Source organism: Anticarsia gemmatalis, chromosome 12 (genome assembly GCF_050436995.1).
Source record: "Anticarsia gemmatalis isolate Benzon Research Colony breed Stoneville strain chromosome 12, ilAntGemm2 primary, whole genome shotgun sequence".
Classification (NCBI taxonomy): Eukaryota; Metazoa; Arthropoda; class Insecta; order Lepidoptera; family Erebidae; genus Anticarsia; species Anticarsia gemmatalis.
Window position 1 is genome coordinate 4,716,302 of NC_134756.1, and position 132,771 is coordinate 4,849,072.

Below are 132,771 nucleotides of genomic sequence, written 5' to 3' on the forward strand. Positions count from 1 at the left end.
CAATTTTCATTCTAAGTTCCTAGTAGCAAGTTTCAGTAAGCTAGCCTTCCATCGTCATTATCATTAACTTAAAGTAAACTAATTGTTAATTTCCACAACTTTGTAAGTTGGCGTCACTAAAGTTAAATCACGAAAGCCTTAGGCATTCTCCAACTACAACATTTACCCATTAAGGACTCAATTTGTTTAGTGTTAGCGAAACCACGTAGCGGCGTAGGTATCATCTACGGCGTAGCAATGTGGCTACGAACGTCGTAATTCGTATTGACGTTGCTGAACAAATGATTGAACAGCGAGTGTTTAATTTACACTCGAGGGTGATACTTTATTGCTATTATTGATGTGTTAGATGGTTCTATTTTTATTGGGCTTTCGATAATCGTGCTGTAGGGTGACTCTATATTGCGAGATGCTTGGTAAGAACATAGTTTCAGAAGAGTTATGTAAAAATTAGCCGGTTACATTACATTAGGTAGGTAAGGTGTACAAGAAATGGCAATACATTCTGAATATACCTAAAAGAAGTAGCCGAAATTTAGGCATATTCCACCCAAAATTATAGACTGCCTTTATTTTAATAGTCCCAGACATATTACGTAAAAACTAAATTACGAACATACTTAGCTCAAAAAATCACATGAATTGTTCGAACAACGTTTGGTATGTGGTATTTGTGATATCTCAAGGAGGTTTGTTCGCCCACTCGTCGCGACGGCGCGGCGCCTCCGCCCACGCACGCCATTATCCTTTTATGTAGCAGATTATAATGATACCGCTTCATTATCGTGTTTTACTTGTGATTTAGATGAATATCGGTGTGGCTTTTGGCGATGTGTATTTGTAATTTGGAGAAAATATAGGAAATAGCTAAGATTGAGGTAGGCTCGATCTTGTTATTCAGACAAATAAGCTGATTTCAAGAATCGAAAACACTTAGAATAAATTTATTTTTGGTTTGATGTCCTATTATTATTATCATGGTTTGCCTAACTAAATAACTTTATAATATAGTATAATACATAACATGTTCTAAGTTTATTACATCGTGTATTCTTTTGTGGAGAATATTTGTTTATTTGCGAAAACATCGTGAATATTTAGATTAGATATGATATCTTCATCTGTGGAATGATGTAAAAAGAAATTATTTAAAAGCTTTAATGCATTAAGAAACCTGTCAAAACAGTTTCATATCTCAATCATACTTATCTAAAGATAAAAATGGCTCTTAACAAGATATTCTTATCTTCACAATAAACATTCATCAGTTATAATGTAAGTAACATAACAAACATTAGTTTACATTGTTGGCCGAGGCCCAACTGATTCAATTACCATCAGCGTTTCCTTACTCTGTCGCTACAATTGGTGACCCTTACGTGATGTGAACACGCGACCCTCTGATTTGAATGTAAACTGTTTATACTCATGTTTGTTCCTTATGGCGTGTTTACATTGCAGTGAGTTCATTGAACTTTAATTGATAGATTAGATCGGTGTGCTCAAGTATGCCAAGGCCCGGTTTCTCTACTTCTGAAAAAAACATATTGGTAAGCTTATTAGGTGGAGTTCGGACGGTTGTTTTTATACATTTGCTATCGCTTTATACATGAGAAAAGGTTTGAAACTGATACTGATATATTTACTCAGACATATTCCGATTTTTGTTGACAATAAAATTTACTGAACAAACAAAATCGAAATTAAGTGAAATGTGATTTCCACGATATGAGGTGCTATTGTAGTTAAAGTCGTTCAAAACACCAGTCTTAATTAACCTTTGTTCCCATAAAATACTCCATAAATACCTCATTTTTAATAGCTTTAATTTTAAACATCGTAAATTACCAATGACCTCACGTCAGAATTGTAAATGATCGCATCAATATAAATATAAGTCGGCTAATAAATTTTATATCCACTCTCATTACTTCCCGAAATTGGTTCCCAGTTAATTCCTTCATCATTCTACAGATTAAAGATTAAGCACGTTTTAGAAGAAAAGGTACTCTTTGTAATGAAATCCTTTGTTTCAGTTCCTTTGAGTTGTTGTAAATTGACGTTTAGAGTTAGGTCTGACATCCACTATGCGGATGCGTGATGAGAAACTGACGGGAAAGAATTTTGAACTCGCTTTGCATGTAATTCGCAGTCGAACTAAAATTGAAAAGGGTTTTCCTTTTTCAGCGAAAGTGTGTATGAGAGTCAATATGAGTGTTCTCTATTGTAAAGGTAGCCTTGCATACCTTAGAGTTGTTTTAAATAGAACTTAAATTTTCTTGAACAGATGCAATGTCCCCAAGGTCTAACTACTCCCTCATTTCGTAAGGATATTCTTGCTGAGGGGACGGGCAGTAGTATTTATTTAAAGATCAATATAATTTTAAAATACTATAGCAACGTTTTTCGAATAACCTAATGTAGGAACTGAGGTCGCGTAGTTGAGATTTAAACAAGATTCTCTCACATAGCGTGGGCGGAAGTCCTAAGATTCCTCGAATAGTGACCCTATTCACCCGTTATATATCCTGGTCCTAAATCCTACCTCGTTCTCGCTATCTATACGATAGAGGGTGAAATGAACATGTGGAATGTTTACCTACATTGAATTATATTTCCAGACTGGCTTTGTTTGAAAACATATATAAAAACCTATTCATTAACTCAGACAGAATAAAATATGAGTAAATACCCCTCATTTACTGAAACACGTTTGTATATTGTACAATGTAAATAAAAGTTCGCAGTACGTTGTAGAATTAACAAACAGCGTTGAAAACTTTATTGGGACGGAAACTTGTAACGCTGCCAAAAACATTTTATCAGTTCTCTCATAACTACAATGAAGCGGCCAAGTTTGACCACAAAAACTGGCCATTATGAATGAAAACATGTTGAAATAATTTTAATAAAGAGATTATTATCGGCGAGTGTTTGGCGGGGCTGTGGGGCGGGCGGCTCGCTCGGCGGCACATCAAAGGCGCGGCCGCTTTGATCTCGCGCCGCCACGGCTCGCCGCCTCCGATATTGTGTTCACCTACAGTCGGTCACCGGCACGTATGAGCTATCGATTTGTTTGTTAACCGGCCTCCTGTGAACAGCTGACTGCTGTTTGATTGATAACAATGTGACAATGCATTGAAGCGATATTGAAAATAATTAAAATGTTTAACATTAATTATGTTTGTGCAATCAACCTTTTATAACACGTTTGTGAGATGGATTGGTAACTTAAATTCAAATATTTTCTATAACGCCTTGTTTTCGCAAGTGCAGTGGTAGATCATAAGTTTAACACGCCAGGGCTACCTAAAACTTTTCTGATAATGTTTCTAGTAAACTTTGAAAGGAAAACACAGATGTATCCTAAAAAACATATTTGGGACCAAAAACTTTATGCGAAATTATTACATTAGATTAGAATTTTACGAACTTGTTTAGTTTTTAGATGTTTTGCAAAGGTTCATGTTCCACCATGCTCACGATATTGACACGTTATACAAACAGTATAATGCTAATCATCCATTTTACATTAATTAACGTGACAGTTTAAGCCTAATCATCGTGCATCACGTTCAGCATTAATAAGGCGGATTACTTACAGCTCCATCATGAAATTATGATCGCATTATTAATTAGTACTTAGTGCTAATAACTTCAATAATTTGTGTACAAGACTAAAGGTTAGTGACCTATTTGCATCTTAATGCTATTTGTTAAAATAATTGGTACGGCGCGCCGGCTCGGTCGCGCTTAAAATTATTATTTATTATTTATTTAACTTTCATCTATCTATCTTCTATTCAAGAAGCAAATAAAATAAAAAGATTATTTCAAATACTAATATTATAATTAAGTCATATAACATTCTCTTAAAGATATTTTCTTGTGAGGAAGTAAAGAAATCCTGAAACACTTTTAATATACAAAGAAGAATATTTTACCACAAACTTAAAACATTTTAAAATAATAGGGACTATGCTGAATTCCACCAAGGCAATATCTATATTAGCGAAATCCTTCGCTCGACTCATTGATCCTCGAAATAAAGTCCCAATTTACCCAGATCCGATTTTGCTAATCGCTTTCTTATTTTAGAAAGTGCCATCTTCATGATTAAACTGGGACATTTTTAGCTTTCCTTTATACGGAACATAACTACTTTTGGATGACTGTGGACTGTAGAGCTTTCTTATATCATCATCAATAAATTATATATTTTTAGTTATAAATTAAGATAATGTTTGAAAATATTCACAAAAGTAACTGGTAATTGCCTAATTACCAATTACAGTCTTTTAGTATTGATACGTAGAATTCCTATCAATTCTTTACATTATACAAGTCTATCACGTAGCGCCTTCAAATTGATGTTTTTCTTCACCCAATTACGTCATAAAGTATCATTATTCGTAGTTCGACGAGCAAAGAAGAGTTAAGTATAGTATTCACACGTTAAATTGTCCGTGGCAGTCGTAAGGAAAATGTCGACGCCCGGCAAATGTCGGGGCTAATATTCGATATCGTTGAAGGCTGGTAATGAGGCGCGGTAGAGCCTTCCTAACATTATTAACTGTCAACACGTTCATTTTTCTTGCCACAAAGCTGAGTGCTTATGGCTGTTCAACAATCTTGAACTTATTTTCAAATGTTTAAAATATTCACTCATTTTCAGTTCGCAAAGTGGAGCGAAGTGGGATTTTATAGTTGAGGACAGATGACACGATAGCTTCAACGGTCTTCTTTCGAATATTGTAATGTTTGTGTAATGGAGTCGACTGGAAACATTATTATTAAATTGCATGTTGTTTTTTGCTTGCTCATTTGGGTCAGGAAAATGTTGATGACGAAAACGCTGTATATTTAGTTACCTCATTAGTCGTGACTTGAAATATTTTCCACAACATTATTTGCTCAATTAGGATGTACACAGTACAACGACAAACACAAGGTCATCCAACCATATACATATATTATGTAAATTAATTAGTCACGGTGTTTTCACCATAATCCCAACGGAAAGGTCACTGGGGATTTACCCAACACCTCATTCAACCAGCAATTTTCCCATGTTTATGGTGATTAATTATCAAATATCCCTATTTTGTTTACTAGTCTGTGAGAGTTCATGTTGTCAAGGATATTACAGGCTGTTTTCATTGAACTAATGACCGCTGGCTTAACAGTACATATTTCTTACTATAGCTGTCACCGCTTCATTTGTTTATGCAAATGAAAGGGACAGAGGACATTCTCATTTAATTTATAAAAGCCTTTTAGATAAATGTTGGTTCTAGAAAAGGCTTGTAAGATAATAGAATGAGTGGAGAAGTTTGTGTTCTAAGTTTTAACGTATATTATGAAATAAAGTTATAAATTGTTCATTTCAAGACTATTCAATTTAAAATACAATATTACTTACTACATTCGTACTAATTAACATCTGATTCTATGAAGCTGTCTGTATCTATATTATGGTTTTAAATAAAAACGATTAAATAAGGCTCACCAATTGAAACCGCTGGCAGTCAAGTAGGATTACCGTTTTACAAGTTTTATTCCTAATCGTTGACCCGTCAAACTGAACACGAACCTTTTGTTATATAAGATGGCCCTTATACTCTCAAATATACCACAATTTAAATGAATAAAAGTTGAAGTACTGTGAGTTTCTTCCGAGTTATTTTTATAAGAAAATATTTTTATATTAAATGATAAAAAGGTTTGTAAGAAAGTTTTAAAACTGGGATGTGAAGGATAAAATAATGAGTATTCATATAATAGCGAAATCCATATATAAAGAGTGGTTGAGACTTGTTTCATTTTGTAAAAGTTGTAGTAAGAGTAAGTTGACTCTACTCATCGCCATTTCATGTTCTTAATGGCAAATCGTGAAAATGAAGGCTTGAATAATTTCGGGTTTTATTACCAATGAACTTTGTCTTTAGTTCATTTAGTTTTAATTAGATTTGATGAAATTTGAGCATAATCTTAATAAGTATTATAACATTGATGTATTTTAATCAAAACTGGTTAACAATGTATGGTGTAAACTCCATTCGAAATATAGAATTTGAATTGTAAAGGACATTTAGGACGGATTTATGCATCTACTATCAGTTGCAGTTAAGTTACTCTTATATTCCGATGCTTCTTGCCTTTGCTTAGAGATATTTGTTTCAAACTTTGTTTCTTGTTAAATAGCCTATTACTCTTGATAAAAGGTAGATTAGTTAGAAACGAAGGACAGAAAAGATTGAGAGGTCATTTTGTCCCCAATCCAATAGAAAGGACATTGTAATCTAAACTTTGGTTGGAATCTCTTTTCGCTGGTAATTTATAGACGTTCGGGACCAATTCCCAAGACTTGTGGAGTAAAATAGTTATCTCACTTCGATGGGAAAATTTCAGAGATTCCCATGAGAGATTTGCAAGCTTAGACACATTTTTATACTTTGGTGATCTAAAACAATAGCTTCCATTCCGCAATGTCGCTTGTTCGAGTAACATGTAGTTAATAAAAGTCTTGTAAAAGATAAAATTTGTCGCACTAATTCTTACTTGGTCTTTGTTGTATTTTAATTTTTATGCAATAGGAATCAAAAATCAATCAATCGACAGAAATCTGTCACGAAATGAAGTAAGGACAAAAAGCATCTAATCCTATTCTATACCAATTTATATTGACTTATGTTTACAAAACAGATACAAGTTAGACGGATCAATCGGACGATATAATCTAGCGAACTGTAAAAGAATTATCCGAGCCAATGGTTTGATACAAACATTTATATTTTCCTTTATAATCCCTATTCAAGACGTTTGTTATGCTTCAGTAAATGATCGACATTTACTTCACTGGCCAAAGCTGAACACGTGAACAGTTTTGTACTGGCTCTTAAGATGCTTCAGCGCACATATTTTACCCTTCAAATATTACAATATACACCCATCTCGTATACAGGAAATTTCTTTATAACATTCACGAGCCATTAGATCATGCGACAAAATGTTTCCTGGGCATCTTTTTTTTCCTTTTAAAGCAATACATTACACTGATTTACTCTACCACTATCGACAATCGACTAGTTATCGAATTACAATAAAAAAATCCTGATCAGCGCCGTAGAAACAGATTTAGCAGTACATTTTAAATGTCAAAATTCCGTTTTTTTTATACCGATCGTAGAGAACTGAACATTTTTAATGGCTACTGGAATAAGTCCACCCTCTTTCTTCCGCCTGTAGTTTAACAGATCTATATAATAATAATAAAGTTTTCGTTTAACAACTTTGTTGGTGCTTATTTATAGGCAATCAAAAGGATGAGCTTGTAGTAATTTGTTCTAAAAATATCTTACAATTTTATTTTTCAGTGAAGGCGATTCAGCGTAAATGTAAGGGGCTCATTAGTTACTCGTATATCACGTGTAAGTGTGACAACTGAGGCGGTAGTGCCCCGGGTCCGTGGTCCGACCCAGGATAAGAAAGTAATTAACCCCTACACGGGGAGGTGCCTGCTGACTTTCCACAAAAGGTGGAATTGGATCACTAAGTACATAATCCGGTTAGAGTTCTACTCGCTGTTTGGAAAGTAAGATCGGGGCACAGATGCTTGTAGTATTTTTATTAGGTGTAGCTGTTCTCACATTCTCTGGTTAATTTAGCTATTCATACGATTTCTGGATCGAAAAACATCTAACAAACATTTAGATTTAACACTTGGCTGCGAATAATGTATTATTGTGACTTTTTACAGACTTGGATTCCTGTTAAACGAGTATTAAATAAAAGAAGAAAATAATAGTAAAAAAAGCACCGTCTCGTTAAAAAATTACAAAACTTTCCGTGCTCATCGTGAGAGGCGAGTAATGGGGTCAATCAATCAGCCCCCCAATCTTCAGGCGCAAACTTCAGATGCTTGATGCTTATGACGTATTCGGGAACTTGCCCAAAGGTCCTACTCTGCGGTTACTAAGTTTATCTCCGACATACACTGTTGTTGAAGTTTGTTGAACTCTCCTTGTATGAATGGTATTGAAGTGAAAACTTAGACCTACATCATTGTCAATTTCATTAGTTCACTTTAAGAAAACCGTTTGCTTAAGTGATTAAAGAGCTTTGAGATTAATTTACCCATTGTTACTGTTACAATAGAGTTTGCCAAAACAATTTAACTACAGAGTATTTGCAATCAGAATAATGCATGTTCATTATTTTCGTCATTAGTCTTTATGTGCACATATGTAGTGTTTTTAATTGCCAAACTAAATTATGCAATTAATCGTCGGAATACTCATCTGTCTCTAACAGCTAGTCGGCTATTGACCTAGCTCTGCGCCCACACGAATACCTGTCAAACCGAACAGGACACTTAACACAATCGCCCATTAATTCCCAGTACTGCAATCAACAAAGCACTACTTATTTATGTACTAGCTTTTACGTGACTCTACGTAATTAGCAAATGGTTCGCCAAAATGCCATTTAAACGGATGAATGATGTCAACCCAATAATATGATTTGTGAAACTCATTAATTATAGAATTAAATGCGACCGAACACTCGGTTACATTGTGCTCAATTAATCGTATTGTTGCGATTTTATTGCTTTAATGGTATTAGGGGTTTCAGTGTGGTTTGTGATGAGAAACATTGATAGCGATCGGTTTTGTGGGTTTACGTTAGGTAACCAATTTCATTACAAAACACATTATTTACTAGGGTTGACTGCTCTGCTGCTGGTTGTAAAATCTGCATAGGTACCTAACGATTTAAAATTGGCTTTAGTACCGCTAGCAGACTTAATATTGAATAAATAAATAAATAAATAAATAAATAAATAAATATCATTGGACAACTCACACACGGTCATTTGATTCCAAACTAAGCAGAGCTTGTACTATGGTAACCAAATAACTGATAAACATACTTATATACTTCTAAATACATACTTATATAGATAATTCACAACCAGGCTCAGAACAAATACTCGTGCTCATCACACAAAGATTTGTCCCGGGTGGGATTCGAACCCACCACACGCGGCGCGACGGTTGTTGCGGCGAGGTGACCGCTTAAACCACTGCGCCAAACGTGCAGTTAAATAAAAAAATAAAAAATAAAAAAAATAAAAAACAGATAATCGAATGCTCAATAATAGGAAAAAAATCACCAGCTGTCATATTGTCTCTGTGATTTTAAGCCGCTTTCGTGGTATCGTGTTATTAATGTTTGTCGTTTAAACCAATATTCACGAGCAAAATGATTTCGGTGCCGATCATGCCGCCGGGAAATTTTTACAAATTATTTTCCGTTTTAATGTTTTTTCATGTTGTTATGGAATCGTATGAAATAAATGTGTTCGTATTTTTTATGTAAATTGGGATTCAGTCAGCCGTAGACTTTCAATACGTATAGAGCTAAATATTCGCGTAACTAAACCTACTGGGACATACTCCAATAACATTTAGTAGGTCGTGTTACAGTTCAACAAATGTTTTTGTTAACCTTATCAAGTTTAGCAGGCATTTGCGATCCTCTGTTTTTCCTTTACAAAAACATGCTTTGAGTATGACGTATATTCAAAAGAAAATCGAAATCCCACATTTTCCTGTACATCAATTGTAAAGGAAGTGTAAACGAAATCAAAATACGACAGCTTAATTTAAGCACCGAGATGAATCGTCAGCACGCTTCTAAGGAAAATGCTGATTGAATTTCAAAATACGTCGATATGACGTCATCTATTGATTCGTTATTGTGGAAGGAGGCTTCACAAACAAGGAGACCATGCCCTCGACGCTGCTCTAAATAAACAAGGAAGTTCACGTAATATAAAATCGGTTTGAAGATGCTTTCAACTTTGTTCCACTGTTCCTAGGGACGTGTAAGTTTGTCGTTCCATTTGCAACTTGTTATATGAAAGCGCAATGCATTTATGATGTGGAGAAAAGAGAAAATAGAGGCTAGAATATGTTATTTTTCTTTATTTTATTCGTAGTGCAGTAGAAGTCGCTTCGTAGATTAGTTATGGACAAAAAGGAATGCAACGAAAACAAGATTCATTTTATGAGCACATAGTAAAATAATGTGCGATATTTTAAAAATCTCGTTATCGTTAAAGTACCTGCGATGGAACCAAAATATCCTGTTCATATTGTCATTATAAATATTTATTCAATCGCGCTCAATATTGTGACATTTAAATACCAAAGGTAACTAGATAAATACTAACTTAGGTATAAATCAAAGATAACAATTGTTTATTTCAATAGCGCGATTTTCTTCAGTCCTTAGTTTAGAGTATCGGGAGTTTTACGTTTAAAACGTACTTCAAAATTAGTTCGTTCGCAGACTTAAGTGTGGCGCTGATCGGTAGCGCCATTTTCTATTGTCGGTATTATCGAGTATCGAGAGTTTGACATTTAAAATGTACTTATAAAAACTGCACGTTTGGCGCAGTGGTTTAAGCGGTCATCTCGCCGCAACAACCGTAGCGCCGCGTATGGTGGGTTCGAATCCCACCCGGGACAAATCTTTGTGTGATGAGCACAAGTGTTTGTTCCGAGCCTGGATGTCAATTTATCTATATAAGTATACATATATTTAGAAGTATATAAGTATGTTAATCAGTTATTTGGTTACCATAGTACAAGCTCTGCTTAGTTTTGAATTAAATGACCGTGTGTGAGTTGTCCAATGATATTCTATGATATTTAGTTCCTATGATTTCCGCTAGAGGCGCTGATCGCATAATGTGTCTATAACTAGTCGGTTGTCGATAAATATAATCTATAGTCATAGAATATCGCGCTACCGTTTTGTTATGTTGAACAACCACATACAAGTTAAGTGTATTTACACAAAGTACACGTGAATTTAGTGTTAAATGTAAATAGAGGCGGGCGCGAGGATAGTGAATGTGGAAATTAAGATGATTTGTTGTTATAATACTAAACAACGAGGGAGAGTTGTTCTGTCCGCGGTTACTTAGATAAATATTATTAATGGCTTGTTTCACTGGTTTGTGGAACATGCGGTTTATGCTTCTACGTACAGTTTTTATTATGTAATTCGTTAAGGCTAATGTTGTAGTGAATACAAGCTTGCATCACAAAACGGAATTTGCTAAGACCTCGATATTTTTTTAAAATCATCAAATGTAAATATAGAGGTATTATAGTTCGCTTACTTGCTAGGCATATTATTTTCATGAACCTATACACTAGTAAACAAGTGAAACAAAATGAGAAATTGAATCATATTTTGTTCTAAAATTTTAAAGCGTTTAATACGACGATTATTAAGCTGTGTATACCTACATATCTGTAGCAAAACGAAAACATTTTAAATGACTTTCGAAGTAAGGTAGCGTTTTCTTTCTCCTGCAACTGGCGCATGGCAGAAAGCCATTAACACTTCTTGCGAGCCATTTAAATATACTCGTACGTGTGCCAGTTACATTGTGGTTGGTTCATAACAGACTAAGTTTCATACACATTGAATTGAAGTAATATGTATACAGCTGGTCTACGACTGTAGTTCTATAGGTTTATATTAGGCCGGGGAAAAAGTCTTTTCGCATTATAGTATGTATGAACTTGTAATAAAATCTTTTCTCTACACAAAAAGCTCGATACTTGGGTACCTCACGAGCTCACTGAATAAAACCTAATGAACCGTGTACTCATTTGTGATTCTTGAAGCCAAAGAGATTTTAATACAAGTTCATAGGTACTATAATGCAAAAAGACTTTTTCCCCGACCTCATATTTTTAATTATTATTATCAGCCCATACTGTCCCAATGCATGGCAAAGGCGTCCCTCAGCTCCCTCCTCCTGTCTCTATCTAAAGCTATATAAGGTCAATCTCTAAAGTAAAAGTCCAACTCATACCATTCTGGTCCAGCTTTGCTTTCTTTCTTTTATATTTCGCATATGATATCTTAAAACTATTTTAGACAAGAACTTATATAGCTTATCACTTACATTCATGCTACCATTTGTCCTTCATTCTTCATTTATCTTGCCATACACCGTGACCGTTGACCACAAGGACTATATATTCTGACCTTACCTAAGTACTTACTTCTATAATAAGTTACAAATAAACAACTTTTGATTCCTTTGAGTGGAAGGTAAAGTCTGTAACAAAAATGTATCTAATCGGTTTTTATTTAAAATTCTATTACAGACTAGTAAGTACAGTCACTCAGGTTCCATTAAAGTTTTACAATTAACTTAAGAACTTGTTTCAAATTCTGCGCAGGAAGACTCGAGGTATGTTTACGAGACTTTTGCCACTTTTAAATTACTTTAACTGTACCTGACTGTACGTGAAGTGAGGTGTATTTTTAACTGACACGAGTGACGATATGAAGAATGAAAATATGACAAATATTTTAACAAATAATTAAAATATGTAAATTAAACACATCATTGACAAAGTTTCGAAAATTGTGTATATTTTTTTGCTACATAGACTACACAGGCTGATATATTATTTTCTGCGATACGTCTGCTGTACGACTACAGTTAGTTTCGAAAATATGTATACACTGGAATACACTGCCTCATTTGCAATTGTACTTTTATGTATGAAAATATCATTTTCATTATGGTATTAGTCAACAATTTAATATACAGTAGTAATTTTACTATCTTCATTGCAAAAATGCATTTGAAATTGTGACAGTGGATCCATATTTCAAACACTGACCGAACATTTTCTTGCAACGCATGTTTATACCCTCTTTAACATTACCTCAGAACAGTCACACTATATCAAAATAAGGCTCATTGCAGACACTTCTCACGCCGCTCCCAGCGATGTGTACCATTGTAGTGAACAAACGACTCGTGTTCTACATCACCTATTGTTCTAAGCCATCCGCCTAAGTACCCTCATACCAGTATTAATAACCGTTAATAACATGAAAAGGTTCCCAGTTAACCCTTACATGTAGAGTGGTTTAGGGAAATTCATTAATTCTGCCATCAAATTACAGAACAATGTTCTGTTTTCATGTGCTTTTCACTTGTTTTCCACAAAAGAACCCTGTACCACTTCTCAATTTAAGTACGTGTACAAAACAAACTACAAGGTTTTTATTTATTGTAAAGCAACTTATAATGATATATTGAAATCAAAATCAAATCATTTACTAATTTAGGGCCAATATTGACACTTATAATAGAGCCTTATGAGAAGAGCTAGCAAGAAACTCACGCCTACTCTCATTCATCATCATCAAAACTACCTAGTGAGTAAATATGAGAGAAACATAAAATAAACATTTTAAAGGCCGTAGAGGTTATTTTCAATGTACGTTGATATATTGCTCCTGTCCAAACGTGCGGTCGGTAGTTGGCTTTGCGTCCGGTGTAAACTTCACTGCGGTCAGTATGTCAATAATTTATGAATATCATTTCAGTTGAGCATCTCTACGCTTTGGAGAGCACGTACCGGTTTGTGATGCAAGAGAAGTCATTAGGCAAAGTGGTATATATTATATTAAACAGTTTCAGAAATGTGATTGATAGTATAGAAGAATAAGTAGGTGTGCTTTCTTCGATTGATCAAAGTATCAATTAAAGTTAGAAAAGGTACCTTGTTGGTACCATGATTGATGTATTTTCATTGGCTTTAAAAATAATTGCCGCACTAAACCAAAAACAATTTAATTAATAGGAATGGGTTATTATTTTCCAGGCGTATGTAAATATTTACAGAATAAACAGCGTTTAACGGTTTCACACATTAACCTTAATTACCCGATGAAAATTTGAAGATGACTTACTGCTGAGTCCTGCTATTCTCTGATAGAACAACATACATTTGCTTTGGCTGTGAGTTTCTTCATAGCTCTTTTCATTACGCTTGGTGGTAGATTCAGTATTTGTATCGACTACCATTTGTCCTAATTAAATTAACGATTTGATGTGATTTTGATTTGGTAGAATGTCTTTCATACCTAATGTTTTCTGATCTAGTTACTACTCTAGAATAATAATTGACATTGTTTAAATTCTCTTAACAGCACCACAATCGGTATGACAAATCTCAATAATTGAATACACAGTAAAGGCACGTAAAGCCAATTATCGTTTGAATCGTTAAACAATATCGACATATCTGCCGTTTTAAACGTGAAAATAGTTAAGTACCGCGTCCACAGCTCTTAGATGGTAATTAAATCTTTGTCAGAGCTGGTTGCGAATAATTGGATCACCGGGAACGATTCGAGAGCTTTGCGAATTCTAACGAGCTTATCGATCTGTTAACATTCACTTTAAAATTACATGATAGAAATGAAATACGAGCACTTTCGTAGGTGATTTTTTATCAAATAAAAATCTGGCGAGGTGAACATTCGATATTTTTTTAAACTCTGTTTCTACTATTTTATATAGAAGGCAGCGTTGGTTTGTTCGTGTGAATTTAGAATGGGATATTCCAATATCCAGATTATTCTGCCACAGATAGGTTCAGAATTTGAGATCGTATTATTTTATGAAACTCAGCCAAAATATTTTTTTACTTTATGATTAGATCGCTAAAGGAGTCTCAAGCCGATGTAGAGTCATAGTATGACTCTACATCGGCTTGAGACTCCTTTAGCTCTATACTTTTCAATACTCTATGCTCTATACAAGATTCTTTATTTATTCAGAAACATAAACAAAACGAATAAAAAGTGGTTTTAAGTTGAACTCTCGCCGGGCCTCATCCGAACCTCGCTATAACAATAACAGTTGGGAACGAACAAGCTTTGCTATTCTCCTACCCACAAATTGAACCGCCAAGAAGGGTCATTCGGCTAAAACCTTAATGAAATAAAGACGCCACAGGAATTTTAATTTTGCTTCCCTTATTTTTTGGAAAATGTTAATTGAGACCTTGCAATTATTTGTTGAAGGACTTTCTAGAAAGTTCCGGATACTTGTAATGCTGACCACATTTCAAAATGTTGTCCTTGACATTTGGACATCACAAACGTTAGAGTTTGGCGAGTTTACTTGAAATAAACAATAATTGTAATGTTCATATGTACAAAATAAATAAAAAAAAAAAAAATATAAACGCACAAGAGAAAGTTAAAATAAGAATATACATATGTAAAATTACGCCTTCTTCCCATAGGGGTAGGCCAGAGAATACCATTTGGTACGATACCTAACAAGCTTCCTATGCTTCATTCACACCCATACATCTTGTCATACAGGACCGGTGTAATAAATGTTACTAAAATATTTACTCATCTACAAAATACCTATTGAAACCTAAACTTAGAAAACGAATAAACAGTTTGTATAGAAGAAACATTGACACTACTAATCAGATTTCGTAAAAGTATTGAGGTTGACAAAACTTCGCTGACTCATATGGAAGTTTTTCTTCTATCGCATGTCAAGTATTACATATTAGCTTATCATTAAATTACCACTCGTGGCATATCTCTAAACATTATATAATGTCAATTCTTCAGATAAGGGAAAAATTGCTTTACATAGTTATTACTTATCATCTTCAGATCAAAAGATAAAGGTATTCGTCTTATCTGTTATGTTAATTGGTAATATCAATTCAATTTGTTTAGACAGCTATAGTGATACTCGTAGGCCTGAATGTTTTTACTGATAAGAATAAAATAATCACAAGTGAATGAGCAAAATAGAGGTATTTATCATAAAATCCATGGCGTTCTTTCATTCCGAAGTATAATCAGCTTAGAAAAGCTATAATCATTTATCCTTTCAATACTTAACTTATAGCGATCTATCATCTGTGACAGACGTTTTGTCCGCCCTAGCCAATGATCGCGGAACCCCAAAAAGGGAATTGCTCAATGGCGTGAAAACTCCGAGTGAAAATAAACTCGTGATTTATTCACAGATTTTACTCACGCCATGAAAGAATCGTAAATAAACGCCCGCCTCGAGGTTTATTGGTATCTTTTTTATTATAGGTTTTACAAGCTCTTAGATATTGAAGATTAATTTCCTGCAGAGAGGCTTATAGCATGATGTAATATCAACCAGGCTTTCCTTTTCTCGGAGGTCTTAATAAAGAAAACTAAAGGCTACGAAATAAACAACATAAGCAGATTTCCTTTAACCGCAAACACTATTAACAACCCACACTAAACAGAACAACTATTAGTGATATTACCAAAGCGACGCAGTAGCGCAATAAATTCTCCCGGCGGATATATAACTGCATTTTCAGATGGAATAGGGGAGCAAAACAAAACAGTCATTTAAATTCTCCTCTCGGCAGGCACGCGGTGGAAGGGAATTCGGGGAAAAATCAACTATTATTTCCCAATCCCGTGATGTGGTTTCGAACAAAAGCCGGCTCCATTTTATTATGCTGCATCATCACTGAGAAGGAATCCCTAAAGCCTCACATAATGTATGCCCATATTATTTTAGGCTATTATTGCCATAAGAATTGCTTTGCGTTATTTATCACCGTGTTCTGATGTAGTATATCTGCTTGTGGTTTTGTTGGTTTGTATTCATACAGTGTTCAAAAGTTGTACATATTATAGTAGGAATGCTCTTTCGAGAAAATTTTATGTTGGCGAAAATTTCGTCAAAGATTTATGTGCAAGAAGAGAAGATATATTTGTTTCTTCCTTATATAAATCTGGAGCACCTGTTATTTCACATGCCTCAAATCATTCGTATTTTTATCAAAACATCATAGAAACTAAAAGTCATTGTCATTTTACCTTTTTAAAATGAAGTATATTTATTTGCTTAGTAAGAGAACATTTTTTATTTGTTCTTCGACCTTGGACAAAGAAGTGTAGGATTACAATAACTTACTCATATTTCCAATTTGTAGAGAAAAAAACGCTCGAATCTTCATCGTTCAGTACTTTACCTTATGATGTCATATTATATGCTAAGATTTTAAGCTCATTTGTCCGATATTAGTTTTCGTGTTTCCCGTTTCTCTTGCTACTTAGTAGTGTTAGTTGATTTATGTTAACAGTTATTTACTAAAGATAATAGCTGGAACTTGCAGCGTCTCGACGCGGACGCTTAATCACGTACAAGCGGCGGCGCGGTGCAGCGGTCCCGAAAATCCTGTACCACTAGAATTTATGACGTCATATTTCATAGATGAAACAAGTAATGAATGTCTGCACTTTATATTTAGATAAATAATACCGTTATGATGCAGGAGCACTCAGAATATTTACTAGGATTTGTTGAAGTTTGGTGACAGTAATAAAACATAAGACGTGTTGACATTCAGCTGCATCCGCTGAGACTGGAAGCCGAATCCAACATAGTTGAAATAAAGAATAGATTAATTGAATAAAAGAAGATGACATAAATATGAAAGGGGTTAAGACAGAGTTGACGGCTGATAGTGGTAAATGAAGGAAGAAAACATGCTGTACCGATCTTATTTAGCACAAGATAAGGTAAAGACAATGATGAATAAAATAAACTACATAGTATATTTGTAACACAGTTTATTGAAAATAATAAACTTCTCTTCTCAGCCCTTTAATTTACAATCAAAAATATTAATTTAGCGTTACATAACTAAACAGATTTACATAAAATGTTGTTTTACACAACAATAAAAGCGTTGGTTTATTCTATGTTGTAATAATTAGTTATATCTACACACATAGGTATATATTACAGCCATATAATTTTTATGTGGGTCAAAGCATAAGATAAAGTGGGTTCAGGGGAAAACACGCGATACGCAACTTTTTTACAGTTATGTTACCTTTATAACCTGCGACGCATTTTAGGGTCCACTTATCACACCGAATTATATTGACGATAATTAATTTAATCGAATCACGTTCTAGTCTTTATTCCTCTCATTTTTATCACTGAGATGTAAGTGTGAATGAGATGCATATAATACTACCGAAGCAATTACATCCCGTAGGGCAATTCTGTACAGTCGGTAGTATCGAGTATCGAAAGCTTGACACTTAATAGGTACAGCAAAAATAGTTCTTACTGTGTGCACTAGAGGCGCTGATCAGATAGATCTTCAGTTCGCAATGGTAGAGAATCGCGCTACCGAATACATTTTGAAGTGGGTAAAAATATGCTATCGTGTTGTGTGTTTTCCCAGAACGTTTTCAGAAAATAAGCACTCAATCTGACCGTTTCTTTACATAATAAACCTGTATACTATATCTAACGAGTTTTATTGGCACTTTATATAATTAATCAATTTGTTTTATATCTTAAATCCTATTTTATTTACAAGCGTTTTTATATCTGCAAACAAATATATAGGGCATATGAATAGGAATTACAGTACTAATTAGAAAACTTCGAATCTGAACGTAACTCAAACGCTTTATGAACTTTGCATACAAATATGAAATTCATATTAATTTGAGAATACTTTGGACGGGTACACATTATGACGAATATTTTAGTTAGAAAAAGGACTTTAGTTTTAAATGACAGGTCAATTTTAATCGTTACTTTTATTACTTTAGTTTTGTTTAACTTTTTTAATTTAAACAGTCGCAGGAGAATACACAATTACACATACTTTTCAATAGATATTTTATACGTTCATTATAAATTAAATATTAATATTGCTACGCTCTAACATGTGTTGCGTAAGCTTAATACCAGGTGGTAGTACAGATGTAAAGTGTATTGGTACGTTTAGAAGCAAGAGAGGAAAGATCTTATAAGTAGATACCTTACGTTTTAAGAGCCTTCAATTTACTTGATGTTTACATCTCTCTAGCATTACAATATGATTATATAGAGTGCGTTTATATATCCATATATATTGTATATACATCTAATATTATAAAATAACGTTTTTTGTTCGAATAAAAATACCAAAATATTTAACACTGAGTACCTTAATTGGTTCCATGGATAAGCCATAATTATTAATTGAATCGAGCGCCCTAACAAGCTACTTATATTAGTATCACTTTGGCAATTGCCTACCGTTAATATAATTTATACAACGTGTTAATTTATTAGATGAAAATTCATCGGATCAGAGGTTATTTCAATTAAAAACTTCGTTATATTAAAATAGGGGTACACGGCGATTTATGTTCTCAGTTTCCACGAAATATTATATTATCGAAAATTTCATTTGGGAAACGATTGTGGTTGAGGTAAAACGGACCTTTTAAACGATTAAATAGTTGAATGTTGTTTGGAAAGTAGTACAATATTTTAGCCATTCTTTTCGTTTGTTGTCTACAAAGAATATTTTCAAGAATACGACTTCAAAGGAGTGTTTATCTCATAAACAATCTGACACTGAGAAATCCTTTGTTGAGATTTTACGAGGAAAATACGATGTGATGTTTATTTGTGCACCTACAGTATATTTGGTTACAAAATCATATTGTTAACTCTATCTATTACAATGCGGTAAGCTAACGCTTGCGTTTATATTTAAACTTTTTACAATACATACAATAATTGTAATAATCTTAACATCTATTAGCATATAAGTCGCAATATTTAATTATAACAATCATATAAGGCACTGCCTTATAACTTATACACATAATACTATTTTACATTTACTTGCTGACTAGAAACTTAGAGATTTTAAAGAAGGTCAAAAGAAGATAAGTATTTCAAATTGATTTAGTTTAAATGAATTGGAGATTATAATTTTTATTAAAGGTAAACAATTTTGTATCGAACGAGAAACCATAAATCAATTGAATAGTTTAGTTCAGAAATATTTTTTATCCAAATTAAAATTGAAGCAAAAGTAGATAGTCGAGGGTAAATCCGAAAGTAGGACACATTTATTCTACATTGTTCTTAGTTCATAAATGTACGTATAGTACACACAGCCTACGTACTTTACGTTAACTGAATTGAGCTATTTCTTATTTGATAAACTCAGGCAAATATATTTTATCCAGTAGTATGTCATCATTAGTAATACCATCTCATTTATTTTCAATTCCGTAGCCAAACACTACCCTCATTAACTACAAATGCGCAAGCTCATTCATCAATATTATCCTTACAATTCCGAAGCGTATAAACACGTTAGTACAAACACTATCACTAATAACAGCTTTATCTATTTCACACAATACAGTAGTCTCTCCATTCAAGTACCTAATAACATTTTATTGCACCATATAAAGTCAGTAATTGCACGGGCTTTATAGAAGCGCTATAGAGGCGTCTCGTCACCGGATTCGCTGTTAGGCAACCTAACTACCTTAGTTCCTGCTAACACCCCCACACCTTCCAGGCACGACCTTCTATTAGTTAGAACGTCACGTAAGAACGCTCTCCTAGAACCGGCCAAATTAGTTCCTGTAATAGACCTCGTTAATTTTCTTAAAGCAGGCATTTTTAGAGCCTCTTCGTAGGAGGGTGGCTCGTCGGTAGGCGTCGTTTGTGCTCGACCACCGAATGGATCCCTCGAGCACGTCGGCGATAACTCTCTCGAGAAATATAATGTGCTATCTCCGCTTCCACTACTTTGGGGTTCCGGCATCGGTTGATAGTTAGTTGGTGAGTTCGCAGATCTGAATTCTTCTAAAATTTGTCTAGCACTTCTGGCCGTCGTCAGGACGCCCGCCCATGACCGCCTGTTCTGTTGCTTCGCTTCATTAGACCTGGCTGAAGCAGCAATGTTATGTGTAGAATGTGTCGTCGCAATAGTTACTCTAGGCCTTCGTGGAGGCTCATCGAAGGATGCCGCCTTGACTGTTCGTCGAGGTGATCTCGTCTCAGGCTCCATGTCGATCACAACCCCATCTTCTGGTGCTGTTTGAGTACTACTCTCAACAGGTTCTTCTCTGAGCGCTGCGTCTATACGCATGGCTTCGGAGTAAGACGGAACTAAGGCACAGTTTCCACGAATGGCAGCGAAGAGCTCCAAACTGTCGACTGTAGAAGCGTGTGAGAGAGGTAAGGTGCGAGGTGGACGGGGAGCTGAACTCAGAACTGCACTTTGCTCATCAGCAAGTGCCCACGCGTAGTTCGTGGCAGTGACTGGCGGTAATGTGTCTGACATGTGAGTGTCTATGTCTAACTGTCTACTGGGATCTAACTCGTAGTTCGTGCCGAATATTTTTGTAATCTGTAAAAAAACGTTTCAGTAAACATGTGGGTTGAAGGCTTACGTGTATACGTACAATTTGTACTTACATGTAGAAAGCGGGCTTTATCAAGTCCGTGATCAAAGCTAACCTGTTTTATAAATAGACACCACATGGAGAGCACGTCATGGTTGCTAGCGGAAATAATATGATTATACAACAAAGTTTTCGTATGAGTTCGAGCAAGGTTTTAGTAATATTTAGCTAAGAGCAAACCATTTCATCTCTCTGTGGTCCCTTTATAGAGCATATCTTTGTGAGCTTTTAAGCTTATCATGTTAGGTAGTCGGCAATGTTCACATACATTTCTTTAAAAGAGGACTAGTTTTATGTTAGTGTACAAAGTAAGGACTTACCGTATAATGCACGTATGCTGTGTTACACTCTATGAGTATTCTCAGAGGCCACGAGAGCAGGAGACAGGACAGCGTCCAGAACAACAGTTGAGAAGAATACCACGGACAACGGTCCGCATCCCTGTAATAAAGATGCCTTAAATCCTCACGAATTTTCAATACAACTCTATATTAAAGAATATCTTCAATCATAAATATATGATATTTACCTATAAGCTACCATATATTCTTTGAAAGAGCTGACACCAATGAGGTCTAAACCTTCACGCATTTCCATGAAGTCATCAAACCTTTCATGTTCGGCGAAAAATCTTGACCTTTGGTCTTCAAATTCTATAAAAAGAAATTATATTATAGAAGTTCCAAAAATACGAATAAGAACTGGCAATTTATTTTTAAATGCTACATTTGGTGGGATAATATTGGTACATTAAAGGGTAATTTATGATAAAAACATCTCAATGTTGAGGAAGTTCAAACGGCGTCTGTAACTACTAACTGCCGCTGGTGCCTCAAAGTTCGGTGTGAAGCAAACTTTGTAGCAGTCGCACTGCTGCAATAAATTTCTCCTTATTTACTTAGATAGAATATACTAAATAATAAATATTATAAAACGATTTTATATGACCAAAATTCTAATTGGACAGTTGTAACAGGTACTTGAAAACACATGGTTTTCAAGTGTTACGACACTCAAAACGATAGCTTTTTATGTAGTAAAAAACTTTACTGACATTATATCACCAAACTTTAAAACGGCGTGTTAACTGTGTTTGTAAAATTGCGTTCTTAGATGCTTCATCGTAATGGGACATATTTTTTTTCTATAGACGCAATAATTATTTGTTTTATGACTTACCACTAGCCGCTTCAATGTTAGCGAAAGCGAATCCTTTACTGAAGCGGACCTTAGTGATGGGAGTCTTGGAGTCCAGCACTAGGTTTCTAGACGCGTCTCGTTGCCCACAACACGCGTGGGCGAAAGATGTACTGGCACTATGAGTATTGACTCGTTCGTAATAAACCTGATAAAAAGAATGAAGATATATTTTTGTTATGATAATGCATGCAAAATGGCATTATTAAAGCATATATGTAGATACACATACATATGTTTTGAAACTTCATCAAACAAATCACGTGCAAAATGTGTTGAATCTTATTCTTAAGCTTAATAAAGATAGACTATAAAAAAATTTGACTGTAAATAATTGATGCTTTCTGTTTCTTGCAAATTTCTTTAATGATACATTGAAGCTCACAAGCTCTGACTTTTAATTTCGAAAACGTAGGTTGTTTAAAAACAAACCAATTATTCGCTAGACCAATTTGCATAAATCAATAGAAAGCGCAACGGAATCGTCAACAAACAGGTAATTTAAGGCTCTCGTAACCGCAACAGTGAAATACACGTCATTGTTAACAAATTGCATGTTTGCAGGTACAACGTGCAAGCGACATCAATATGCAGAGCGTTGCTTTCGATCGTGCCGTCAAAGGTCATAGCCGACCGAACAATTACTGTATATCTAACCCAGTTCACCCAGCTCGGTGAAAGCGCTTGATGGGTTTTTGACAGGTTGCAAAAGCAATTCACCCAAAATAGCCATAAGGGTTTTAATAAATATAGTGGAAACTGCCAACCGCAGCCTTGTGTGTTCGTTGCATACAGTTTGACGTTACAGGTACTAGCATTCAATTAGTCTCGGCTAGCTAGTTTTTCTCGGAAACATTAATTGGCAATCTATTCGCAACATTTTCAGATGATTTATTTTATAGCTGTTGGTTCGGACGCGGAATAGTAAAACTTTATTGGTTATTGACAGAGGTCGTAAAGTTGCATTGATATAGAAAATATGGAAAGACGTAAAGCAGATGAAGCTTGTGATAACCTCGTTTCATGAATCAAGATTCAATACGGTATAGCCTTAGAGAAGAAAACAAGTGAGGTGTAGATATTATATGTATGTGTGTACATACCTGGGTGGTTGTATACGCGTCTCCGTTTCGGTATCGCGTGACTTGCCGCTTGCGTCTCACGTAATGGTAGCATATCGCCTTCCACCTGCAATAACGTACAGATCTTATATTTTGAATATATTACCAGAGAACGTACCCTCAATCAATAAGGGCACGAAGTACCTTGCATACAGATCAGCGTTTACCACAATGGAATCGAAACTTTGGAGGTTTTTATGAAATATTTTTAGCACCAATAGCATATTTTGAAGTATACTATTATTGTCAAGTAATATTTGCAAATGACACTACAATAAATCTACGGTATCGCTCTATAGAACATTGATGATTTTACATGATGCCGAAAATAATTATCAATCGCGAAATGAGTTTCTGTCCCGCCGTGATTGATTTTATGGTTAAAATGATATACATAGATTGGTGTAAAATGTTTGCGTATTGTCTGATACAGTGTAGTGCTTGGTAATTGCATTTCCGAACACGAACGTTGCTAATCGAACAATGTAAGGTTAGTCTATACAGAATTTGCAAATAGGTCTTGTTTACAATGACTTGTTTAAGCTTTGTATGGAGTTTGTTTTGGAAATCGTTGTTATTTTTTCGTTATATCGAGTGTAGTCGATATGAATTTATTATGCAGAGTATGCATGTTAACGCTCTTTTCCCGTAATTCGATGTATGTGATTAGAGCATCACTATCAAAGATAACAGAGGTATATGAAATGACTCGTTTTCCTGAAAAACTGTGTTTTAGATAAAGCTATAGTACTGACGTTTTATTATCTACAGTCGCATCACTGATAAATAATAAAAATACGTTGTGCATTGTCATCAAAGATAAGAAATGACCGTCAGAAAGCTTATAGATCGAAAGAGGAAAAAACTCTTTAAAACCGTTTAAAACTTTTTCTTTGATAGAGCGATATTTAACGAGATTAAAAACAAGTAATTCTTCTATTTGAAACTGTTGTGTCTTACGAAGCACTTTCCATTTCAGGAGCAATGATACGGAAAAACGTCGACTGGGGAAAAAACAAATGTGAGCAATTACACTCGCAAATTCTTAGCTCACTCTTTGCGTCTTTGTGACTATTGTTTCAATCGATCTGGCAAACAATTCTTCGCACATACATTATTTCACAGAAAGTATAGATAGAAGAGCATGAAATACGCCCAGGTTTTGCTATTTACTATGATAGTGCTATGTATAGCATCGTAGGCGGGCGAGCTTATTGCTATCTTACCGGTCACGGTACCGACCTCCGTGCTTCCATAAATAAATATTCTAATATTAATTAGAAAAGACTAACAGTACTATGTCCAACTTTTCATAACTCATTTATATCAATAGATGTTGTCATCCTATTCTACATTTTAAAGTAATCTATTCTACAACAGTAGGTAGTTTCTCTTCAGTCAGCTGACAGATTTATCGAGATTTCCAGGTTGGAAAGTGCTTTACTTACTCGCTTGTCGTGCGAACATCTATGACAGGCGTTACCTACGAAAATACCTCAGCAACGTGAATTCTACGAGTCACACAAGTCATTCGCAAATATTCCCAGATAACGGAGTAAAATCTGATTGGTTTATTCAAATGTGTTTTATATCTTACTACTTTCATATTCGCTGATTGTTTTTCGCTTTATTATCGAAATATTATATTATCTCGAGGTGTATGATGACCTTAAGATTACATATTGGTTGCATTTTAGATATTAAATCACTCAATTAACCTAGATTTTTCGGTTATAATTACAAACCATGTTTATATATATATTAGTATTGCTTTCTATAGAGTCCGCAAATCTAAAATGAATTATTATAAGAGCATCTTTTTCAAACATTTAACAAGTATGACAAATGTTTTTTTATAGACAATGATAGCTTTGGTATAAAGACAAACTCAAACACTTTATAAAAACTATTACATAAATTTCGATTTGAATAGTTCCTTGCGTTAAATAAATAAACAAAGGATTAAACGCCAAGTTAGGGTTTGTTTTACAACTCACTGTAAACTGAAACATCCCGTTGGTACAAATAATGTTAGCATTTATTGTTTGTCTACAGTTAGTACTGTTTATCTAAAGTAATGGGAATCTAGACGAAACAAATATTTTGTATTGTTTTGTTTTTTGATAAAACACATCGCATATCGCTTTGACAAAGAAAAAGTTTAAAAAGTTTCGTACGTTTCTCCTTTAATTCGTTTTCTAGGCGGTGTTGCACCTCCCCAGAGATATTTGTGTTTCGAAAACATTTGTAACGTTTGAAAATCATTTTTATATTGATATAACTCAAACTACGAGCTTATTCAATTAATAATCGACGATAGAAATAAATTTCTTAAAAAGTGATTTTACTACTACAGCTATAATTCATTTATTGCAAACTTACAACATACTAGTTACTCTTGTAAGATTATTTTTAACATAGTTATAAAAGTTAACATACATATATTCGTTGATAAAAATACATACAATTAGTTTATCTAACTTTAAACAATAATAATTAAAACTATACATTAAAATAATACATTAAATATAAATATAATGAATATTATCATAGTTAACTTTTTTAGTCTTCTATAAACTGCCGATTAAATAACTGTTACGAGTATGACGTGAGATCCGTTAACGGACTCATATAAACAGTTCCCTATCATTGATCCGTGTGAAGTTATAAAATGTGCCATTAACCTTTATGGCGATCATCACCAGCTTTAGTGCTACGCCGTAGCAACTGTTTTCGTAGCAAGTAATCGTTGCCTTTAATGCTCTACACGGCCTACGAGCACCCTGCTACGGCTTTCGAATATAGATATTACATTTCGTAGTTCAGTCACAGCTGTGCTAACTTATTCAGCAGGTGTGAACAAAGGGACTAATATAATTTAGTATTCTGCACGATTTTAACACGCAGGTATATTTTAATTGTAACGAGGGTGGAGGAGTAACCAATATAACTAGCCACTACCTAGTAGTAAAAAAAATATTAATGAAAACCTTAAAGCTTATATGTAAACGCTGTAATTTAAAATAGCTATATACATATATACCTCTATATACTTTGATGTGTAGTTTCGAGTGCTTGTACTTAGTTAACTTAAATAAACATTTTGTCTGTCTGTCTGTTGGTGTTTCTGGTCTCCTTATCGGCTTTAAGTTCGAGAGAAGCAGACGAGCCGGTTACGGTTTTCTCTCAAAGGTACACAGTCTTTATAGTCATGACTTTCAGCAATGGAGATACCAAGGCAATAGATACAGTTAATTAATATCTCGCTTTTTCTCAAAGAATCAGAAAGAATTTAATAAATAATATTATAACACTACGTAGAACTCTGCAAATCCTGTTATTTTCATTGATATATTCCAGCCAAGCCATCTTCAAAATTAGTATAGACATGTATGAAGCTCTAATCTTTTTTTTTTATCATTTATTCAAGTTTACCAATAAAATTTAAAATTTTCACCAAAAATCGCCAAACTGCATAACAGTTTGTTGGCGACAATGGCGCTCTATTTTAATTCTTTAGTCACTTTTAAACATTATCTAAAAGATATCAATTCATAAATATCCTACCTATTACTATCTCATAGTGACAACTACATAAAAGATTAACAAATCTTTGATAACGTAAACATTTTTCATTAATTATTTCCTAAAATGAGCAATCATGCTGATTGCTCATTTTATAATCGTGAGGAAAGGTAGTGCCCTTACGCAGTTTGTATATAGCTCTTTCTTTTGATACAAACTTCATTTTCACTTCACAATGTACCGTTCAAATAAATTTTCTATAATCATATTTTCTCCTTTGAACGACAATTTCGTGTCAAACATTTTGTAATTACAAAACTGAATAGGAACGAACATGTGGCAATTATGAAGACATTATGTTGTAATCAAAACGTTTGAATAACAAGATATTGAAGGGAAACGCGTACACGAAATGTAAATATAATATCGTTTATACATAATTCACTAATTTGTATTTGCTAGAGCAAATTTCTGAGTAAATATTCACACTCAATGTTGAATTACGCGGTCCAAAAGCAATATTTTAGAAGCCCGCGGTAATATTTTAGTGGAATAACGAAGCAGCACTGTTTATTTATTTAACTAACTTGTTAATAGCAATAGCGAAGTTTTTAAAATTTAGGTACGGTACATAGTTTTAAATTTAACGCTATGTAAAATTTAGATAGGTCATGTGAATTGACAGTTCACTCGAACGTATTTTACTTGTGCATAGATTCGAAATAAAGTTATAAAGTATTACATTTTATAATGGAACTAATATCTTGCTTTTTACTTTTACGAGTCGCAAAAACAGTTTTGCGCTTAAAGCAGCACTTGCTTAAATTGAAAACAGAACAAATTTTCAGGCCAAATCGCTTGTGAAATATTCAGTCATCGTTCTCATATGTACGATATATGTCGGTATCACACGACAGAGCCTAATACAATTTCGAATCTTGAATGGCGTGGCAGGAAAATACTGCGGAATGGACCAAACGCTGAAAATTTCAGCTCAAACTGTATTTCACATTTGAAATAAAATTTGGCCTCTCTCTGTTTACGATTGCAGTAATACGGCTAACATTCGAAATGCACGAGGATTTTTATATGAGATTATACAAATATTTGCTCTTACGGTGAATAAGAGATATTATGTGAAAAAATATGCATTTTGCTTTTATTCGGTTTAAGATTTCTTTTGGTTCGTTTTAGCGTATGCAATTTTATTTGATTTAAAGATAAAATACTTTTCCATTAATATATAATTTCATTAATAAGTCGAAATTACGCTACGTATGTAATTTTTATTTGCTTTATTTTCATTTTTCGTTATTATAGAAACTTACCTAGTAAACAAAAAATATACTGTGTGTTTATTTTATTGAATGTCTACATACGTCACAAATTAACTATTTATTGAACATCAAATACTGTGAAACTGTCTTACCAAACTCTTGGCGTGGCAGTCCTCATCGCATGGACCCTGGCGCTGACAGCCGCGACATCGACCCTCCTCGCGAGCTGGATCCTCGCCGTACTGTGATAGCACTCTACCAGGTACACCAGGTACAGAAGAAGTACGAACGCGATGGGTATGTATGCGTAACCGACGTCACAGGGAGACTCTCGAACCGTCCGCTTTATAGGATGCCTGGAGGACAAAACTTATTTACCAATTACATAATTTTTGGATAAAGATGGGATCTGGTAAAAATGCTTCACAATTTTAAGGAGACTAAAGCCCGGTTTCACCATTTTTTAATATCTGTCTGATCAGTATATGTCAAATGGTATTTTGACAGTAGTTTTAAAAAAATTAAAATATTTTTATCTTGTTTGAAATTAGATGTAATTAATTCTTTAAAACCAGCCTATTTCAGATAAGTTATCGTGGTTGGAAATAAAACCAATCCATACTAATATTATAAATGCGAAAGTAACTCTGTCTGTCTGTCTGTCTGTCTGTCTGTCTGCTACTCAATCACGTCTAAACTACTGAACCAATTTGCATGAAATTTGGTATGGAGATATTTTGATACCCGAGAAAGGACATAGGCTACTTTTTACCCCGGGAAAATGACGCATTTCCCGGGAAAATTCAGAAAATTCAACGAAGTCGCGAAAATTCAATATTATAATGACATTGAATTAACAAAATTCCGTTGCCATGGCAACTGTTTTAATGGCGGATATGATTTAGCGCGACTTCGTTATACTAAGAGATATAAATAATTTTGAGAATATTTTTCGTGAAAAAAAAAGCATATTTTATATCATCACGCTACGACCAATAGGAGCAGAGTAGGTAACAGTAAAAAGTGTTACAAAAACATGGAAAATTCTGACCCATTCTCTTTTATGTGACGCAAGCGAAGTTGCGCGGGTCAGCTAGTGTAGGTATAAACCAGTAAAAGGCTAAAACAGTATTGGTAGAGTAACGCTGATGAATCAAGATTTAATTTTAGAGTAAGTGGCATAGGGTTATGATTGAGACACAAAATGTATGGAAGTATTGTATATAGTTTTAATAGTAAAAGCTTTAGTCCAATAACTTCATAACAGGCCTTATATGTGAGGTTTGCGGTCGCTGGAGGTGTATAAATTTATCATTGACGACATCAGTAGGTGCCTTTACACACACGCTCTTTCGCGCGTGAAAGAGCGTGCGTGTAAAGGGTGTGCAAAGTGTGGGTGTGTGAAAGGAAACGGCGCGCCGCGTTCATCTGTCAAGCCCGCGAAGAACCCGTCTTTCCCATGCTTAATCCTGTGCGCTCCTAAGAACGCGCGAAAGAGCGTGTGTGTAAAGGAACCTAATGACAAGTGTCGGGGCCCCTTTGATACAGTCAATAAGTTTTGTGATAGTATTGTTTAGTAATAATCTACATCAATTGTGCGTGCCAAGACTCTTCTTCTAGGCTGTCAGACGACAGTAACAAAGCAGTTTTTTCAGAACATCGTTAAGAAATAAAGCTATTTTATTTTATTAATAAAATACGGACAGAAAATTTAAATATCGGTTTTACTGAACAACAAAATTAAGTTGCAGTTAAATTGAAGCCGCATCGTAATTGATTGCTTTACGTCCACGTAACATGTCCGATGGAAATGACAGCGTATTTTACACTGCGTACGAATATACTGCATAATGAAAAATTAGAGCGTTTCGAAAAAAAAGCTATTTCACGCAAATGGCCGTCGACCACTTGCGTGAGACAGAACACTTCGAACCCGAGACAACACACCAATGACTTATCAAAGTTATATGTGTATTAATAATAACTATCATTTGCTTTAACGGTGAAGGAAAACATCGTGATGAAACTTAATATGCTTTAAATTTGTTGAATATATTTATTGAGGACAAAGTCCCCAACCCGCAAGGCCAGCGTGGTGGATTCAAAGCCTAACCCTTACATCGTTTGTTGAGTAATGGGTTAAAAACTATACTATTAATTTTAACACAAAATGAAGACAAATAATTAAGTCTGCTTAGCCTCGCACAAAGCCACATCTTTTTTTAGCTAACACCACCTGCGATCTGCTTTTCGTGGGCGCAATTTAATCATGAAATATATTACCGAGATACAGAACCTTTTTGTATATAAAATACTGTAGATTCAAGTCCTAACCCAATGGTTTGGGAGGAGACCCTTGTTCTGCAGTGGGACAGTAACGGGTTAAAAAAAAACAACGACATTGTAAAAGTCTTACTTGCTAAAATCAATAAGGTCCCTGTCGATCTCGGCGGTGTTGCACCAGGCCACGGAGCCGAGACAGCCGGCGATCATCAGAGTCAGCATGAAGCATTTCCAGTTGCCTTCGCGACGCAACACTCCACCCAGGCTCTGTTGCCGAGGACGCTGTCGACAAAACACATATTTTAAAACTCTTTAATTAAATTACGCAGTCTTAATATTTCTGGTGTTTGTATTATATGTTTATTTATAACCCGACAATCTTTGTTCTAAAAAAATGTCCTACCCAATCATATTTTATATATTCATCATCTCATACCGAAATCGCAAGTAATATTTTTTTTATTTTAAGCTGTTTTTTTCCAGATTTTTAAACTGTTTAAATGTTATTCCAGTTTTTGGACAATTCAAATAGGTCGAATATTATAAAGTCGTTTTGGAGCTACTAACGGAATAACTAGGATCTTTTAATATTACTATCGAAAATAAAAAATACATCAGAGGCATTGGGAGACATTTATAAACTGCAGACACGGTACCCAATTTTAATGGATTCAACTACGAATTAGCTTTTGGTAACCTAACCACAACATAGTACCTGTCATGTAATTAGTGCAGAACTTTGCCACGGTCAAGAGGCCCGTATTACGAGTTGTGATTACATCACCATAAAAAACTTCTTAACAAAAAACTGCCTCGGTTACAATCTGCCGTCAAGTCTCACAATCATTATTGTAACTAGTAAAAGTCTTACCAACTCATAATGTTTATAAGATTAATCAAGTATGTATGACAAATTATGATTGACTAGCTGACCCGCGCAACTTCGCTTGCGTCACGTAAGAGAATGGGTCAAAAATTTCCCCGTTTTTGTAACATTTTTTATTGCTACTCTGCTCCTATTGGTCGTACCGTGATGATATATAGCCTATAGCCTTCCTCGATAAATGGTCTATCTAACACTGATATAATTTTTCAAATCGGACCAGTAGTTCCTGAGATTAGCGCGTTCAAACAAACAAACAAGCAAACAAACTCTTCAGCTTTATAATATTAGTATAGATAACGGTATAACACGTTTAATTTTTTTTAATGCTAGATGTGAAATTAATGCTAGATAAATATTGGCAATAAATAAATCAACAACTCTATATAAAGCCTCGTATGCAGGGTTCGCGGCTAGCAGAGGTATACAACATTCAGAATTTTAAACATCAGTGACCGTGACTTACGCAGCAGTCACTAGTCTGTTTGATACACCTACATTATGTTAGAAATACATATACAGAATAATTTATTATAATCTTGATAAGTCGTGCTTGCTAAGGGTCTCTAGCTACTAAATTGTTGAACTTAATAGTCAACCTTCCTGTAAAAGATTTACGAAACCTAAGAGGTGCGAAATACCTACCATTCGTAAACCTCCACCTGCAAACAGTTTGACCTTAGACCTTTAGTTTTATTAGAAAAACATGTTTGAGCTTTTATATTTTCTACGTCTTTCATTGTCGACGTAATAAAAGAAATGATTTTTATTTTTCACACTTCTAAAAGTGCTTTACTTGGCGTAAGGATCATTTTTCTAAAGAGGTTTGTAGAGCAGACGGATTTCTCGACTGACATTAAAAAACAAATCAATACTTTTATTTATAGAAATACTGAACGAAGGCTGAAAAGGTCATGGATTAATATTTCATGGGAGCAATCCCAGCTGTATGGCACCTTCTTCACGCACATACATTTAGAGATCTGTTAAATATGGAAAGTGTATTTTTTTGCAAACCCTGCAATTCTGAGGTCATTATATCGACAACAAATAATCCCAATTTTAAATTAACAGAATCGAACCCTGTTTCCTTTCGTGTTTTCCCCTTTTAATCACATTATGTCTTACCCTTCTTTACCTCTCGTTTTCGCCGATAAAACTATGATGGAGAGATTTCGTTTCAGTTGTATTGTTTGCTCAATCTGATGAATATGTGGCTAGAAACCCAATTGCGAAGAATCCCCCTTTATTTACATTGACCTAATAACTTCGCCCAAGTATCCCTTAGGGTCATGTTCAAATATTTTTTTTGGAAAATGAAAGATTTCCTCGACACAAAACAGCTTTCAGTTGGAGTGCTAGGTATTAATGTTAATACGATTGGCGAAGTATCAAATTGTTAATCAATGCCAATTGTTTGGATAAACTCGGAACATATTGTAAGTTAACTTGGTGTACAGTTTATTAATATTTCAAATTATAATTACTGTTATTTATATTTATAAAAAAAAATATTTGCATAAAAGAAAATAGTACACGCAATTGCAACACACATTTAATTGTTAAATGATTTAGTATGTCTTACTGGTAACAGTATATTCTAACATCATTTAATATTTCTCGGTAGAAACAAAACATCGGCGCTGATCGGTCTGACATTAAAAAAGTGAGTTTTAAATTTCAGCTCGGTTTGTAACTGCTTTGTTTTAAGTGTAAAGTGCCTCAGCACATGTACAAGACCAGCTGCCATCTGTAATCTTGAGTATCTCGCTCCAATACACATTCTATTTCCAATCCCAAACGGCATATAAAGTATGTCACTACGGTCGTTATCTTTTGCGAATCTTTCTGGATCAAATACTTCAGGGTTTGGATATATGTCCGGGTCATGATGTATGTGGTAAATAGGAGTAAATATATTTGTTCCACTGTCTACTTTAATATTACCAACAGGTAGAACTGTATCCTTGACGCACTTTCTACTCACAAATCCAAGAGGCGGGTTTATTCTCATTGCCTCACTAAGTACTTTGTCTACGTATTCCATATTAGTAATCACATCAAAAGTTATGTTGCCGTTATGTTTTTCAAAGGTTGCATCTATCTCCCGATGCACTTTCTCTAATATATCTGGATTGCGTCCGAGTTGCATAAAAGCACTTAAAATGGACGTGGCTACTGGTTCAACACCAGCTGACATGAAGAACATCGCTTGAGCAGTCATTAGTTCGTTAGTAGGTTGCAGCTCACAGCCGGTTTCGGAATCTTTCATGATTCCTTTCTTCTGTATATTAAGGCATATGTCTGCAAAATCATGTTTCTTAACATTTTCCTCCTCTCTCTGTTTTAAAACATTTGATATAGCTCCAATCAAGAAGTTTTCGAATTCCTTGAACAAACCTAAGCCCAAGAAGCTAGCTAGCCTCGGTGTAGCGCTCAACAGTGTTAATGATAGGTTAAACTTCAGTGTTGATGCTGTGACTCTTTTAGCGAAATCAAGGAATGGCGAGTCGAATATGGACTTTGTACTAATACCAAAAATGGCTCCACAAACAGCAGCATTACAGAATGTCATTAGCGTTTCGTAACAGTCACCTTCCCAGAGTTTAGGATGTTCCTTCAAGTAAACCACGAAGTCTTGAGCACTTTTGTCCATGATGTAGTACATGTTCTTCAATTTGGCTGAAGTAAACAAGGGAGACATGCTCTGACGCAACAATTTCCACTTGGCTCCATTCACAAACAAAATATTTTGAGCCAACTTGTCACTATCACTTGCATTTACACCTCTGTGGTTAAAGGAGTTAAAATCAGTTTGTAGGACATGCTGTACATTCTGCGGGTGTAGAACAAATAACGCAGGTGTGGTTATGGATCCAATGCCGACAGCTGGTTCTCCTTTGTATTGTTTGTATAAGTCTCCCATTATTTCAAACATCGGTACCTTTTTAGTGAAGAAGTCCCAAAAAACGCCAGTCACTTTATTCTTGCTGTAAAACTTAACACCACGTCTTTTCCAATACTTTTCATTGTTGTTACCCACGATATAGACAAATATCAGGATTAGTACTAGACCTGCGAGGATCACTGGTAAAAACATTGTGGGCTCGCGAGTCAACTGTTGTACTGGTAATGATGACTGACTGACTGAATGATACTGACTTAGTTCCGGTGATATTCTTTATATAAAGCGACGCTATCTGATATAAACTATTCTTGGGGTTTTACTGTTTTGTTTCAAAGATATTTTAAATATTCATCGTTAATCAGTGATAAAGAGATACAGGCGTGCCATATGAAGTATGTGTAGCTATACCTACCCTAGTACTAACCTAAGAGATGACACTAAAAGCACGTATGTAGTTAGAATTCCGACATGAAGCACAAAGTATTAGTCCAAGATACTTCCCTAATGTAATTGAAATATTATTTATTATTATTATGAGCCTATATCGTCCCACTGCTGGGCAGAGACCTTCCCAATAGCTCTCCACTGCAGAGGATCTCCGGCCGGTCTGGATCCAATCTTGGTTGTAGGAGTCAAGCTCGTCTCTCCATCTTTTACGGGGTCTCCCACTACTTCGTTGTTATTTTGGCCCATGAAATATCGGCTTTGGAAATACGGGGCCCGCCCATTTTCTTCAGCTTGGCAGCAGTTTCAGCTACGTCTGCTATTTTAGTTTTGGAGCGCAGTGTCGTGTTTCTGAGCCGGTCACCAAGCTGCTCTCCAGCGCAACGTACTGTGTGTCGACAAGGAAATATCAATAAAGCTTAATATAAAGACCAAGTCTGTGCACCAGACTCAGAAGGTGAGTTTTTAGCTTACACTTCATGCTGATTGGAAGCTTGCCTTTCATAAGATCTTTCAGGGACTAATAGCTCCTCCATGCGTTTTCAATTCGTCTTTCGAGTTCTCTTTCTTGTCGAGCCTGGAAAGAACCTATTTGCCCGAAGTATTAGGTCGGGGTAAAAGTCTTTTCGCATTATAGTATCTATGAACTTGTAATAAAATCTTTTCTCTAGCAAAAAAATAATAGCAATAAAAATATATGTCTACATGTTTTATTTTGATGTTGAAACACTTTAATTGTACTGACATGTTATCTCTGTATTAGTAAAAAAGTTCCGAGTCATCCATTCTTTCATTGACAAATTATGTTATCAGCTTTATATAATATATATTATGTTTCTAGGAATTGGTTGTCTATACAGATTAAGCTTGATAATGTATTCCTCGAATAAAACAGACGGTAAAAAATAACCTGAATAGGAGATAGTTGTAACAAGCAAATATTTAATAATTACTTATGGATTTGAAAAAAAGAAATAAAATTCAAATTCAATTTATTAAAAATTAAAATGTAGATTAAAAATTAAGTAAAAAATAATAAATTAATATAATTTAAATACATAGTACATATAAAGTTAGGGAGGCACGAATTAAGAAGGCATTAAAAATGATATTTCTCCGTTTTATAAAAATCGTCTAAAGCGCGTAAGCGTGTAGAATTCAGTATATTTTTCATTTACAAAGTAAACAGTGCCTTAGGACTTGGTAGTAATACGTAAGTACGTAAGTATAAGACCTACCTTTTTTTTACTTGGCTCATGCATTAAGCCTACACCTGCACTCTGGGTGGAGTGCAGGGTTATGTGCGACTCTCCCGCTAGAAGGGCGGGCATACCCACTAAACTATCCCCACGGTCGGTTGCGGCGGCGTGGGATAACTGCCGCAAGCCGCAAGTATAAGACCTGCCTAATCGAATCTAAGTAATATCTTACAATTCCTTAATTGTGGCGGCTATAGGGTGGAGATATCTTAACCACATTTTAATCTCAAAACCAGAACTTCCTTTTTAAACACAAAATTAAACCAAACGCGAGTTCCTAGGTTAAATCGTACGTTTAATAATTAATTTGTCAAATAGTCGAGATCAAGGACTAGTTTCAAGATCACGGAAAAAAAAACCTATTTTAGTAGGCGACTCTTTATTTTAATCATTTTGACTAAATACTGAATAAAGTCGTCAACGAGATTTGTATTAAGTACCTACCAACTTTCTTCAAAGTAATAATAACTTTTAGGTATAATCTCTTACGGCCACTTTCAATGTAATTTCTGTCCACTGTTTAATAACGAATGACAAGCATTTTATTTATCATTTTATCGTTGCTTCACTTTCAATAATCCATTAAAGGACTGGAATCAAAACAAAATCTTAAAATCATATCTGTAGCGCGATTCTCTACCACTATCGCGAAATTTTAAATTGAAAATTTATCGGCGCCTCTAGCGGGCGTCGTAAGAACCAAAAGTGAAGAGTATATAAACAAATTTAATATAGATAATTATTCATAATGTTTCATAACATAACCCTATCGAAGCCATAAATTACGTGGCCTGACCTACTTAAACCTATCATCAAAAGTTATAAAATGCTTATAACGATAATTAACTAATTATTCTCGACTCCACAAGCCAATGAGCGTCAAAGCCAGTGGCTCAACAATAAGCCATCAAGTTCACAATCGCTCTCACTGTCGTCAATCAGTGCCAATTGTTTGGATAAACTCGGAATCTCTCGCATTGATTAGATCACTGGAATGGCTTCTAAACAAGTTTATTGCTTGCTCATGCTGGTACTTGATGACAATAGACTTGGCTGCCGAGCCAAACAATTCCGTCCCGAATATTCCGCGATCGTTTTCGACTAAATGCGATAAATGTTTGAGCTTCGCTGTTGTTGTTTATTGAATTGTTTTCTTAAATACTTTGTAAGTGGAACGAAGTTTTGCGGTGTTATTTTCTTTCAGATTTTTTTTTTACTTCAAAGTGCATATTTTTTTAGTTTAATTTATGTAGTAGTCATGGCGCTTAAACAAGTACGAATGCACTTATTGCCCAAACTAAACCAAACAAGAATTTGTACGAGATAAAAACAAAATGTTTTGTTTGTGTTTTTATCTGTGTACAGGAAAAAACACGTAATTATAGATGCAGTAGTTTAGGCAAAAACTAGTTTTGAATTGTTATGTAACACATGTCATTATAATGTTTTGATTATTATATACCGAACGAATACTAGTAGTTCGTCCAGTTAACCTTGAACAATGGTTAAATGTAATGGTGTAATATTGACATTCTATTTCGAACCGGTTTAAAACACGTTAATCTATTTTTGTTTGTGTAGAACGTTGTAATCAAAACTAGTTGGTAGATTGGTAGGTAGTATAGTTTAATTTGGTATCGGTAAAACATTTGGTAAAGAGTCTGTCGATTTCCTAAAAATGTGTAATAGCCTGTTCCATACGGGGGCACGGCAGTGGCCCCGCAAGTCGAGCAAAAAAAAGTGGCGTGGCCGTACCATCCTTTTCTCGAAGCAATTCTGGCTATTTTCGACCCCTATGATTTCGTTGTGGATAAAACAAGAAGGCTGAAATCAGCAACTAATAAGGCATTGTATAAACACGGTATATTTAAAATTTCAGTCAATTTGAACCAGTAGTTTAAGAATGACAACTTGTTAGAGTTCTTGAATTTTGTGTCTCACTGACTGACTCACCGATCATCAAAAGTCCAAGGCACTTCTAGCAGACATAGAAGCTTCAAATTTAGAATACAAATAGAGTTTAGTGTCTTAATCATGAGAAAATCTAAATATTTTCTAATTTCGGTCCAGTTTTCTAAATACACCGACTGCATGAATAACTTTGTAATCTCATATAAATGTATAGGATTGCAAGGTTACATTATATGTAGTATAATAGCAAATAATAAGTGTAGGCATAACTTGAGGGTGTTTAGCCCATGAAACTGAACAACATTCCCAAAAAAAAATATGTCGAATTACGAAAAAAAAACCTCTTTACATACAAATTGGACTTATGTTCGCTCTACAAAAAGAAGTGAGATGCCATCAAAAACATCGTAAAAATCCCAAGTCTCTCAGCTCAATGTCTCTGCCGCTAAAAGTTGTGAGATCCATGTAATACCAAGTCGGTTAAACAATTTAGTCTTTACTTAAGGGACATTCTGTCCTCGTACCGTCTTTGTGTTTATTATGGTTTGTAGGGCTCATTTTATTATTATTTGACCTTATATATTAATATTGTTAGCGAAAAAATAAAATAACATACGAAAATTATAACGCACATTGTATATTTTAACAGTAAATCATTTAGAATTCTTTACTAGTAACAGTATTTTCTAATACTACTAAATATTTCTAGGTATAAACAAAACATCGGCGCTGATCGGTCTGACGTTAAAAAAGTGAGTTTTAAATTTCAGCTCGGTTTGTAACTCCTCTGTTTTAAGTGTAAAGTGCCTCAGCACATGTACAAGACCAGCTGCCATCTGTAATCTTGAGTATCTCGCTCCAATACACATTCTATTTCCAATCCCAAACGGCATATAAAGTATGTCACTACGGTCGTTATCTTTGGCGAATCTTTCTGGATCAAATACTTCAGGGTTTGGATATATGTCCGGGTCATGATGTATGTGGTAAATAGGAGTAAATATATTTGTTCCACTGTCTACTTGAATATTACCAACAGGTAAAACTGTATCCTTGATGCATTTTCTACTCACAAATCCAACAGGCGGGTTTATTCTCATTGCCTCACTAAGAACTTTGTCTACGTATTCCATGTTAGTAATCACATCATAAGTTATGTTTCCGTTGTGTTTTTCAAAGGTTTCATCTATCTCCCGATGCACTTTCTCCAATATATCTGGATTGCGTCCGAGTTGTATAAAGGCACTTAAAATGGACGTGGCTACTGGTTCAACACCAGCTGACATGAAGAACATCGCTTGAGCAGTCATTAGTTCGTTAGTAGGTTGCAGCTCACAGCCGGTTTCGGAATCTCTCATGATTCCTTTTTTCTGTATATTAAGGCATATGTCTGCAAAATCATGTTTCTTAACATTTTCCTCCTCTCTCTGTTTTAAAACATTTGATATAGCTCCAATCAAGAAGTTTTCGAATTCCTTGAACAAACCTAAGCCCAAGAAGCTAGCTAGCCTCGGTGTAGCGCTCAACAGTGTTAATGATAGGTTAAATTTCAGTGTTGGTGCTGTGACTCTTTTGGCGAAATCAAGGAATGGCGAGTCGAATATGGACTTTGTACTAATACCAAAAATGGCTCCACAAACAGCAGCATTACAGAATGTCATTAGCGTTTCGTAACAGTCACCTTCCCAGAGTTTAGGATGTTCCTTCAAGTAAACCACGAAGTCTTGAGCACTTTTGTCCATGATGTAGTACATATTCTTCAATTTGGCTGAAGTAAACAAGGGAGACATGCTCTGACGTAACAATTTCCACTTGGCTCCATTCACAAACAAAATATTTTGAGCCAACTTGTCACTATCACTTACATTTACACCTCTGTGGTTAAAGGAGTTAAAATCAGTTTGTAGGACATGCTGTACATTCTGCGGGTGTAGAACAAATAGCGCAGGTGTGGTTATGGATCCAATGCCGACAGCTGGTTCTCCTTTGTACTGTTTATATAAGTCTCCAATTCTCTCAAACATCGGTCCCTTTTTAGTGAAAAAGTCCCAAAAAACGCCAGTCACTTTATTCTTGCTGTAGAACTTAACACCACGTTTTTTCCAATACTTTTCATTGTTGTTACCCACGATATAGACAAATATCAGGATTAGTACTAGACCTGCGAGGAACACCGGTAAAAACATTGTGGGCTCGCGAGTCAACTGTTGTACTGGTAATGATCTTAGTTCCGGTGATATTCTTTATATAAAGCGACGCTATCTGATATAAAACAATCTGAGAGTTTTTACTGTTTTGTCTCGAAGATTTTTTTAATATTCATCGTTAATCAGCGTTAAAAAGATACAGTTTATAAAATAAGGCAACACTGAAATGTATCCTGCTATGAAATAGTTACTCTGGAAATTACTGTTACCGGAAGGTTTTAAAAAAATAGAACTATCAACATTGTATGTAATATAATAATAGTACGAGCAAAACAGCTGTATATGTTTTCAATTTACATGTTTTATTTTGATGTTGAAACACTTTAATAGTACTGGCTGTTATCTCTGTATTAGTAAAAAAGTTCCCTGTCAACCATTCATTCATTCATTTATTGACAAATTATATTATCAGCGATACATACGTAAGTATCTAAAAAAAATGTTTTCACAGATAAAGTTTGATAATGCACTCACAGAGAGGGTAAATGTTAACCTACATAGAGGTTCGTCGCAATAAGTAAATATTTATTTATTACATACAGTTTTTTTTGGTAAGCCGTAAAAAAAAACATTTTTTTAATAATTTTTCTTTCTAAGGAAAGGCACTCTACGGTAATAATAAGTAAGAGTTAATTTTATAGCCACTAAAGTGATAAACTAGAACTAAATGAATTGGCACTTTAATTTCTAAAACTGAGACCTTTTGGATTACGAGTAAATCGTATGCCATCCAAAACATTCTTTAAAAAATGACAAGTCTCGCAGCTCTCTCTGCTGTAAAAAGTTTTGAGATCTATATAAGTCGATTAATCTATTTTGTCTCTGCTTAAAGGACTTCCTATCTTAAGCCCCCAGGTGTTCTATCACATTTAAGCATTTCCAGTTACATGGTTAAAATATCACAGACTTTATTATAACTAAGTTGTAAAATTACGGAAAAATCCACGCAGACAAATCACGAGCGACTCTTATCTCTACATTACTACACATTAAAAAGCAAAGTCCTCTCGTCGCACTCGTTTGTTTGTCTATTTGCAAACTCAAAATCTACTGATCGGATTTGACCCTATTTTAACGAATGGGCAGAACAATCTAAGATAACGATTTTAGTGTAAAATATGTTATAGTTTAGGGTGAAAAAATTGTTTTACATTGCGGCTCTTTATCTCGAAAAGAATTATGTCGGCGATGTGTATCTGCCATTAAAATAAGGTCGATAAACTGGATTGTTTTACGTGCTATCTTTCTAAAAGTCAGGACCATTAAGAAGCCGTCTTCAATGCCTTAACTGTCTATCGTTTCCTTACTAATGAGAAGTATTATCTTTCACTTTATCGTTGCTTCACTTTCAATAATCCATTCATGGAAGGGAATCCTAACCTTAAATCTTACATTCAGATATGTAGCGCGATTCTCTACCGCTATCCACAAGCGGCTGGCTATCGTGAAATGTTCTAGCGGGCGTTGTAAGAACCGAAGTAAAGAAAAAGATAAGTTAAACAGATGGATCAATCATAAAATTTTTCGTATTTTATTACAATTTATTACTGAACAATTGCCACATAATACATCAGGTACTGAGATTTTAAGAAGTTAATATAACTTTTTAAAATATCTCGATGCTGTGGAATATTACAGCAAGCAGTAACAGTGACAAGAGTGATATGAAATATTTTTTTAACGAAATATTACTAGGCGCTATTGATAAAATGAAACTCATAATTTGGTTAAAGCTTTAGGCGTACTACATTTCGTTACAAAGGTGTTCAATAACTATCATGTGTATAAATCAATATTTGGTTTTGGTACTTTCGCAAATAAATAAGCCTTTAATTAGTAAGTCTACAACATTTTAATTTTATTTTCAAACGAAGAGCAGAAATAAGTGAAAATTTGTTGAGAATTAGCCGACTTTTTGTTCTTTTTCGTTGAGAAGGCGCCCTGTGAAGACTTCTTCGATTTTAAATTTGTGACAAGCAAGTAGATAATACAATTAGACAAGTATCTATCTGTGACAGAAATGATGGAATGACCGTTAGTCATCAACGAAATGAACGTAACTAATTACGACCATTGAAGGGATTTTCGACTAGCGAGAAACCTTTTCACACTACACAGTGGTTCTGCGGCACACTAGCAGCACCGAGCCGCGTTTACTCCCTGCTACTTATAGTAACTGACTTGAACGACCTCTTATATCTTTAGAATACTAACATTCAAAAGAAAGATAAATGCTAATGAAATATTTAAAAGTAAAGTATTACTATCTGTCCAACTAATAAACGTTGTATACGCTCTGTTAGTTATACAGTGTTTTATGAATTACAATTAATGTTGAAGCTGTATAAGAGAGCAATGTACAAAACACTGTATAAACAATTAGAGCTTCTACGACCTTGATCAGTAAAACACTAATTGTTCGTAAAGGGTAACAGAAGTTAATGTTTTTAAAAAAATAATTAGACAAAATAATATTAGCCTATTATTTATTTATTAAACAATTATATTGCCTTTAATCACACATTTTGTTTAATTCCAATTTTATTTGCATGTTCAGTTACATTGTAAATCTCTTCAATGATACATGCCGTAGTATTTACTACTACTTACTTAACATTTCTGGGAATAATCAGAACATCGGCACTAACTGGTCTAACATTTACAAAGTGCTGTTTGAATTTAGTCGCCGTTTTCAATTCCTTTGTTTTAACAGTAAAGTGACGCAACACATGCACTAGGCCAGCTGCCATCTGTAACTTCGCGTATCTCTCACCAATACACATTCTATTACCGAGTCCAAAAGGCATATAAAACTTATCACTATGCTTGTTACCTTTCGCAAATCTCTCAGGATTGAACACGTGTGGTTCTGGATATACATCTGGATCATGATGAATGTCGTATATTGGAGTAAACACAGTTGTTCCGCTGTCTACTTTAATATTACCTACTGGTAGCACTGTATCCTTGACGCATTTCCTACTCAAAAATCCAATGGGTGGGTTAATTCTCATTGCTTCACTGAGCACTTTGTCTGTATATTCCATACCGTTGATCACATCATACGTTATGTTGCCGTTATGCTTCTCAAAGTTTTCATCTATTTCCCGATGCAGTTTCTCTAATATATCTGGATTACGCCCAAGTTCCATAAATGCACTGAAAATAACTGTAGCCACGGGTTCAACTCCGGCTGCTAAGAAAAACATCGCTTGAGCCGTCAGTATTTCATAAGTAGGCTCTATCTCGGTGCCACTTGTAGGATCTTTCATGGTGCCATTCTTCTGTATATTAAGACATAGGTCAGCAAAATCATGTCTATTCACATTTTCCTTTTTTCTTTGTTGTATGACATCCATCATAGCTTTGATCATAAAATCTTCGTAATCCTTAAATAAAGTAAGTCCCAAAAATTTTGCGAATTTTGGAGTCGTGGTTATCAATGCCAACGCTAGGTTGCGCTTGAAATTCCCCCCGGATAAGTTTTTGGCAACTTTAAGGAAAGGTGAGTCAAATATGGATTCTGTACCAATACCAAATATGGCTCCACACACAGCGGCATTACAGAATGTCAACAGTGTCTCGAAGCAGTCACCTTCCCAGAGTTTAGGATGTTCCTTCAAGTAAGTCACGAAGTCTTGTGCACTTTTGTCCATGATGTAGTACATGTTCTTCAACTTGGCTGAAGTAAACAAAGGAGTCATGTTCTGACGCATCAGCTTCCACCTGGGTCCATTCATGAAAAGAATATTATCAGCTAACCGGTCAGATTCGGTAATGTCGATTCCTCTGTGGTAAAAGGAGTTAAAATCTGTTTGTAGGATATGCTGTACATTTTCCGGGTCTATAACAAATAAGGAAGGTGTCAGTACAGCTCCAACGCCAACTGCTGGTTCTCCCTTGTATTGCTTGTACAAGTCTCCAAATACTTCGAACAATGCGCTGTTTTGCGTGAAGAAATCCCAAAAAATGCCAGTCACTTTATTCTTGCTGTAGAATTTAACACCGCGGTTTTTCCAGTAACGTTCATTGTTTTTGCCAATGAAGTATACATAAAGCAAGACAGTTATTGAAATTACTAGAGTGATGAGCAAAAACATCGTGTTCGCGGTTAGAGCGTTACGCTTTGAGTGATCTTGTGAACTGTTGGACCCTTTATTTATATTGACTGTTATCTGTTCAAATGTATTATTTTTAAATGATGATGTTATTTTTAGACGATGAAAATCTTAGGATTCAGCATTAATGGGCATTTAAATATATGAGTTATGTTCACTTGCGATAAGAACATTTTTTGCTGAGTGTGATAATGATAGTTAGTTATAATCTTAGCAGCATCACCTTGCTTTGCCATTCAATTACTATTTGATATTAATGTAAAGATTAATTCATATATCATAGAACGTAGATAGTTTTTATTTAGTGTGAAGCTTTAGTTTTTTTTTTATTATATTTTAGTTTTATTTAGTCTTGCACTCAGTAAGAAAACTTGATGGATAAAGTATGGGTATATTATTTTAGTTGTGGTTTATTACATCCAGACCGAACCAGCTAAGTGAAAGGAGATCATCCATTGCGGGCCTTTTTTAAAAGTGCCGGCTTACAAAAATAATGGCATATATCGATAGAAATAGCCATTTGAAGCAATAGTTAGTATGGCACAAAACCTGTAGGATCACTTTCAACCGAGTTATACAAGTTTGAAGATTCATCATTTTCAAACTATTTTTCATTTTTTAAAGTGCTGTAATACATAAAATAATTATTGATATTGCTAGAATTAACTACCTGTAGCAATTGTCATTGTAAAGCGACCACTTTGAAGTTTATTTAAGGACGAAGCACACGTTTCAACTCGGAAAGGGGTTGTCGCCGTATCAACTCGAGCTGTTCATCAGTATCATTTGTATGAAACTCCCTGCTGTAACGCACACTTATCGGAATCGTGACTTAAACTTCCGTCTCGGTGGTCGACCTCCAGTTTCCACGCTTACGAAACTCCACACCCTGGCTTACGGCTCTTCGTCAACTCCTCTCTAGCTGCCTAAGTTGCTTCTCGGAAGGTACTTTGCTTTATTGAAAGAACCAATGCCCCTGAAAAACATATCAACTTAGGAGCGCCTCCTCACCGTATCATACCCACGTAAGGTGGGTTGATTCAGTACGGTCGACTCGGCTACACCCAGGCGACGCAGTGCTCTTAGCTCGCTCATCGCCGATTGACGGCTAAGCGGTACTAGATATGTGTTGGTGGGCACCGATTTGTCGCTACGAGCCAGCGGCAAGGCCATGGTATGGGACACTTCGGCCGAGAGGGTAATGGTCACATTCTAACAGGAGGTGATTCCCTCGCCACCCCAATGCCACGCCATCGGACAAGTCGCTGCCGACTGACGCAAAGTCAGCGTATCCCTTAGCGAGGACCTAAGGAATCATACCCTCGGGTGTGTGCTGGGTGAAACCATCATCTAGGTAAGAGGTCGTCTAGAAGGTTGCCGTTTGGCTGTCGTGTCCGACTCAACGGCATGCGGGACAATCTTTTCTTTCATGTGGCGGTTTAGTGGGTATGGCCGCACGGAAGTTGCACATAGCCCCGCATTCCAACTTTGGTGCAGGTGTATGCATAATGCACATACGCACCACTCCCTGGTTCGTAAGATCGTCGCGAGGCGAGGCGAATCTGGATGATCTCCTTTTCTACTTTTAGTTTTATGTAAAAAGCATGTTAGAAATCAATAAATAAACCATAAAGACAAATAATGCGAGCTGTTTTCCGAGACTTTATTTAAAAAAAATCCTGTGAATTCATGGTTTGGCTATGACAAACTTTTGTTTGCATTCAAATTCGATGTTTTGTAAATTTTTAATCTTAGGTACTCTCCCATAACTTACCTCAACTATTATTTTGTAAATATAGTCTTTTTCGCAACAAAATTAAGGTTTCTTCCTATCGGTTTTGTAATTTTGGAATCTAATCATTATAAACAAACAAACAAAAAAAGCATTAGCTGTATGTATACCACATAAACATATGTATGTAGATACTCTGTTATTTTATAAAATCATGGTTTGCATCACCAAATACCTATGTTTTTCAACAATCTCAATCATAATACGAATAAGACACTTATGTTTGGGTGAATATTGCCTAAAATACAAAATCTTTTGCCAACAACATTATCTTCTCTGATAACCAATCGTAACTTAATTAATCATATCTAGTATACATTAGTGTCGGTCATTCTGTAATGCCATCAATTGTGTAGGTCCTCAATCTATTTGTGAACCATGCGACGAATATTCCTGTCGTTTTCACGGTCAATATATTATTACTAAAAGAAATAAAAAAAATTACAATCATTTAGAAAAAAAGGTTTATTACTTTTAGGTGTAGTTGATAAACTAGGTAAGTGTTAATGATCATTTATTTACAATATATTTTTATTTAATAAAAGTGCGTGAATTAATAAATCTATTTCATTCTAGCGGGCAGGCCCGACGCTGTCCGGTTATAGGACAATTTTATCTCGTTAAATCTATTCTTATGGGAATTTTGATCCCAGCGATACTATAAAAACCTTGTCCCGACAGTTACGAACATATAAAGAAAATAATGACCCAATTTAATTTAGTTGGTTAAAAGTTATATATTACTATTATGTCAGTCATTATTATTTATATAAGACTTATTGCACAAGATGTTGCAATCAAAAGCGAAACATCGCAAATTTGTTATTATTATTTTGGAAAATTTTATATCTCCCTCTTTTGGAGGGGTAAACTGCACTCCACGCGGGTTTAAGCCAAGCGCGGCATGCTAAATCTATACTAATACATATTTTATAATATAATATAGCTGAAGAGTCTGTTTGTTTGTTTGAACGCGCTAATCTCAGGAACTACTGGTCCGATTTGAAAAGTTCTTTTAGTGTTAGTTAGCCCATTTATCGAGGAAGGCTATAGGCTATATAAAATTACGCTACGGCCATTAGGAGCGGAGTAGTATCGAAAAATGTTACAAAAACGGGGAAAATTTTGACCCAGTCTCTCTTAAGTGACGCAAGCGAAGTTGCGCGGGTCAGCTAGTCGAAAATATAGATGATGATGTGAGAAATTTACGTGTGATGCGACAGGTGTTGATGATAGTGGCTTTTTGTAGCAAGTGTAGAGAGTGTGTGGGCATGTGGAGGATATTAAGGCTTTGCGTAAAGGTTTTTGGTATGATTCCAGTTGATGATAAGACGATAGGGACTATGTGGACTGTGACTGACTCGCCACTAGGTTTTGAATTCGATTGCAAGATCCTGGTATTTTGATAGCTTGTCGGATATTGTTGACTGTATGTTGTGGGTATCGGAAACTACTTCTTCTGTTTATCGTATGGTTAGTGGTCAACCTAGTATCAAAGTTGTTCAAGCCGCCCGAGGGGCCTTTGACATGGCTTAACGACTGCTATCTTAGAAGACAACAGCCGGGACCGACTTTTTACGTGCCCTCCGAAGCACGGAGACGCCCAGCTCAAATACCACTATGCGGTCACCCATCTATAGAATGACCGCGCCAGGGGTTTCTTAACCCACAGATCGTTTACCAACGGGTGAGCGCAACTGGCTATGTATGTTGTGTGTGGGTATTGGAAACTACTTCTTATCGTATGGTTAGTGGTCAACCTAGTGTCAAAGTTGTTCAAGCCGCCCGAAGGCCTTTGACATGGCTTAACGACTGCTATCTTAGAAGACAACAGCCGGGACCGACTTTTTACGTGCCCTCCGAAGCACGGAGACGCCCAGCTCAAATACCACTATGCGGTCACCCATCTATAGAATGACCGCGCCAGGGGTTGCTTAACCCACAGATCGTTTACCGACCGGTGAGCGCAACTGGCTATGTATGTTGTGGGTATTGGAAACTACTTCTTATCGTATGGTTAGTGGTCAACCTAGTGTCAAAGTTGTTCAAGCCGCCCGAAGGCCTTTGACATGGCTTAACGACTGTTATCTTAGTAGACAAGAACCGGGACCGACATTTTAAGTGCCCTCAGAAGCACGGAGACACCAAGCTCAAATACCACTATGCGGTCACCTATCTATAAAATGACCGCGCCAACGGTTGCTTCACCCACAGATCGTTGTCAGACCGGTGAGCGCAACTGACTATGGGCGCCTCCTTGGGGACTACTATATCTATAATGTAAATGGTGTTAGTGGTTTAGTCGTGTAATGCGTATTATAATGAATTGTTTTTTCGGTTCTCTATTATGGTATTAGGCTTGTATTTATTGTAAGGGACTTTGCGGGATAAATTTGTACATATGGGCTAGATGTTGGTGGACTATTGCAGCGACTTGGTGATGGCGATGTTTGTAGTCGGACTGAACGAGGGATTTGCAGGAACCTGTTATGTGTTCTATTGTTTCTATTTATTAGCAGGCATGCAGTTGTATACAACTGATTCATGCCCGTATCCTGCTAATTCACTATGCTGTAATCATTCATTCAATAAATATTTGTTAAATTTTTTTGTGTCTTCAACTGAATAATGTGTGTACTAGTTTTACTTTTACTAATTAATAAGTAAACAGTTAATTAACTAACAAAATAACGGCAAGGAATTGGTATATCACATGTTACACAGCTGGATATTTCGATAATATGTAAATGTTGAATGAATAGGTAGTTAATATAGGTACTTTTTTAGAAGATTCATTTTTTGTTCATGGTGGTGGTGTGTAACGCTGTATAGAGTGGAAAAAAAAATAAACTACTAGCGGCACTTCTGTTTATAGGGCTAATAATTATAATTATTCATATTCTGCTAAGATTGATGATCCACAAATCATGTTTCGGTTCTGATCGTGCTTTGTGTGCGTTTTTGGTATGTTTGTAAAAGTCCCCGTGACACAAGAGCAATTCTTAACGCGGAAGTAATTGTCTTGTTAAAGAAAATATAAAGATATGTATTTGATTTATTCCTGCCCGCTGCCGCCAACCGCGCCGTCTATAGCGATAGGCTTGTCCGCTATTACACGGGACCAAAAAACTTCCAGAAAAATTCGCATTATGTAATATACATATCCAGTATCTAACCACAACATGAAGCATAAAAGGCGTGATGTTAAAATAAGTAAAAAAACAATCTTTGTATCACATGTTTATATATTTTTACATAATAAAAACTTGAACCAGACATAGAATGTAATCATCACAAGTTAGGTATACATTAACGAGAACGCAACATAAACAATGAAAGTGAACATCAACTCTTAAGATTTCTAAAACGTGATCGTCATATCTCTTTATAAATTATCTAGCTGACCCGCGCAACTTTGCTTGCGTCAGATAAGAGTGAATAGGTCAAAATTTTCCCCGTTTTTGTAACATTTTTTAGTGGTACTCTGCTGCTATTGGTCGTAACGTGATGATATATAGCCTATAACCTTCCTCGATAAATGGGCTATCTAACACTGAAATAATTTTTCAAATCGGACCAGTAGTTCCTGAGATTAGCGCGTTCAAACAAACAAACAAACTCTTCAGCTTTATAATATTAGTATAGATTATTTAAAATCATAATTCATTTTTATATTAAGAGTTACTCGTCAATAAATGACCTACTTAATATTTCTGGGAATTAACAGAACATCGGCACTAATTGGCCTAACATTTACAAAGTGAGATTTGAATTTAATCGCCGTTTTCAATTCCTTTGTTTTAACAGTAAAGTGACGCAACACATGCACTAGGCCAGCTGCCATCTGTAACTTCGCGTATCTCTCACCAATACACATTCTATTACCGAGTCCAAAAGGCATATAAAACTTATCACTATGCTTGTTACCTTTCGCAAATCTCTCAGGATTGAACACGTGTGGTTCTGGATATACATCTGGATCATGATGAATGTCGTATATTGGAGTAAACATATTTGTTCCGCTTTCTACTTTAATATTACCTACTGGTAGCACTGTATCCTTAACGCATTTCCTACTCAAAAATCCAATGGGTGGGTTAATTCTCATTGCTTCACTGAGCACTTTGTCTGTATATTCCATACCGTCGATCACATCATAAGTTATGTTGCCGTTATGCTTCTCAAAGTTTTCATCTATTTCCCGGTGCAATTGCTCTAATATATCTGGATTACGCCCAAGTTCCATAAATGCACTGAAAATAACTGTAGCCACTGGTTCAACGCCAGCTCCTAAGAAGAACATTGCTTGGGCTGTCAGTATTCCATAAGTAGGTTCTATCTCGGTGCCACTTGTAGGATCTTTCATAGTGCCGTTCTTTTGTATATTGATACACAGATCAGCAAAGTCATGTTTTTTCACATTTTCTTTTTTTCTATGTTGTATGACATTCGTCATAGCTCCGATCAAAAAATCTTCCACATCTCTAAACAAAGTAAGACCCAAAAACTTTGCTACTCTTGGAGCAGCACTCATTAACGTAAAAGTAAGGTTGCGCTTTAAAGACGGTGCGGTAACGCTTCTGGCAACGCCTAGAAAAGGTGAGTCAAATATGGATTCTGTGCCAATACCAAATATGGCTCCACACACAGCGGCATTACAGAATGTCATCAGTGTCTCGAAGCAGTCACCTTCCCAGAGTTTAGGATGTTCCTTCAAGTAAGTCACGAAGTCTTGTGCACTTTTGTCCATGATGTAATACATGTTCTTCAACTTGGCTGTAGTAAACAAAGGAGTCATACTCTGTCGCATCAGCTTCCACCTTGGTCCGTTCATGAATAGAATATTGTCAGCTAACTGGTCACCTTCGTTCGCTTCAATACCCCTGTGATGAAACGAGTTGAAATCTGATTGCAGGACATGCTGTACGTTTTGCGGGTCTAGTATAAACAACGCGGGTGTCGTTATGGATCCAATGCCAACTGCTGGTTCTCCCTTGTATTGTTTGTATAAGTCTCCAAATTTTTCAAACATAGCGCCCTGTTTAGTGAAGAATTCCCAAAAAACGCCTGTTACTTTATTCTTACTGTGAAACTTAACGCCGCGTTTCTTCCAGTAGCGTTCATTGTTGATACCGAGGAGATAAATAAGTATCAAGGAAGTTATTAAACCGATTAGAATGACGGACAAAAGCATTATGCGTTCTTGTTCGCGGTTCACGCGTCTCGTACTTAGTGGTCTCCTATTCGATGATATCTTTTATTTATAGTGACCGTTATCTATTACATAAACAAAAGATTATATGTTTATGTTATGTATGTTATTACTAATATTGTGATTCATCATGAGCGAGCATATCGACAAATTACTCTTATTCTTTGACGATAAGATTTTTTCTTAAAGATATGGTCATTAATTTTAGATATATAAGCTATGATGAAAATAAATGGAGGGAAATTACTTAAAATTTACTGGAAGGAAACATGTTTTTATTTCTAAAAATTAAAGTAACCGTATTCAAAGATTTTTAGTAAATGCTCTGAAAGCGCCTACACTAACTTTAAATGCTTTAAAATCCGTGTGAAATTAGAACCACCTAAGAATGTTATCATATTTATATCGATTATAAAGTGTTTGATATCGATTAAAAGATAAATCTATGTATTCTATGTAGTTACTTTATATTATCGAATATTTTTTTTCTTGGGTCGAAGTCGACGACGACAATATTTAATACACACAAATGTTTATGACTTTGTAAATATAGGGCTCGGTTTGTACATATCTTATTTAACACACATTAGGTTTGTAGTTTTAACAGAATAAAAAAATGTTGTTACTCGTTTTTAAAATAAATCCATAGCTTAATTGTTGGTTGCAACATACAGTACCATAAAGAAATACCGAGTCTTAATCAAATCATCAACTGAGATGAAAATTATAGTTGTATTTTTTATGTATGTAATAAGAGCCTAGTAAATCGAGAGCAAACATTTTCGAACTTAGATATACTATTTTGCTTTGCCTGTATGTTGTAAGTGTAAAAAATACAGCCTTAAACAATCGATACATCCACGATATGTCTAACGCCATGGCTTTGTCACTGGATATGTGTTCAATCCATTAATTTTCGCTAGATTTTCACGTCTAATGAAGTGATTATTACCCTAAAAGCTTTTACTATGTCATCACTGTAAAGGCTGTTGTGCGACCCACAAATAATTGTTTCGGGTGTGGTTGTACCTATTTTGTGTCTGTTGTTTGTATGTTTGTAAAAGTTCCCGCGACAAAAGAGCAATTATATTCTTAGTGCGGGAGTTGTCTTATGTGTACAAAATAAAATTTGTCCAAAACTACCATGAATTTTAAAGGAACAATGTGAGTAAATCATTCTGCATTCGGTTCTTGAAACCGGTTGTTCAAACTTCAATGTGTGTGTGTGTGTTGCTATACGAATTATTTAAGGTACGTGTCATCGACGTAAATAGTAAAAAAAATATCAATTTGCTACTTTTTCTAACAAATCTACTAGCTATTTATTTTGTTTAAGCTGTTAGTGGCCACTGCTAGACAGAGGCCTCTTCCATCAAAATTATCTCGCTTTCTCCGGCCATTGCTCCAGAAAATATTTATAATTTTCCAACTGTCTAATTATTGCATTAATATTAATATTTTAAGTTTATGATTTTCATACATAAAAATAATCAGCTTTTGTTTATAAAATTAGAACCACGCCACCTAATGCAAACTACTGTTTTTTTCAATAAATGTTTTTATTTTTTTAAGCCAATATAAGCATTATCTAGTTTTTATTTGTTGAAACCAGCTTAAAATTACTTGCGTACTTACTGGCTATGAATACGGACGTTTTGAGAACCTGAGATTCTGGTATATGTAATTTTTTTTTTTTGCAAAAGAGTCGAGATGTTTAGCAATTTTTTTAAAAAGGCACCTTGTCTGTGCCTGCGCAGGAAACATACCAATGCTTTTTCCAAGTCGAATGTGTATAGATATAATGTAAAACTCCGCAATACAACTTTGTGTAGCTGAGCGATATTTAAGTCGGTATGCTGAGTTAACAACCCGCACTTGACCAGTTTGGTGAATCCTTTTCTTATTCCGGGAGCAGGCCCATGCCCAGTAGTCAAACATTAACGGATTAGCGTATTTTGTTATTATTGGGTGCTCGGGCACCTTATGCCCCCAAACGGCTCATAGTCTCCAACTGAGCTTGTATATTTACACCGCTAGAGATATGGAACAACGACATACATGTTATTGCATACCTCTAGATTATGTACTCGGGAGAGAAATTAACTAATGTTAGTAACCTTGTAAAAAAGAGTCTGTAACTTTATACTTGTCGTAGAACTTAGCACAGTTTCTTTTAGTAGCACGATTCTCCACCAGCAACCGGCTAGCACGATCGAGATATTTTGAATGAAAATCCACTCAACGCCTCAAGCGGGCGCCGTAGGAACTATTTTCGCAGTATATTTTTGGAATTTCAAGTCCTCGATACTAGTTAATGCCGGCAACAGCTAATCGCGCTACAGTTACGTTCATTGTTATTTCAGTTCACAGTTCACTTGCGAGACGTCAAAAGTGTTTCTTAGTTTGTCGTATGCTCTATTATAAAAAAACATCGTAATGTTGCTAATTTTATGGATCAATTATATTAATATTTATCGTTGAGAAGTATTGATGGATTATTATATCGCCTTCGTCCTTTTTTTTGTTTTTTTTTTGGATATGCATCGATAATGTAATTTATACTACGAGTATAATCTTGTCGTAGCATTAGTGGTGCTCGTGGTGATCTGATACGTACATGGAACTGTACCCCGATTCTCTGCTACTATCAAGAATCGATAACCGGGTAGTTATCGAAAAAAAAATGTGTGAAAGTCTGAACGGCGCCTCTAGCGGACGTCGTAAAAACTAGTCTTGCAGTACATTTTAAATGTCAAACTCTCGATACTCGATTGTATAGAATCACGCTACTGTACTGTACAGATGCAATCAAGAAGGTAAATTACGTTTTCTTAACGTAAAAAAAAAAAAAAATGAAAAGATCGATCCTAATATATCGTTATTTCCATGCAATATGCTTCGTTAATTTGGCAAGTGACTAGGAATTGCTGTTCATGGAATTACAATACTATCCTGTATTGTAATTACATGAACTATACTATAATATCCTGAAGACAAAAATAAAATGTATCACCATTATTCACCATGGTCGCAAATAATATAAAATAAGTTTGTTAAGAATATTAGGGCAAAATTATTGGTTTCTATTGGTAGTGAAGTAGTGTGGGGTACCTCTTGTTCAGATTGAAAATGAAAAACAATATTAGTTTATGAATAAAATTTATAATACTTTAAAGTCCACAATTTGCACAATTATTTACTCGATCTTGGAAAGAATTCAACGTCAGCGCTGATGGGTCTGACGTTAAAGAAGTGATATTTGAATTTCATTCTAGTATTTAATTCTTTTGTTTTAATTGTAAAATGACGTAGCACATGTACAAGACCAGCTGCCATTTGTAATCTTGAGTATCTCGCTCCAATACACATTCTATTTCCCATTCCAAAAGGCATATAATGATCTTCAACAATCGTGTTACTGTTACGTGCGAATCTTTCAGGATCAAACACGTGTGGTTCCGGATATATCTCCGGGTCATGATGAATAGCGTAAATGGGAGTAAAGATGTTTGTTCCACTCTCAACTTTAACATTACCAACAGGTAGCACTGTATCCTTGACGCATTTTCGACTCAAAAATCCAAGAGGTGGGTTTATTCTCATTGCCTCACTAAGAACTTTGTCTACGTATTCCATGTTAGTAATCACATCATAAGTTATTTTGCCGTTATGTTTCTCAAAGTTTTCATCTATCTCCTGGTGTATTTTCTTTAACATATCAGGATTGCGTCCCAGTTCCATAAATGCAGTGAAGATGGCCGTGGCTACTGGTTCAACGCCAGCTGATAAGAAAGGTAACGCTTGAGCCGTCAGTACTTCATAGGTCGGTTTTATTTCAAGTCCACTTGTAGCATCTTTCATGATGCCATTTTTCTGAATATTTAAACATAAATCAGCATAATCGTGTTTTTTTACATTCTCTTTCTCTCTCTGCTGAATGACGTTCGTGATAGCTTTAATGAAGAAATCTTCAACGTCTTTAAATAACCCCAACCCTAAAAATCTGGCCAGTTTTGGGCTCATGTTCATAAATGCTAATGCAAAGTTAAACTTCCACGAAGGTTCTGAAACCGCTTTGGCAACATCAAGAAATGGTGAGTCAAATATAGATTCTGTACCAATACCGAATATAGCTCCACACACGGCAGCATTACAGAATGTTACCATGGTGTTGAAACAATCACCTTTCCAGAGTTCGGGATGTTCTTTTATGTAAATAACAAAGTCTTGAGCACTTTTGTCCATGATGTAGTACATGTTCTTTAACTTGGCTGAAGTAAACAAAGGAGTCATGCTCTGACGCAGCAGTCTCCATTTGGGTCCATTTGTGAACACTATATTATTAGCTAGTCGATCATCTTCGCTTGCATCTACACCTCTATGATAAAAAGAACTGAAATCCGTTTGTAGCACATGCTGCACATTCTTTGGATCAATGACAAATAGCGTAGGCGTCATCATGGATCCAATACCAAGTGCAGGCTCTCCTTTGTATTGTTTGTATAAATCTCCAAATCTTTCAAACAATGGGCCGCTCTGTGTCAGGAAGTCAAAGTACGGCCCCATCACTTTGTTCTTGCTGTAGAACTTAATACCACGTTTTTTCCAATATCGTTCATTGTTGTTACCCACGATATAAACAAATATCAAGGACAGTACTAAACCTGCTAAAATCACTGGTAAAAACATTGTGTGTTCGCGGTTTACCTGCTGCAACGGTAATGATCTTCGTTTCGTTGGTATCCTTCATTTATAGCACTGATATCGGCTGCAAACGCACTCTTATGTTATTGTTGGGTTTTTTGTGTCAAAATTTTTTACAGGTTCATCGTTAATCAGCATAAAAAAGTAACATTATTTGCTTCGATAGGATGATTTAATTGAATTTGTTTAGATATTATACGTGATGCTTTAATGCTATTATCATTTTTACTGTCTTCATTACATGATATATGTGATCTAAACACGATTAAAACCTACGATTAAGCCAGTCTTCACAATTTCTGTATAAATACAGCCAGCCAGAGTAATTTTTAATTTATTTTCTCTGTGTAGCTTCAGCGGTGCATGCAACTGCCGCACAGGGCCGCAGTTTTGAATCCGGCGTCAGGCCATTATTCCTGAGCTCTGTCAAGAAATGTTCAGAGAATTGCCTGGAATGATAAAATTAAGTGCCACGACTTCAATAGGTCTCGGTGCCTCATGGAGCATGTAAAAGAAAAAAGCCTTCGCTTCTGCGCCACAAGAAAATTTAAAAAATAAGATATATTTATTAAAAATCGTCTGTTAGGCGATACAAAGTTTATGCGGTCCCCTAATATTCAGTTATTATATAATTTGTGAAACGCATTGTACACATTTTTATGATGTATTAATACAATATCTATGTCTAAAATCATTATTTGTTTGGAAAACCAAACTCATTGTATTTCATGAACAAGTTAAATAATGTACAACTTACTGGTCAAGCATTATTGCGTCACACGCAGTAAATAGTCGTACTTGATACGTAATCTTAATAGATAATTTACCTATTAAATTGCCAGATGTTCATTGGTAGGTATGTCAATATGATGATATTATAAAACAGTTATCAAAATTAAAGAGTATAGCAAATTACTGATATAAGACGTCGTTTTTCCACGCTTGGAGACTAACCCTCTTATTCATAAACACACTATGAACCTATTTTAGTTAAAAAACTACTACGATATGTTTTCTCTTTTTCAATTCGCCAAGGAGTGAAAGAAACAAAACTCTTTATACGCCTTTTATAACTTAATTATTTTTATGAATAACAGGGTAAGGCTTTTTAGATAAAAGGGGCGGTTCTAACAGGGCTGGCTAATCTGCATCATGCGTTGGCGACATTTTGCATTCGACATATTGCACGTATTGCAGCAAAAGGAATGGGGAGAACCAGATTGCTTTTGGTCTACACCACAGTCCTAAAATATAATTGTCATTAATTTACTTACATTTTCGGACTAGTGTTAATCTGAAAATGAAATAATATAATAAAATGAAATAATATACGTTTTACATATAAGTTACACAATATATCCATCCATTATGTTTTAATTCTGGGCAGCATTTGCACCATTCTTTCACATATTAATGGTCACTGCCCTTTATTTATTATAGTTTTCGGAATAGCACGTAAAGGTAGGCTTATTGTAACTTCTATACCATACTATTTTTACTTATACTTACATTCATATTTTATAACAAATAAGCCCTTCAGGAAAATCGCACGCGCCGCTTAAATGAAGCTCTTTAAAAATAAAATGATACGAGCTGGTCCTTCTTGTAAAGTAATAACAAGTACAGTACAATGTACATAAATTGATAAGTTATTTTTAGCAAACAAGCTATGACGTAGAGGGACTTTGCTTAAAAAAATCCTGTGGCACATGACGTAATCGTCCATTATTCTAAGTCTAGATTTGATTATCTAAAATATTTTCGTGTATTTCAAAGTACCTGTACGTACGTATCTATACGAAGTAGTTAATTGGTACTTACTGGTCTTCTGAGGATACAATAGTCTTTACGAAACAAAAATTTATGCGATCTATTATGGTATCGTTTCTGGTTGTAAAATGTGTTCGTAGTTTAAACGTTTTTGAAAGTCTCCAAGAGTGATTAGAAGTGAAGGAGTTCTTTTTATAAAACAAATAGGATTAAAATCTAGTGAGTACAATAAAAATTAAGTAATTTACATTAAGAAGTCCACGCATGACCTAGATAACGCTGACACAGTGACCAAATCTTGTCACTCAGAGCAAAACAAATAATATAGGTACCTACGTGATCAGTTCAGTAAATAAATCATTACATATATTAATACTTTATTAATTACACAGTATACAGTCAGTGAAAATCGCATAATTCTATTTAACATTTCTGGGAATGAACTCAACATCGACGTCGATTGGCCTCACGTTTACAAAGTGAGTTTTGAATTTCATCTCCGTTTCTAATTGCTTTGTTTTAACTGTAAAGTGACGTAGCACATGTACCACACCAGCTGCCATCTGCAACCTTGAGTACCTCGCTCCAATACACATTCTGCTTCCCATTCCAAAAGGCATATAAAACTCATCACTTTGTTTGCTACCCTTCGCGAATCTCTCAGGATCGAATACGTGTGGATCTGGATATATATCTGGGTCATTATGTATTTGGTATATAGGAGTAAACATATTTGTTCCACTTTCCACTTTAATATTTCCCACAGGAAGCACAGTATCCTTGACACATCTCCTAGTCAGAAGTCCAATGGGAGGGTTCTTCCTCATTGCCTCGTTAATCACTTGGTCGGTGTACTCCATTTCATTAATAACGTCATATGATATAATGCCGTTATGCTTTTCGAAGTGTTCATCTATTTCTTTGTGTACTTTCTCCAGTATTTCTGGGTGGCGCCCGAGTTCTATGAACGTAGTGAAGATGACATTAGCTACTGGCTCTACGCCAGCTGCTAAGAAGAACATAGCTTGAGCAGACAGTATTCCGTATGTAGGTTCTAACTCGGTGCCGGTAGCAGGATCCTTCATGGTGCCATTCTTTTGTATATTTATGCATATGTCAGCGAAATCATGCCTTTTCACATTATCTTTCTTTCTTTGTTCCACTACATTCGTGACAGCTCCAATTAAGAAATCTTCATATTGTTTAAACAACGACAATCCCAAAAATTTGGATATTGTTGGGCTCATGCTCATCAGCGTAAAGGTTATATTAGATTTCAATGACGGCGCAGTGATCTTTTTGGCAACTTTAAGGAACGGTGAGTCGAAAATAGATTCAGTACCAATACCAAATATGGCTCCACACACAGCAGCATTACAAAATGTCATCAGTGTCTCGAAGCAGTCACCTTCCCAGAGTTTAGGATGTTCCTTCAAGTAAACTACGAAGTCTTGAGCACTTTTGTCCATGATGTAATACATGTTCTTCAACTTGGCTGAAGTAAACAAAGGAGTCATGCTCTGTCGCATCAGCTTCCATCTGGGTCCATTCATAAACATTATGTTGTCAGCTAACTGGTCACCATCGTTCATGTCAACACCTCTGTGATGAAAAGAGTTGAAGTCCGTTTGTAGCACGTGCTGTACATTCTTTGGATCTATGACGAATAATGCAGGTGTCATCATGGATCCAATACCAAGAGCTGGTTCTCCCTTGTATTGTTGGTACAACTCTCCGAGCCTTTCGAACATTGCGCCTTTTTGTGTAAAGTAATCCCAGAAGATTCCACTCACTTTATTCTTGCTGTGGAACTTAACTCCTCGTTTCTTCCAGTAGCGTTCATTGTTGTTCCCGATGAGGTATACAAATATTAAGGTCCCTATTAAACCTATTAACACCACGGACAAAAACATTGCGATGTGTCTTAATTTTTCGCGACTGAATGTTCATGATACTCTCCGTTTAGGGACAAGCTTTATATATACGTGCTATCTGTTAAAAAAACAAATACGTTGTATGGACGTTGAAGATTCGTCGTCATTAGATAAAGATTCATCATTAGTGAGCACAAAATAGGTATATTAATTAAACGCTTAAGAGATATATAGATACTGGACTGACCAAAGAGATAAGATAACTAAATTAAAATTTATTATCACTCGAAACGTCTGACGAAAGTATCAAAACTATTTTCCTCTTACTATATTCAACAATATATGTATATTATACGTTCACGGTATGGCACCGTTGTCCCTACAGTTAATAGTAACTGACCCATTCCACTACGCGGCGGGTTTGTTGATTCAATGCCTACGTTACAAACATTTGTGAAAACCATAAACTATAGAGATGTCGACCATTCTTAGGTAAGTGTCTAAGAACTTTTATAAAAACCCAAAATATTGAAAAATATGATTCTCTAGAAATTTTAGTTACAAGTTACAAGAGTTACAAGAGAGTGCAGTTAATCTGTCCCACTGCAGGGCAAGGGTCTCCTCCCAAACGAGGGGGAGGGGTTAGGCCTTGAGTCCACCACGCTGGCCAATTGCGGGTTGAGGACTTTGCATGCCCATAATAAATGTATTGAACAAATTTTAGGCATGCAAGATTTTCTCACGATGTTTTTCGGTAGAGCAAATCTATACTAATATTATAAAGCTGAAGAGTTTGTTTGTTTGTTTGTTTGAACGCGCTAATCTCAGGAACTACTGGTCCGATTTGAAAAATTCTTTCAGTGTTAGATAGCCTATTTATCGAGGAAAGCTATATAACATCACGCTACGATTATTAGGAGCGGAGTAGCAACGAAAAATGTTTCGAAAATTTTGACCCATTCTCTTCAGTGACGCAAGCAAAGTTGCGCGGGTCAGCTAGTGTTTTAATAAAAGTCATTATTTTTTAATTTTTACATTAGGTTAGTTAGGTATTTAGGTCAGCAACTATGGACATTTTTCACAGTGTCGCCCAAAGAGGTAACATTAGCTACGGTTTAGAAGTTTAGAATGACTCTATTATACCATACAATGACAACCCGTGCTCTTTGTTTCTTGACTTAAGAGCGATTAATTTCAATATTAAATATTAATTTTAAAAATTATGCCTCTTTTATGAGAACTATAGTTTTGTGACAATATTATATTTAAATACAATAAAACAAAAGTTTCCGGTATGGCATCCTTTTTAACTGTAGCTTGTGTATTTCTTTTATTAAAAAAATTGATTTTGAATAAAAAAAACCGCCTTCAAAGAACGAACACTAAGTAAGCAATCATTATTATATTTGACATTGCCAGCGTAACTGGCTTTTACCATAAGCATATTGCGGGCCGACGAGAATCATAAATTTATGACAAAATTGTATTATAAATATACTGTTTATATATATTGTAATTAATGAGGGCGGTTTTTTTATTAAAAATAATTTTATTCTTTGCTTTTGTGGTAAAATTATTTTTGCATGCGTGCCTTTAACAAAAAATTGTTTTAAGCCTTTGCCTTTTTAAAGCTTAAAACACTCCCTGGACTATGATTAGAAAAAAAAAACAGTAATATTCATTTTAATAATTAGTACGGCAAATGTATTTCTGATGAAACAAAAAACAGGTCCACGTTATATTAGCGCTGACGTTTACCGTATCAATTATTTCAAAGATAGACAAGATACAGGTACTATCAAAAAAATTTATATGAGTCATTAACATGTTTATCAAACATCGCGCTACAGTGCAATGAAGCGGTTTTCTCCTACATAATAATATTATCGACCACCAACAAACCGATTTTATATGAAATACTAATTAGCACCTGTAGCGTTTTTGGCATGAGTAATTTTCTCTACAACATTATAAATGCCCAAACGCTGACTGTAGAAAGTCGTGCAATAGGGCTCATGGTACTAATTAAAAAAAAAATTACAAGTCCTTTCGTTCTTTTTGGGTTGGGGTTTTCTATTAATAGTCAAAGTCTCGGGTTGCTTTCCAGGTCGGAAAAAGTGCTAGTGTTATTTTTCTAATTTATATTAGAATATTATCAATTTGTTCGAAGTTTGGTAACATGCTCGGTATTTGGCAATAGGCTCTCACCAATTACATGGGACATGCATTAGCATGTGCCTACACCTTCGGGTATAATGTCAATTAAGTATTTATGACTTTAATTTAATGATAAACAATATTGATTTAGTAATATTAATTTACTTAAAAAATATGTAACTTGACTGCTGTAATATTTTTTTTCTTTGCGCACAGAGGTACTTCGTGATAGGCACTTTGAAATGTATTTATTAAAGACAAAATATTTATAATTTCACGGCGTTTGACGACGACATAAAATGTTGCCATTTTATATACGTCATTGCAGGAAAGCCTTGACCGATTCTCATGAAATGTGAGCATATTGAGTAGGTCTGAGAACGGTCAACATATATTTTTCGGTAATATCGGTTGCCCACTAATAACACTTTTTTTTTTTATTTATATGGCAGGACAATATTTACCGAGTCAGCTAGTTATTTTATAAATATATGGAAATTAAATCTCGTATCTAAAATAAGGCGTACTTTACGATATTCTCATATAAAACGGCTTTTTATCAATTGCTCTACCATATTTCTCATTCCACATCTCTCGCTTATTCATCAAATCATTATACAGCTTCTAATGATTAATAAGAAGTATAATATAAGTTTTGGTTATGTTTAGCAGGTGAGGCAATTTTTTTAATAACTCATTCTTACTTTACAATTTTCTTTTCTGTATTTTCACACGGTGACAATGTTCTATCTATGTGCAATATCTCTATGTGCTCATCGTATGATATGTGAGGTGGCAGACATAACAATTGCAATCAAGAATGGCAACAAAACTTTTATTTGAACAAAATGTCATGACAACTATAAAACGGATAGACGAAAAAACATACTAATAAGAAAATAACTCATATTATTATCATACGTAAACTCAGTTGTAAAATAATATATTGATGGTTAAAAAAAAAACAACCAAATATAATGCTCCCTGTTTTATTGCCATAACACCAAAGTACTTCAGCAAGATAAAAATAACAATATTCAAAAACCAACAACCTGTTAGAATACAATTATTTGATGTTCCTGGGAACAAATAAAACATCGGCGAACATAGGTCGTACATTCACAAAGTGAGATTTGTAAATCTTCTCTTTCGTTAATTGCTTTGTTTTAACTGTAAAGTGACGCAACACATGTACCACACCAGCTGCCATCTGCAACCTTGAGTATCTCGCTCCAATACACATTCTGTTTCCCATTCCAAAAGGCATATAAAACTCATCACTTTGTTTGTTACCTTTTGCGAATCTCTCAGGATCGAATACGTGTGGATCTGGATATATATCTGGGTCATTATGTATTTGGTATATAGGAGTAAACATATTTGTTCCACTTTCTACATTAATATTTCCAACAGGAAGCACAGTATCCTTGACACATTTCCTGGACAGAAGTCCAATGGGAGGATTCTTCCTCATTGCCTCACTAATCACTTTGTCAACGTATTCCATACTATTAACTACATCATACGTTATGTTGCCGTTATGCTTTTCGAAGTGTTCATCTATTTCTTTGTGCACTTTTTGTAATATATCAGGATTGAGTCCCAGTTCCATGAACGTAGTGAAGATGACATTAGCTACCGGCTCTACGCCAGCTGCTAAGAAGAACATAGCTTGAGCAGACAGTATTCCGTATGTAGGTTCTAACTCGGTGCCGGTAGCAGGATCCTTCATGGTGCCATTCTTTTGTATATTTATACATATGTCAGCGAAGTCATGTTTTTTTACGTTTTCTTTCTTTCTTTGTTCCACTACATTCGTGACAGCTCCAATTAAGAAGTCTTCATACTCTTTAAATATTGTTAAACCTAATAATTTGGACAATCTTGGACTAATGCTCATTAGTGAAAACGTTATGTTGGACTTCAATGTGGGAGCGGTAATCTTTTTAGCTACTTTAAGGAAAGGCGAATCAAAAATAGATTCAGTACCAATACCAAATATGGCTCCACATACGGATGCATTACAGAATGTCATCAGTGTCTCGAAGCAGTCACCTTCCCAGAGTTTAGGATGTTCCTTCAAGTAAGTCACGAAGTCTTGTGCACTTTTGTCCATGATGTAGTACATGTGCTTCAACTTGGCCGAACTAAACAAAGGAGTCATGCTCTGTCGCATCAGCTTCCACCTGGGTCCATTCATAAACATTATGTTGTCAGCCAACTGGTCACCATCATTGATGTCTACTCCTCTATGATGAAAAGAGTTAAAGTCTGCTTGTAGGACATGATGTACGTTTTTCGTGTTCGGGATAAATAACGCTGGCGTCAACATAGATCCAAGACCAACGGCAGGTTCCCCCTTATAATTTTGGTACAACTCTTCAATTATCTCAAACATGGGGCCCTTTCGGGTGAAGAAATCCCAGAAAATGCCAGTAACTTTATTTTTGTTGTAGAACTTAACACCGCGTTTGTTCCAGTACCGTTCATTGTAGTTGCCGATCAGATAAACAAATATTAAGGTTATAACTAAACCTGATAGGATAACGGGCACCAACATAGTGAAGTGTTTGCAGCCCGCGTGTTTAGTTAGAAATGATCTCCGGTGAGGTGGTCTCCTTTATATAACACCGGTCATCCTGATATAAATATTGTGAGCATTCTTTTATAAACAACTAGCTGACCCGTGCGGCTCCGCTCGCGTGAATGATTTTTTTTTACTAATACAAAGCTTAATTATTCCTTAACAACAAAATATGCTTTTTTTCACGAAAAATATTCTCAAAATTATTTATATCTCATATAACTCGCGCTAAAGCATATCCGCCATTAAAACTGTTGCCATGACAACGGAATTTTGTTTATTCAATGTCATTATAATATTGATTGTTCGCGACTTCGGTGGCGAAACCTGAATTTTCCCGGGAAATGCGTCATTTTCCCGGGGTAAAAAGTAGCCTATGTCCTTTCTCGGATATCAAACTATCTCCATACCAAATTTCATGCAAATTGGTTCAGTAGTTTAGGCGTGATTGAGTAGCAGACAGACAGACAGACAGACAGACAGACAGACAGACAGACAGAGTTACTTTCGCATTTATAATATTATTATGGATATGGATAATTACATTTGTCAAAGATATCGAGAGATTCATCGTTAGTCTGCATAAATATGTCCTGATGATAAGCAGGGTTTAAATAAAAAAACCCAACACTAAACTCTTCATAAATGATAAAAAATCCCCGCCACAAGAACTTAACTTCCCTCTAAAAAGTGAAAAATAATAAATTAAACTTAATCTTAAAGTACCTGCGAATGCATAATAATGCTAAAAAAATATTTCATGTTAGGGGACTTTGCTTGTTTCATTAGACTATTTGTATTTAAATTGTTAGTTAAGGAGCGGTCCCCCAACACGACGTATATTTTAAAAATTATTAATGCATTCTACATCTTGTACATCTTGTGACACAGGACCGCGAGCTATAAGTACTATATACTTAACCTGTTTGCAGGACATCACAGATACGATCTTTTTTCTAGCTATTTTTTATTTTTTTTTTAATAACCCATATCTGTCCCACTGCAGGGCAAGGGTCTCCTCCCAAACGAGGGGGAGGGGTTAGGCCTTGAGTCCACCACGCTGCCAAGTGCGGGTTGGGGACCTTGCATGCCCTCAATAAATGTATTAAACAAATTTTTAGGCATGCAAGGTTTCCCCACGATGTTTTCCTTCACCGTTAGAGCAAGTGATAATTATTTCTAATATTCACATAACTTGCGTGGGGGGTGTTAACTTAGACCACTCGGCTAGCTATTTTGCTAATACCTCGCTCTATATGATAAGGTACTGGTGAATATTACTATTTATATTATTACTGTCCCACTGCTGGGCAAGGGTCTCCTCCCGTAATGAGGGAGGGGTTAGGCCTTGAGTCCACCACGCTGGCCAAGTGCGGGTTGACTTTGCATGCCCTCATTGCCCTCAATAAATGTATTAAACAAATTTTAGGCATGCAAGGTTTCCTCACGATGTTTTCCTTCACCGTTGGAGCATGTGATAATTATTTCTAATACACACATAACTTCGAAAAGTCATTGGTGTGTTGCCTTGGATTCGAACCTGCGACCACTTGCGTGGGAGGTGCCAACTTAAACCACTCGGCTATCACTGCTTCTAGCTATACTTTATTAAAAAAATAAAAAAGTTTCTCTGAAAATTACGAAGGAATCGGCATGGGGGTAAAAGGAATAGGGATTCTTATTTACATTTAACACGTTACACTCTTACGCATTGCACACCAAAAACGACAGATGTCAAATAACCTCTACAATTGGAACCATCGAGTATCGAGAGTTTGACATTTAAAATGTACCGCCAAAACAATTTCTACGACGCTCTACGTTTCTACCCGCTAGAGGCGCTGATAAGATTGCCATATTTATATCAATTTGATTTAGTTAAATTTTAATAATATACACCATCCTTTCTGACTTTCTAGTGATATTAAAAAAAATTGCCACAAGACAAAACTTCAAAGCAGGTTGTTCTAAATTGACGAGTGCTACCATGGAGAATTTATGCCTGCCCCTGTACACGGAATCATAGCGTGATCAGCCAGATTTTTCATCAAAAGAAACAGCCAAAGTAAGTAAACAGACTATACAGGTTAAGTAAAAATTACAGTCACATTTGTTTTTTCACAAATTCAGTGTTAGTTTTAGGAAGAAACAGATTTGGCTTTACTACACAACTGTCAGTCTGTCAGCTAACAGGCACAACACCATCTAGCGAGCGTAGGGGTAGCCAGAATAAAGGGTGTTAAACCAAGTTTTCGTGTTTGCTTGTATAAATGGTAAGACTAATAGTGCGAAGATTTCGGCGTATTTATCAACTTTTAAAATAAAATGCAACCTATTTATACATGATAATGTAGCAAAGATGAAAGAATTTTAGACAGGGCCTAGAAGTAAGTAGTAGCTTTTGAATTTATTCATTATGAATGAGTTTTTGTAAAATTCTAAATTTTCCTCCTTAAAAAATTGGTAAGTATAGATTTAGATTGTGTTATAATAGATATCGATATTGATTAATAACTTCGCTCGCTACTACTACTTCATTACACACTCGATTGAATGCAAAATTTAAGTAGCGACATTCATACTGTATTATTTATTTTATCATATTTTTTATGTCCTCTATTTTTGTGTCTAAAACAGTTAGTAATAAATGGTATTTGATTATTTAGCACATATTAATTTCATGTAGCTCTGCTTAAATATCAATGAGTAATAGTTTTTATTTTGAGAAAAGTTTCCTGTAGAACTTTGTGCGATAAAAAAGTATATCGCAGGTATTGACGTCATATTTCTACTACATCAATCAAATAATCAATTTTATCTGTGAAATATAAATAGAGTAAATAAATGATGGTAAAAAGTTATGATCAATAATAATTTATTAAATCAATTCCATAAACAAATCTAGTCAATCGTCAATCATCACTAAAATTTTATTACAAAAAGCATTGTTCTGTTAGTCCAAATACAAATAATTATTTGATATCTCTTGGAATGAATTCAACATCGGCATTGATTGGTCTGACATTGAAGAAATGAGATTTGTATTTTCGTTCAGTTTTTAAATCCTTTGTTTTCACAGTAAAGTGACGTAACACGTGAACAACGCCGGCTGCCATCTGTAACTTCGAGTACCTCTCTCCAATGCATATTCTATTGCCCATTCCGAAAGGCATATAAAGCTTGTCACTATGCTTGTTACCTTTAGCAAATCTCTCAGGATCAAACACCTCAGGTTGTGGATATATTGTTGGGTCGAGGTGAATTTGATAAATAGGAGTAAACAATTTTGTTCCAGTCTCAATCTTAATATTGCCAACAGGTAGCACAGTATCCTTTACACATTTCCTAGTTGAAAATCCAACAGGAGGGTTGATTCTCATTGCTTCACTAAGCACTTTGTCTGTGAATTCCATTCCAGTGATCACATCATAGGTAATGTTGCCATTATGCTTTTCGAAGGTTTCATCTATCTCGCGGTGCATTTTCTCTAGTAAATCTGGATGACGACCGAGTTCCACGAATGTTGTGAAAATTACTGTGGCTACTGGTTCAACGCCGGCTCCTAGGAAGAACATCGCTTGAGCAGACAGTATTCCATAAGTAGGTTCTATCTCAGTACCACTTGTTGGGTCTTTCATTGTGCCGTTATTTTGTATATTGATGCATATATCTGCGAAATCATGCTTCTTTACATTTTCCTTCTTTCTCTTTTCTATAACGTCGGTTATAGCTCCAATAAAGAATTTCTCAACATCTTTAAACAACGAGGAAATTGGCCAGTCCCGGAGCAAGATTCATCAATGTAAGTGTCAGATTAAACTTTAAACTTGTTGCAGTAGCCTTTTTAGCAACGGCGAGGAATGGTGAATCAAAAATAGATTTTGTGCCAATACCGAATATGGCTCCACACACAGCAGCATTACAGAATGTCATCAGTGTCTCGAAGCAGTCACCTTCCCAGAGTTTAGGATGTTCAAGTAAGTCACGAAGTCTTGTGCACTTTTGTCTATGATGTAGTACATGTTCTTCAACTTGGCTGAAGTAAACAAAGGAGTCATGCTCTGACGCATTAACTTCCATCTGGGTCCATTCATGAAGAGAATATTATCGGCCAACTGGTCACTGTCAATCGCTTGTACGCCTCTATGGTGGAAAGAGTTGAAGTCTGACTGTAGAACGTGCTGCACATTCTGTGGGTCTATGACGAACAACATGGGAGTCGTCTTGGATCCAACACCGACGGCAGGCTCTTTCCTATATTCTCTGTATAAATCTCCAAATCTTTCAAACATAGCGCCTTTTTGGGTGAAGAAGTCCCAGAAAATACCAGTTACTTTATTCTTGCTGTAAAACTTAACACCGCGTTTCTTCCAGTAGCGTTCATTGTGTTCTCCAACAAAGTAAATAAATATCAACGATGCTATGAATGTGATGAGAATTATAGACAAGAACATTTTGATGTGTTTACAGGGCGTGTGTTGCGATAGTAATGATCTTTGGCATATTGAGATCCTTTATATATTGCAGCGTCCGGCATCTGATATAAATATTGTAAGTGATTACAGATTATTACCTCTTAAGCGTTAAAAATACTTGTAAATTCATCATGAGTGAACATAAAATATGCTCCAGCGATAATTGAGATACCTAAAGACAACCCCCACTTCTGAATTCTCAAATTGAAAAGTCTAATTAAGTACGTCAATCATAAATTAACGATAATGATAAAATATTGAAATAACAGAACAGTGAAAACATCCGCCTGACCGCGTGGACCAGCCTAGTGCATTAAACAAATCAATTTAATTTAATTGCACTTTTTTTAAGCTTGTCGTAAAATAGTTAAATTTTAAATACCGATTATAAATGCTCATGTTTTACAATATTACACTATATATATTTTTTTGATTTTGACAATTTTTTTTTAATTTCGACAATAAGATTCTTTCCTACACTTACATCCATAGGCTAGGCTTTGTAGTGACAAATACAAAAAAATGTGAGTTAAGAATAAAGCAACAATAATATAGGCGAAGGAAAGTGTGTTTAAATTAAATGTGTACCAATATAACATGTGAAACTAATATTGGAGTAGTAATTAAAATTGCGGTATATTGGAAATTACATTCAATTGTTTAGTTTCCATGTACGAATTTATTGTTTTGTCTATTTTGAGAGTTACCTTGGTCAAATAGGATACCATAAAAAACATTCTGTAAAAAGCCCCAAGTCTTGCAGCTCAGTCTCTCTGCCGTAAAAAGTTGTGAGATCTACGTAATACCAAGTCGATTAATCTATTTAGTCTGTAAGTTATACTTGTATTAGAAATAATTATCACTTGGTCCAACGGTGAAGGAAAACATCGTGATGAAAGCTTGAAAACCCAAAAAGGTTTTACATAATAATCTTGAGGGCATGCAAAGAGGGAATCATGGCCTAAATTCTCCCTCAAATTGGGAAGGAGACGATTGCCTGCAGTGGGACAGTTATGAGAGTTATTAGAAAAAAGAAATAATAATAACATGCGTAATATATTTAAGTGAGAGTAAGCAAATAAACTAGTCGCAGAGTCAGTAAGCAATGGTAAGTATTTTACAGGAATAATATATTTGACGTGGAAAACACAACACGTGCACGTATTTTACAAGTAAAGCATTAATAGAACATTTATGTAATTGTGCGAAACGAAAACTACATTGTAGGCGGGTAACGCGAAACCTTTCTTTGTAACACGATATTAATACCATCACGGTATATTTAGTAGGAGTCCTACTCTATAATTAGACATATGAGGGCGTCAAATGTTTTCCTTATAACCGAGTTTTCCATTCGATATGAACAGCTGGCAACTGCGTGGGCTAAGGAACTGTTAACATATCATCTCAATACATCAATTTGGCTTATGTTATCGGCGTTTCTTTATTATTAGATTATTTGTTAATTGTAGTTATGTAATAAAGCAGAATGTGTGAATAGAGCTGAAATAACAGTGAGTTTGGGGGACAAAAAGGATTATTGATGTGTATAAAATGCTGCAAATAACTGGCACATGAAATGGGCAAATACGGGGTTGACGGCTGACAGAATATGAGTGAAAGAAGACAAAAGTTAATAATTACGCAATGAATATCAATAATGTGCTTTGTGAAATTTTAGTAAAATCTTGGATAACTATCAACCCAATTTTTAGTAGTAGTAGTAGAAATAGTTTAAAGGTAAATTGCAGGACTAGCCATAGAATACATAAAAAAATAATGGATTTTTTTCTTACATACGAGTAAATACTTACTTTAATTAACAGGTGTAATTATCACTATTATCATTGATTTACTCAACAACAACACAATATTTGAATATGTTTTGAAAACATCTGATAACGTTTCAATTGATAAAATATTTTACGTCTGAGACGAAATAGCTTTATCAATTAAAGTCATATATTATCTTAGAACATTGTGACAACGTGTCGTGTTAATAATAACAATACTCTGATGTAGGTATCCCCAAAAGATTGTTGTCCGTTATCAATGTTGCGGTAGATATCATAGCCGTTAATTTGTTTACCTAATATTATGTTATTTGATTATATAATTTATATTAGATTATGTAAAGAGATTAATATTATTAATTTGATGGACGGTTAGTTTAAAGATCATATTCATCATTTAAGGTAATAGTTTTCTAAATCATTAGTAGCGCAATCTACTATAACTATAGATCAAGCTTATAGATAGAGAAGCAAGCTTTCTCTAACTGGTTTGTAGACTTCAGTCTATGATCATTTTGTAAGCATACCTATTTTTTATTATCTCAATACTATATGTATTGGAAATCTATATCAACGAGTAACTACTGCGTTATAAACAACAATAATATAAAAATTTAGAATTATATAAATTACTAGCTGACGCGCGCAACTTCGCTTGCGTCACATAAGAGAGAATGGGTCAAATTTTCCCCCGTTTTCGTAACATTTTTTACTGGTACTCTGCTCCTACTGGTCGTAGCGTGATGATATATAGCCTATAACCTTCCTCGATAAATGGGCTATCTAACACTGAAATAATTTTTCAAATCGGACCAGTAGTTTCTGAGATTAGCGCGTTCAAACAAACAAACAAACAAACAAACTCTTCAGCTTTATAATATTAGTATAGATAAAAGAAGAGCCGCGTCGAAAGAATGGCCTCAACCAAACTATAATTCATTATTGTACCTTAAGCTCATGCTGACGCTTTACTAGCCAGCTTGTCATATTTTATTTGATCATATATCAATTGTAAAGTAAACCAACTGTCTGTTTATCCCCTAATTGATGTGTAAACTGAGCACAGACTCGTAATCGATTCCCCGGTACGGAAGCCAAGCGTGGTTGTAATTCGGGACGGCGATACGTTTGTCACGGAACCGCAAATATAATGGGACGGGGTTTATACAGCGGCCGACTGCCCTGAAATGTAAATAAATATAAATATTTTAGGACCACTCTCACACTGTCATCTGATTCCAGACTAAGCAGAGCTTAATATAATGGTAACCAGACAACTGATAAACATACTTACGTACTTCTAAACACATACTTATATAGATAAATTGACATCCAGGCTCAGAACAAATACTCGTGCTCATCACACAAATATTTGTTCCGGGTGGGATTCGAACCCACTGCAAAGTTACTTTTATTTAAATATTAATAATAAATAAATAAAATTAACCCATTACTGTCCCACTGCTGGGCAAGGGTGTCCTCCCGTAATGAGGGAGGGGCTAGGCCTTGAGTCCACCACGTTGGCCAAGTGCGGGTTGGGGACTTTGCATGCCCTCAATAAATGTATTAAACAAATTTTAGGCATGCAGGGTTTCCTCACGATGTTTTCCTTCACCGTTAGAGCATGTGATAATTATTTCTAATATTCACATAACTTGCGTGGGGGGTGTTAACTTAGACCACTCGGCTAGCTATTTTGCTAATACCTCGCTCTATATGATAAGGTACTGGTGAATTTAACTGTGATATACATTCATAAGAAGCCTTTTTTCAAGGGGTAAGGCAGAGATCAAAGAACTTATGCTACAATCCCAACAAACTTATTTAGACTTCTTCCCATCCATACATCTTGTAATACATGACCGCCGACTACGAGTAATACGGGCCTGACCTTTTTGTAAAACATCTTCTTTATTGATGGATAGTGGATATTATGTGTTAATAATATGTGTTTTGCCTGAACAAAATATAGTGTTCAAATGGTGATTGACTCACTGCAATCGTGATTTCAACTGCCCAATAGTATTTTGAAAAGCTCACGACGTAATTGCGTCTAAAAAGTACCTCTCACGTGATAAAATAATCTGTGTTATCAATCATACGTATCGAATACTTAATCATGATTGAGTGGTACTGCCTATTTCCTTGAAGAAAGCAGCACGAGAAAGGATTTCTTCACTGACATACTGTTGGTTACGTTTGGCGCTCGCTTACAACAAAATAATATGGTAATTTATATATCTGTGGAGTTCCATTGTGAGAAGAAAATATAGGACCGATTTAGATTATGAAAGTCATGTCTTAAATATAATGTCATTATTTAAATACTTTATTGTGTATTTAACATTTATAAGTGTTTAATTCACAGATATACTGAATAAAGATTTTTCTAAAAGTTGGTTATTTTTACTACAGTTTATTTCCCTGACCAACCAACCTATCGCAATTGCAAACCTTTCAATATCACCGATGAATATCTAATCGGAAACATAATCAAAAATCGTTTTACCTTGCAAATGGTTTACTATTTATTAAGGTCACCAATACAAAGGTGTAACACAATCGCAAATACCGATGCATACATCGAGTTTCACGGAATTCCGTCGAAACTATTCTTTCAAAACATTTTAAATGTCTCTCGATACTCTACAATACCGACTGTACAGAATCGCAATACAGTAAACTAATTCGAACGAATGAGGCTTATAAAATACTGTCTGCAAAATAATTTCACACTCCTTACACAACACACAACAAAGGATTAATCAGAACCTGAAACATTTGTACGCAAACAAGGAACAGTGAGTGTACGGAAACGGAGGTCGTTGGTTTAATTCCGCGGAGACAACAATACATTTGTCACTGTTGCTTACCGACACGCAGATTGTATGCTCTCCGATCAGAAATGGCGTTATACACTCTAAGAGAAATGTCGTATAGGAGGCTTCAATTTTATGTATACGTAAGTAAAATGTTGGAGTGGAATCTTTCTTCACATGTAAGAATTTAAAATCGAGAAAAGAAATGTGTTTGAATCATATAATAATGTCTTAGCCGATATACGGCTACGGCGGTAATCTTTATATATATAATTCTTCTGTAAGTGTGTATGTCACTGAACTTCTCTTAAACGACTGGACCGATTGTGGTGAAATTTTTTGTGTGTGTTCAAAGGGATCTGAGAATGGTTTAGATTCACAATTTTGTCCGCTGGATAATGTTTTTTTAATTATTATTTTAATTATTAGACAGGACAACGTCTGTCAGGTCCGCTAGTATCTTATATATTATTATAAAATTTCCATGTCACAATGTTAGTTACCGTACTCCTCCGTAACAGCTTTACCGATTTTTACCAAATTTTATATGCGTATTCAGTAGGTCTGAAAGTCAGCCAACATTTATTTTTGATAACCTATTTACGAAAATTATTGCTATTAATACTTATCATGTGTCATTAGAAAATACTTAAATATTTAAAGTGAAAGTCACAAAGCACTCTCACTATGAGTGTGAACTAAATTGATTAGTCTGTGTCAGACACATTTGCGAAAAAGAAATGCTTAAAATCTGCCATATAACCACAAATCTGCAAAATTAGTGATGCAAATGTGTGACTGGCATGAAAAACATTTTATTCATTCATATGAAGCAAGAAAAGACCAAAAAATCACGCCCACATTCCATGTCTCTTATTTTTTAATACGTTACATGGAGCAATATAGCTATATGCCAGCTTGTACCAGTATAAAAGTTGAAATGTTTGGACACCTGACATCACTAGCTCACACTCTCATTTTGCATGACAATGCAATATGCAAACATACTCTCGTCCCGTATTCCGGGCTTGTGTCATACATATTTACATAGTTTTTACGTTTTCCATTTAACCTGAAACTAAACAAGGACCAACACCTGCGCCAGCGTACTCACCCGCCGACGGGTGTCCAGTTTAATTAATTTACAAAAACAGAAAGAGAGAAACAAAATTAATCCTTTCATTCCCGGAATTTGTTTATTCAGCTTGTTACGGTAATGTTGGTAACTTATTTTTACGACATTACCTTCGTTCACGAAGTACAGATCCTTTACATTTGTTTAAAATAAACTGAATCTATACTAATAATATAAAGCTGAAGAGTTTGTTTGTTTGTTGGTTTGAACGCGCTAATCTCAGTAACTGCTAGTCCGATTTGAAAAATTATTTCAGTGTTAGATAGCCCATTTATCGAGGGAGGCTATAGGCTATACATCATCACGCTACGACCAATAGCCGCAGAGTACCAGTAAAAAATGTTACAAAAACGGGGAAAAATTTGACCCATTCTCTCTTATGTGACGCAAGCGAAGTTGCGCGGGTCAGTTAGTGTATTATATAATCAATTTCAATGTTTTAAAAAGTACTTCATTAACTTTTAATATCATAATGTATCTTCAGAAGCGTTGTAGACTGCTGGAAGGGTTGATTTTGTTTTTGTTTGACCGTCTAGACATGAACAACGGGTTGATGCCCAGAGCACTCTGCCAGAACGATTCATGTCATAACTGAGGACCAAGCGAGGTAAGTGTTACATGTAGGCTAGTTGTAAGGTTGTGGAATGGAAAGTAGCCATAAGTTCCTAGAACATTATAAGTACAAAGTATCAAAGACTTCATTCAGGCTTTAAAATGTAAGGACTATCGACTTTACTACTGACTTTACTATCGACTTTACTCTACTCAAGATCTTCGAGAAAGTCTATTCATAGGTAATATACATTCAGTGCGATTAATATTTGGCGAGATGCTATGTATCATGCCTACGATAAGTAATAGAGTAACTTATTATTATACACAACAATAATTTTGAAGTCGGAATCGAGTAACATTAATGCTTAAATACGCTACAATTTAAGAATTCTTTAAATCTTTTCGCTGTACATGTTATTTACGTATGCCCTGAGAAACACAGTTATAACACGGACACGATTAGCACGTGAGCCATGAGTTTGCGTGTACTTATCAGAAAATTGCGAATCTTCAAAAAACATCCGTCTTCATATAAAGCATGTAATTAGTATGTATACGTCAGTATTTGTAACCTAACGCGAAAGTCTATTAATTGGAGCATGTTTGGAAGCGCAGTAAATAGTCTTTCTTGATTGCGTCATTGATATCAACCAGTGCTTTGAGAGTCCTGAAAATGTAGTAAACGACCAAACTTACTATTAGGAATTCGGTTAGATTTGTTGGTCTCTGAATATTAAATGAAGATTCAGACGTTCAGTCTATTTCGGTTCACTCTTTAAAGTGAACCGAAATAGACTGAACGTCTGAATCTCTCTCATAACTTTAATAGCAATAAAATGAAAGCGAATGTAAAAAGTCTCTACAGATTTATAACTCTTTAATAATCCATTACTTTCCAGATTATTTAAAATCAAATTACATCATTCCCAAACTTTGATAAAAGGAAAATAATATCGAGAAAGGAGAAGAGGCTAGGCGTTTTAACGAGGGGATTTTTAAAACAATGCTTTTAAAAGTAGCTAAAGCGTATTCATATTTAATTAGGGAACGAGTTGCTGTTGCTCATTGTCTTTAGGACTAAACTGGAAAGGCATTAATTAATTTCACAATGGAGTAAATAAGTCTCTTAAAATACGGTCCCTTAATGAACGAATAAATTGAGAAAGTGGGCCATATTACTGTGAAGAACAAAATGTTATTCTTACAGTACAGTGAGTACACATGTTTCTGAAAAAATGTTTAATACCTCCGAATACGATTTTGGTTCTAAGACACTTAGACCCGAATAAGTAAACTTTAAATAACGGTTTTAAAAACGCTTAGATATACAAAAAAAATATTCTTATAATCGTGCTTTAGGTTGATTCCAGTCTATTAAAGACTGGGAACAATGTGTGATTTTTTTCAAACGTCTTATTAAAATTATTTTAGATTTCGTAAGAGATCCTCATCATTGGAGTAGTTTGTTGTTTTTGTGTAGGTTTCATTCATACAAACTAATATCTGTGGCTATCATTTTGATGGCGTTCAATTGTACAATCGTTTTTATAATTAAACTTTAATGAGCGCCGCATTTCGTTCGTAGATAACGACGTCATAATAATTTCGACATGTTTACGGCACGTATTGTGCACCGGCATTACACTTAATGGCATTCGATGTTATTTTGAACATTGAACACTTGGATCACGATATTTTTCGTATTTAGCTATCTTATATTAATAATAAAAAATTGTATGTCTTTCAAGTTTCCTTATGACACCCAAACTTAGTGTGGTGGTTTAATATACCATGTCTAATATATGTATATACAGACATACAATAGCGCGGGAATAACCATTGGTTATAATTCAATAACTTATTAGAGAGCCTTGGTATGCGCATTGACTGTATTTTCAAAAAAGTAACTTTATCGAGCCGGCCTCCGTCAGTTAAGTTGTGGGACTATAGAAAATTTTGCGAGCCAAAAATTATCTTAATTACTGCCATAAGTTTCTGTCAATTTTATTTGGCTGCGATAAAAACACATCATAAGAACGTGTGAAGCATTTACCAAAAGCTTACATGCCCATCTGTAATATAATGTAGCGAATAGTAATGTTAACGAGCAGTGATAAAATCCAACGAGCGCCATTAACCTGCTCGAATGTGATGATTATCTTACTTCCTCGCAGAATTGATAGTTATTGCACTGCAGACGCTTATGCCCAATAATGTTCGTTTTCCGCCCGTCATGCTGAATAGGGCCTTAATGATCGAGAAATTGTTGAAATAAATTTAACCCTTAAATTATATACTTAGCAGTGATAGATTTAAATTTAACCCATTAATGCCCCACTACTGCTAGGCAAGGGTCTACTCACTAAATTAGGAAGGGGTTAGGCCTCGAGTCCACCACTCTCACCAAGATTGGATTGAAGACTTTGCATATTATGTGGGGACAGAAAATATACATATATCGTATATCATGTTTATATATCGCCGTACCCCCCAAGCATCTTAACATACCTTAAAAAACCATTTTAAGGAACTCGCAGGCATGCGAGGTTGCATCACGATATTTTCCTTCACCGTTGGAGCAAGTGGTAATTATTTCTAATACACACATAACTTGGATAAGTCATCGGTGTGATGCCGGGTACGAACCCCCGACCACTTGCGTAAGAATCGCAACTTAAGCCACTCAGCTATCGCTCATTACTCAGCTTGTTACTATGAAACAAAGTACAAAGAAATGTAAACATAACAAAAAGGTCGATTCAATGAGCTGATAAAACAATCTCTTTGTTTTTATATCAAGAATACAAGTCATACTTAATTGACGAATTCAATTTGAACGAGTCATCGTTTGTTGGCAAAATGAAAGAATGTCTGTTTATCTATTTCACGATAATACATGCTTGCAAGAATTAAGGAAAATGTATCAAAAACTAATTGGTCAGATAGATACCTTTCCTTTCCTCTTTATTGTTAAAAATCTTGCTTTGAAATCATTATAATACAAAAACCTTCTTTAACATTTTTACGTTAGAATATAGTTGATCTAATACCTAAGTTTATTATGCTCAAAGAACCTCTAGGGGTAGTATAATGAACCAAAGATTTTTATTATCGGGGCCAAAGGTTATATTCGGATTGCCCATAATATAGGAGAGGAATATATGGAACTAAAGAACACTAAAACATACTAATTTAATAAAAATATAGTAGTATTTTTTATAATACTCCTTTATAATATCGATATATAGCATTAACTACGAGTTAATGCTATATATAGAATTCTATTATACCAGGAAAAAATTGTGAAAAATAGCAAATATTATTATGTGATAGAACTGATTATGCAATTATATCTATTACAATGATTAATTTTATGGTATCTAGTATTATAATTCCTTATCGACATATTATAATCGTGTAATCTTTGACTAAATGCCAATTAAGATCTTCTATCGGAAAAGATTATAAGTTTCGAAACTTTGTACCTATACGTAAAACACGAGGTATTTTAGCTTAAAGTTAGAATTTTAAGGTTCTGAAACTGTTTCGAAAAGCTTAAAGGAAATCAAAGCGGATGCACTGCTATTTGAAAGCGATGTTCACCGTCATTACCACTATATATAGCAGGAACGTGGTGAGCGGAAGCGCTTTGCGCGCGGACTACCAAATGAGAATTCAAGGATGGATTCCGCTACGAAAAACTAGCAGCCACGTATTCCCCTGTGTGCGCTAAAGCTCTCTAACTATCTAGGAATCAAAATCAACCAAAAGAAACTCGTTTATTCCCTGTTGAATGAAATGTAGGTTGTAGATGTATGAGCTTTTGCGATCAACTAAAATGGATAGTTTCATTTCGTCGACACGTGCTATAACTCTAACTTTCTACAAAGTAAGTACTATCGATCTTAGAATATGATAACAGATATTATGAGGTCTTGACTAAACCTATACCTACATATAATATTAAGATTGTTCCGATGTTATCTCCATAACTAATTAATTGTATTTAGTTATGTTACCAGCCGGTAAGTTCAAGCCCTCCATCTGAAATATCATCACAGCTGCTACTTATGTATTACAATAATAAATAAAACGCTATCGAATCATTACAATACTAATCTAATTTATAATTGTCATTATTATGTATTAATAAAATACGAGCATTACGTGTTTGATATATTTATTGACAGAGAATGCCAAATCGTTATATGATTAATATATGGCATCTACCATAGAGTAGAAGGAGTTTAGGTGGAGTTTAGGTTCACCACATTTCTCCCCTCCTAACCTCTTAGCTGTTCTGCTGAATATAAGATGCAGCCAACACCTGGTTGAGGTGTCGGCGCCAGACATCGCCGTTGTCGGTGCGGATCTCATAATGAAGTCGGCCTAGACGTCTTGTGATAGTACCAAACTGCCAATGGTGCTTAGCACTCGTGTAGTCACGGGCCTGTACTCGTTCGCCGACTTCCAACTGTCTGACCTTGATCTCTTGATGTTTTGATGTAGTTTTTTTATGGGTGTTTCTAAACATGCAGTGTAATGCTGTTCGAACTTCTCTTCCAAACATTAACTGATAAGGTGTCTGACCATTCAAGTTTGGTGTCCGTCTGAGGCGAGTTTTTACCATGACAAGTTTCTCTTGAAGATTACCCCTTTCTCCCTCTAAGCTTCGTAAGATTCTCTTGACTGTTTGTACGTATCGTTCAGCTTGTCCATTGGTTGCAGGGTGGTATGGAGCAGAGGTTTTGTGCGAAATCATACAGTCTTTTAGAAATTTTTCGAACTCTCCCGATACGAATTGTCGGCCATTGTCTGAGACAAGGAGTAGAGGTGTTCCATAGGTGCAAAATAGTTCTTTCAATTTTTGGATGCACCAAGAGCTTGTCGTTGATTTAGTAGGTATAATCTCTGTCCATTTCGAAAATGCGTCTACAACTATTAAAAGATAGTATCCGTAAACAGGTCCGGCAAAATCAATATGAAGCCTTTGCCAGGGGCCCTTTGGGTGTTCCCAGTGGTGTAGTGGTGCTTTCTCTGGTTCATTTTGTTGTAATCTACATGTTCTACAGGACTTAACTTTTGTTTCGATATCATTGTCAATTCCTTTCCAGTATACAAAACTGCGGGCCAGTAGCTTCATTTTCACAATGCCCGGGTGACCGAGGTGTAGTTCGTCCAGCACTCGTTCGCGTAATGTTTTTGGGATTAAGACTCGCGTTCCTCTTAGTATACATCCATCTTGTAAAGTAAATTCATTATCATTGTAACCGAGCGTTTTAAGTGATCGGCCAGTTTGTAATGCGAGTACTAATGGTGTATAATCGGAATCAATACTTGTCTCTTTCGCTATGATATTTGGGTTGACATCAATGGTATGTATTTGTTGAAGTTGAAAGCTGTAATTCTGGTCCATTTTGTTTGCCTTTGTGTTTTCTACTGGGAACCTGGATAGGTAATCTGCATTTGAGTTGTTAGGCGAAGTTCTGTATTCAATGTTGTAGTCAAATCCAGATAAGAAATGAGCGTAGTGGAATAATCGCATTGTACTCATTGCTGGTAACGTTTGATGTGGGTGGAAAATTATTGTCAGTGGTTTATGGTCTGTCACTAGGATAAATTTTCTACCGTAACAATAATAAAAGAACTTCTTCAATCCCCAGTATATGGCAGTAGCTTCTTTGTCAATTTGGCTGTACTTCTTCTCGCTATCCGATAGTGTTCTGGAAGCGAATGCTATCGGTCTTTCTGATCCATCTGGGAGTCTATGTGATAGTACTGCTCCGATTCCCAGTGGAGATGCGTCTGTTGCAAGAACCAAGGGCCTCTTGGGATCAAAATGTATAAGTACTCTTTCGCTTAGAATTTCTTTTTTAATGTGTATAAAGCTCTGTTCGCATTCTGTAGACCATCGAAAACTAGATTCTTTCTTGAGTAAGTTGTTCAGTGGATTCGTGATCGATGATAGGTTGGGTATAAATTTGTTGTAAAAATTTGCCATTCCAAGAAATGTCCTCAATTCTGCGGTGTTGACTGGGCGTTCTGTTTTAATTATTGCGTTAATCTTTTCTCTGTTTTTGTGTAGACCTTCTTTGTCGATAGTGTGTCCCAAATAGTCGATGCTTGTTTTGAAAAAGTGGCACTTATTTTTGTTTACTCGTAGGTTACTTTCTTTTAGTTTGTCTAACACGAGCTTAAGTCTCTGTAGTAATTGTTCTTTGTTGATGCCTTGAATGATGATGTCATCAAAGAAACATTTTACACCTTCGAGATCTTGAAGGAGTTTATCCATAAATTTCTGCCAAAGGCTCGGCGCGACCTTAACGCCGAACATTAGGCGGTTCACCTTAAAAGTGCCTCGATGCGTACTTAGTGTTTGTAGCATTGCGCTTTCTTCATCCATTGTCATGTTGAGATATGCCTGGGTGATGTCGAGTGTACAGAATAGTTTACCTCCGTTCATCTCTGCAAATATATCTTCTATCATAGGTATTGGATATTGTTCATCTTGTATGACTTTATTTAGTGTAACTTTATAATCAGCGCACAATCGGATACTCCCATTCGGTTTGACAACTGGTACCACTGGAGTACCCCAATCAGAGTGGTCGACTTTCGTGATGACACCCTGTTTGCATAGTCGCTCGATCTCTTCATCCACTTTGGTTTTTAAAGCGTACGGTATTCTACGTGGTTTGATAAAAATTGGTCTTGTGTTTTCTTGTAGATTTAGGTGTCCTCTGTAATTGGGTATTTCGCCTAAGTCGGATCGAAATACTGATGTCTTGTAAAGTTCCAAAAGCTGGTCTAATTCTAGATTTTCTGATTGCTGTAAAGTTTTTATATCTGCTAAATTTAGAGTTTCGAGTTCTTTCATCCAACTCCGGCCAAAAACGGGGTCAACGTTGTTGTTGATGAGGTATAATTTACCGTGGAATTCTTTTCCTTGGCATCTGCATTGAACGTATGCAACACCTGCAGGTTCGATTACTTCGCCGGTATATGTTTTGAGTTTTATATTAGTTTTAAAGATTCTTTTGCCGATTTTCAATTTTCTGTAGTCTCGTAATGACATAGAAGTAAGTGTGGCTCCAGTGTCAAATTCCATTTTCATCTTAGCATGTTCAATGTGTACCGTTATCATGTATTTTTCGGATGTTTCACCAGATATAACATTAATATCATTCCATTCATCATCATCGCTTATCGCTGAGTCGTTTAATTGATTTATATCCGGTGTAGTCTTACTGGGCTTCGCATCTGAGCGCCGTTGTAGACACACACTAGCTAAGTGTCCGACCTTCTTGCATTTATAGCATGTTATGTTTATAGCGCTACATTTCTTGGTTTCGTGATTTAAACCACAGCGGAAACATTTCCCTTTTAAATCTCTTGGTGTGATTCCTCTAAAAGGAGATTTTTTTGAATTATTGTAGGAATCAGTGGAAATTTTATTGATATTGTCACTACTTGGTTGTTCATTCGGAAGCATTGATGTATTTTCTGCTTTACTCATTTCAATAGATGTTGCAATCTGTGTCAGGTGTTTAAATGTACATACTGTTCGGTCTTGTAAAATTTTTGTACGTGCGTCGCTATCTTTCAATCCTCTTATGAGTTGAAGAGATAAAAAGCTTTCTGAAATGTTTTTCTGGCAGTGTTGACATTTAAATTCGCAGTTGGTAGTGAGCTTTTTTAAATCTGCGGCGTATTGCGCTACTGTTTCATCCGATTTTTGAGTTCTCGATATAAATTTATGTTGTAGAACCCATTTGCTAGGTTTTGGGTCTAAGTAGTCGTCAAGTGTTTCAGTAATTTCGTTAAATGTCTTATTCAATGGTTCGTCTGGTGCTATTAAATCACATAATTTTTCATGGAGTTCTGGTGATAATGTAGACAGAAGAATATTTGTCTTCATGTGGGGCTCAGTAATTTCATTAAGTCTAAAGTACACTTCCAGACGTTTTTTAAAGTTATTGAACGTTTCTGATTCATGTAAAGGATTAAATTGTATTTTTGGTATAATCTTATGGTATTGGTATATTCTATGTTGGTCTTCCTGTCGCTGACCTTGAATAATGGTTTTTTTTGTTAACAGTTTTGATACTAAAATAGTGTGAAGTTCTTCGAATTCGTAGCCGTAATTTTGTTCGTGTAAATACGCTGTTTCATCGTTATCATCTATGGTTTTGTTTTCTATCTTCTCTTGTAACTCTCGCAGTGCTGTTATGGTGTCCTTCAAGGCTGCGGAGCGAGCGGTGATGTCCTCGTCAGACATCGTCGCCCTCTGCTCGATGTAGGTATCGAGTCTGGTGAGCATCCCACGTAGGGTGCTCCGTTTTTTACGTAGCTTTTCCATTTAGGTTCAGTTTTTCCTCGTCGCCAATATTATGTATTAATAAAATACGAGCATTACGTGTTTGATATATTTATTGACAGAGAATGCCAAATCGTTATATGATTAATATATGGCATCTACCATAGAGTAGAAGGAGTTTAGGTGGAGTTTAGGTTCACCACAGTCATCATGATGTTTATTTAATATTCAATTGTCGTTGTCATTATCAAAGATCTTTGGCAGTCTTTAACAGCAGTCAGAAGCTTGAAAGTCTGAAAACCAATCGTACCGAAGGGTATCGTGTCAGGTACCCAGGTAACTGGGTTGAGGAGGTCCGATAGACAGTTGCTCCATGTAAAACACTGGTATTCAGCTGCATCCGGTGAACTGGAAGCTTCAACATCTTTGGAAGAAAGACTAGGCTGATACATAATATGGTTATTTTAATCTTACATAACTAATCTCTTAAGTAATTACGCTTGTTAATCTAACTATCGTTAGTTCCATCACATCTATAGTGGTCGTTAATGAAGGCGTAGTTTCTACCGCATGGTCTCGAGCTTGTCACGTAATTCTATTACAGCCAGCGTTTCTGAGACACGCTTTGAGTGATACATGTTTGTATCAGTTTATGTAAAGGGTTATTAGTGAAGGGAACAAAGGTTTATGCGGTAGTTGTGTTGTTGTTTTGGAAATTTATGTATCGATTCGGGTCAACATTTTTGGAAAAGGCGACTCGGAAATATTGTTTGTAGATTGAGAACGGTTGAAAGGTTATCAAGTTGATGTTTAGTATTGGAAAATATTAGAGGTCGATATGTTAAAAAACATAATAAATTTTAGATATTGAATCTCTTATAGGCTACTGCGTTTATAAATACCAACTCAAAAGCACGTGCAAGGTGCAATTTTTAGAATAATTTTATTATCTTTTATCCTTGATAGCTGACATGTAGACCGGTGTGTCCTGTACGTGTAATACATTACTAGTATGCATGTAGTGTTATCTAAGAAGTCACGTTTAATTATATTAGCGATTGGACAAGGCTTCCAAACATTGCTTTAAAGATAAACTTATTACTTCCGTACCTAAAACTGTACATGTTACGTTTTTTCACATTTTTAATCTTACATTGCTAATTCTAAAAACTGTTTTTATAATCCGAGCATAAAATGGCTAGCCAGTATAAATAAATTAGCAAATTTAACATTCGTGACATGCACAAACCATGTTTTAAATAATTTTATTAGCATTAGGTACAGTGAACTCTGGAAATTAGTTCTGGCCCGCCCGCGGTGTTTTCATGAACTATTACTACCGCCGGCGTCCGAAGAAACTAATTTATTCGTACGTATATTGAAATTCGCGACACTTTCATAAAATATGGAAGATATTAAAGAAATGAATGGGTGTGAATGAATATTGTGTATGATTACTGATGTTTATAACAAGGAAATAGATTAATATTGTTCGTATTTTTTCTTGTTCTGTAGATAATGTAAAACACTGGTTTATAGTCTTTAATTATATATGTGTGAAATATTATTTGAGTAAAATACAAATACAAAAAAAACTCGTATCTACTTTTAGTAATTACGAGAAAATATAAGTCATAGCCAGGGAAAATAAGTAAAAGCGTTATCGCGAAGTGAGAACATTTTATAGGGGTTTCCCCATGTGGCATGATGTATGAAATTCAATTTTGAAATACACTTTGAATTTTATTCTAACCTATAGCAAAGGTCTCCCCATAACTTCTCCATCAGTCGCAGTCTTTGGCAAATTCTTGCCAACTATCCAAATATATATCCAACTCGATGTTATAAATGAAGCATTATAAGTAAAAGTTGTGTTTTACACCACTCAGTAACAATAAGCTTGCATAGCCACAAGTCGTAAAAACAATCAGATAACAATAAAACAAATTCATGATGACTCTCTCCTTATTCAAATTCAGCGTAATAAGTCAATTATTGTAACCTTCGTAATTATTTATTCAAACTGTTATTAAACGAGTACGATTTTTTTGTAGAACACTTATTCTCAAATACATTTCGTCAGTTCTTACCCTTTTTCTCATAGATCAAAGCCTAGATACAAGAACCACTTGAAATGCTTAAGAAGTGGGCTTTGTCTGAGTACCCCTCAGCTTGTAAACTGCTTTCCTTTAGTTTGTAAGCCTTTGATGATTTAATCTGTTTTATTGTTTTAGTAAACACAACATAAATAATTCATTTAAATTAGTTTTTCATCTATGTACGTATTTATTGTTGACAGGGACACGAAAAAGTTCTTGTACTACAAAATTAAGGGGATTATTACATAATGAATTTTGAATTGAGTATAACGAGAAGCCTAATCTTCATTCTCAAATTTCGATTTCCAATAAACAGCCCTAGTTTTAAAGTTGTTATGTTGTTTTGATTAAATCTGAGTTGAACGTGCACCAAAATTATTTAATTAAAAGTTGACTTCGTATCTACGGGATCAAGAAGCCTTTCCCACTTCTAAATATAGCTCCAATAAGTTGACAAATGTTGTGCAAACAGATGTTTAAGACGGACAGCTAATTAAACTTGGTGCCGGGACATCGCGAGTTGAAATTGCGTCGTAATCCGACTATGTCGACTCAAAACTTTTCTATGAAGGCTTGCATCTGCCGCGGAAAGACCGCAATGATTCAACCCCAGGCAGCGGTATGGTTAGGAAGAGCGTCGTACCAAAGCCCCCAAGTTCCGGGGACTTCCTGGACACCGATCAATAAACTATGTTTTTATTGTACCTTGTAGTTCAGGGGCAAAGGGTCCTGGTTTATTTTTTGCAAAAGAACTCCAGACCTCATAGCTACTTCACTGGCTCCAAGATTTGACTATCAACATCATGTAACAATAATTACTTCCACCAATATCCCAATTATCAACATATTTTTATCAAGTCATGCATGTTTGCAGAAGTATTAAATTATTTTGAATTGTCATGCTTATGTTATAAAATCGAGAGAATTATTAGAACAAATTAATTCGCATAGTCACCTAAACAATTGCGTGCAGTTATTGTTTATATGACTAGACATTTAATTCGTTTTTGTGAGCGCTTTTTTGTCATTCATAAGAAAAGTATATCTTAAGCATGACTATGTGTTTTTAGTACAGTCGAGTTAGATGACATGACGTATGGCCAATATTATTTCTTTTGTAGATGTCATTGACCTCAGTTTTCAACAGTTAACTATCATTGAATATGTGACGTAATCAAAAACATTAAAGCTTTTTTCTATTTTGACCAAAACAAGTTTTGTTGAGAAGTGCTATAAAAAATTGGATTCAAATTCAAGTTACGTAACATGTTTTGTGTTGCAAAAACCAACACAGGCATAGATATAAACTCATAATGTATCATAATTAACAATAATTTGTTAAAATGTACATTTTATGAATAGATGCCTAATACTAACATTTACTGTGGCAAATTTTGGTCTTGAATTATTAAATAATTCAAGACCAAAATTTGCCAAATCAGTCCAGCCGTTCTCGAGTTTTAGAGACTAACAAACAGCAATTCATTTATATATATATATACTTATTATATATAGATTTCATGTAAATCATTCCCATATGACATTACTTGAAAGAATAACAATTAAAGTAGAGATTTTCTTTAGAAATAGATCTTTATTTCCGACCTATCTCGTTTCAGACAATACCCAGTAGACTCACAGTATCCGATACCGGTAGATTGTCATACAATATACCATAACAACGTAACACTCTCTAGGGATTACTAGTAATGGAATTAGCTTCCGAAGCTCGGCTACTTATATCTCTATGACATTGTTCCCTAGTTTTGCGAAATTAATACATTTTCCTTATAAGCAGTGATAGCCGAGTGGTATAAGACAGTATAAGTTGACACCTCCCACGCAAGTGGTCGCAGATTCGAACCCGAGGCAACACAGCAATGACTTTTCGAAGTTATGTGTGTATTAGAAATAATTATCACATGTTCCAACGGTGAAGGAAAACATCGTGAGGAAACCTTGCATGCCTAAAATTTGTTTAATACATTTACTGAGGGCATGCAAAGTCCCTAACCCGCACTTGGTCAGCGTGGTGGACTCAAGGCCTAACCTCTCCCACATTACGGGAGGAGACCCTTGCCAAGCAGTGGGACATTAATAGGATAAATTTATTTATTTATATTTATAAATACGTGCACATCTTTTAATATGCACGTGCTCATTATGACTTTGACCACTACTATACTATAAAGAGATTTTAACCCTAAATCTGATTATTATTAAGTTTATTTTTCCGACTCCATATCTAGTATCCACGTGAATTACCTATATTTCTAAAATTTTCCTCAACGTAGAAATTATTTCTACTGCGCAGTAGTAGCAATATCAGGTTTTGTCGATAAATTACACGTGTGTTCAGTAAATTAAGATATCATCGGATAATTATGTTTTTCATTTTATACAGTTTTCGGGGAAATCGTTTGGTAAAAAAGTGGTATGTAGGTACAAGTGTTTGTTAATGAAAATGTTTTCCCGGAATGATTCCGTATATTTATGTACGCTATTCGTAGGGTCATGAGTATTTCTGTAAAAGGTTTTTTAATTACTTTATATAAGTAACACGGTTCTAGCTCATGTTAATGGGGTTGCGTGCACACGCCGTAATACTTCTTGGCCGCGCCGGATATTCAATTAAATGACAGTAAAAACAGTTTTATAATAAACTAATATATTTATAATTGTACACAGTACAGTAGCTCGCATTAAGATGTTGTGCTAAGATTTTGTGGTTTTGCCTAACGTGGCGCCTAATGGAGTACAATTCCTATATAAAGAAATGTGTTCTGAAAATGTTGGCAAGAACTCATTAAGAATTCTTATTTCATTTGATTTACCCTCACGGTATTCTTGTTTTGTAAAAGCGGAATTTGGAATTATAAAGGATCATGAACTTAGTGACAGTCCGTAAAAAGCGCTGATTCGAATTATTTAGAGACAAAATTTCATGCGAACATAATTATTTATTTCTCGAGTAATAACGCCTGGTACTCGCGATAATTACGCCAATTAACCCTGTTTGATACTTTAATATTAAACGAGAGAGCAAGCACAAAATTTTAACATTAAAAAGGTTCAAACTCCTAACTTTAGATGGAACACATCCTTTCCGCCATCTTCCTCTGAGAGCTTTAGCGAATATTCGGGTTGTTTTGTATTTTGTAAATTTTAGATTATGTTCAGTCAAAAGTATTGTAAATGTTAGTATTAGGCATCTATTCATAAAATGTACATTTTAACAAATTATTGTTATTTATGATACATTATGAGTTTATATCTATGCCTGTGTTGGTTTTTGCAACACAAAACATGCTACGTAACTTGAATTTGAATCCAATTTTTTATAGCACTTCTCAACAAAACTTGTTTTGGTCAAAATAGAAAAAAAGCTTTAATGTTTCTGATTACGCCACATATTCAATGATAGTTAACTGTTGATTGCTGAGGTCAATGACATCTACAAGAGAAATAATATTGGCCATACGTTATGTAATCTAAGTCGACTGTACTAAATGCACAAAGTCATGCTTAAGATATACTTTTCTTATGTATGATAAAAAAGCGCTCACAAAAACGAATTAAATGTCCAGTCATATAAACAATAACTGCACGCAATTGTTTAGGTGACTATGCGAATTTATTTGTCCTAATAATTCTCTCGATTTTATAACATAAGCATGACAATTCAAAATAATTTAATACTTCTGCAAACATGCATGACTTGATAAAATATGTTGATAATTGGGATATTGGTGCAAGTAATTATAGTTAGATGATGTTGATAGTCATATCCTGCAGCCAGTGAAGTAGCTATGAGGTCTGGAACCCAGGCGCAAAAAATAAACTAGGTCCCTTTGCACCTGAACTACAAGGTACAATAAAAACATGGTTTATTGATCAGTGTCCAGGAAGCCCCCGGAACTTAGGGGCTTTGGTGCGACGCCCTGCCTAACCACACCGCTACTGGGGTTGAATGATTCCGGTCTTTCCGCAGCAGATGCAAGCCTTCATAGAAAAGTTTTGAGTTGTGGACATAGTCGGATTACGACGCAATTTCAACTCGCGATGTCCCGGCACCAAGTTTAATTAGCTGTCCGTCTTAAACATCTGTTTGCACAACATTTGTCAACTTATTGGAGCTATATTTAGAAGTGGGAAAGGCTTCTTGATCCCGTAGATAGGAAGTCAACTTTTAGTTAAATAATTTTGGTGCACGTTAAATTCAGATTTAATCAAAACAACATACCAATTTTAAAACTAGGACTGTTTATTGGAAATCGAAATTTGAGAATGAAGATTAGGCTTCTCGTTATACTCAATTCAAATTTCATTATGTAATAATCCTCTTAGTTTTGTAGTACAAGAACTTTTTCGTGTCCCTGTCAACAGTAAATTCGTACATATATGAAAAACTAATTTAAATCAATTTATTTATGTTGTGTTTACTAAAACAATAAGACAGATTTAATCATCAAACGCTTACAAACTAAAGGAAAGCAGTTTACAAGCTGAGGGGTACTCAGACAAAGCCCACTTCTTAAGCATTTCAAGTGGTTCTTGTATCTAGGCTTTGATCTATGAGAAAAAGGGTAAGAATTATTAGAATTATTTAATAATTCAAGACCAAAATTTGCCAAATCAGTCCAGCCGTCCACAAATTTTGTGGAAATCCAGAGGTGTTAAAGGTAAATAAATTTGTAAATGCACGGTTTTAAATAAAAATAAGGAAGCGCGAGTGGGTCAGGTTGTACATTATAAATATGCCTATTAAACAAAAAAAAATGTTTATTTATCATACTCATACATTCATTATAAAACAATGCTAACTAAACTGATGTGTAACACTAATACACAAGTGGTTTTTATCTAAAGTTAAAGGTTATCACATTTACTCATAAAAATATTTGTGTGTTTTATTAATATTTGTAAACAATATTATCTATTATATCATTTGAGGTCTTCACCGTGGGCGTAACTGGGTGAATTCGGGACCGTCACGGTGACCAAACTTTAATTCAAGTTCATAGGTTTTATAAATATGTGTATTACATGTCACTTTTTAAACATCTTTTTCGGAACTGTTTTAACAATAACAACTTGTAATGATTACTAGACATTATACTTACTTACTACGATAAGAATCAAATTAACTACTCGTTCTTTAGTTTCTTCCAAGCACTCATGAGGACAATGTGATTATATAATATATTGAATAATGTTATAAAAACCAAACAACATCGAAAACCTAAAAGGTATACTATTACTTTTTTATTTTAGTCGCAATTATGATACTGCGTATAAAGTTGTATTATTTTGGAACCTATAATGCGCAGTAAAATATGTAGATAACAAAAACTACTTTTGGTAGATATATTTTGGTGGATAGTGCTGCGGAAATAATTCATTAATTCAGGTGAAATTATTATTTACATAAGAATATTTACAAATTACTATTATATATATACAAAATCGAAAAGGAAAAAAAAATTAAAAGGCAAAGAAAGGGAGAATGCCCTATGCGTCGAAGTACTCCTCCGCATCGCCGTCTACTGGGAACGTTGTATGGCAATGCTAATTCTTTGTGCTAAATAAATGCCAGCATTCTGGTCACGGGAAGTGTCGACCAGGGGATTAGGTTATTATCCCGAAATATCAATATTCATCCATTAAGTATAATAAACTTAAAACGTTAAAACACCAGCTATCTATACTTATAATAAATCTGTAGGGAGGTCAATTCTGTACATTGAATATATTTAAAAAAAACCAATGGGGGATGTTTAGTAACGGATACTGATACCGAATCTGCAATTTATAATTTTCTTTTCTGTCTGTCTGTCTGTCTGTCTGTCTGTCTGTCCTCCGTCTGTATGTGTCGCTATCACGTAAAAACTACCGGATAGAATGCACTGAAATTCGGTATATGCATAGAATAAGTAGTGGAGCAATTTCTAGGATACTTTTTATAGCATAAAATTTCAAAGATTTTTAGAAAATTGAAAAAAATACGTAGAAATCGTTTGAACCTGCGTTTCCCTATAGAGACCATAGATGGCGTGAAATGGGTTGCATTTCACAACATTCGCATAGTTAACGCGGCGCCTGCCGTATCGATACCTGTTGTTCGCACCATCCTATAGATGGCGTTATAAACCGCCACAAAGCATGTTTTTTCTAATTAATTTATTTTGATGGTTTTATTGTAAAAAAATACCTTTGAAACATGCTATACATCTATAAGATTTTTAAACATAAATGTTATATGATATATTACACAAAAATGTTGGTTTACGTGGGTCCGGTGCGATCGGGATATCCTAGATGGCAAACCGAGTAATTTCGTTTGTTGTCGTTGTTCGCCGCAACTGACAGATGGCGTTGTTGTTCGAATCACATAATATAATTTAATAACCAAATTAATTGGTTGCATTAAGGAAATAAATTGGATAGCTATGAAACAGACTATGTGGTAAGTTTTAAAAAATAAACAACGGATGATATAAGTATAAAAAATAATTACGGGTTACGCGGTTTCGGACGTATCATCGCAAGTATACCGTAAAACGGGGTGAATAGAATTCGCGGGGTGAATAGAAAAAAAATCAGGAAAGTTTTCAAGCCCAATGTTTGAGTACTCCTCGTTTAAGAATTTTGTTCAAATTTGAAATGATTACACGTCGATATTACTTCTCTGCGGTGTCATAATTGTTTAAATGTTTAAATTGATATTTATACCCAAAAAATTGCTTCAAAGTCAACCGTCCTCGAATGCCTTAATGGTCCATACATTTTTTTCAAAACTTTGGATTTAAAGTGGAATTTCTTTTCTAATGAGTTGTTTGGAGTGTTTATCTCTTTAGGTGTATATTTATCTATAAAGATACAATATTGTTAACTGAAAAAACGTTTTAAAACACAATTTTTCCATTCACCCCTTTGGTCGTTTCGATTCACCCCTATCGCTGGGTGAATAGAAATTGACCATTTTTTTAATGAAATATCGTAAAACTATGCATATTTTTGGACAAATATGGTTTTAACTCTTTCTTCATGGCGCCGGACATGATATAAAACAACCTGACAATAAAAATAACAAGTTATTCGCTACAAATTTTTAGGACAAAGTTGAAAATTGTTTCTATTCACCCCGTTTTACGGTACATTATTACGCGTCTGAAGAGCTCCGGCGCAGATAGGACCTATAATAATATTTTGAATCCAGACGGGTAAGCAATGGTCAGTCTATTATAAGGTATTATATTTTACACTGTAAACTGCTACGGATACAGACGAGAGCGGAAAAGAAGGTAACCACAGGAGATCAGGCCTGCCTGAGCCTGTGTCACATTGTGTGCCTTTCGGGTCCCTTTCGTAAATAACCATTAGATGACAAAAGAGTTGTTAACATTTTTATGTGTAGGTGTATCGAGTGCTTCGCAATTCGCGTAGTCAAACGAATAAGCAACAGTACGAAACTCACGCGAGCGGAGCCGCACGGGTCAGCTAGTTTAAAAATAAATCAAATCAACTGATGCTTAACTGATCTATTTATTCTAACCTATAAAGGCTTTAACGCTTCACTAAGTTTTGCTTCGAGAATAAACTCGGTCAGTCTCTAGTCTAGTCTCAGTCTCTATATGTTTTGGGTAGGATAAACAATAGAACAAGGTTTTTCGATTAGAACATAGACTGATGGTTGGAATTTGCGGGTTGAGGCCCAAAACATTGCGATAAGCCAGGCATCTATCACATTAGAGGATTCCTAAAGAGAGTGGCTAGAAATATAGCAACGTATCTTTTACACAAGGTAAGTCGTGTATAGAGTATGTTTCAAGAGTAAGAAAGAAAAGAAAGTTTGATTACATTGTGCCTATGAGCTCTATTTCAGAGAAGCTTTACTGGACCATTCGTTACTTACTCTGCTTTCAATTACTCTCAACGACTTTGTTACAAAAACAAATATAATTACATAGTCAAATCTTAGTTCTATTTTAACAAAACAAAATACGATAGTATGAAAAGAGTTTTATTATAACTTTATTGGGAATGCTGTTCGAAATTCATTCTCGCTGGCATCACAGCACATATAAATCAGTCAATACCGATACTAGCCGATACATCACTGCATGTATGCGTGGTTGATACAGAACCACAAGCTCGCATAGATATTCTACACGTGTAAGCACCGTGGTTATAGTAATCCTACGATAGAGATCGTTGGCGCAGTGTTATCTGGCGTAAATTACATTGTATTTACGCTCCACCGTTAGTTTATCAATATGCGCCTCGGGTAATAAACTTAGATAAGCTTTAGAGAAGCAGGCGATTCTTAATGGCCAACTAAAGGTGACTTTCTACCTTAACTGCTTACCAATATTATAAATGCAAAAGTTTAATGTATTTGATTTAGTTGCTCAATCACTAAAACTGCTGAACGAATTTTATACAAATTGTTAAGAAACGAAGATAGTTTATAACTTGGAATAAATCATAGGACACTTTTATCCCAGAAAATCTACTACTAATAAGGTTGTTTCGGGTTCTTTCATACTATTCTTTATTGATAAGCAACCGTTGGCGCGGTCATTCTATAGATGGGTGACCGCATAGTGGTATTTGAGCTGGGCGTCTTCGTGCTTCGGAGGGCATGTCAAAGGCCTTTCGGACGGCTTGAACAACTTTGACACTAGGTTGACCACTAACCATACGATAAGAAGAAGAAGATTGAGAAAAAAAATATTAACATAAAACAAATATACGTTTCAGGATTTTGAAACTTCTGTGGACGACAATGGATTCTGGAGCTGCTATTACGGTTATTCTCTTGAGATGTCTGGAACTCTACCCAAGAATTGCATTTCATGAAAACTTAAGATGACTGCAGGTGAACAGAGGTTGCTTAAACACAAAGAAACATCCTGTAGGCTACAGGAGGTAAGTAACTATAACAGGGAACTTTCCTTCTTATAGATAAAACAAGTTGCCAAGTATTTGGTTAAATAGCAAATACTATATACAGTGAAATAATATTTGTGTACAATTACATACATCCAAAAGTAAATTGCAAATTTTTTTTTCTTATTTCAGAAAAACAAAACCACACCATTGCACCCGTTAACAAACAAGTACTAAGGATGGTACACCTTAATCACGCAACTAAGTGGATTGATGATCGCACTGGATTCAGACAATCCATCACGAGTTAATTGGTCCGTTAGGCTTCCAGGGCCCACGATACAAACGTATTAAAGCAATAACATTGAACAAATGCACTGTAAACTCATTTACGTATGGTGGAAAAACAGATAGCAAAAATACTCGAGTAAGTTGAACATGTTATTTGTCAGGCGCTCTAACGCTTGTTTAATGTAACTAAATCGCTGTTCGTCGATGTTAAAAGTGCGCTTGTTGGAGCTTTTAGAGATGCGAAAAGTATGTACTCATTACTACATAATCGATATTATGTTATATTGATGAGTAAAAAAATATCAAGAATTTATTAATTCCGTGTTACGGAAGGCACGGTAAATTGTGGGTCCCCCCTGTCATTTTCGAAGATCTTTGACAGTCGTTAATAGTAGTCAGAAGCTTGAAAGTCTGACAACCAGTCTTACCGAAGGGTATCGTGTTATCCCAGGTAACTGGGTTGTGGAGGTCAGATAGGCAGTCGCTCCATGTAAAACACTGGTATTCAGCTGCATCCGGTGAGACTGGAAGCCGACTCCAACATAGCTTGGAAGAAAGGCTAAGCTGATATATATATATTCATAATTAATATTCTAAGCCACGTCAGAGGCCTTCGGGCGGCTTGAACAACTTTAACACTAGGTTGACCACTAACCATACGATGAATGAATTAATTAATATTCACACCTTTGAATATCATTCAAGCTCGAAAATTGTGAAAGAATCAAATGCCGATATCCTCAGTTGTATTTAAGTTCAAACATTAAATTCATATCTGAAATACCAATACTATAAAATCGAACTGAAAATTGAAAATACTAATATGCTTTATAAAACCGAACAAACGTATCAATAACACTATTTTAAAGGTAATGATACAGCAATTGTACCTGATACTTAGATATGAATACTTAATGAATTTGATGCTATCGGAAACTCCTACTATTCACAAAACTGACTTTAAAGCAAAATATCACAATGGTAACACTACGAACAAACGCCTGATAAAAAAATTGGTAGCAAACATTAAAAACTGCGAAAAAATGACATTTGTTGTATCGGAGCCCTTTAAATACTTATTTTATTCTGGTTTCTAGTATTTACTATAATCATTGTAACGGCAACGTAAATTTGCGAATATTTCAACTGTTTTTACAACACAGTTGTTAACAGACAGACAGATAGCGAAGTTCCAGTAAAAGGGTCCTAGTAAAGGGTAAAAATACAACCGAATCGAGAACCTCCCCCTTTTCGGTCTGTTGGTTAAAAACGAGTAGATATAAACTGAATAAAAAACGGAAGCTTGAGAGAATCTTTTCAAAACTTTATGTTCCGAATGCAACATTATATAAGTTCACAAAGAGTTAACTTTGTTAGCGTGTAGCGTACTGTTTCAAAGATATGGCTCGTGTATAACGCTCAGACGTGTTACTTGAGGTTACTCCCTGATGTACTGGCTCACAAAGTTTGTCAAGTCATTTATGATGTAGAGACGTAGATGTTAGAGCGCGTTCTCACCATGTCGTTACGATTAATTTATTGTTGGACGACTGTCGTCTCTAGCTGTTCCCATTATAACGACTGTTTGTCGTCAAAATAAATTATCGTTTAGTGACTGTCGTATCTAGCCATCCCCACTGTCACGATAAACTGTCGTCACTGCAAAAAATGCCGTAGACGACAGTAAATCGTGTCGTTTTATATGTGAACACCTCCATTTAAACATATGAGCCACGACACTTAAAACTACACGATTATCTGTCGTCACGACATAGTTTGAACGCGCCCTTAGGGTTCTAGCATGTTGTTGCACGTTCTTGCAAATTAGTTCCGATATTAATAATAAAATATGAATGCGTGTGAGTTTTCTGAAGACGATGTCCAAGACAGCGAAGTGGAAGAGAAAGATCAGGAAGCCAGTTGCGCTCACCGGTCGGTAAACGATCTGTGGGTTAAGTAAACGTTGGCGCGGTCATTCGATAGATGGGTGACCGCATAGTGGTATTTGAGCTTGGCATCTCCATACTTCGGGGGGCACGTAAAAAGTCGGTCCCGGGTGTTGTCTACTAAGATAACGGTCGTTAAGCCATATCAAAGGCCTCTCGGGCGGCTTGAACAACTTTGACACTAGGTTGACCACTAACCATACGACATACATACATACCATATGGGATTCATAGCATAGAAGAAAGAGAGAGAGTAATCATAAAATATAATTTTGGACAGTATTATAGCATGCGCCAAATAACTTTGTGCTTCAGGATATAGCTGCTATCCGTTTCCACAGCTCCATCTTAACTGCTGATCTGACCTGAATAAATTATAAGGGTAAGACTAATTACTGTACACGGTGGTTGATTCCTTTTATCCTTCTATTTTTTTGTTTATTTACTTATTGCCTTAGGGTAGGTTCATATCTGACGGAACATGCGTCGCGTATTATCGGTCGCGTAACGCCAAAATAGACAAATGTATAGAAAAACACTTGACCGTTCACACTCAACCGATGATGCGTCGTTGCGAATCCCATACTATTTAGGCTACGCCCGACGCATCTTCCGTCAGATGTGAACCGTCCCTTAAACACTAACAGTGTTTACTACACATTTTAGATATATTCAGGTACATTAAATATCTTCATAACATAGAAAACAGGGAAGACTAGTATTATTTTAATTATACGAGAAAATATGTATCTACATCTTATTCAAAACGTAATGAAATTCTAACAATCTAGTTTTAACAATGAGGCAAATGTAATTCTCTTAATCAAAGCCTTTATTACAATGCACCGCGTCTATCTCGGAGAAACGAGATAAATTATTCTCCTTAGGATGCAAGCGCTAATGGTAGTTGTGTGCTAAGTATACGCCACACATGTTCAGTGTGATGTGTAAGGAAATTCTTGCTGAATTAGTTACAAATGCAAGCTCTGAATATCCAACCTGTAAATGAACTAAGTTATGAAATTCTATTCTGTCGTATGGTTAGTGGTCAATCTATTGTCAAAATTGTTCAAGCCGCCCGAAACGTGTTAACGACTGTTATCTTAGTAAACGATTTACGTGCCCTCCGAAGCACGGAGACGCTCAGTTCAATTACCACTATGCGGTCACCCATCTATAGATTGACCGCGCCAAGGTTGCTTTACCCATACAACTGGCTATGAACGCCTCAAGTTATGAAGTAACAAAGGTTAAACACTATGTATGTATTTGGTCGTAGATCAATTCACAAATGCTGGCTATGAACTTACAGCTTGATAATTAACTAAATCGTGACATAGCGCTTGTGGAAATCACAATATAATTTTTAAGGTAGTATAAGGTTTAAACTAAGTTAAAGTAAAGTTCATTTCACCATAAATTGTCTATTATTGATCAATACGTAGAAAAATCTTTGAACACATATTTTGCCTAGAATGATGGGTAAAATACAAGACAATATTGACATAGTGAAGTCAAACATGTGTAAATGATATATCCGCAAGGTTATAAGATTGAAGTTTATACGCCTTAGTAAACTTTGTTATTGTGACGTAAAACGCACAGAAGTTATTTGTTACAATATTCTTACAACTTAAGATAATATTGTTTGTAATTTTAAATAATACATACGTATTTCAGTATATATTTTAGGTTTATAAGACCTACATAAAAAGACGAATGCGTACTCGTAACCGACGGTATTGTGCGACAAGATTAATTAATATGAATAATAAAGCAAAATACGTTTGTAGGGGTCGTAGAAAAGGACGTTGGTTGGTATCTACCTACCCTAATCGGAAAAAGGCTTGATTTTATGTGTATATATGCATTTATGTAGTGGATAGTACATACTTTTAAGGAATTCAGTACGACATAGCGAAATACATAGAGAGTAAAGAACCTTTTCTACAAATAACGTAATTACATTAAGTCTTTCAGGGACACATTCCTGTGCAAATCCGGGAAGGAACTCCTCGATCCCGATGTGAAAGTTTAAAATTCTTACAACGCAAGAGACATTTCTGTGATTGGCATTCGTGATGTTTCGAAATACCTACGAGTATGTTACTTTTGATAAATACCACTCACATAATAATGTTTAAATGAAAATGTTAGTTACATTCCAATACAAACGTAAACGTAATTCAATTTTAAATATTTAAAATCGTTGAATATTTGTAGCTCGATTCTCTACCACTATCGACTACCGACAACCGGCTAGCTATCGAGACATGTTGTATGAAAAAAATATCAACGCCTCTAGCGGGCTCCGTAGGAACTAATTTGGTAGTACATTTTAAATGTCAAACTCTTGATGCCTACACGACAGTAACGACTGTAGAGAATTGCTACTGTTTTAACAATGATAGACAAACTGTAGGACATCATTCAATATCAAACACAACACCATACATAACCAAGTTTTGAAATGTTGAAAAATATAACAACATATAGGTTTTATAAAGTTGTTCAGCAAAAAACAGCAACTGATATGTTGCATATCTAGTCAAATGGCTACAAAAGCAAAGCTCTGTAACTACATTTCACTACAAACTTTTGTATAATGTTTCAGCACGTCCGCGGTCTACGCATTATTCAAACAACGGAACAACACGAAACTGAATAAAAAATACAAAACGCTGGGAATAAATTTGGTTGTAAAAAGAACTATGTAGAGTGCCGCTACACTGGATATGAGGGAACGAAGTAAGACATGTGTCACCAACGACGAAATGATAAAGTAACAGTCGAGGACTTGTCTGTCTGGAATTTGAATATCGAGAAAAAGGTTTACGATTTCTCCTCTTATGTTTTCTGTTCAAGCTTTTAAGTAAGTTGTCTCAAGATTTTTCCACTTACTGTGCATTTTTTTTTAATTAAAATAGTGTACATATTACATATAATATTGTAATAAATATGAGCAGATTGCTGGCATTGATCAAAAGTGTAACATATTATACTCCATAAGGTCCCTAGCCATAATTCACAAAATGTAATAAAGGACGTTTTCAATTCACATTCATCAACCGCAGAAGAAATAGGTCGACGGTAGTAGATTGTTATTATGTTTAACCGTACAGATAACTAACAGTTCAAGTTTTGCAAATAACTACAACTTTTATAATACAAAATAAAAATAAATGAAAACAAAGTATTCATAAAAGCAATCAGAAAATTGCGAAGATTTTTCATTAACACTTTTGAAAAACAATCTCCGTTGTAATTAGTAACTTTTAAAGTTTAATAGCAAAGCAAAAATAAAAACAACGAAGGGATTTTTTGCCGGCATTATTAGAATAGTTACAGGGAACTTTTACTGGAAAAGCTTCATTCCTGGAAGGCCTGAAGTTCCTTTACCTAACTCAAGGTTTTCGGAGATAAATGTTCCGACGGAAACGAGTTATTAGCTGTTATAAACGAGGCATATTTAAGAGAAGATTGTATACTCTAGTCACAACTCCTGACCTCACCCATCGATCGATAACCGCTGAATAAATAACTTTACTGTTGTTTGTTTGTTTGTACAGAACCACTTTCTTCTGTTCCGCCCTGTGAACGGTCGGGAATTGAATTTCCGCTTACAATATTTTTTTATGATATTTTGCTAACAATTTTATTGTGTTTGCTCGTGGGGCTTGTTTACTTCATACACAAGTTTGCCAATGTAGACACGTTTCACACGCTTTGTTGTGCCGACAAATGTTACTCATTTGTGTGACGTAGAATTTACTTTTGAAGGGACTAAATCATGGTAAGTGGGTTCTGTAAGTTTTATCGCTATCCTGTTTATTTTGCTTCCTATTATAAATCACAACTTAATACAATAATAATTAAAATGCATGCGATTTTAAAATAGGACTCCTTGAATGATACTTTCATAGGTAAAATATATTATAATATTTCAATATAGAAAACTATACCATAACTAAGAAATTTGAGGCACGAACTTATTTTTACTTAGTGGATTATTCTTTCAACAGCTATTGAAGTTTAAGGAAAATCGGTTTCCTCAAAATACTGATAACAACTACAATAACGATATTGTTACATTTTAATGAGGATTGAAATCTCGTTATTTTGGTAGAAGGAAAGTATTCAAGGGTGATGAAAATAAAAGGGAGCATCCCTTTGATTTCGAGTGTCCGATAAAGTTCAAACAAACTCTTCAAGCACTTAGCGGCTTTGAAGAAAATTATTGGAAGTTTTGTCGCTTCTACTCACTAACTGAAAGTAATTATAACTAGTTGTTTTTGTATTCATTACAATGTAACATTAAACCTGTTGCACCGAGAGAAGATGAACCCCCTGTTTAAATCAAAATTTTGTTAATAAATCCTGCCTTATAGCTACTAAATCATATGCATTACTAAGCACGGGTATAAACTTTAAGCAACAACGGAACAACCTTCTTTATTAAACAGAATATTGGATAAGCTCAAGATATTATTATAATACTTACTAACAAAGCATATTAATAGAGTTGAACAAGTAAGTTGTAGGTAACAGTTGCCCTTTGAGTATTTGCCCAGCTAAATACAGTGTCTATGACCGAACATATTTCGTAAGTTCTCCGGCTAAGAATAAAAATAGAACCATGTAGGTGGATGCTATAACAATAAATGATACATGACATCTAGCGCTAGTACTGGTCTCCTACGTGCGGTTTGAATTTTAACGGTTACCTGTACGTTTGCATAGGTTTGTTTTGAAATATAGCTTGAAATAGAAACCGCACGAACTGTGAAAAGTTAAAACAAAAAAAGGTGAAATCTGGGCGGCAGTGTTCACGTGAACTACGTTGACAGCCCGTTTCAATAACATTTTATAGAGGGATATCCGTAGGCTTATCTAGGCAGAAATAACAGACGTGGGTCTGATGGATTTTTTTGTGAAATTACAGATGCTGTACGCGAACTAGATAAGATTATATTTATCTAAATAAAGATTCGTCTGTGTTACAAATAGTCATGCGCCAAATGCATTTTTTCAAGTCGTAAAAAAATTGTACATCCGCTAGGAATCAATTGTTGATATAGCACCAATCGTAGCATTCTCCATATACACAGTTATGCAGTTAATTTATCTTTATATACTATTTTGAACTCAAGTATGAATTTCAAGTAAAAACCTTCATCGAAAATTCATACTGATTAGAAAGTCGTGCCCCATAACTGTATTTGTATTACCTAGTTAGTCAAAAATCCAATTATGAGCGTACACTGGAGTCAAAGGGAACGATAAGTCATTCTCCTCGCGTGTGAGTAAATTGAATACTTCACTTACAAGAGCTCATTTACCTTCTCTTCAAGTATCAAGGGCATGCGTGACAACGGGACGCGATGTCGCGACCGTGCATCACGACGACGTCAAAAAGTTCACCACTAAAATGTAGACTTTACGAACTGTACTATGATGACTGGACTTCGCTTGCTATCTTTTATCAGCATCATTAGCCTGTATACATTTGTTGCAGGTCATTAAGGTTGCGTCAGGTATAATTAGTGCATTTTCGTTCATGGCTCAAATGCCTATGCGGAAGAGGCAGACTCAATCGTTATCTACTAAGAAAATAAACACGTTAAAAATTATATGAGAGCCCGGTCGTGAGAACTAAATTAGCTAGTATGTGGACGCCTTTATAAAATAACTGAATTGGAATAAACATGTTCAGTTGGCTTTGACGAAAGTTTAGCCTTTGAAGGTGGGGTCGGTCGTAGCGGTTTGCCCTCTATCTCATTCTTCACTGAACTTCGTATATTCAACCGGTCTAGAAAGTTAGCTAATGAGAACGTTTTGACTAATACTCACTCAAAAGATAATAGTTTATTAAGCTCGACGAGTTTTAGGCTCGGATGTCCTCATTTAAGTTTTTGAATAACATACTTGGTTAACTGAAATAGTTTAGGCCCGTCCCGCGTTTGGTGGTTTAAGCAAACAACCTAACAATAAAGACATATATTTTAATAGTGTAAGCTGTCGACGTACAGCTTAGATTTATAAATATTTTCAGTGAAAGTTCAAGGAGCAAGGTCGAGCTCAAAGCAATTATTTTCAAGAAGGCTACAAAATGATAGAATAACCCGGAAAACGACACGGAGTGGCCACGCACAATAAAAGGACAAACTTGGAGGATGTGTAGTCACTGCGTAAATTGCCTATAAATTGTGCCCTCCATTCTTACTTTTCTTAAAGGAAATATTTCTTAAAGTTTTTATATGTCTTAAATTATTTAAAAGGTAGATCCTACCAGAGGTATCCAACAAGATTTATTTGAGTAGAAACTTTGGTTGAACTGTTATCAGAGATTTTCCTCGGCACACAATGTGGGAGAAAAGGTACGGAATTCGTATCTACCTACGTTTTGTAAAAGAAAAATACGATTGAACAAATTCCTCGGTATCATATTTCAACAGTGTCTGCCATGAATCGAATGTAATAAAAATATTTTATGTCTGTGTTTGCTTTGCATTATTTCTCAGTACGTTTTCCAATGTATTAAGTTTCAGTACACTTCAGCATCCTTACTGAAAACATATGTTATTATTTGTTCATGTTTTTGGCATTATTTTCTGCTAAATGCTATGCTAATTCAACATTTCCAAAAACTGGCGGGAAGGCTTTTAAAATGACTTCTAATTTACCGGAATATCCGTATAAAAATAGCCTTATATATTTAAATATTATCCATCACAAAAGTAAAAATCCTACACGGGAAAACCAAGCGCAAAACATTTATTCATCCAAATGATTTCATTTTAGAATCAGTGCGACAGCAGTGATGATCGAGATCTTGAATTTGTAACATCGTTGATTGGAGAGCACTGATTGAATTTCAAGACTTGTTCAAACAATGAGAGGGGTGTGTACTTAGCGACTCTTGAGAATTTTCACTGGCGAGTCGTTCGTTAGGAGCAAAAGAAAGTTGTTTGAAGTTACGGCAGTGAAGGGCTAGCAAACGACTTTACGTAAATACTGGAGCAACTTCTGTTCCAACTACTTTTAGAATAAACATTGAGTTATTCAAATATAAATGTAAAATGTATTCATTAGGTTTTGTTTGTTCTTGTTTCTGTTTGAGTAAAGTTATTCGTGCAAGTAATGAATAAAAATAGTTATGTGCCAGTTAATGAAGGAAGAGAGGTACTGTTATATTTATTTTAATTTTACAGAAGGCTTTCGGACTAATAAATTAAACAATAAAATCAGAAACCCCCACATTGGTGGTTACAGTCAGAATCTACTTATATATATTTTTAATAATCCTATTTTTTTGGGTTCTTTAACTTAACATTGTTAATTATATTATATGTTTCAGTATGCGACCAAGGCCAGTTTGACCCGTGCCAAAACGTCAGATTTCAGGGTTATATTTTACTATGTATATTTTACTTACATATAATATGTTATTGAATATGCACAACAGTGTACTGTATACCTACATACCCATAGTCACTATTCTGCATGCAATATTTACTAAGTATTCATCGCGTGTTTGCCAATTACGCAACTAGAACATAATATTGGGTCATCAAATAAGCCTGAAGCTTCACTTGCTCGGTTTACTCTTCGTTTGTGTCTAAGTATTGGTAAAACCCGGCTTACAACTTTATTTAGAAGTCGAAAGGAACCTTAAGCCGAAGCTTAATGCAATACTGATGAAGAGTAATTTATATTCTAGCAACTTTGCTCGTAATTGTCAATTATTATTAATACTTATAACACATATATGAAAAATAAATATCATGCAAGTAAATAAAACTTTGTTGTAAATACTGAAATCTTTTATTTTTATGACCAAAGCAATATAAATCACAAAGACCGATAATAATTTTTTATACACCTTGCTTGAGTTATTATTTTTCTTTTAATTATATAAGGCATTTTTTTTCTTGCTGGAAAAAACGTAATCTGCCTTTAATAAATAGTTGTGACGAATTTAGCGACGCGACGTTGTTATTTTTTATTTATTTTTTTTTATTTTAAAAAGACAACTCCCGCACTAAGAATTGCTCTTGTGTCGCGGGGACTTTTACAAACATACAAACAACGGACACAAAGCACAACCAGACCCGAAACAATTATTTATGGATCGCACAAATAATTGCTCCGTGTGGGAATCGAACCCACGACCTCCCGACGCGGTGGTATCGGCGTGGCGACCTAAACCACTGCGCCACGGAGGCAGTCCAGTTATTAAGAAATAGCAAACGCCTCTATAAATAAAACAATTGAAACAATAAATAACTGGCCATTCAGAATAAAATTTAATACGAAATTCCTATATAAATCAAAGCTGTGATATAATTTTAAAAAGGTGAGCAATACGGGTGGTCATTTATAATACAAGTAGGTCACACATACTGGTGACCTTAATGCATTCTTGAAGGCGTTGTGGCCTTGTCTCGGTATCATAGTAGCAGTGTTAGCTTCAGGTATAAAACACACAGTTCAAGGCAAAGCTTTCTTTAGACTAGTATTAATGTGTTATCGACGTCTTGACTTTTTGATAAGACGGTAATGTCACGTAGTTTTGTGAATTGAGTCTTTTTGTGCGGCGATATAGTTAGTATTGATCTAGTTACTTTGCACCAGGTGGCGCTGATATTTCAATTTGATAATCTAGATATTATATCGTGGTAACGGTGGATTTTATGTTTTCTTTACTCGTGTTATAAACTTCGTTAGATTTTCAGTAAAGGCGCCTTAGAGGTACTTTTTTTATTTTAGATTCTTAGGTGTTTTGAAACTAAGTATATAATATATTTGGTCATAATGTTTCTGCAAAATAGAAATGTCCTAAAATATTTTTTTTCTAAATTAGCAACAAAGTTAAATATATAATAAAAAAAAAACTTATACCGTTTTATTCTGAAAACTGGTTAGAACTTTTATTCTACTATTCTAAATGTAAATGAAGCTGCTATTTTAGATTAGAATAGAATCAAAATTAACCTAACTACGTAACCTTCTTCAAACCTTGAGCAAACGTTTGCAGTAACATAAGCTTATCCAAACAAGTATTTTATACCACACTAAAACTACGGGAACGCGAATATTTACGTATTAGCGCGATTTATGTGTGAAAAAGAACCTCTGTTACGTTCTATGGTGAATAATTGGCGCGTTCATTTCTCTATTTGTAAATGAGTGGTTCTATGGCCATTGTTTATGTTCCGACATTCACTAAATGGATAGTGTTGTGGAACATTGTAAATGGGAATTCTATCGTAGGCATTTTCTAATGAATTCCTTTGACACGTTGTATTTCCGCCGGATACGTGTAATAGGTGTAAGCACACGGCCTCTAATTTACATGAACAAAGTCGAGGGCAGAAACTAACGTAATTACACTGCAGTGGATATTCCCATTTTCCTATCTGTTTAGGAAGCAAAATCATGTTCGTTTAGATTAAATGTGTCGAGGTCAACCGCACATTGTGGTTTGCAGAAGTCCAGAGCAAAAGCATTATTAATTTCGGGATTTATGTGGCCAATATTATGTTAGGACAAAAGAGACAGAAATAGAAGGTCTAATAATATTCCCACACGTAAGTCGTGAGTAGTAAAGACTTGTAGAACTATAAAAACAGACTATAACTCTTCAGGTGTGTCGTTTTAAACCGAGGCGTTCTTAAGATTGCAAGCCACTTAGGCAGTAAATGAACGCCCGACACCCGCGGCGCACGCTCCACGGTGAGATGAGACTATGCCCCGTTAAATTCTTTATAAATGAACAAGAAAGTGTACCCTTGTAAGCTTCCGATAATAATATAAAATGACAAGACATCACAATAAATTGTCTTTTATTCCAGCCATGTTAATGTGTATTCCCTTTGAACACGAAAATTAAAACAAAACTTAATAATTGGATCGACTCTTTAAAAGAATTTCCATGTCCTGTCACAGACAGACTTGTTAAAACTCATTCAATTGAAATTCAAATTTTGTATTTGAATACATTAATTTTCTTTTTTTTACTGTTTCAGATATTTTATTCGGGAGTCGAATAAAATTGTTCGAAAGTAAGGTCTATGCCATAACATTACAAGGTCGGTGAAGAAAAAAATCATGACACAAATCATATTCAAATGTTAACTTGCGTGACAGTAGAGAGAAAATATATTAAGTATTCAAGAAATTCGTAGCCTAAAATCCGTAGCTCTAGCTACGGTCTACGCCCTTTATGTCTACGAGTCTACGCTGAATACATTGCGTAGATCTATTTTCCACATATTGAATAGATGTTTGAGGTTCACGTAATATTCAGGTATCATTTTTACGGCATCTAAATGTTAAATCTAGCGAAACTGATGTAGGTTTTTGAAGATTTATCTTTAAGATTAATGGTTCGAATGTGAAATGTGAAAATTTAGAATCTTACTTATTAAAGTCGAAAGTAATTTTGTCGAACAGATTTTATTAATTATTGTTACAAAATTAATATCGTCAATATTTTCACGAACTATGACGACACTATAACAACCCTATTTACAACCTTATAAAGATATAATTATAAACAGTGTACAAAAATATATTACGTAAATACTAAAAAACAAGACACCTTAGAACAGCGAGTGTAAAAGGCACAAGTCTTCACAATAAAGTGCTACGAAGTACGTTACGTGAATAGTGGCAACATATGACGATGTCTCTGCTTTTATAACCACTGAATATTACAAACTGAAACAGACACCGTATTACAGTGAAAGGGTTTGTTTACACACGTTGATGGTATAACATATTTACGATGTGAGAGACGTGAGGGTTTTAGGCCTAGAATATTATGTTTATACCTAGTTAAATTGGAAATATATTTTAGTAGCAGCAGGTTAAATAATGTTTAGGCTGTCGACATATAATTTTAGTAAAAAATAATATTAACGTACAGGGTTAAATGTAACCTGTAAAATTGTATAGCATGACGATATAAAATGGTGTGACAATATGGTCTGTTAAAATTACTACATTTAACTCTATATTTCATACAGTAAAAACAACAAAGAGAAACAAAGTACTAAAAGAGATGACAAAAAACCTTTAAAAATAAAAAGTAAATCACAATAAAACAAACGACATTCTCTCTTATTACTCCTGTAACTACGTTTTACTCTATGTTATGGTGTAACCATATACCCTATCTATTTTGTGCCAAAATCCCATGAAACATGAGATATAGGTTATGAGGTTATAAAAATGGTTCGTAGTTAACGATGACGGAGGATGAAAGGGGAAAATAATGGCGTAAAAAACGTCATGTACGGCCCAAATGTAGACGAAAAAGCTTTTACATTAGTCACATGAAATATTTATCTCGACAAACGTGATTAATTAGAAGAGATTCATGTATGTTAATTCGTGTTATTGAAGCTATTTCTAAATTTCGTTATTGAAGTTTTTTTATAAAGACAACTCCCGCACTAAGAATTGCTCTTGTGTCGCGGGGACTTTTACAAACATACAAACAAGGGACACAAGGCACAACCAGACTCGAAACAATTATTTGTGGACCGCACAAATAATTGCTCCGTGTGGGAATCGAACCCACGACCTCCCGATGCAGTGGTATCGGCGTGGTGACCTAAACCACTGCGCCACGAAGGCAGTCAAATGTTACTGAGTTTAAAATTGTGCACTATTTATTTGGAAACCAAACGGACTTTTGTCTGTTTATTTATCGTCTTATTATCATTAAGTTACCGTAGCAATCTGAAGAAAATCTCATGAAAGGTTCTATGTCAAATGGGGTATGGGGTCACGTGAAAAAAAAATTAAGTATATAATTTTTTATAAGACTACCATTTTGTAAAACAACAACCACCCACTCCATTTACCTAAAATTAAAAAGCTGAAGGTTCTAAATAAATAATGAACTAAAAAGATCTTACTTTTTAATTACTAAAGACATTGATGAATGAATTATTTAAATCGAAAATTTTATAATAAAAGCTTTGTATATTTATCTCTATAAAAACATAAGTATTAAGTACGCCCTTTGAAAGTTATACCAATTATAACTTTTATACTACTCCAATAGTTTTTTAGATTAGTTTTTCATCTCAGTTTCAGACTCAAAGTCAAATTAACCTTAGAAATCAAATGAAAAAGTATTATTTTCTGCGGCTAATAATTTTAATCATCATTTCGATAATATACAGAGCACTTAAACAATGCTTTTGAACTGACAATGCGCGACTGCTATTTGATAAACGCTACTGTCATTAATGATAGGGAGATGGCGATTATTGCCCTTAACAAATAAATCTATGTTATAAGTATCCCTTAAAAGTCAAGCAGGCCGTTGTCTGTTTGTGTAAACGACCTTAATCCGAGCTCAAACAAACGTCTGGTTATATCCAGACACCGAGTAGGGGCGTTATTGACGAGAAAACCGCTTTATCTACTCCATGGCTGAACATTCGAGTAAGGAGTACAAATAAATAATGTAAACGCCGCCTGTGGTTTAACAAACAAATCTACGATGAATATTGTATGTTTGGTAACACGCGATAGGAAAATAACTGGTTTCTGGTTCACTCCAAATACTTTTGTTCAGTTTTACTACCTATATTTCAGGAACCAATTTTGGAAGTATAAAACTTGTTTCCGTCTTTTATTCTACTTCAGCTTCAGGTACGAAACTTGGATTGATCTGTACTCTCAAGGTCTCATACATATTTCGCAATGATAACCGAAGTTCGCCGGGATTTCATAAATCGGAGGAAACCTTTTAAAATATTCAGAAGGTTTTTTATGTTAAATTACTTTTGCTACGCCGCACAAGTCTATAAAAAGGTGTGTACTGTCGGTTGTATAAAATGTACAATACATTTTGATTGGATCATAAAAATACATTTTAATTAAAAGTACATTCCTGAAAACAAACCAGTTACATTGATGTTTTTGGTAAACAAAAAGGTTTATTGTAGTCCTCGCTTTATAATATTGTTCTATACTGAGTGTTCGTGTACGTAAAAACATAATAACAGTTTATATAAAATACAGTCTCGCATTCATCTAATCAAAACTCGGCACATTAACTTCTCTAATGACCGCAACCGGGATGTAATACGAGTTTGTTTGTTCTTCTATCATAAAACTTTTCTAGTTGAGAGTTATGAACAGGTGAATATTGCAGGGACGCTTTGCCGGGAAGCTTGGAAGGTTGAACAATACTGGGCCACATTACGGCCCATATCATTGCGGCCCAGGGATTTATGCTAGCACTCTCACGTAATGTGCACTTCCGCCTTCACAAAGTAATGACTGTCTCGAGTTTGGAATTTGAAGGCACATTTAGACAACTTTAAGTTCCCACAGGCGTGTTTTAAAGCCTTTCTTCGGAGATTAAGCGTATTAAACTTTGTTATGCTGACTACAATGAATAGTCTTAATTTCGGGTATAAATTTTGCTATTATGATGAGAGAGTGAAAGGAAAGTTGGTACTTCTTCGAATAATAATTCGCTATAGCATTCCCAATTTACGTAGCGTTTCACGAACAACTTGTATGTAGACAGCTCTAGCTCGATTCTATACTACTATCGACTACCTACAACCGGCTAGCTTTCGAGAAATTTTACACAAAAATCCGTTTAGCGCCTCTACCGGGCTCCGTAAAAACGATTTTCGTAGTACATTTTAAATGTCAAACTCTCGATACTCGACAGTACCGAGTTTAGAGAATTGCGCTACTCAAATGCTTGTAGGTCTAAAGTACGCCTTGTTAATCCAATTGTAGAACAAAAACTTTCATAACGAATTCGGTACATTCATTAAAAATTAAGCGACCAAGCTTCGCGACAACGAAAATAGACATCAACTTTTTATAACTTCAATCTAGATAGGGCAAGGTTGCTTTGTGAAAAAGTTACTTGTTCAGAACAAATTAGAGCGGAGTTTTGAAATAAAGTCGATGAATGGTAATGATGTTACTCAATCAGACGTCGCGTCGTTATAATCGATTGTTAATAATGAAAAATGTTTTTTCTTTTTCTATTCATAAAGGCAAAATTTTACCGACGGTCAAGTGCAATTTTTTTTCTTTTCATTACATAATTGTTACCTACGAGTAATCAAGAAAATACAATTTGATTAGGGCTGATTATTAAAATTTGTCTTTTTTTTAAATATTATTCATAGATAATATTATTCCAATGTGTTCAGTAATATTTTATTTTATTTTACTTTAATTAATCGCATTCGCGGACGATTTTAAGTGATTTCGTGTAATTTAGTAATGCTATAATATGTATTACAGTATTTTTATTCTGGTTCTTATTATGTGGTTTATACCTGAATTTGATATGATGCAATGGATACAACAGCGCTACGACATTTTTAGTTTATGGAATCTGCAACGTAAAATTTTGCAATAGTCGCGAAAAGATACCTTTATAAAACATTTTATTCTATATTAGGTATAGAATAAAATAGAATAAAGTATCGTAACATATCCGTACCGTTTTATTAAATAAAAAAATATTTTATAAAAAAATATTCACCTTTTTATTTTCTATTTTTGTTTACGCTTAAAAATCAATGCCGCATTCAAAATTCATATCAAAACAATTTCCATTTTCGTTTATCCGAACATCTCATCTCGCACTGCAGCCTCTCGAAACTTTATGTAACAGCACCCGTTCTTGGAACAGTTCCAAAACTCAAGGATATCCTGTTATATAACCGACGTGTACTCACCAAGTCCTCGTCGTCGTCCGAGAATATGTTGCTTCGCTCCTGCGCCGTCATATCGCTATCTTCAATACAATATACAATTTATCCATGGCTCACACACACAACACGAGTTTCACTGGTAAACACTGCAACTGCATCCAAATTTCCTTCATCATACCGCCATTGGAATACATTTTTAATTCACTAACAATAAAATAATAAAACTTGTTCAATTTTGTTCGGTAATAGAATTCGAAAGATTCAAATATATTCGTGAAAGAAGTAAAACATCGACGATGTTATGGGAGCGGCCCGTACACCCTCACTGTTCGACGGTTAGATACTTACTGCGGTGGAGGGCGGGCAGAGAAAGCACTGCAGCGTCTCGTAACCATGGCAACGCGAAGGCTTTCACACCGCAGGGGCGCGTTGCATTTTGTAGACAATAACCGTTGGGGGAAGTGAATTAGAGTGATTTTATACATTTCTGCACTCGCAAAGGAAATAATAGAAAACTTTGTAATGACGGAGTTCTATTTTCAAATGGTACTTTTAATAGCTTTGTTTACCGCAACAGAGTGCATAGACGATTAGGGGTTTTTGCCGATAGACTTTAGTCAGTAAGTAAAAAGTTCTGAGTGTCGTTTAGTGTCGGAGAAAGTTTAATGCCAATATTTGACAAACAGTACTTCAGGCTGCTTTTGAAAACTTGTTTACTTTGATTAGTCCTTAATATTGTTCAATTGATTTATATTTTACTATATTTTTAACCTTAACACGGTATATTAGATATTGTATTTGATCCTCTTCGAATTTTCTAGTATTGCCTTTAACCAAGGTTTGCATAAAACCAACTGTATATTCACCTTGTAGTTTAACATATTGCCTTCGTACTTCTATTTCTATCATAAAGGTTGTAAATCAATAGTAAGTTTATCGTATGGTACTATCGGCCGCTATATCCACGAATGCGAAGACTGATCGTACTTGTTATGCCAACGATTTACTAAGAATAAATTGTAAGCATTCTTAAGATTTCTGCATTGATAAAATAGAATTTATGATGGCTTTTAATTGCAATCTCTATGCTAGTTTCGAAGGTTGAGCTCGAGTAAGCAATGAAAAAATCTGTTGCATTAGTTAGTATCATGTTTGTTTCCTCCAAAGAGTAGGCAGATGTACAAAATACAGATACTCAGAAACAACGTAGGTACGTCGTAGATATCATATTTTAAGTAACAAGACTACTGTGTCGCCATTTAGTGAGCCCAATACAGAAAATATCGTAACAACATCCGATTCATTAAACATTTTCGATTACAGTATAATTTTGCAAATCACTATAAATTTAAAATGTATCATAAAACGTAACTAGCGCTACTGCCAGTCATTCAGTTCATAATTTTTAACGTCATTAAATCTAATCAGCATTTTAATGAACACCACAATGCTTTTAACGCTTTTAACAGCTTACAAGCCACGATGGTGGATAAAAATATGAATTGAGTTCTATAAACGGCATTACGTCATTTAAAATATAATGAATATGTAAGTAAAAGTTAAAAAGAAGCCTGAAAATTCTATTACTCAAAATATGTTATTGCATAGATTTAATAAACGTTGTCTGGATTTGCGCAAGATGGGTTTCGCACTAATATTAATAAAATGGCAAAAAAATCACGTTTGTTTTATGGGAGCTTCCTGTAATAGTAATGCCATCAAAAACATTCTGTAAAAACCTCAAGTCTCGCCGTAAAAAGTTGTGAGATCTATATAATACCAAGTCGATTAATCTATTTAGTCTCTACTTAAAGGACCTTGTGTCTTAAGTTATTACGTATGTTATTATCATGCCAATAAAAAAAAAAATATCTTTAAAACAAATAGACCGACCTGGCCATCGCATGATTTGATTATTAGTATGTATCACACTACACAGCACGACGAGAAGTTAATGCTCCTGAAATGTTAATGGCGAATTTGTGTTTTCTTGCGATGACCAAGTCGATCTATTTGTTTTAAAGATATTTTTTTTTAAATTGGCATGATAATAACATACGTAATAACTTAAGACACAAGGTCCTTTAAGTAGAGACTAAATAGATTAATCGACTTGGTATTATATAGATCTCACAACTTTTTACGGCGAGACTTGAGGTTTTTACAGAATGTTTTTGATGGCATCTCACTTCTTTTTGTAGAGCGAACATAAGTCCAATTTGTATGGAAAGACGTTTTTTTTCATAATTCAACATATTTTCCTATGGGAATGTTGTTCAGTTTCATGGGCTAAACACCCTTACCCACCCTATACCCCCTCCCGTTATGCCTCATATAGTAGGTACCTATTTACACCTATTTATTTTATTTTCTTTAGAAATAATAATTTAATTAATTAACTGCAAATGTAACCTTGTAATCTTATACATTTATATGGGATTACAAAGTTATTGTTGCAGTTGGTGTATTAAGAAAACTGGACCGAAATTAGAAAATATTGAATTTTTCCCATAATAAAGACACTAAACCCTATTTGTATTCAAAATTTTAAGCTTCTAAGTCTGCTAGAAGTACCTTAGACTTTTGATGATCGGTGAGTCAGTGAGTCAGTGAATCAGTGAATCAGTGAGTGACAAAATTCAAAATTTTAGCAAGTTGTCATTCTTAAACTACTGGTTCAAATTGACTGAAATTTTAAATATACCGTGTTGATACAATGACTGATTAGTTGCTGAAAATCCAGGCTTCTTGTTTTATCCACAACGAAATTAGAGGGGTGTCAAAAATAGCCCGAATTGCTTCGAGAAAAGGATGTTACGGCCGTGCCGCTTTTTTTTTGCTCGACTTGCGGGGGCACTTCCGTGCCCCCAGATTATATCGGATTATTATCGTTTGTGAACGCCTAATTATCGCGATTTAAAAGATACAGCCTCAGACAGGCAGACAGATGACATGTATTAGTAAAAAAGTCCTGTTTTTACCCTTTGGGTACGGAGCCCTAAAAGAACAGCGAAAATATACAAGTATTTTGTCTGGTATTCGCCTAAACATAAGAAATTACTATCAAAATATCTCGGTCATTTTTATGAACTGAGAAACATTCTTGTCCACGGTTTGTTAAAGGTCCGTGCTATTAGTCTTGGCTAATATCATTGGGTTGGCCTTCGTCGTGAAAAGCGGCGGGTACGTAAGAAAATTAGGGGTGACGTCAGCCGGCTATTAATCATCGTAGACCTCCCGCGGCCGGAAATCCTTTGAAAAACAAACCTGTTCAAAGCATGAATATAAATACAAATGTATAAAAAATATTGCCAGATTTATCTGGGTAAAAATAGATTTGTAGCTTAGTATAGGATGTTATTATAACGAGCTATTGTTATACCTTTATCCTGTCCTCTACTCGCAGAATAAAAGCCGTAAGTTCATTAAATAACAATATAATTTATACTTAGGGTGCTAATAAGCATTCCACAATACTATATAACGTAACTGTAATCAGATTACCGTAATTCAAAATTATATTCAAACATAGTCGACTGAAACATTACCAACTTTTTATGTAAGCCATTAATACTCTTATTGGACAAAGATACTTCGTCCGATTACCAGATTAAAACAAATTAGAACTACTAGAGCGGACATCGCTGAAGCTAAGGCACTAATTGGTCCGTCCACCCTCAGTATTTTATAAAGGAAACGGTATTATTTTCACGGCACGGTTTTATGGAAGTAATCTAATAGCTTTTGTCCGTGACTTGACCCGGGAATAATTAATTTCCCTTGAGAATTTATGTTATAAAACAACATTGAATTGTGCTTCAAGCTTTTGTAATTTTAAACTGAATTTGATCATGCTAGCTTTGAATTTTGCTAATATTTATTCACCGCTATATTAAATTGTATAACTTCTGGTTAGACTAAAGGACACACAAATTAAAATCTATATCCACAAAGTAAACTCCACTGATTTTTAAAGATGTTATTCTTATGAAAAACAACATTTTACATCAATTATCTACTAAAACAACTGACATTGAGCATTACAGTTCAATACACATAAAATACTGCACAATGTCAACACGCAATAGTAGCTAACACAAGTAATAAAACGTAGTCCGACGAATACCTTTCAAAGGCTTGGCCTCTGAACGCTATAAATAGCTATCAGTTGAAGGATGGGGAGACCTTTGCCCAGTGCGGGACAGTAAAGGTCGGTAAACAATATCGTTTGCCAAACACTAGGACCGTTAGATGCAAATGTAGCAGGTCAGTGGGGTTTCTAGTAAGGTTCTATACGTTTATACCCCTGATGAGCGTGTCACGGCTTCGGGCGTTTGTTTAAAGGCGCTATTAATATCACTTTTCTTTTACACTCATTTAGAAAGCATCTTGTTAAAATTATTCCTTTTGAATAATTAATTAATTAAATCATCAAAAAATCATGAAAACATAATAATTATTTGTATCACTAGGAATAGTTGGAAGTAATATAAAAATTGGCTGTATTGGTAATTAAGGTATACAAAATAGCAGTACGCAGTTAATGATGAAGTAGACTTAGCCTACTTTTAGTAGTTATGTTAGTCAGGTATATGAACTTACAAAGGTCAATTAGTTTATCATTTTATTAATTGCCGCTTGTAAACTTAATTATCAACTTTGATATGCCTCTATAATAATTGTACGTATTTTTACCTAATAATCAGTTCACCAACACACATATGAAGCACGTGCTCTACATTATTCGTAGATGAACGCATTTAATTAACCGCATTCGGTGGGACTCTCAATAACAGATGAGGTACGAGCTGCGCCAAATTTCGTGCAATGCGCACCTCAGATGTGCTTTACACTGATTGCTCTACAGTTCTACACCACTCTCATCTGCATCGCATTATGATGAAATAGCTCGTTTCATCATGCATTTATGGACTTAAATTTATACTACGTACTTTTACTAAATATTTCCCGGCACTTTCTTTCCCATCTTTATATATTAGCGTCTAAGCTTCGCGATTTCAAAACCTGTTTAAAGTGTTTACGGATGTTGTGTCAAAAACTGAATACTTTTTTATCTTTGTGTCCCAAAAATATAGTAGACTACACCGCATGAGTAGATAATTATGTGTAGGTTGTGTTTACCGTATTGTGCGCTCTTACTCTATTTTTAAAACAAGTTATTTCATCCCGGGTTTATACCCATGTTAAATAAAGAATATTATAGCTGTATGTTAACATTTTATAAATAATAAATGAGTCTTAAATTTGCAGGTGGTCGCTCTCGCTATGATTGTTAGGGGAACAAATAGGAATAATGAACACTTCGAGGGAAAGGAAAATAAATCACAGAATTTAGGGGGACATGTTAAGATAGACAGCAGGGAATAATCCGATTCAAGTTCTTTTTTCTCTGTTTAGTCGCCAAAGTGAAAGCGTGACGGAAAATATCAAAAGACAAAATTGAGTACAATCGCTACATAAGTAAACCTAAAAGGACAATTTCCTGCTGCTATCGACTGTCGACAACCAGCTAGCTATCAGAAAGTTTTGTATGAAAATTGATCAATGCATTTTAAATATTCTCTCGATACTCGATAGTATGTAGAGAATCGTGCTACAGAAAATTGTTATAACTTAATGTTTTGTTAATACGTTCCTGTCAACAGTTTGTTAATGACAATTATTTCGAGAAGCTTTGTCACTAAATATGCCTTTGTATAATCATCCCATAAGGGATAATGAGGGCGGCTTTACGCTGTGTGTGTTTGTAGGAACTTGCATAAACAAGTAAGGGTGGCTAATATTATAAATAATGAAGTGTTTTAAGAGAGGAACCGAAAAGTGACGGGAGTAAAATATAAATGTGTTTAAAAAGTATTCAAAGTTCAAAGTAAGTCGAGAAAGCTTATTCCTTGACTGTTCATTTGAAGGCTATAATAGTGTGCAATTATGATTGAATTTTTATTCCATTCAGTAATCGAGTTGTGTCGGGAAAAGCACTCTTGTTAAAGCAAGTGGTTATAAATTAACGTTATATTAAATTATAATTTATTTTTTTATCTTTACCTGTTTTATTTCGAATTAGTTTGCATTTACAAAATAACTTGAATATTATAACACGATCTGGTGAAAATATAATCATTTTATTCACAAGTCAGACCGCGGGTGAGAGCTAGTAAACAAAAAACATATGTTTCACCCCACAATTTGGTTCAATATTTTACAACCCGTATAAATTACACCAGAATCCGCAATTAAAGCAATTTAACAAAAATTGTGGCCATTAAAACAACGGATAATGAATTCGGAGGGCAGAAGTAACAAAGGCACGGGCACTAATGGCTTTACGTATGTCTCATGTTGCACTCATCTCATTCACAATGGACGGTCAGCGAGTATTCTACCAAAATGTTATCCTCTTGTCCTGTATTCTTAATATAACGAAACTTTAAAATTCCTATTTTTTACTTCAATGACTTTCAATAATAGTACTAGTAGTAGTAATCATTACTAATCATACTTTATTAACCCTAGCGGTAGTTTATCTATTCAATAGCGTTTTTTTTTCTATGAGTTTTAACGCTATTGAATAGATAAACTGCCGCTAAATGTACTTAGAAACCGGGGATGAATTATTCAAATTCCTGTAGGTATTTTCTGATATAAATTATATTAAAATACACAAGAATAGTAGCCTGGAGTTTGGTAACATACTCGATAAATGGCAACAGGCGAGCCCTATTACATAGTTCTAACATTGTAAATGGCAAAAAGGGGGTGTATTTCAGAAATTTCTGCTTACATTTTCGGATATAACCGGAGTTATGTACCTACTTTAAACTAAAGTGAATACTTTTACTTGTTATAGTTACATCAACGTAAAATTCAGGCGCTGATAAATATTATATAAAAATAGTCAGTAGAGAACAGATAATAGAATCGATATCCTGTTATCTACGAAACAGGATGTCAGGAGCGCTTCTCAATAAATATGACTTGAAATATGTTGCTGACGGAACGAAACTAAGGTTCTCTCTAAATATTATTTAAGTACGGCTTGTTAACGCTAGTCTTAAGACTTCTTTAATCAATTCATTATAATCATTAGTTTTGACTTCCTTAAAAAACTGCAGATGTCCTTGGACGTTCCTAACTTCATTTCGACTGCCTCCGTGACGCAGTGGTTTAGGTCGCCCCGTCGGTAGGTCGTGGGTTCGATTCCCACACGGGACGATTATTTGTGCGATCCACAAATAATTGTTTCGGGTCTGGTCGTACTTTGTGTCCGTTGTTTGTAAAAGTCGCCGCGACTTGTTCGTTCGCGACCGCGAGTTGTCTTATTAAAGAGAATTAAAGAGAGAATTTAAATACGCCAGTCTAGTACATGTACATACATACAACTGGCTTGTTATAGATGTTTATAAACGGGTAGAGACCGTCAGAATACCTAGGTTAGTTCATTATAAACCCATTACTGAGCTTCTGGGTACCGTCCTCTCAATGAACGGTATTGCGGTCACGATACATAACGATAAACAAGTACCTACAGACCTACAGGCCTTCCATTTTAACGTGAACAAGGCTTGAAAGAAATGAACAACAGATTCTAACATATTAAAACATTGGAACACAAAATAATGTATAATAAGTAATTTTATTTCGCTCATCGTCTCTCTTAATTAATTATTTAATCTACCCACATTGTTTACTAGCTTATATCTTAGCTAAGTTAAGGTATATTTTAACTTTTTATTTCGATATTGACTCTACTAAACATGAATTGAATATCAAAAATCGTGTTTGATTTGTTCTGATTAAAACAACTCTCAGCTCTAGATTTGAACCACCTAAGTTCGTTGACTTTATAATAGTTTAGTCTTTTTTACTTACAAGTTATTTCTAATCACGAAGTCTTTGGATAAACCTTTGAAACTTACGTGCGAATATTTGACTTTTAAAACGGAGAAGGTAAAATTGGAGGTTAATTTTAGACTCCATACATACTATTTCATTTTATACTGGGTACTATTTGCTATAAGAATAAAAAGGTACAAAATATATTAGTAGCCTACCCTTTCGGCAATTCTACCTATAATGCTTTGGCCTTGGACTCCGAACTAATGAATACAAAGTTCCACACACTGTCTTCAACTAACCTTAATTTGTAAATGATCTCGCTCATCAAAGTTGAACTCCATTGAAAGTTTTAAGCTCTGTCTAAAGGCAATTTCCCCGCCTCTAATTACCTTACAGTCTTGACCCAGTTAACAAAAACAAATTATGTAGTAAAGTGTCGGCCGTGCTTGTTTCCTTCCTACTGTTTACTTGCTTTACTAATTACTTTCGATATTTTCTGCCTCTGTGGCCTGATTATCAGTGTATACCTAAGAATGTTAATCGTGAGGTGTCGAGTTTGATTCCCGTGTCGATCAAAGTGCAGTTAGTTTATTTGTGCCTTATATTCCCTAATAGTAGCCCGTAGTTTGATAATGTAGACGGAAAATGTCAATAGGCTCGCCTTCTATTACATGAGACTGACATTGCTAAACGCGAAACGCAGGGTTTTTGCATACAACTTTGCCTACACTTTCGGATATAACCTTATGTGCGAGTGTTCTTAGACATGTTTGATGAAAATCGGTTAAGCCGTTAAAAAGTTGTACCGGGTGAAAGTGAAGGGAGGAGAGGAAATTTACTCGGATGGGGTCTCAAATAGCTTCGTTTGATAAGAAAGTTGGTGGTGGGAATATTAGAACGGCTTAACCTAACTAGCCAATCTATGAAAGATATGAAAAAAAGATCGGGGGTGTTTTAAATTTTTAATTTTTATAGTCATTGAATATTTCCTTCAGACTGTTGTAGAATGACCATTTGACTTTTAAGTTTCGAAGCAAGGTCGCTTGCATTATGAATAAGTATTTCGTATTCAGGGTTGGTATTATTTATAGTTGAAATGGAACTATGTAGATAATACAACAATGCACAAGGTCACTGCAGTTTTTGCCGCAGTCATGTTACTATACGAAATGGAATATCCATTCTGAGGTATTTTTATTCGCTTCCGTTTTTGCATGAAAGACTAGTAATAAGTGTAATATAATAGTTAATTTGGTTAATCAGGCATAATTATGTTTGGTAACCTTATAATATTAATATAGTTGTCTCATCATACATGAATTACGTATTATCTTTCTTTATCGTATGATTTAATATACCTAATATTACCTAATTAATTAATTAGCAAAAACCGCCTGGAGCTATTACTGTTTTTTATATATTTGGAAAACATACGATGTATACAACTTTATTATAGACGTTTGTTTGAGTATAACAAAACATCCCGTAACGGTATCTAATTTAAAGAAGTAAAATTTTCCCCTTCAATAAGATTGTTTCTCTTATCAATCTACTTGCCAAGCAGATATGTACCATAAGAGATGTATCATAGGCTCACTAAGGGTTTTATGATTTAAACGTATTCAGGTGAGTTTCTCAAACACATGCAGATGGTAGGTGATTAGTTCTTCCGTGGTTAAATCTTAACAGCTGTTTTACTACACAATTTTACTATGTAGGCAGCTTACTAACAAAAATACCTTCATTTGAGAGTATTATCCATGCAGCAGATACTATACGCAGCAACCACTTCGGATTACTATTACATAAGCTTTGATTTCGTCATAGCTTTCTCAGAAATACATTTACTTATTTCGAATCATAACATACTTTCCCATAACATAATGGAAAGACAGTCCCCTCCCCTATCTGTGAGATGACATCAGATAAGCATATAATCTTAGAGGATTACAGAAATACGTCACCTAACATTGAGACAAAAGACACGGGAAATAACGGGCCCGTATCATTCTATTTGTCTTTGTTCTGATACCGAGAGTTTGGAATTGTTCAACAAAACTTTTATATTGCTTCTAACATAATCGTTAAATGCAATGGCAGCTCAGTATGTAGCAACTTTGGTACTCAAATGTACGTACTGTGAAATATAAATGTTCGTGATTGTAGGCTAAGGCTTTACCGAGCTTTACCGAGCATGGAATGCAGCGACAAATCGAATATTTAGAAACTATGCACAATGTAAATACAGTCTGTTTGAATCAGTTTGAATGCTACTCGCAACTCCTGCAAAAATTGTAATGTAAAGTAATAAGTCACGTTAGAATCTAGACAAATGCGATATTTTTTAAAGGAATTCACTTAACTTAGAAAACTTTAATAATATATCATTAATTTTGTATAATTCTCAAACATCTCTTGATTCTCATTCACTAATTATTATAAAATAAAACGAACAAGTGCTTTACCTATTTAAGCTTGTTTCAAAACTCAGTCTACTGTGTCTGTTATATAGAATCTGTCTCAGAATAATACAAAAAATAACCCTTAAACCTAATTGTGTATAAATTTTAGTAGTTACGATAAAACTCACTCACAAAATAGGCTACCTACAAGAGTCTGCTTCGGGCATAATAATGACACCTAATTACTTTATGAAACGTTGATGAGACCTTTTCTATTAGCTTTTGTGGCAATCAGAGCATAAAATAATAACGACATGATAACTTCACAAGCTAAATGCCTAATAACAAGACCTAATGACGTAATTGCGTAATTACTTCTTTGCTTTTCAAACAATACAGTTGTATGCGAAGGCCGACAGTAATTTTCTTTTCAGAAGGTCTGGTGATTGAATATTGTTTTATAACTGGCTGAAACATTCTTGGTGTTTCTTGAAAATCAGTTTTGAGAATAGAAATTGTTTAATGTTTTTTTTTATTTACGAAAAGGTGTTTTGAATTGTAAAGAGCCAGGAAGTTAAAGTTCAGAATAAGTTTGTAAAAGCGTTTGTCATGAATGTCAGATACACGAACTAAATACTTTGGCATGATTTCAATACAATAATCGTATGCAACGTGCTCTCATAATGTAGTACAAGGACTATGTGTCCTATTTCTGTATTTATCCCACTCGTAACTAAGACCTTATCAGAGTAGGCTGCTAATGCGTCATGAGCTAGTTTAAATCTAGATCACAACGCGGGCTCCTTGCGAGTCGTGTCTCCTCAAGATGAATGGTTACATAAAATCAGCCTGCTTTGTAATGGATTGCCGCCATAATAATATAGTTCTGGATATAGTGACAGGGGAGGAACCGGCGCCAACATGGCGCGACCTCCCGGCGTCACAGACCAATATCCCACGAGTTTTTCTCTGGCAAAAACTAACGGACGTAATGAATATTTATATAGATGGATTTTTATGAATTTTCGTGCTGATTGCTTATATTATTACAGCTATTTTTACTGAGATTTTTTTACTGGATTATGAACCTCAGTAATATGATTTAGAGACTCGTTTACTTAATATTCTTAGTTAAAATAATCTCGTACACAACGCAAAGCCTTTGAACTTGTAAATCTTTATCGTAAATAAATATCTGTAAACGAAAAATAAATTTCTACAGCTAAGTATCCAATAAAATATACCCATGAATACAAATTATTAAATAAATAATCATTAGCATAAAAAATAAAAGCAAAGATGTCTCGGGAATTTTAATATTCGAAATTGAACTGCAAGTCTGCAGACATTTCAGACCTCGGCGCCGTCCTCTAATAAGCCTTACTTAAGTACATAATAAAATAAATAGAAAATACAGTTTCCATTGTCCAAGGTCAAAATTCTCTGTAGACTTAAAATTTTTCGTCCCCTCGTGCGTATAAGCCGATGCCAAAAAGTTTAAATCGCGCCAAACCATTATCCGCATGTTGCACATGAAATGTGATTTCAGCAATTTTATAAAAATCTGTTTCTGAAATTATATCGACATTTTGCTCCATCAAAAATTGTTTATAAAGCTTTTAGGTAAAATACTAAGAGCTTGCAATAAAAATACAAATAGGTTTACGATATTTGTAGTAAAGGTTAGAAGGTATTTATTTACTCTTCTAGGAATTCTATCAAATGTCTTAAAAGTTAATTGACCTTAAAGATTTTCTTAAATGTCAGATGTTTAAGTTGTCAGTTAATATCTACTTCTGTCTACTTCAGAGAAATCTTTATTTAGTCAACAAACACAGGTTTTCCTCGAATCTGGGATTGTTTTCGATTTCCTAAATATATATTCATTATTGTTTTGATAGATTGTACTTATTCTTACTCTAGTAGCTTTAACGTGTTTCATTCATTTACTGTTCAGACAGACCATTTTAACCACTTATTTTTGTTACACATAAAATTACAGAACTTAATAACTAGTTAGTACATTTATACGCAACAAAGGGCCACAGCTAAGTGTACGCAATGTTAGGAACAGCATTGATTTTCAGCTACTTCTAACAATACCTTTAATGTTGCAGACATCATGATAATGCAAATTGGATTGATTTACCGACCGACCCGATTATGTCATGATTGAAAACTTACGACGCGCCATATACGCACCGATGTCATAATGCGCAACCATTAGCCATTTCTTCAAAAGGCTATGTTCCCAGCACACCTTACCCCATACAATAATAAGCATGACTCACCGGTATCGACTAGCGAGGCTGGGGGGCTGCCAAACGCGCGGCCAAGGTCACACCATACGCTATGCAGACTACGCCAATTTGTTACCCAATATTGCCGTAAACAGCATACCGAAACATTGTTAATTTGAAATTTTTCGCAGCCATTTTTATTTTCGATACATGCGATTGCCTGCGGCAACGATAGGGAATTTAATTTGCTCTTGCGTGGAAACTGTAATATGATGGGAATTCAGTCAGGATGCGAAGTCCCCTATGTGCCATTTCATAAGACAATACAATGTTTCCGTTTGATCGTTGGTTACGGCGTGAGTAAGTTATGTATGGATAATGTGTAGTGTAGACGCTTGGTGGCTTGCCAGTCGCGCTTTAACGATTTCATGCATCGCTTGAATGACGGGGATTACGCAAAGTGTTTTAAGTTCTTAGTTTAAGCTCCTTCTCGACGTACTTGGTTACTCAGTGAAATACTCACTAAATGCGAAAGACGGGTATCTAAATAGGATGCTTTATACACTTTACAAAAATAGATTTTAAAAATTATACAAAATAGATAAATAATAATCATAAATATTTTTTCAGTGCCTGCCATGTTTTACATAGTTCGCGTGCTGGCTGTCGAAAATACAAAAGCATTATTCAGGAAGCGAATTTTTCGCAGGCATAAATTTTATATTTTTAACGTCACTTTCGGGCAATTTGGCGAAATAATGAATATCATCGCGCTGAATAATATTGGACGGCCACTTTGTATGTATTAAACATGCATACATTAGCCGTAAATATATCCAAGGAGAGGCCATAGGTGTAAAATTCCGCATTCTAAACGCCGCAATGCCGCAGGGGACCTTCTAAATGAAGATAAAAGAAAAATATACTTTTCGTACTATCTGCGGCCTCCGAGGAATGCAAACTCGATGTCTTTGAAACCTGATATTCGTATTAGATTACATAAATCGAAAGCTCTTAACAAAAGATTGAACATTTTTGGTAAGGCAGAGCTATTTTCAGCTCTCCTGAAAGTAAATGTAGGTTTCTAGGCATCACGCGCAGGTAAAAAGTACGAGTATAAGGCTTTCTAAAACCTACACTAGTTTCCTTTAGATTTCTTTTTCACCAAATATTCGCACATACATTTGGGCTAGGGAGTGCAAAATAATTATTTCGGGCCCCAAAACCATCAGCAAAACTTCGTCGCACTGATGTCTGAAAGTACCGGACTACGGAATGTGAAGCAAGAGTTCGCACTGTCATTTCACCCGCCCTCAAATCTTATCAGATTCTTGCTAGTGTTAGGCCTTTCACTATAGGAATCTTTGCACATACATACATAACATGTAGAAATGTGTAAATAAACACTCGTTTCGCCGTTTTCATTGTTAAAAGTTAGTTCCATGTACCGGGCGACATATAGGGCGACCCTATTGCCATATACCGTGCACGTTAGCAAGATCTGAGCTACTATTACTACTGTACTACTATCTGAGCTACTGTACTAATTATACAGTAAATTTAATCCGTGATCACATAGTCAACGGTACACATACCATACAGTACACACCTATAACCTGTTTTTTATTTTCTGAGAATCGTTGCAATAATAATCAGACTGGCTTTAAACAGATCATAGTAACCAATAGTTAATAAACCGTCAGAATACTTTACAAACGCCAGAAAAGGCATCACGTATCCAACATTAGATTGATTGAACACGTATCGTATAGTGCGTATCGATTTGACCAATTTGTTCCTCTCGACAGTGGCTAATGGCCGCAGATTCACTGCCACAAGATTGATTGCCTCTAGAAGTGCGGTCACAAAGCTGAGGATTGAACTTTTGTGATGGGATTTGAGAAAGACGATGTCTTACTTGTTCGGTTACTGACTATAGTACTCGCATAGTACTCTTAGATAATACATATGTAATTTTTACTTTTGTTATTTTATTTAATTGCAATCAAATAGTTATTACAATATTGTGAATTTTACAGTATATTTTAAGTAATGTTTAAAGTAAATGTTAAGTGGATAGATAACAATAATTCACAATAGCTTATTTTATAATTCTAAGAAATTATAATATTTAAATTTTTCATCATTAAATCATGAAAAAATTATGATTCATTTATTAATTTGAGTAAAAGATGATTGTACCATCTTACTAGTAATAATTGAGACGAAATTATAAACTGCATGATTACAATTATAAACTGAAATCGATTACAATTATAAATTCTAAGTACAATAAACTTTAACCCTAAACGTTCATGAAAGTCATTCTATCTTATAATTTACTTACAGCTAACTTTGATTTAATTGATCGTAATTATGAATCGACTACTAACGAAACCTTGAAATTTGACTTGATAAGCCTAAATGGTCATGCTGCGTCATGCTCGGGAACGAGTGAAAGACCTCGCTCAATCTCTCATCATTTTGGTGACGCTTTGACATTGTTCACAAAGACTTTTTCACGTCATACACGAGTGAACGAATTAATAGATATCTCATGACGATGAAAAAGGAGATGAGTAGTATTTTGCTTTGATAGCAAGTAGCTCAATCAAGTATGTCTACTTTGCTCTTCATAGATCTTGTTTGTGCCGAACAACAAAAGCTTTGGCACGCCTGAAAATAATGTTAGGTGTTATATCTTTATCTCTCATAATAGATATTCTAAGACAAAATAAGAATTGAGGAAGAATATTATGCATTTATAAACAACCGTAACCGCTAAGTATCAAAAATACACAACAGAGCCATCCAATTTTTACCTGTCTTAAAACAGAAGTGGAGCTCAATCGAGCGTAACGATCATCTAATGGACTGTAAAATGAAATCATTCGCGTTGAAACTCCAAACAGATTTCACCACCTTGTTGTCAAGTACGTAAACATTTCATTTCCGAACCGCCGACGAAGTAAAGTACTATCTAACAAGTGATAAAACATTTTCACTTATCGACCGCAGAGTTGGCAATTTCCTTTCGGATCCGTAAAAAGTTGATAGCAATCAGAGAAGGAAAATGGAAAGTTTGATACACCCGCCTAATATCATTACACATCTTATCACGAGATTGAAGTAGGCTCGTATAATCATAAGATTAATCTAGTTTCAAAGAAATTTCCTGCTTTATTTTTTTATGACTTGGAAATCTTGAGTGTAATATGACAGTGACAAATAGTTTAGGAGATGTTTTTTTATTAAAACAAATGGATTGCACAGTACTTTTTGTTTGGTTCGGATTATTTTGGGAACCTCTGGCAGAAAAGCTAAAATATGAAGAATTTTTTTGGTGATTGCAAAGTGGTATGTAGGGTTTTAGCAGGGCATTTTATAGTCAGCGGTCAGCACAGGTTCTCCCTTAATGGACTTGGCCATTAAGTTTTACTGCGATCTGAGATCCAAGCCCCCTATACTTAAGCCATTTACGTTGATACACTAGAGTCTATCCTACAAACGACTTAAGATAAGTCATCGACAGAAGTTAATTTTAATGAACGCCTTTCAATAATATGATAGCAAGATCACTTTTCATACAAATACGGAGATTTGTTATCAGGCTCTTACTTTTTTAGATGAGTAACGCAATTACTGCCAAATCAATAGCGCTTTTAGTATTTTATATTTAAGCTACACCCTACGTAAAAACACGGTGTTTGAGTGTATGTATACCTGTGCATACATATTCATCACTTATTGCCTCGCCCCCGAACCGTCGCCTTCCCCACTTATTAAACTTCGTTTACTCGGCATTCTCTGCCAATTTTTCTATCAGGAATGCCTAATATAAATAATTTTTCCTTTAAGCTGACAGAGTGATTAGATTTCCTTTCTCTTGTGTTCTTTTGGCGTAACAGTGACTTGTTTTGCAAGAAATAAATGTTGTGAACTTTGTTCAAAGAGAAACAAATAAGAATTAAAAGTGAAGCATTTTGTAAACGTGCATTTATTTATTCTTCATTTGTTTTCTTTGTAATCTATAAAGTAAATTGGCAATATAAAATACGTTCGTGAAAAGCTTTTTAACAAATTTTCGAATACGACGATAATTATGTAAATCGCCTGTTGTAGGTATACCATGTTCTTTATCTTCATTTAGTTAGTTCTTATGAATAAAGGACTATATTACAGTAATCCCATGAGTACTTTTGGGTAGGTACTTGAATCAATAAACTAACTTTGTACTCGTTGTCTAAAATCAAACTTTCAATTATCCCTATTCAACAAATCTAACAAATAAAGGTTCACCCAGAAAATAGAATAAAAAAATACTAATCCAAAAGCGATATTAAATAAACTGATTGCACAGAGCAAACAGATAAAAATCACATCGCAATCACTTAACTACCGTAACATACTCGAACAACAATAATTGATAGCAATATTTACTCACATCGAGCCAACAATGGCTTTTGTACCGATACACATCCAATAATAGAAGTTGTGTCGCGTTGTTAATTCGTGTATTAACCGCATGAACGCGATGCCAATCGGCCCGCTATTACTATCTGATTGACTGTTTAATTAGAGCCTGTGGTTGCTCAAATAGTATTTTCATCAGGTTTATTATCCGTATATTTAGGCATGCTACTGTATTTCGAGCGATTATGAGTGCGAATGTTCTTCACTCGAGCTTAGGTTCTAATATAATGTCGGACAAAGTTCGGCTTGATTTTCCAATTTCCATTCGAATGTTCCTATGTGTAAAGGTTTGGTAAGTTATCCGTTATTTTGCAGTTAATAGGCTCGCCCCTATTACATAGGACTAACATTATGAAAAGTAGGTATGTGTATAATCTATTCACCTCTGCCTACATGTTCGGATGTCAAAAGCGTGATAAAATAACAACAAAAATTGGAAGTTAGGTAATACCAGTTTGTCGTCCGATCGTTTGATAGTTATTTTCATTGTTTGAAACCTATACATAGCCTGACCTAAAAAACTATGATGTTTAATCGAACCCGTCGGGTTGAATCAGAGATATGGACAGTGACGTTTACGTGGGCGAGAGCCTCGGGCGTAGGCGATATGATACCTTTGTATTATGGCTAACCGGACAGCCAGACAACTGAAAATTAATAATACAGAGAAGGAATTTTCAAATTCAAAGGTCAACTATATTTGATGATACAATGAAAAGGGGACTAAAATGCCATTCCATTATTCCAAACCTCATGCAAGTTTAACTTTAACCGACACTAGGCGACCAGCAGGGCGCTGGAAGGGTTTACAGGTAAGCGGTTCGTAAAAACGACGCTAGCGACAATTTATGGTCGCGTTACAATATTTCGTGTTAAGAATAATGGTATGTGGCCATATTTTTCAGCTGGCCTTTACTTCTTTTTATTACTCGACGTTTTGGCTCACTGACATAATATGTAGGTTTTAGTCGCAGGTAGACGGTTTACACTTAATGTGTTATAATGATTTCAAAATGCTAACGCCAATTAGCGGCAATTATTTTCACAAAACACGTCTAGAAGTGCATCAACAGATGAATAGCGAGATGTTTAGAAGACGATCTCTAAAAACATTATAAGGCCTTTATATGTTAGCTCAGAGCTGAGCCCCTCTCGTCAAGTGCTCTCAGCTCCACTTACACACTCGTCCATGTTTCACGTTCTTCTATCTCAAAGGCACTTCGCATTCAGTCAGATTTCAATTTTCCGCGAACCCCTTTGTTCAAACGCTGGCTGCAAGTGGTTAGTTGAATTCGGGTGCGCGTTGCAATTCAGTTCAGAGTAGTTTTTACGGACGTGTCATAGTGAATGGAATCTTTTTTAGTAGTGTTACACGTGACTGTAGCCTGTTTCAAAACAAGTTCAATGCTTTATTGTAATTGAAAATTAATATAATGTCAAACGGCAGTAAGTCTAAAAAAATCAACAGAGTAATCCTAGTCACATTTATAAGTGAATAGTACCTACTTTTTATGTCTTCGTAAATTATACGCCATTTAACTTTGTGCGTCTAAATATAGTAACAAGCTCCAGCGAATAAGTGGAAACATAATAAAAAGAGCACTCGTTTCGTACTACACACGACACGCAAATCAAAACAAAATATCACCAACAACTAGTAGGTACTTACTGCCACAATAGTAATTCTAGTAATAGTATCACAAACTTCATTTGTGTGATAAAGCGTGCAAGCGGGCAAACTAGGGTACGCTCACGGACGTACACTTTCAGTCGGAAGGAAATGCGTAATATTGCTTCACTATCGCCTACGTACACATAACCTATTTACCTTAATCCATTCTTTCGACACAAGGCAACAGACAACTGACTCCCACACTTTGAACTTTTCTTTTGAAATCATATTGATGTTGAAATGAAAACGGTAATAAAGCTTTAAAAGCTATATAGTAAACACCCACATAACATGTCATATACGTATAGTTCGTAAGGTCACATACGGGGCAAGCGAATTAGGCTAATACAAGGCCTAAATTAGGCCAAGGAGTAGATGCAAATTGCCTGGAAGCCTCTTAAGATAAAAGGGATTTTCAAGTACCTCGAGATATGCATACAGAATACCGCCAAGTATTATCGGTGTTACGCTACTTGAAGTAATCGGATGAACGCTTTGAACAAGGCCTCACCTAATGTTAGAATGATTTGAAAATTACGATGAGAGTGAGAGATGAGAATTATGAGAAACCCAGGTAGCCCTTGTGGCAGTGTAATTATGGATTAAGAAATGTCGAGTTCGATTCGCTAGAGAGACAAACTGGTACTTAGTTTTTATTAGCTCAAGAGCACGTTATAATGGAATACATGTCTCAAATAATAACACAGTAAAACTTTTGCGGTTAGATGTGAAAACCTTCTTTCTGAGTATACGCATTGTTCCCATAGGGGTAGATTGAGAACCTAAATGGTTATGCTTATTTCGAAAATTAGCCGTTATTTATTTTGTTCTCAAGCTTTAAAGAAGTAGATTTATTACTTGTAGTTATATATTCCCAAACAAATACTTTCAAGAGAGTTCGCTTTCAGATCCGACGCTATTTTATAATGTAGCTTCTAAATTCACAAACACGTTACTCCAGTACTCCACAAATGAAATCATTTATCATTTTTATGTTTCTTTCCCAAGAACCTTTTAGGGCGGTTCGTTTGATGCCAGAAGGCAGCCATTAAATCAGCGCTTCACTGTCTTTGCTTGAAGAATTATGTTTGTTTTGCAAGCGTGATGGTTTTATAACTTTATGCCTGCTACATCCTAATGTCTAAGCAGCGGTGTATCGAAATACACTCGATATTGGTTATCTGTAATTTTGATCCCATGTGATAGCAGGCAAATCTATAACCCCGTACCAGGCACGTAACCAAACTGCAGGCTTAAAATTATAAACCTTCTAACCGAAAGGAAAAACCCTGTAGCACTTTGACCGGCATGAGAATAGAACCTGAGGAAGTGCAATAGCTGTATAGCTACCCCAGAAACAATGTTATATATACGAATATATACAATTATATTAGATAATATGTTATACGAATTGTGTTAAAAAGCCATCATAACAAGAAAACAAGTGACAAAAATAAGAATGAGTTACAGTATCAATGCGTGGGATGAAAGCCAATTATATAATTTAAAGCCTCCTCATCCGACAACCTGTCAACTGCTGCCAAAAGTTTCCTGAAATAAGGCTTTACGGCGAAACAAATTTTCGATATTATATTTCCTGTTATGAAATTGATTTACTATAAAATTGCCTTATTTTACGTCAACTGCTGAAAGGTGACTGATTTTGAAGTAATTACAACCGACCCACGTAATATTTAAGAAGGTTTTAAAAGGGGCAATGATTATACCTAGCTGTTTGATTACTGTAATAAATGATTTTATATTCAAAGTTATGCACAGAGTCTACTGTGATAGACATAAATAAATTAACCGAACTTAACGAAATGACAATATCCGAACATTATTGGAAACTCGTTTCTTTCAATGTCCCTACCGTGAACCATCCATTATCTAAATATCGTAGTTTTATATCCGTATTTAACACATTATTGTTTGGACATTTAAAATGCCATCATAAGTGAAAATGCATCACTTGTATAGATTGCTTTCCCAGTAGTATGTTATTCCCTCGCCTGATATACTGGGAATAATAATAACATATTTTACGACTTATCATCGAAGCAATAAGGCTGTTTATGACGTCACCATTGCGACCCCCATAGCGTTTATGAGACGCTGACTGCGAAGCAAATAGTACTTAGAGTGGTTATCTCTTATTAATGAAATACTCTAGTAAGAGTATTAATACAGACATATGCCGTTACACGATAGCTTTGATGTTCCACTGTTGATGACACTAGAGGGCACTAATCACGCGCATTGTCTTCAGTGCATTGTGCTCTTGGATATCAGATTTTGATGGAATAGACACGACGTACAGGTACTAGGTACATTGTTTGACAGAGTCCGAGAATTTCATACGGTTTTGCAGATGAAGGGTAGAACGGACTTCATAGGTGGAAGTTTTGGTAATTTTCTGTGAAGGCCAAGAAGGTTTGGCAAAATAATAACCAAAAGTTAGGCACGTAGAACATTTTTGATTCATTTGCCTAATAGCTTACATAAGACAGCTTAGGATAGTACAAGAATTTTAATAAACTATAGTACGATTTTCTATAACTATCGACTATTGACAACTATCTAGCTTGTGTATGAAAATGTTATTATTACCTCTAGCCGGCACTGTACGTACTATTTTTTGCGATGCATTTGAAATGTCAAACTTCTTCGTGCTACTGGTATTAACGGAACAATGTTTTATAACACATATAGAAA

At 35.0% G+C, this 132,771-nt stretch overlaps 6 protein-coding genes and 1 pseudogene across 7 annotated transcripts; all 7 read right to left on the reverse strand.

Annotated features, from left to right (window-relative positions):
* Positions 1-17,485: 17,485 nt before the first annotated feature.
* Positions 17,486-111,741, reverse strand: LOC142977294 (transmembrane protein 151B-like). Of its 2 annotated transcripts, none has more exons than XM_076121107.1 (8): positions 111,437-111,741; positions 30,687-30,835; positions 28,423-28,626; positions 23,451-23,535; positions 22,330-22,495; positions 21,680-21,803; positions 21,471-21,591; positions 17,486-21,095 (listed from the first exon to the last, which is right to left on the reverse strand). In XM_076121107.1, the coding sequence occupies exons 1-8, from the start codon at positions 111,485-111,487 to the stop codon at positions 20,178-20,180; spliced, it is 1,818 nt and encodes a 605-aa protein (XP_075977222.1). In that variant the 5' UTR covers positions 111,488-111,741; the 3' UTR covers positions 17,486-20,177. The 2 variants fall into 2 exon arrangements, with proteins under 2 accessions (XP_075977222.1, XP_075977221.1); XM_076121106.1 differs by having other exon boundaries at positions 21,471-21,606.
* Positions 32,991-40,161, reverse strand: LOC142977101 (uncharacterized). The gene is made up of 3 exons (XM_076120818.1): positions 38,655-40,161; positions 34,898-35,047; positions 32,991-34,615 (listed from the first exon to the last, which is right to left on the reverse strand). Exons 1-3 carry the CDS (start codon positions 40,142-40,144, stop codon positions 33,043-33,045), a joined length of 3,213 nt encoding a protein of 1,070 aa, XP_075976933.1. The 5' UTR covers positions 40,145-40,161; the 3' UTR covers positions 32,991-33,042.
* Positions 42,649-44,281, reverse strand: LOC142977249 (cytochrome P450 6B5-like). The gene has a single exon (XM_076121024.1). It carries the CDS (start codon positions 44,263-44,265, stop codon positions 42,772-42,774), a length of 1,494 nt encoding a protein of 497 aa, XP_075977139.1. The 5' UTR covers positions 44,266-44,281; the 3' UTR covers positions 42,649-42,771.
* On the reverse strand, positions 49,303-51,295 carry LOC142977150 (putative cytochrome P450 6a13). Its single transcript, XM_076120889.1, has 2 exons — positions 49,721-51,295; positions 49,303-49,470 (listed from the first exon to the last, which is right to left on the reverse strand). The coding sequence occupies exon 1, from the start codon at positions 51,267-51,269 to the stop codon at positions 49,776-49,778; it is 1,494 nt and encodes a 497-aa protein (XP_075977004.1). The 5' UTR covers positions 51,270-51,295; the 3' UTR covers positions 49,303-49,470; positions 49,721-49,775.
* Positions 54,323-55,986, reverse strand: LOC142977026 (cytochrome P450 6B7-like). The gene has a single exon (XM_076120696.1). The coding sequence runs from the start codon at positions 55,974-55,976 to the stop codon at positions 54,480-54,482; it is 1,497 nt and encodes a 498-aa protein (XP_075976811.1). The 5' UTR covers positions 55,977-55,986; the 3' UTR covers positions 54,323-54,479.
* On the reverse strand, positions 58,154-59,674 carry LOC142977044 (cytochrome P450 6B5-like). Its single transcript, XM_076120723.1, has one exon. The coding sequence runs from the start codon at positions 59,672-59,674 to the stop codon at positions 58,181-58,183; it is 1,494 nt and encodes a 497-aa protein (XP_075976838.1). The 3' UTR covers positions 58,154-58,180.
* Positions 62,626-68,848, reverse strand: LOC142977350 (uncharacterized; annotated as a pseudogene).
* Positions 111,742-132,771: the final 21,030 nt, after the last annotated feature.

Coding starts and splice junctions, on each gene's coding strand:
- LOC142977101 (XM_076120818.1), bottom strand. CDS start 40,144: ATGTTTTTACCGGTGTTCCTCGCAGGTCTAGTACTAATCCTGATATTT. Junction 35,048..38,654: donor TTTATACCTAGAAATATTTA/GTAGTATTAGAA, acceptor GTATTTCCAAAG/CCGATATTTCATGGGCCAAA. Junction 34,616..34,897: donor GGGAAGGTCTCTGCCCAGCA/GTGGGACGATAT, acceptor CTTTATATAAAG/AATATCACCGGAACTAAGTC.
- LOC142977249 (XM_076121024.1), bottom strand. CDS start 44,265: ATGTTTTTGCTCATCACTCTAGTAATTTCAATAACTGTCTTGCTTTAT.
- LOC142977150 (XM_076120889.1), bottom strand. CDS start 51,269: ATGCTTTTGTCCGTCATTCTAATCGGTTTAATAACTTCCTTGATACTT.
- LOC142977026 (XM_076120696.1), bottom strand. CDS start 55,976: ATGTTTTTACCAGTGATTTTAGCAGGTTTAGTACTGTCCTTGATATTT.
- LOC142977044 (XM_076120723.1), bottom strand. CDS start 59,674: ATGTTTTTGTCCGTGGTGTTAATAGGTTTAATAGGGACCTTAATATTT.
- LOC142977294 (XM_076121106.1), bottom strand. CDS start 111,487: ATGACGGCGCAGGAGCGAAGCAACATATTCTCGGACGACGACGAGGAC. Junction 23,536..28,422: donor ACTGCCACGCCAAGAGTTTG/GTAAGACAGTTT, acceptor ACGTTATTGCAG/GTGGAAGGCGATATGCTACC. Junction 21,804..22,329: donor TAACATTGAAGCGGCTAGTG/GTAAGTCATAAA, acceptor TTCTTTTTATAG/AATTTGAAGACCAAAGGTCA.